Raw genomic sequence first — 144179 nt, 5'->3', positions numbered from 1 at the left:
AACCAAAGTCAGCCTTCAACAACCGGCTGAACCTGCTCTGTTACTTAGCATGTCCCGAAGAAAACGGGGAAAACACGGACATGTTATCTAATATAAGATGGAAACAAACTGCTGGTTGGCATCTTTCTTCTAGTTCAATCCAGTCAAACTAAATCTAACAGTGAAGGTATAACTCACTGTCTTTGGTGGCTTTTAACCCCGTTTCATTCAATTATTTGCAAAGTGATGTACAAAATTGTCAAAAAGATATCACGTGAAAGCTCATGCTTATCTGCTCGGTCATCCCGTCCATTCATGACTGCTGTCAAAGTGTCGTACAAATCAGCTCATATGTACAGTATGTGTGATGTGAAGCAGCCTGAATGATCTGCTGAACCCCTTCGGTCAGCTGGCATCACTGAGCCATGAGGTTAAAAGCTGCTGACACAGCCATTCAATGAGACAGAAGGATAATATGACAACGATTAAAATGTGTGGGCTGAAGCTGTTCACAAAAATATAACATGTCCAGTGCTGACAATGAATCAGAGTTAGTAATCAACACATGTACTACACACATTCATATGTGCCTTCATCTTTGCAATCACAGATGAGTATTTTCCTCCCCTCTTGATAATAGTACAAATTCCACGATGTCGCAGTTGAGGAGCTGCAGAAAATCCATCGCATCTACCCCGGTATGATACCATCCTCAGGCACATACAGTAAGTATTTTCAGAGCTTTACATTTCTCTCACACACCTTCCAACTGTATCTCTGAGAGGTGATTTGCTTCTGTTCTGAATTTTAGCGTTCAGTGATGGCACCCAGAAAGATCTCCTGAAATTAATTGGTAACATCCCTGTCAAGTATGAAGGTAAGGTTTACCTCTTTAGCCTGCTTGAAAGCAGCTTGTCATACTTGAATCAGTATGATGTCATTATTATGTACTGACGGCAGCCACTCTGTCCCTAAAAGGACGTTCCTACAACTTCCCCATCCAGCTGTGGCTTATGGACTCGTTCCCTTTCACCCCACCCATATGCCTCCTGAGACCGACCCCTGAAATGGTCATCAGAGAAGGCAAGCATGTAGACTCCAAAGGACGGATCCACCTGCCAGGGCTGCACAGCTGGGATTTTGTACGTTTTTTTGCTTTTTGCTACAAGTTGATATAAAAAGTTGGGCATTTTGCATTGTTCTCATCAGTTTGGCTGCTGTTTCTTTTGTTTTGGAACAGCCCAAATCATCTGTGGTGGGTCTTCTGAATGAGATGATCCGCAAGTTTGAAGAGGATCCTCCACTGTCCTCAAAAAGAGACAACAAAGACCCACATGAGCTTCTGGCATTTGTCTCCAATATCCAGATCAATGATGGTACTTCACTTGATATTTCAGCAATGCTGTTGATGATCAATAATTGGACTGCTATTGTTGGCTTAACTGGTGTTTATTTCAGGTGGAAACAGACATCCCGATCAACAGATCAATAAAGTCTCAGTTATTGGTGGAGGAGATTTAGGGATGGCAACAGTGATGAGCATTTTGGCAAAGGTAATCACCTCCTTTTTACATTATATGTCAGAGATTTCAGTTGATACAACTTGAATTAAAATGTAAATTTTTCAATCTCATGTTTTTCTTTTTCTTTCTTTCTAGTGTACAGTGGCTAAACTTGTTTTTATTGACATTGCTGAGAGTTCCACCAAAGGAGGCAGCACAGACTTAGAGATTTTCAATCTGCCGAGGGTCGAGGTATCCAGAGGTGCGTCACTTTCTACACTGTCACACAATAATGTCAAAGTCCGAGTCACCATTGATGTTCGATTGTTTTAACAGTCTGCATTATACTTGTAGAATGTAATTTAAAACCTGGACTTAAGGCACTGTATCTCTACCAGCAGCTGCGCTGTGGCTGTGCTTGCACTTTGACCTTTCTATACAGAAAGAAAAAAGAAAACAATCAGCTGTCTGTCTTGTTTGCAACTAGAAACAACAAAACTTTATTTTTCTATATGGTTTACTGTCTCTCTTCTGTTAGATATGTCTGCCTCTGCCGGCTCCAGGGTTATTGTGGTAACTGCAAATGCGTGGAGCAGCGAGCAGTCATACGTTAGCGTGGTTCAGACTAATGTCGACCTGTACCGAGGAATCATTCCAAATCTGGCACATCTCAGCCCCCATGCTGTGATGCTCATCGCCTCACAGCCAGGTCAGTGATGGCAACACAGGCACGTCCTCTGAGGTAACGGACAGCTCTGCTCGTTAACCTTTCACATCGTCAACTTTATTCTCTCTCTGCTTGAATTCCAGTGGACATCATGACCCACGTCGCCTGGAGGCAGAGCGGCCTGCCACCGACACGGGTGATCGGGGCGGGGTGTAACCTGGACTCAGAGCGACTCAGTCACATACTTGATATTAACCTGAACACTCACAAACAAGCCTGGGTCATAGGAGAACTTTCAGATAACAAAGGTGAGCCCAAAAGGATGATTCAATTAAATATTTAGATGGAAGGCCTTAATTGTCATAATGAATATTTTATGGAAGGTGTGTGGCCATTGTTTTCTCATATGCTATTTATGGAAAGTGTGTGGCCATTGTTTTCTCATATGCTATTTTCCTTTTTGAATAGGATTGACAAAACCAGTAATGCTGCACTACCGGCTAATCTCGTCCACTCTTTCCATGCTCAAGAACTCTACCATGCCACATATAAATAACGCATGATTGAGCCTGTCAGTGTTTTTGTCTTCCAGTCCCTGTGATGAGTAACACTGGGCTGAGCTCCAGTGCGCAGGCAGAGATCGCTCCAGGATCCAGCTCTACCAAACCATTGTTAACCAGGTACAAGCATGATTTTTGAAGTTGGAGTGAATCTGTTGTGTAATAGTGTGATCAACTGGATCTGAAATTTGGACAACTTATAGGAATTCGGAAAGTTTAAAAGTAAAAAAAATGTTCTCTGATATGTAGTACATTTTTCTGTGCTCGCAGAGCATTTGACATGATGAAGAATCGAGGTCAGCGTTCGTGGTCTGTGGGTTTGTCCATAGCTGACATCACAAACAGTATCCTGACAGATAAGATGAAGACCCACTCTGTCTCCACACTGGCTCAGGTGTGTCTCATTCTCATATATTAGGTGTTATGTTTCACTACATTCATTTCCTTGTTTGTATGAAGTCAGGAGCTTCAGTGCTATTAACTCTGAGGTGCAGATGTGGTTGTTTCTCATTAACAGAGGCACAGAGGACTTAAGATTGCTTGTTTGATATATTAACTGTGACTTGTGCTTTTTGAATAGATCACAATCTGTACTATTTCTCAGGAGGAGATTATCACACACTTTTTTTCTTTGTTTGTTTTAGGGCTGGGGTGGCATAGGTGCGGAGGTGTTCCTCAGTCTGCCGTGCATTCTGGGATCTAATGGGTCCACACGCCTGGCTGGTGTGTCACTGGGACAGGAGGAAGACTCTAAACTCGGGGACACTGTTACTTCCCTGTCTAACCTCATTAGTCAGTTTAGGATATGAAGGATATAATCCTAACCCCAGTTACTCCCTCTGAGTAGCTGTTGCTGTAGGTGGTAACACACTGTCAGCATATGAACTCCCCCACTAAATCAGCTACTTATACTACTGGAGATTAGAAGTTGCTATCTAAAATACATTTCTTTGTCGTCCTTTAATGCTGTGTATTCACTGTGGGTAAGAATAGAAATATCAATGTACTGATTACTCATTTTGTAACATACAAAATGGGCAGTTTAGAACATGAACATGAATGTACTGTTATATTTCTCGAAAGCCGTAAAACTATGCAAAAGCATCTAAATAACAGTGATGCTTATAGTTTTTAATAATTATATTTTTGTCACTAACAACTCAAAGTGCATTTGACCTTGTGCAATTTTGCCAAAGATGAATTTACAGGTATTTGTATATGATGAAGTATAGAGCATGTAGATTGTATGCAGCACGTGTTGATGGTGAGTCAGTGGTTTCTTCATTGATGAGGTACAGCTCGTGTGCTATTTTTGCTGACTTAATTGTATATTTTTTACATTAAATGTCAGTATCAAAAAGCTTTTAAAATGCCTTAATATTTGAAATGTATTGCTTTTGTTTACATTATGTAAAAAGCCTTTGCACTGCGGTAACTGCTGTAAGTTATGTACAGTAACATGATTTTGTGGGTGTGCAATAAATAATCTGAAACCAGATAAGGCTTGTCTCTGTGTGAAGACAAGAGAGCCAGACAGCTGAGGTTGATCTTTTTATAATAAATCTCAAATAAGTGGTAGCATACATGTACACAAGCTTTGGTCTGAGCCCCAGTCTCACTGATGTCATCCATGGTCATAACTGGTGATCGGGTCACATGACTAAAGATAGTCTAGCAAACCAAACAAGTCAAGATCCATGTTGTTGGGTAAGAATCTACACAAATTTAGGCGGCAGTCAGACCAAAGTTCATGAACAAACCATAAAACATCTGTTAACATCACTCCCGAAAATTTCAGCTGTAACTCCCTTGTAACAGAACTGAATACTTACAGAGAACTGCATAACCTCTTGGTAATGATAAAGGTCAGTGCAAAAAACAAAACAGATGTTCAGACACAGTATATAATGTAATATATAACTGAGTGAAACAACAACAGATATAAACATATTTGACTATAGGTCCTTAATATAGTATGGCTCAACTTCCGTTTCTCAATCATTTTTGCTCTGAGCATTTAAAATAAACATTAAAGTCACTGCTACGGTTCTAAAATATGGCTATGCATGTGAATGAAATCTACTTTGACTTACTCACTTGTCTCCCCAGTCAGAAACAAATAAAGACAGTGTGATTATGGATCTGTTCTTATATTCTGAAGTCTAGCTTACTGGTCATCTATGTCATGGTCAGAACTCGTTTTCCTAAAGCATCTTTTCACTGGTCATGTTTGTGAAATGCAGGGGTTTCATAACAGAGCTTACATCCAAAAACAATCGATCTACCACTTTGGACCACTAGATGGAGCCACTCTTCACAAATGCTGTGATAACGGTTTTAACTGATATTAAAGTCTGCTGATATGTTGCATCCATTAAATCCTCATGTAACTCATACATTTCCAACATATTTAGAAAGATGCGTATACATACACATGAAACAGCACATTATTGTTGTGAAGTCACTAAAGTGATAGACAAACGTCACGTTGTAATAATTTCTCTGAAATTGACAGCATCCTAATCCTAAAACAAACCTAAAAAGCCTAAATACCCACAGAGTACCCACTGCTGTCTACCTGGGAAATAAATGACTGGTCTGAGTTCCATGTGAAGTAAACTAGTTTCAGTATATTAACACCAGTGACGTATTGCACCATGACCTCCCCTGTTGCTGGTTGTAACAACTTAAGCAATTCTTTCAAAAGTTTGCATGCAAGGTGCTTTGGTGCACCCTGGTTTTGTGGTCCTCCATCATCAAGTATTGAAATAAAAATACAGTAAAGAAATTATATCATTACAGTTCGACATACTGTTAAGATGTGTGAGCCTGCTCACCATTCACCATAAATGCAGTAGAAATGTACAGGCTTTGGTTGCTTTAGCAGAGATGACAAATACCCGGCAGCCTCAAAAGCCCTTGTGTTAGAGTTGCTACTCTCAGTGCACTGCGATCTGATTCAGACACTTTGCTTAAACAAAATGAAACTAACTGGAGATGAAGCGATGGTGAAAGGTGCAGCTGGTATTAGATCACCTTACTTCTGTAATTTTGTTACCATACTTCAAATTGAAAACATAACCCGGTCTCACAAATTAACATAACACACTCGCTTTTTGTGCTTCAAACAGTAACGCAAACAGCAGTTTTAAATACAAGTCTGACACATAGAAAAGATAACCGCCCTTACAAAAAAGGTGCAAGTATCACAGAAATCTGTACATATTGATAAAAAAAGTCCTTTCACACACACAAAAAACACACAGAATAGCTACTGGCCTTTGTGAAAAACTTCCAACTCTTAAATGGCTTTGAAACCGAATCAAGCGTAACAGAAAGCCTGAATCATGTTGGAAAAATCAGTAACACTTGAATGATACTTGGAATCTTTAAAAGGTCACTGATTTAGGCAGCTGCTGTCCACCTGGAGGAATCCTGCAAAAGTCTGGGCTAGATTGGACCATAGGTACCCCTCCTGCAGACTGTCCTGAGTGCCTGGAGTGGCCAGGGGGAGACCCGGTGTACAACAGAGGTGCGGGGAAGGCAGAATGGTCCCTGGGGCCCCTGGTGAAAGGCTTAGAGTAACTGGGTGAAGTGGCTCTGTGTGTGTCTGAACAGCCGGCAGTACTACCCTGGAAGGGACTGAGTCTGTCAGCAAAACTAGGTGGAGGAGAGGGGATGATAGAGTCCTCCACCCAGGTGTCCTCTCCTACATATTCCGGCTCCTGAGGCAAACTCGGTAGAGTGCACAGCGAGGGAGGAATGGAAGATGGGGAAGGGCGGATGAACACAGGAGGTGGAGGCAGAGGGTAGAGAGTGGGGTCATAGTCTCTGTCAATGGCAGGTGGTGGATTGCAGTGCATGCTGAGATCCTCCTCGGGTGTAGAGCCCAGCAACCTCTCCAGGTAGCGATCTTCCTCATCAGCTTCAGACAGGTTGTCATACTGGGAGGTGTTGGAAGGCCGCCTGTCTCCTGGATGCACTGGGACATAAAGAGAGACTGGGAACTTGTTTGGCTTTGGGGGAGGGCCCCTGGGAGAAGAGGAGGAGGATGTGGTGAAGGCACAGGGAGGGGGAGGTTTTGAGGGAAAAGAAGGTTTTGAGGGAAGAGAAGGCTTTGAGGAAAGAGAAGGCTTTGAGGAAAGAGAAGGCTTTGAGGGAATGGAAGTCTTTGGGGGAAGAGGTTTGTTCTGGGTGAGGTCGAGTGATGTGGGGGGTTTTGGGCGTATTTGTGGAGATAGCTTGATTTGAGTGACCAGCGGGGAGGCAGAACGTGGGGAAGGAGAGCGGCGCTGGGTCTGCGGTCCAGTCCCAGCTCCTAGACATTGGTCATCCTGGTCAGTGCAAAATAAAGGTGGAGGTGGCAGATCTGGAAGGTCCATGATCTCCTCCTCAGTCTGCATTGTAAGAACATCCAAAGCAGGGGGCACATAGGGTGGAGGCCAATCCATAGGCTCTCCCCGAATCTCTGGGTTTCCAGGCTGGCTCTCCCTATCTTCAGTCTGACTAACTTCTGGGACCGACTCCTTCACTTCTATCTCAGCACAGGGCTGCTCTGCTTGCGGAGGTAATGGAGGTGCCCTACAAGGCCTGGGAGACGGCGTTTCTTGTGTGTGCACTACAACTGGATCCGGTGAAGGCAAAGAAGGTGTGTTTGCCCCAAAAAGGCTTCTCGAGTCCTGGGGCTCAGCAGGAGACGGGGTCTGGTGTAGAGTGATGCTATCTGTTTGCATCACCTCTGTATTGGGCTGGTTGTGAGGCTGCAGATTTATTTTGACTTCCAGAGGTGAGTCAGGCTGTAGAGGCATTAGAAGCACTGGTAGCTCTTGACCTAGAGGTTTCTTTGGCAGCTCTTCTGACTTAGCTAAAAAAGGAAATGGGAGATAGAAAATGCATCAACGAAAGGAAAAAATAAATACTTTCGGATGCATCAAACGAAGAGGTGAATGTAGCTTTACACTGAAGAATGAAGGAAATAAAAGAACACAACTGCACCTGGGGGAGGTTGGTCCAACTTTTTGCTGCGTAGCTCAGACATGGCAGCCTGTAACTGTTCAACCACCACATCATCAGGCAGGAAGAAAGAAGCAGCCAGCTGCTCCTGAATAAACTCCCTCAGGTCCTCCAACTGAAACTTCTGCAGGCGCTCTGATTGGACACACACACAAAAACAGAGACATAAGAGGGAGAGAAGTTAACTCACAGAACACTGACACTAACCTACAAAGTAATAAGGAAAGGTAACTTCTATGATACAGTGATCCATAAAATAGAAATGATATTGTTAAAGGCAGTGCTTCACCACATGTAACACAACTTTAGAATAAATAAGTGATCTTGCAATACATATATTGAGACAATGCTTGTGCAAGCGTCCAATGAAAAGTCAGCTTTGATTCTTCTCCACAGCAACCGGCCACTTGCATTATGTAAGCCATCCAGTTAGGAGGCAGCCAACCAAGAGGCAGTCTGGGATGTAATCCACAAAGTAGCACTCGCTCGTATAGCAACAGCAGCCATGGGCATGAAGCTGGTTTCCTGACTCATTTAGTGCAGCGCAGCACGGAAGATAATTCAATCAGCTTCATACTCACTCTTGTGTAACTTGAGGGTTGTATAAGCCATGGCAGCTAACATCTTCTCTCCCTCCAGTATGTAGATGTCCCATAAACGCAGGGTGAGGGTGAAAGGGGTCTGTTATGTAAGACGCACAACAGCAGAAAGTCAGTCTGATTAAAAAATAATAAAACAACCGCAGATATGCTTCTGTGTTCAAAAGGAAAGCAAAGGAAAATGCCGTGATATACTGATAAATGACGGCATAATCCATCTGGGGGCTGCACAGTGAAGATCCAGAGATGGAACACTCGTGTAGTTCATGTTCTTTAAACAGCTGAGGAAATCCAAATACTCACTCTGTCAATGAAGCACTGGAGAAACCATTTGGTGGTGTAAATCCCTGTTGTCATCTGTTCCTTGTCCTGTGGGTCAGGAATGAATGAGGAATAGTCTTTATGGGAAGTAACTCCTCATAATGTGTAATCAGTTATAAATCTCATTTTCCAAATAGCTTGGACTCTTAAGACTCATTGCTTTGCAGTAACATTTTGAACTTGGGCCTATTGCAACATAAATGAATCAGATAAAGAGAAATGACCCAATTAAATCAACTGCAGCCCAGGACCTTCTAAACAACCAATTTGCTCCGGACCTCTCATAGTGGACAGAAAGCATCAGTCATACAGATGTTCTATAACTCACCAGGTGTTTCTTCAGCTTAGGCAGCATTTTGGAGAGGATCAGCTCGTGGTGGGCCTGGAAACGATGCAGCTTGGGAAATCCTGGGATGAAGAAGCCTAGGGCCATTAAAAAATAAATGAGCAAACCATAAATGGTGTGTGGTGATGGTGGAGACATAATATTTAAAAATGAAACAGTTTTTCCTCTTAAAAGACTCGATCAAAGGCACTTTGAGAAAAAACGAAATGATATTGAATTACAGGCAGATGGTAGTAAAAGTCACATGTAAAAAGACGACCAATTGGGAGGCGTACCTGTATCGTGACTGAAAAATTCTGTTTTTGTGAGGTTAAAACCTTTGATGTTTCCCTCATCAATAAAAGGCCACTTACAATAAGTTGTGATTACATGTTTAGAGATTTGTGTACACGTTTAGATTTTTGTATGTATTTACATCTGTGCACCTACTAATAAATCAGTTTAAGCGTTCACAAATCTTAATACACTTGCAAGTCTAAACACTAATTTAGAGATTCCTGTAAACATCCACAGACCTGAGTACACATGAACAGATCGAGATCCGATTTCACAACTTTGCACACGCATTTGCAAATTATATTGCTGCCGTATTAGACGCATATGTTTCTATCCTTCTTAATAAGAGACAGTTGGTTTATGTCTAAACATTAATAAACTTTTTTTTTTTGGTCTTCATATCTTCCAGGGTCTCACCGTGCATGGCATGCTTGCTGTTGGTAAGGAGCTGAGACAGAGCCCAGAAGGCATCTTCCTCATTCAAGTACATGAGCAAGATGGCAGCAATCTGACTCATCCCCTGGCAGTAGCTCACCTCCTGGGGGAACAAGGAGAAGAGACAGGTTCGATTAAACTGAATGGGCAAATGAGAAGAATTATTCATAATTTAATAGAGCGCACACACAGCCAGATATGAGAGGACGAGAGCACCTGAAAGTCTGATGTGGTCTGAAGGTAGACAGTTTACCTTCGAATGTGGAGACACAGGCCTACTGTATATGCTGCTATCTTATTATAAACACTTGTACCAAGGAAGTACAAATATTTACTGTAGTTAGACATATATTACCAGCAATGTCATGTCTTCAACTTGAATAACCGCCAATTTGACTCCACTATGATTTCATCGATTTACACTGAAACAAATCGCCCTTGGCAGGCAAAGGATATACAAACTCAGACAGTCATTTGGTATTTGTCCATATTAAGGCCGATTTATTGTGAATCTAAAAGTGGACACTCCAAAGTATCCTTTCAAGGAAAAAACAGTAAATTTAATTAGGGTTACGCTGAGGTTAAACTACACATTCTCCACATTCTTCTCTACCATCACATAGGCGAAAGGACAAACACACTCAGCACCCCCCCTATCTCTTTCCCCTCCCTCCCTCGCGCTCTCCTACTGACCCAGTTTCTTATGAGCACTGTGTGAGAATAAGGGAAAAAGGGAACAGCACATGCCCATTTCCTTTGGCTCAAACACATCTACCACACAGGAACCGACTACACAACCCAATCAGAAAAACAGACCTGGACTGCGTTTGTGTGTGCATGTATTCATAAAGACTGTCTTTACATTTGAATACTTCCATGCACCCCAGATGGCAGCAATCTGTGCTAATATAAGAATTAATATACATGCATGTGTTAAAATATAGGTTACGAACACATATGAACATTTACTGTATTTGTGTAAATGTGAATGATAATTCCTGCTTTTTTGTAAAAGATTTCACCTGACAGAGACAAACTTTGGCTTATGACTGTTGTTATAATAAAAATGATCAAACTGGCTTGTGGTATGATGAGAAATGGGTATTTGAGGTACAAAACATATTGTATGTTTGTCAATTTTTCTGATGGTGTATTTTAAATCAAGAAAACAGGAGTATATGTACTGTGTTAATCTTTACATTACAGTATATGGTACGTTGTCTTAGTAGTTGGACTGCCTGTAAGTGTCAAGGGGGAATTTAGTCTAGCAATGTGAACACTGAGTATGGATGTGGGTTCATTGGTGGTCTGACTGATACGCCACGTTGCTGTACATCCAGGGAGAGCCACATTCATAAATAAAAGATCTCCCCCAAGGCTCTAAACAAGCACAAGCATAGATGGGTTTAGAGTGCTTGGCTTTTTCTTTGCTTTATAGAAAACTAACACACTTGACGGACTAGCAACTGTTGTGCTGCTGATGTGCTGCATGTACACAAGACTCTTCCATATTATGTAACATGCACACGGGTATGAACATGTATACACACACACACACACACACACACACACACAATAAACAAACCTACCGTGTTGTAAACTGAGTAGGCTGCTAGTACGTGAAACAGTGCCTGTTGCCTAGAGACGGAACAGAGAAATGGCTAGTTAAAATGAGGATATGATAGTGTTGCAACAATTGAGCAAGCTCAGAGAGCATGTTGGGATATAGTGCAGTTTATTAAAAGAAAATTCCCAAAGGCCACATGGAGTGATTTTTCAAGCTTTAAACCACATCATCCCCAAATTAATCAGCACAGATGGATTCGAAACAGCTGCAAATATTTCAGGGGAGGTTGACAAACCCTGGCTGCATCCTATCATCCTGGTGGTGTTTGTATTTCTGTGAGTGTGTGTAAATACCTCCCCCCTCTATCCAATGGTCCAACACATGACCTTTCCAGTTTTGCCCTATGCAAAAATGAAGTGTAAAAGGACTTCAGTGACTCAGAATTTAATAAAGAACACACATTTTTCTGATTTTCTGTGTTTATACAGATCAATACAGCCACATCTACAGTGGAGCTTTTGTTGAATAGGATTTCATATATGTGAGCAGAATCTGCAATATTTGGATATCAAAATCCTCCCTGAGATTTTCATCACATAATTTCTTCTAAAGCGTGCAGCTTCTATGACCGCGGGGTTGTGTGCTGCAAGGCTGATTACATCTGGAGTCTCAGACAGTTTCAGACAGTGAACACAAGGCAACCATTGTGTGTGTGTGTGTGTGTGTGTGTGAGAGAGAGAATGTATATGTGAGTGGAGTAGGGGCATTAACAAATATAATGTAGACAGGAGAGGATGTCTACCCTGCAGGCCTCCATAGTAAATACATGCCTTATAGACACTGCCAGAGACAGGAAAAGAGCTTTAAATAGCTGTCAGTGTCTGTATGAATGAGACAGCTGTTGACTTGCAGGGAAGGAGTGGGCAGCCAAGCAGGATGGAGCTGTGTTTTGGTCTGTTTGGAGTCAGTAGCTTTGAATTGAAGGGGAAGTACGTTACAAAGAGCAAGCAGAGAGCACTCTATCACACATTCGGAGACTTAAACTGACTATGAAAGACCAGCAGCTTTCACAGTCACAACTGACTGACCAAGTGAATCCTATAAAACATAGTGTTTGTGCTTTGAAGATCATTTAATGTATGTGTTGTGTGTTGTTGTTGCACAATAATACTCTGGGCATTGATATTCTGTACATGTGCACTTGATGTCGGTGCACATTTCTGTATGAATGCCATTTCCTGTGGGGCTTCGTGCACTGACAGGAAGGCTAATAAAACACAGAGGAGGAAACCACCGCTTCGGTTTTGTTTTTGTGTGTGTGTGTGTGTGTGTTTGTGTGTGTGTGTGTGTGTGTGTGTGTGTGTGAGTGTGGTTTGGGGGGGGGGGGCTCAAGGTTAAGGCCAGAGGTCACCCTGCAGGAGACTTAGCAAAGGCAAACCTGAACAGAAGTGACAAAAGAAACAAAAACAAAAACTTTGGACAAAAGGGGTTGAAACTTAACTGAACTGTGTCACCTATTTTACAAGACAAAGGTCAGGAGGGTATTCATATGATCCACAGGAACATCATTTGCTTAGACACATGCTCAAATGATACTGTGTGTCACTTCTTTGGGTGGAAATGATGTCATATTTCAAGGAAAGAAATGAAGAAGTCATCATAGTGCACTGGTAATATTTATAGATCCATGTAGTCATATATCACCGCTCCATTTATCATCGGTCAGGATGCAAGTCATAATGTCAATGTTTGACACGCTACTGAATGTTACACCATATTCATAAGTGAGTCTTCTGCTGATAGAAGTCAAGGACTCACTTGACTCCAAAGCGGTCCATGAACATGATGTGGTTTCTAAAGGTCCTGTTGACATCTAAGTCTATCTGTTTTATCTCTGTGGAGTAGTTGCGTGCCTGCAGCTTCATTTTCTGAGGGAGACAAAACAAAAGAAACCAAAATGAGGTTAGAATGTGTCCTTTCACAGTGACCACAGTGTTGATGTGACCCGTTTGACAGTTTTAAGGTTCATACCTCATACTTTCCTTCGTTTTCTGCTCTGACTTTATCTACGTCCAAAAGCAAGGCCCAGGCCTGGCCTCTCAGCTGGAGAGGGATGCCTTTATACACACGCTTCACCAACTGCAACACATATGAGAGATACATACAGTATGAATCAGACAGTATTCACAACATCCAGAGGGAAGAGACAGCAAGTCACATCTAAATGCTGCTTTAAAGGGCGTAGCTTTTTAAACCCTCTTGATTGACAAGGACTCATCACATGCACTCTTCTTGCTTCAACGGTCTAGACCGCAGAGAAGGGAGGGACAAAGGAAGAAGCTTAAAAAAGGAATGGAAAACAGTTTATAACAGAAACGGAAATAATACATTACATAGAGTAGGAGCAAAACAAGGGACACAAGGGCTAAGTTGAGACAGTATGTTAGTGTGTCTGATCGTGTGAGAGCCTGAGGGTTTGATGACTTACACACCTTTTCACTGTTCCTATACTTGTCCCAGTTCTTCACCATCTTTAGCCATTTCTCCACTCGCTCGATCTCCTGCTGCTTTTGCTGGGGAGAGGAAAGATAGATGTGGTCCAATGCATATATGACAGAGCTAAAACATCACATGGAAGGTCCAAATCTGGGCTCACTGTGCAGCAAATCAAATACGTACCTTCTCTTCAAGTGCACTGGGTGTTGGCAGCTCTTTCTCACTGGAGGGAAATGTCGAGAAATACACAACAAGTATTACAAATAGGAACATAGAGTGGATAATTTAAGTCATATAAAACATCATTATAACATGGGGGGAAAGAAGGAAGAGGCAGAAATAAACTGGATACACATCAGGGTTTTCTCCAGGAATTCAATCTACTACAAGGAAGTTGTCAAACCTTAAAGACATTCAACTTACTGCAGGAAGCCGAAGCGGTCAGTGACTTTATAGATGCTGTAGTCAGCATCCTCCCATGGGTCAATGCTGACACCCTCTTGCCTGCCCTGAAACAACCACATATCATATTCACCTTAGAAAATAATGTATGCAAAATAAACAGGTTAATATTCACTTAAAATTTGAACATAAGAGTGGCAAACAAACTTTGCAAACTAAAGTGACGCAGACTAAACAAGTAAGATAAAATAATTATACTGGGAGAGATTTTGAGATGAGGTACAAATGTATGTTTAAGGCACCACTCAGGGCCTAACTGAACAAGAAAGACCAACTCAACTCTCCTGCTGTAGTGTGCTAGATACACCTGAGCTAACCTTCTCTGAATAAGTATTATGTTCCAAAGGCTCATGGTTTTTCTTCACACATCTGAAGTAAAATGATGAAGGCTTTCATAGAGCTATGGTGTACTGTCTGCTCCTGACATTTGGCAGTAGCTGAAATCCCTCCATAAACAAAGATTCGCAGTGCAGGGAAATACTCATCTGTGTAGTTTTCACCAAAGTAACCATGCCAATTAGTCAACTGATATGTTACACAACCTTAGGTACATTATCATCATTAGTGATAGTGAGGCCAGATGTCCTATGCACACACTTACCTTGTCATATTTGGAGATGATCTCAGTGCGTTCCTCTGCTATCAATGTGTCTATGTCCTTCTTCATGTCAAAATCTGGCAGGAAGCAGACAGAACACAGAATTAATTAACAAAATATTGTAGGTTAGTGATGCACTGCAGGTTGTTGGTGTATATGTCAAATATCTTAACTACAGAGCATTGCAGGATTTCAGCGTGTTGCAAAAACAAAACTCAGCAGGGTTGAAGATTGTGTACCCTAAGTACAAGAGGTAACTGGAAGCCACCAAAAAGACATCATTCTATGTGGTGAGACCACAGCCACCTTGAACTGAAACACCACACAGCAAACTATGGCTCCTTTTCATAAGGATCAACTTCAAATCCACTTAATGTGTTCTTACTTATCACCAAAAGCCAAGAGAAATAGAAACACATTTGATCAAAGATACAAACTCTGACACATCACCTGTAAAAAACAGATCTACGCTGAGGCTGTGTGTGTACAATAGAATGGATTCTTGCTGGACCACATTACTTTCTTTTCTAGAATACCAAAGCATTGTGTAACAGCCCTTTAAATCTCTAGTATGTTACTTTGGGATCAATACTTTCCAACTAGAACCCCTTGTGTAAAAAGTGAGAAAAGGAAGAAAATGTACAGAATGTTGTCATTCATGGTTATTTGAGGGTTAATCACCGTCACAGTAGGCCTGCAGATCATAACAAGCATATGAAGTGTGTCACAGAGTGACAGTCATGGGACTTCATGTTTATAGTACATGTGTGTGTGTGTGTGTGTATGCAGTCATTTTTATCTCTGCCTGAATGCACGGTTGCATTGGAGGATAACAACTGGCTGTTTTGAGCCCATGAGGAAAGAAACGTAGAAAGGGACAACTGAGGTCGGGGCCCTTGATGAAATCACAGCTCAGATGCTACTGGAGCCTCTTACCCTCCCTGGTTCTCACAGTATGACCCCCACCTGACCCCAATCTGCCCCTTTTAAGCCTGCCTCTAGCCTTCCTTGGCCTGATGTGCTTTGGCAACATGGCTCGGCTGTTTAGCAGCTGTCAGGGCTGAATAATCGCCTGAGAGAGAGAACAGCCTCAACATTGGTTTGCCAAATCAGCATCTCAGAATGATGTTTGGATATGAAGAATATGCGAGCTATGCACAGCAGGCACAGTGGATGAAAGGAGATAAAAGAAACACATTCAAAAGCCAGGGCTGTCGCACCCTTTGAATATATTGCAGGCTTTAAAGAACCACCCAGTTAGTATCTGGTGCTTATTTTAGGCAACAGGTTAAACAAGAAAGCCTTTGTCATGCTCACAAAGTGCTGTCATGGGACTAATGCTGAAGCTGGGAAAACCAAAATCAAAGTACTCGAACAGATAATTGTGTTGCTCGAAAACTTTATTTACTTTAAACCTATTGTCCACTTACACTGTAAAGGGACAATCCTCAGGCCAGCCCATTGCTACAAATACAGCCAACTAAGGAATACTTTCACTGATGCTTGTGTAGCCAGCTGAGGCCTCAGGAAGTATAGTATGTCTGGTATGCAGCAACAGGTGTGATGCCACCTGCCATGTCACACAAAGACCCTTTAACTTTTGCCTTCAGACCCTCATGCTTCACGCTGACAAGGAGACATTTTGTCTGAAGCAATGTGACATTTAATTTTTAAATGTGTGTTCATCTTCTTTAACATATGTAATTTCACTTAACAAAGCATTAAAACAACGTAGATCTGCTCTGTACACCTATTTTAAACTGTTATGCAGAGAGCCCAGCCCATGATTCATTTTGTTTCTGCTTCCACAATCAGGACTAATCACTGCATATGTCAGTAATGTGTTATTTCCTTTTTATCAGGTACCATGTTGAAAACCCCCAGGCGCAGCATCCTGTCTTGTCCACTAAAACAACAGCTGAGCCTCTTCTCTAACAGGTGGTCAGTGAAACCAGAGCACTGAACAAATGGACTGTCCTTTTAATAAATTTCCCTTTCTCGTCCATTCCTGTTCAGGCTATTTTCAGGTTTTTTTGTGGCATCAGCGTGTTTTTCCCAAACAGTTGAGTGAACTGTCTGGAAGGTGGTGCTCTTAGCCCTTCTCTCACTTTGTCACAGGATCAGGGATGACTTGCCTGCCTGGAGCTTTATATGCAGAATTACTTTCAAATTCAAAAGGTGAAAAGGCTCGAAGAGGAAATCTAAGGTGAAATATGGAACTTGTCTAGCTAAAGCCTGTTTGCGTCTGCTTTTCATTTCAACCAGCTACTCCAAAATCTAGAAAATATGACTAGCAAAGTGTGGTATTTTAATATAATTTTAAAACACTCTTAGTGCTCCTGCTCAGTCATTTATACTTGCATTGTCAGTCTGGACAGGTACAACCTGACAAGTTAAACATTTACAGAGTATGAAGGGCAAATATTAATAAGCATCTTTAATGTGAAAGTTCTTGTTATATGAAAGAATTTGAAATATATATTCATTAATAAATAATTTGGATACCAGGTTTTTCATCCATGCTCCACGTGGGGGATACTGAGCTGCTTTTAAAATCACTATCCACTCATTCAACTTGTGTAGAAGGTCTGTTATGCTTCATCTTTAGGTTCCAGCTGCTTACTTCCTGTGTTGAGCCTCCAGACTGCTGATAGTATTGTTTAGGGGTCAGGAAGAAAAGGAAACCAGTGACTGCCACTCCTTCAACAACAGGTTCAATCAAGAACCGCAAAAAGAGTGCGACAACAAAATGAGTCTTCCTCCTCCAACTGAGGAAAACTTTTTACTGACAAAAACCTCAAATTATCCACAGTTGACATTTGTAGTCAGCAAAAAAGATGTGAGTAATCACCCAGGGTGGTCAGTTCACATATTAGCACTGCTGATATTTTGCTTGTGACTCACCACACAGCTGAAGCACACCTCAATGGAGGTTCTGTCAAAAAGCATCACATCTCGGGGTTGGTTCAAAAGAAATGTACTTTGAACATCTCTTTTCAAGTGGTGACTAGAAAGGTGGCCGGCAGTGGTGGGGATCAGGGCGTCAAACAGATGGATAGTGAAGGAAAAAAGTGACTAAGCGTGAGAAAAGGTCACTGAGTGGAAAAGAGATGGAGCAAAAATTGTACAGCTTCACACCTTGGGGAGTGTACAGTCAGTAGTAGTGTGTAGAAAAAAAGACAATTAAGAAGTAAATTATTTATAGCTGTTAAGACACTTTCATCTCTGTACATTACAACTGAAAGCGTGAGCTGGGAGTTAAGTGAAGAAACGCAACAAGGTACAGTATTTACATCTTTTAAAGAAAAACTGAATAATAATCCTTTCACATAGCGTTCAAAGTGTAGGTGGAGTGAGGCAGAGGATGTGAGAAAGTAGTGGGTGGGCCTGTTTAAGCAGTGGGTAGGCAGTGGGCAAAGACAGACAGAATAAACTGCAGTTAGAAACCACTTTCCTGTATGGCAACATTTTTGATAACCTGGTTGCTCACAGGATACAAGACTTTGAGCCCGGGGCCTTGGTGACATCATTTCCTGTTATGACATAGAGCTCTAAATCTAGCATGCGTATATAAGCTGAGTGAACTTCTGCAACCACAAACAGTTTGCAGGGCGCTCTGAATTACATCAAGCTAATTACATGGCTGTAAGCGGAGATGCAGCAGTCAAACCGTCTATTATCGATTCATCACCGAAGTTTCCTATCTCTAAATATATTTCATGTGTGTGTTCGGTCCAGGTACGATCCACATCTCCTCAAATGTCACTGATAAAGCTACAGCAGTTGGTCCATCAACAAGCAAGGACTGTTAGGACAAGACCCAAACAGATCACTGAGTTCCTTTTAATGAGATACTCAAATTTAACACTGTCATTCTTCTGTATTTTGTTTATTTTCACTGTATTATAGCGCTATGATGAGGAACAAGTCCTTTTTTTTTAAATTTTTTTTTTTTTTTTACATATTTCTACTTTTCCCTGATCCATGATCATCTCTCTGTTGGTCTGTAATCAATCTTAATCTAAGCAGCAGTCAGATTTAACGCAGAGGATTATACTAGAGCAGATTCAAAATGTCTGAGATTAGGAGGAGTCTGGAAGTAGTAAACTGGAAACTGTACTGTAAACTGTGTACAGTGTTTGTGTGTGTATGTATGTATGTATGTATTTAAAATAGAAATGTATGACACACTTCTTTCATTACTGTATATTTGAAAAGGCTGTATATACTCTACATAAGTTACCACCTACTATTAATATTTATTTAAGCACTCTGTGCCCTCTCCACACGTGTACAATTTGTATCCTGTTTACATGTCACAGAAACTGTTTCACCTGTACACAGACATTCCTCTTGTACCTCTCTACAGATTGTTATCTTGTGTTGTGTTTGAATACATTGAGAACCACTAAACCAGAGTCCAATTCCTTGTATGAGTAAACATACTTGGGCAACAGAGATGATTCAGATATATGTGTTTGTCAGTGTGCAGACATCTGAAGTTGAAAGCACAGAACGAAACCACATCAGGGTGTGAGCGTTTACAGAGGGCAGAGATAAACCAAGCTTAAGTCAACCTGTGTCATCTCAACAAACTGGAAGAAGAAGCTCTCGACAGATGTTGCACTGAAACCCAGAGGGACAGATTCATCCAATCCTGAGATCAAACACTGAATTTGTCACAGTGCATCCTCTTTGTGGCTGGCATTCAAACCCTCTCCCGAAACCGCTGATGGCACGACGAAGGAAGCAACGACAGACGTTGAGTTTGCTTTTTTTCTTTAACCACTGGATTATTAGTCTGTGTAGTCGGCCAAAAGACAGCAAACTCTGCAGGAGGACAAGCCAGAGCCATGCACTCATTCAACCTGGTTATCCTCACAAAGCACACTCCCATACCATGCCCTGCTTATCTACGCCGTTTATTATCAGCCTGTATTATAAACCATCATCTGTCCTTCACAAGCTTGCATTACCTCATCCCAGCGTCTGATATTAGCCACCACAAAGCGCTTCAGGACAAGAACTTCAATGACTTATAAATGAAGGATCACTGAAACGTTCATTCTAAAAGATCTATATTTGAGATTTCACAGCATTAAAGAAAGCACAGTGGTAGATCAAAGGGTTTTTCCTAATCTAACAGACAGCCAACAGTAAACATTACCACATGCCTTTCATTTATGTGACCAAGTCCTCCTTCATCTACAGTATACCGAAATCACATGACATCCAAGTTTCTCAATGAGTGACTGCACAGGCCTGGCATCTATACAAAACATCACATACCTCAGGATTAGATATTGTATTAATTTCCATAATTACTGCAATTATTACTACTACAATTTATAACATTAAATTCCAAAGCATGCAGTACTTTGGAGTTGTAATGCAGTCTATGTTATTATCCCTGTCACTACTTGACCTTAATACTGTGAATTTAGAGAGCAAGCATACCATTTCCAGTTCAGGGAAAGAAGGAAGCTAACAAGCGACCACATGGCTCTAATTTCCACATGAAGAGGTCTGAAGTCCCAGATGGTTCCAGAGCTCCAGATTTTAATGGGTGTCAGACACACAGTGTGTGCATGTAAGCATGCATGAGTCCAAAAGAAGCAGGAATGAAAGAAAGCAGAGGAAGAGATGGTGATCACTCTGTGATAGTGTGTCTTCATTTCTCTTTCAGTTAGCGGGTATTAAAATGAATTACAAATGTTGCACTTGAATAAATGGTTTCTTTTCATGTATTAGGTTTCTTTGTGAGTCACTGTGTGAATAATGGGCACAAAGTTTCCATGTTAATGATACAGCAGCTACTGTTTCAGGTTCACATATCTTTTGATCCCAGAAAAGAAAACATTCTTCAGGAACTCTTTGGCAGAGTACTTGGGCATATTGCTCTTTTGTTAATTTCTTCTTAATATAACATTGATTTGTCAGTTTAAAATATGAAGTTTACAGAGAGGGAGACGCCTGCAGCCTATGGATATCACTAACTCACCCCACAGAAAATCTAAGAAGGCTGGTACAAGATGCTTGATAGCCATTCCATTCATTAAAAGGAAGGTATGGAGTCCAGCTGGAGATACAGTAAAGCTCCTCAGACTGGATAATTGAATGCTTGAGGCTCGAGTGTAACTAGGAGTGATTCATTATGAGTGCATGATACAGTTATGAGTAAGTGGTAAAGAAACAAGTTATGCTATTTGATTTTATCTTGTCTGCTATCTTCAAGCTTGTTGCACATGATGACGGATCTTTACAGTCAAAGGATAAGCCCAGATATTTCAACAGCATCTGCACTCTCCAGAGACATAACAATGATGCAAATGTCAAAGCAGTATGTTACCAAACATGTGTTCTGCAGGTGTGATGGTGCGTGGACAATGGCCAATTGTTTACCCTTACCCCTAGAGTTCCTCTCAGGACTTGTACTTAGTGGCTATTGACTCACGACGAAGCAAACCGTCTGCTAACTTAATCTATTGGGTTGAAGTGGCCACGGAGACTATGTAAAATAGGTTAATGGGCTTACAAAGAGGGAAGCAGAATGATACCAAATTAGGCCAATGAGAGAAACTGTAACTGCTGAGAAGCATTGATAACTGACCACATTCTCAAACAAGAGAGTCCTTGTCTTTCTTGTTGTCTGAGTCTCTCTTTCCCCTTTCTCCCTCGGTTTCTTTTGTACAGCTGTAGAGTTTGTGTTTATGCATAGAAAATAGCAGCGACACAGAGACTGTGTGACCCAGGAGCAAAAAAACCCAGAGCAAAAGGGACTAGGGAAAAAGCACAAAGCTCAGAATAGCTTTATGTCCCCAAGGGGCTTTTCTGTCCTGCTCCACTCTGTATTACCACTGTCAGTCTGCCTTATCGTTTTTCAAAAGCTGAACACACTGAACAAAGATTCGCCAACAACACTTACTATCCGATATTACCTAACTCTTTCCCCATCTTGACAAAGTAAATAACAAGCTGGGGACTATGGAAAGGGGCTCTCTTTCACCTCACCTTGCATCTGACTTCAGCCTGAGAACTGGTCCTCGCTATCTTAAGATTACCTGGGGGAGGGTGGTGGGCTGTCTAAATATAACAATGACCACATAAAGTTTTAGATGCTGGAGTGGCAGGCCAGCCAGAGAGAGTCCTTGTTTCCCAGAGTGGCAGCATGTTTTAGAGGGGTGGTATGAGGAGGACAGGAATGTCAAGGGAACAGTGTTCATAAACACAAAACCACAGGACCCGTCTGAGAAAGCCACATTCTCATAAATGGATCCTCTTCCTGGCACGGATGGAGTCATAATACAAGCAGTGAACCTAGAGAAAAGCACTCATCCACAGATTAAATAACTAGAGTATTTCATCATGAAGTAGTGCCAATCTGTTAAGTTCTGTTAACTATGAATATGAAGTAGAAAAATCTATATGTGCTTCATAAATAATAATAAAGGAAATGCCCATTGTTTAGAGATGTTATGCAACCTCGTGCAAACTGTCATGTTATATTTAAACTTCTATCAACCCAAAAAAAAAAAAACTCCACAAATCTCTCTGAATAACAAACCTCTCATGCACCCCTAAATCCAGTATCCTGGTCAGCTCATAACAAAATGAGATCTGAGACACTTTTCACTGTTAGTATATGAATACACTTCACCACACAGCACTATTTTTTTTCAATGTCAAACAGATTAAATAATTCAAGAAGGTGAACACATATAGAACGTGTTCCCCAATGACAAAAGGGCCGACTAGAACCAAAGTCGGCTTCTCTCAAGTCAAAAGCTAAGCAGAGACTCTCCGCTGGTGGTGCTGTTATTATAGTTTTCAAATTATGTTCCCAAGCGGAGAAAAAAAAGCAACTCGGCACATGGAAAAGGAAGACTTTACCCTGGAGGGGAAGTGTTGCACCATGATTCCACACCAGAAAGAGGTTAAGTATGTGGAGCAAAAACAAATTTGAAGTGGCATTTGCAAAAGACACAAACTAAAAAAGAGACAATCATAGAAGGGAAATTCCAATTTAGCCTTTATACAAATGCCAAAAGACAAACAAAATATTTGGGCCATTATCCCATGGATCCATCACTCAGAAGAGTAGCAGTTTTCAGCCTGAGTGACAATATATTACAACAGTAGTGTGACCTCCATTTCACTAATGACAGAGTAAAGAATAGATTTGGTTACTTTATGGACAAACAACCTCATGCAAATGCAGCAGTGATTGCTGTCTGATTACTCCGCTTCCCAAATGTAATCAACCAGCAAGCAACAGTAAAGCATGTTTATCATTTTGTGTGGGAAATTGAGCTGCAATTAATGCTTATCTTCATTAGAAATGTATATGCCTTTTTTTTTTTTTACATTGATGATGAGTTATTCAATAAGAAGAAAAGTGAAAAATCACAATTTCCACATCCTAGGGTGACATTTGAAATTGCTTGTGTTGTCTGATCAACAGTCCAAACCCCAAAATATTCAATTTACAATAATATAACCAAAAATAAACCTCACATTTGAAAAGCTGGAGCCAGGAACAGTGTAACACTTTTCTTGTTAAATTACTTAAACAATGAATTGATTATTAAAATTGTTGGCAATTAACATGCTATTGATTGACTAATCGATCATTCATCTTAACCACTGTAGTGGCAATTACCAGTATAATCAGCCTAAAGGGAAAAACGGCTTCTATGCATATCAAATAAATACAGCTGGGCAATACATTTAAATAATAGTCTATCATGATATGAAATGACATGGGAAGTTTTTGGCTTTTTGTAATATTGTGATATAGCTAAAATGTTCAGCCTTACTTACATTAAAGTACTGTAGTTATTTTTATATTGCTCTTGTGTAATAAAATGAAAAATGCTTCTACCTACTTGACTATCATAACAACATTCTTTGTCTTATGTACAAATATCCTGTGACAAGTGTGACAAGTTATTACTATTATCATCATCATAGTGGCAGTGTGATAATCCAAGTATTAGGTCAGAGATATCATGAACAGAGGGGCTGTCCTGTTTGCAAGCTGTCCTCATGTTTGCTCGGCTTTCAGACATGCAGGTTTGGTGAACTGGAAACTCAAAATAGCACATACGTGTGAATGTGAGTGTGACATGTTTGTCTCTGTAACGTAGTCCTGTGACACACTGACTGCATGCCCACCTTGGACTCTCACTTTCCACCCAGTGGGTGCTGAGACAGGCTCAAGACCCCTGTGACTCTCGACAAAACTTCCACAACACCTGAAAATGTAAAAAAAAAAAGGAACTCTGAAAAGCCTAAAGCCTTTCTGTCTTTTTTAATGGTTGGCAAAACACTTCACTATCTGGTGCGTTTTGTGACACCCAGCATTGAGCCTTTGACGTCCGTCATAAAGCCGGCATTCAGACAGACAAAAAGGCTATTGATGCCCCGCCACTGAAATAATATTACCCCAACAGAATACAATGAAGGCTGCTGACTGAAAAGAGCTATGAGAGAATGATAGATGAATATTGAATGTGTTGTCAAAGTAAAACATCAAGATTCAGTTACAATTTATAATTTTTATAAACCATTAAATTCAAAATGTATGTTTTTCTTCACATACAAGTTAAGGAGTACAGTATGCTGCGAAAAAGCATATTTTAACTGATTATTTGCTGCCCCAAATCCTTCATCCAGGAATGAAATATACATCAATGCCATCTGATACCCCAAACTGAAATAACTAGAGCGTAGTAGAACAGTAGAAAAATGACAGAGAGGCAATCACTATTTTTGAGTGTACCAAAAAAGCCTAATGCTGCTGCCCATTCACGGGCATAAACACAAAATGAGGGATCACATGCTCTGCCTTGCACGTGGCTAACATCCTTGGCATCAGGGAGGGCAGCCAGATCACTGTTCAAGAGCACATTCAAGTGCTTGAAAGCTTCCTACAAATAAAAAGTTCTGTTCGCGCTCATTTTTTAAAGTCACACTGTGCTGTTGGATTCAACCTTTCAAAGATTAGCAAGTTACAGCGTTTCACGGATTTGGTGATTAAGACAAATGTTTCAAACACCAAAAAGCATAGAAACACATCATGTCAATATTACCACCTTTTTGGATGTCATGCCACAGTTAAACTGTGTGTGACATTGAATTTGATGATTTAGTGGCTGACGGATTATCTACCATCAGTGGATGGTTGGCTCACGACTTGAAGTCAATAGCTATCTGAGGAGGAACACAGAGCAGAGAGAGTGACACATTGAAAGAGTGAGAAATGCTGAGGGATAGTCTCGCATGCTGCTCATCACACAAAAGAAAAGTAACAGTGCAGTCACCTTTCTTATGTGGGTCTTACTCCTCAAACCACAAAGCACAAAAAAGCAAAGTGAAATGACATGTGACACACACACACACACACATATACATATATATATATACATACACATGCTCACACTGAAAGCTTAAAATAAACATCTATCATTTTCTTTCTTTGTCTACTCGTGCAATAGGCCTGTGGACAGACTGTAACTGTGCACATACAACCTAATAAAAAAGAATTGTTATAAGAAGCATCTAGATAACAGTGTGTAGACTGTAGATTTTGCATTTATAGCCATGTGTGCACAAAGACACACACCAAGCCATTCACATTAACATATTTACAGTATCTGTCTCCTTTAACCTCCTCAAAAAGACATGTTGTACAGCTACAACTGTCCAAAACGAAAAAGAATGACAGTGCATATTTAGAACAGGGGAAGTGGCTAGAGACAGCAACATGCACATCTGCTACATTACATTGAAAACCAGAAAAGCAAAACACAATGAGAGGGTGTGTGTTTGGGGGGGTGACAGTAAAGCAATGAGCACCAGACATCTGGCAGAGGATGAGAGCTAGATGCTGCTGGAGATCTTTCAATCAGACTGTAACCTCCCCCACTCAATATATGAACCAGTGAGACTCCCAGACAGTTAACCTCCTAAACGGGACCACGCATGGCATGACATGGCAGGACATGACACATCGACCAGTCTCTGGCCTACTTCTGAATGCTGGAACATCTGTGGTCTGTACAGTGGTCTACATGGGGTAAGATAGGAGCCTCCACTGGCAAGAACCAAGGCTCCATTTAGAATTAAATACACTTACTTGGATCACAACTATCAATGTCTCTCACCTGCTAGGTAAATAAATTAAAATGGAAATAAGGATATCAAGGCTAAAAACAAAGAGATAATTGACTTCATAAGCAGACGTCGCAACCAAACCGTAAACAGATAGCTGTTTGTTGGAAAATAGTGCTGAGAAAGGCTTATCTCATCACAGACACATTTCTCCCCAGTCCCCATCCTTGTAAGGTTTACATGTCATTTAAGTGCTTGAAAGCTCATGAAGAGTGATGCAAAAGCAAAAATTCCCCAAAGAGAAGCGCTCATTCACTGTCCTCACCACAGAGGGTTTGTTGGGTTAGCCATATACTCTTATAGTAAATAGTGTAGGTTCCCAGAAGAGGAACCAACACAAATCTTGATATAAAAATCATCGGTACGTGAGAGAAAAAGCTGTACAGGCGCGACTAAAACAACTGCTTCCTTTACTGGTTTGTAGCAGATTATCCGAGTTGTAAAAACACAAAAGGACCAGATAACGACACCTAGTCGACAAGTATTTTTGTGGCCACACACACACAAACGCATTTCCACATATAATAATTGTAAAGAGTGAAGACTTGTGTGGACGCTAGTGTTCAGTAGCAGTAAATCCGTCGTGCTTACCTTTTGAAGTGATTTCCCTTCTTCTGCTGCGCTGTACCGACAAACTAAACCCACTATGCTCATTCTCTCCCTCTCCGTCCAGGGGAGCCAAACGCTGCCGCTGTGTTGAAGGCTTGTCCCCGACTGTCGCCTTGATTCACCGGCTGGACTCAATGTTGGTCAGACGGACTAATAACCCTCCAGCCCAGCTTCTCATGCCGCGAGCTTGCTGCAGCTGTCTGGCACGCGGCACAACAGTGACAGTACGACGCACGCGCACGAGGGGAGGGAGGCGTGCCTCGAAGAGACAAGTTAACCCACCGGTTGAGAATATCTTTGTTTGGAGCCGAGCGTGAGGACGGTAAGCGGTTTAACACTCTGAATTCACACAATGAGAGAGTTTCACTTCTTCTTTATCTTACAGAGATGCTGTAAGATGCTGTATGTGTTAGCTGACAGCAGAAGTCTTTCTCAAGTAATTACTTAGCACTAGTTCAATGACGGTTAACTGCAACGTTCTAGCTTGACACATTTATGCTATGTCGGTATCTTATTTAGTGAGCACGTGTTTTTTACGTTACAAAAAGTAGTTATAAGCATATTCATTGCATTAATAAACTATTTGACAACAAATGATCATCCAGCGCCCTCTGTTGGTTAAACAATGATGCTGGGATGGATTTTGGCGCCGGTAGATTATCTGGATCTACAGTAGCTTTATCTGTTTGGTTTGTAAAGTATGGAAGCCCATTTCACAACAGTAAGTCATTATAATGAGAAACTTTCTCAAAATAATGACTTATCTTATGACTTAACAGTATCTCATTATTTTGAGTTACTAAGTCGTTATTTTGAGATACTAAATCATTATTTTGAGTTACTAAGTTATTATTTTTAGAAAGATTTTCATTTTTTTGACTTACGTGATCTTTTTTTCATCACATTGGTGGAAATGGGCTTTGATAGTAAAGGCTTCAAATAAAGCAAGATGTATTGATGACATTTATCACAGGCTATTTTATGGCCTAAATGTGGAGAGAAATGTGTGAGGAGAAATCTAACAGAAAAGAAAGCGTAACAGACATAATTGTGTTATTCATCCTATTAATCATCTTGTGACCTCATAAATTTATCTTGGGATCACTTTGGACCTCTGATCTAGACTGACAAAAGAAGTTAATTAATGACAAAGCGGTAACAACAGCAGCTAATGTGTTAGGCTGATAAGAAACTGAAGCTTTCTATTTTACTAAAACTAGTAGAGTAAGTAGACGTGTAAAGAAAGAACTGTAACAATACCACTGTCCTTTTTTGAAATAATACTACACTTAAATGTTTTAATACCAGTGGGTCTCCTGATTTGGTGTTAAACTAAATTCAAGTCGTTAGTTGTCTTTCTGGCGCCTGCAGACGGACTCCTTGCTGTCTCGAGTATGAGATGGCAAGAAAGAGCCCAGAGCAGGGGAAGTTGTCAGATTATATACAGGTGCATCTCAATAAATTAGAATATCGTGGAGAAGTTCATTTGTTTCCGTAATTCAATTTAAAAAGTGAAACTCATATACTATATGGATTCATTACACACAAAGTGAAATATTTCAAGCCTTTATTTGTTTAAATATTGATGATTATGGCTTACAGCTAATGAAAACCCCAAATTCAGTATCTCAAAAAATTAGAATATTACATAAGACCAATATAAAACAAGGATTTTTAATACAGAAATGTCACCCTTCTGAAAAGTATGTTCATGTATATGCACTCAGTACTTGGTTGGGGCTCCTATTGCATGAATTACTGCATCAATGTGGCGTGGCATGGAGGCTATCAGCCTGTGGCACTGCTGAGGTGTTATGGAAGCCCAAGTTGCTTCGATAGTGGTCTTCAGCTCGTCTGCATTGTTGGGTCTTGTGTCTCTCATCTTCCTCTCAGCATCCCCATAAAGCTTGTCAGCAGAAGTAACCAAATGAAATGTAAAATTTACTTTCATCTGAAAAGAGGACTTTGTACCACTGGGCAACAGACCAGTTCTTTTTATCCTTAGCCTAGGTAAGATGCTTCTGACGTTGTCTCTAGTTCAGGAGTGGCTTGACACGACAGTGTGACAGTTGTAGCCCATGTCCTGGATACGTCTGTATGTGGTGGCTCTTAGTGCAGCCTCAGTCCACTCCTTATGAAGCTCCCCCAATTTTTTAATGGCCTTTGCTTGACAATCCTCTCAAGACTGTGGTTATCCCTGTTGCTTGTGCACCTTTTCCTACCACACTTTTTCCCTCCACTCAACTTTCTATGAATATTCTTGGATACAGCAGTCTGTGAACAGCCAGCTTACTTAGCAATGACTTTTTGAGGCTTACCCTCCTTGTGGAAGGTGTCAATGACTGTCTTCTGGACAACTGTCAAGTCAGCAGTCTTCCCTATGATTGTTAAGCTCACTGAACCCGACTGAGAGATCATCTAAAGGCTCAGGAAACCTTTGCAGGTGTTTTGAGCTGATATGCTGATTATAATGTGACACTGTGAGTCTACATAATTGAACTTTTTCACAATATTCTAATTTTCTGAAACATTTAATTTTGGGTTTTAATTAGCTGTAGCTAGCTCATCAAGATTAAAACAAATAAAGGCTTGAAATATCTAATCTTTAAGACAGTGAATGCTTACAATTGAGTATCAGAGAAGATGAATAATAAGAATTCCCATTACACTACAGTATGTAAAGCTGGGATGATCATGGCCAGTGTCGCAGGTGCAGAGATGAAAAACGTCAGATTGTTGGAACCAGCAGAACCAGAGATATTGCTTTTCCACACATTTTCTTCCTTGTCAAAACCAGTTGTCTACATTATCCACAGTACAACTCTACTCTATTCTCTGGACTGTAGATATTTGGTTTGTTATGCTGCTAAAGTAGACTGGAGCCACATGCCTCAAGCAGTGATGAGTAGTAAGCTACAGAGGTTGGGTAATAATCTCAATTCATTTTAACTCCACACCCGCAGATTGTCTGACTACATATGTTATCAGAGTTTGCACAGCTCCCTCTGGAGTCACAAAAGGCTTCATACATTTTTTTTCACATATGCAGTGGTATTAGTACCCAAGATCTGTAAACAGACTTTGATGTGTAAAGTTGGTGGAGTAACGTTTTGAAATAAGCAAAGTTGAAAAGCCAGCTTTACTTTTCCTCTGGCTATTTAGATGTATTTACTTTTCTTACAACTTGGTACATTTTAACAGTGCATTGTTAAGCCATGTAAATATGGCCTGTTGACAACAGCCAACATTGGTGTTTGTAGTCTTAAATGCAAAACAGTTAAATCTTTCAACCCATACAGTTCTCTGTAACTGTGAATGATCTCTACTACAGATTAGTGCTTTTCTCTATAAATAACAAATAATTCAAATCACGCAAGTGTCTGACACAAATGTAATGTAATTAGTTGTGTTTTTGCAAATACATGAAATACAGTTTAATGCAAATGGAAATCTGTCATCTGACAGTTGTCTGTGCTTGGACCAAAAGTCTTTCCCAACACTGCAAGAACACAGGAAAGGTGTCTTTGTAATTGAGAAAAAGATGGAAAAAGTTATTTAAATAAATAACAACATCAGTAGTGGCTGAATTTCATTTAGGTGCTCCAGTGCATGTTGACTCACTGGCACTGATAGATTTTTTTCATTCATAACACAATTATTCCTGGAACTTTTTCTTTGTACAACCAAGTAGGACACTAATATGGTGAGGCTACCTGAAAATGATGCGTTTAGACAACATCGAATGAATTAGTTCTCGTCTAGCTCACCTGGAATGCCACATAAATGGAACAGAGCCATTATTAATGTAATTACGTCCACCTCTGCTGTGAAAGGCCGTGTCTGCAGTGCAAAAGGCCTGTTGAACGTTCCAAATCAGGGGGAAAAAAGAGGATTAATTAATCAAAAGTGACAGGACCTGTGTGGATTTCCATTGTGCAGTTAGAGTGTAAGGGCTTTAATTATTATGGCATAACAGCTCTTACAATTACAGTCATGTTATGGCAATTGCAAAAAGGTGCCCATCTGCATTGTTACATTCTTTTAGATAATTAATTGATTTATAAAGTCAGTAGAGATTAGGGCTTTAACTAACAATTATTTTCATTGTGGATTAACCTGTTTATTATTTTCTTGACCATTTGATTGGTTGTTTGGTCCATAAAATGGTGAAAACTGTTTCTTAAAGCCCAATGTGACGTTTTCAAATATCTTGTTTTATCAACAGTCCACAACCAAAATATGCTCCATTTACTATTATAGAGGACTAAAAAAAACAGAAAATGCCCACATTCGAGAAGCTGTAATCCGAGAATTTGGGTATAATTTTCTTTAAAAATAACTCAAAATGATTAATTGATTATCAAAATAGCTGGCAATAAATTTCATAGTTGCCAACTAATTGATTAATCAGCTAATTATTGCAGCTCTAATGGAGACAATTTTTTATCAGGCTGCATTTAGAATACAATAGTGTTGCCCGACAGAAAAGACATGGTATAAAGAGGATGGACAAAATATTAAAAATTGACATATATGTACAGTTTATTGTTTATACAAAATTCTACATTAAAGCCTCACAAAGTAGTATTTGTTGTAAGGTCGTTATATTGTGTGGTTGTTGTTATTATAAAATAAAATCTATTTAAATTACATATTTTACTTTTTGTAAGGCACTTTGAAATCTCTGTTTTAATCTCTGCGGTATATTAATAATTAAACCACCTGTGACAGTTTGAGTTACTGCGAAGATCGTTATGCTGTGTCCATCTTAGGTGTTAATGGTGTACTGGGTGCTGACAAATTCTCATTGTGTCATTGTGATGCCATTTCCAGCTTCATGTCTTTCCATTGGTCTTGCGTCCTCATACAACCCCTACAGTAAAGCAGGTGTCCTCAGGGGGGCGCAGTTGAGACCTGTTTATAGGAGACAAATGTGACGTAGAAAAAATAGGGCAGGCCATGAATACAAGTCTGTACTCCCATTCATGTAGGTTGTATAGCAGTCTCCGTCGACCGCTAGGACGTGTCACACCCTCGTCAAAACAGACAACTCTGCTCCCTCAGACTAAAAGAAAGGCTTGGTGAGTAACAATTTTACCTTTTCATCACTTGTCTTTACCACCCTCCATCTCTCTCTCTCCACTTTTGGGTGCAGCAGTGCAAGTATGGCTGCAGGGGTTTTGAGACATTTGACTAGCTTAACGTAGAGAAAACCCCAATGAAAGCTGTCGGTATCTACGCAGTTTGCGTTAAATGTAACTTTACAGTATTTTCTTGTGGGCACAGTGCGTACAGCTGTGCGGTGTTTACATGACGTATAGATTTTCTTACCTTCGCATCAAGGTAAAAGGCTGGTTGGTGTGCTTGTTGGCCCGGTAGCAGTCAGAAATCAAGTTTACACACCGGCAAATGTCTTCTTAAAGTCGAAAGTAAATCTCGAAGACAATCCTGTGTAATGGACTCAGCCATACTCTTGGTTGGTTTCTTTCAAAACTACGGCTTGTGACAGTGCTACGCGTCTAAGAGGCCTCTATATTCAACATTTAACCGGATATGACCTGTTATTTTCTTGTATTATGGTCCCATGATGAACAATCCAGATAGGGACTTGAACGCACTCCTATGTTGTTGTTCATAACCTCAATGTAGGCAAAAGTCCAAATAAAGGTCATTAACGGACAATCACCTGGCAGCTCTATTGCAATACATATGAACTGTGTTATTTACCAGTTACTCAGTGTAGGTTTTTTTTAACGGTGACAGTGGCTTATGATGTGTAATAATACACTAAAAGAGAGACATTCATATAGGTGTAAATGGTGTCACCGGCTCCTGAAGGTCAATAAAAACTGGTTTGTCATAGTGTCCCCTTTGTAGACGTTTTGTTTATTTGAATGTGGTCGGAAAGGCTTCTTATTATAATAAATAAATACATTTAGGTTTATTGACACCTGGGGGTGCACTAGTGACCCCGTTTGACACACACACACACACGTGGGTGGGATACTTGATATAATACCAGAGAAATGGAACCTACATATGCTGAACGTATTCGTGGGGATTGAAATTGCGTCTCGTCTGTTGAAGTGTTGTTATGGCAGGTAGAAGAAGCACTCATGGTGGATAATTTTGGCTTTTGCGGTCAGGATCATTATGCAGAGACGTAACGTTAAGTGCGTAAGGACATTGGGGGTAGTTGACATGATTAATTAACGCTAGACAAGGTTTGATATATAGAAAGATGAACAGACTCCGATTCTACAATATCCAAAGCAAACTGCTTTCAGCGCTTTCAGTTTAACAACAATGGGATATGCTTGCTAGCATACAAGCATTTGTGAATACTATGTTGCTTGTTTAACCGGGTATCTAAGCGGCACAACGCTGCGACCTTTCCCCTAGTTTCTGCAGCACTGGGCGGATCATGTGATGTTAGAAAGTAGCTGGGGGAGGGGACTGGATGATGCTACTTCTTCCCATGGCTGGAAACGCAGAAACGACGTGTCCTGCTTTTAGATTGCTCTTGACTGAATGAAATGAAAATGGACTAAGCTAACAAAAAGGCAATTCTTCTCAGAAACGATCTTAGCCTTTGCAGAAGAAATGTTGCAGTAGCAGCCAGTCTTAATGGGAAGGAAGCAAGTGAAAACTTAATATAACAAAGCATTAGAAATGGATACCAAATGTTAAAAAGCACCTTTTTACAATTATTTTTTATTTTTGAGTCGTCTATGCAACACTTAACCAAACATTTGAGGCAGTTACATGATCATATTTAAATGGTTTGGTGGTATTAATATCATCAGTTGGAGGCCCAGATGTCATCATCCAGGTTGGGTTTGTTGTTTTTGCTCACACATAACACAGATCTAGTATACATTTTTCAGTAACGTAATAATAAATGATCACATAGAAGAATAGATCTTTATTGTCACTGTACATTGTACAACGAAATGGAGATGCTTCTGAGGCCTCTAAAATCGTTGAAAATGCTTGTCATTACACAAAAATAGCATCCCTGCTACATGCATTATGAGGGGAAGCATCCATGACTTTACTCATTACCATTTTTACACCACATGTAATACGCCAAAGTGGATATCTGATGAGGAAAAGTCCACAAGAAATCCTTGAGGATAACTAGAAAAAATATAAATATCACCAAAACAGATGTATTTAATGAATTCAATTCTTGTCCATAAGAAATAATTAGCTGTGAAAGTTAAACCAAGACCTGTACAATGCTAACCAACGAACCTCAGCTACACAATCAGGTAATACAAAGAAGTCTTCCTACACTGAAGGTGGGGACAGATAGCAGTGCAAAGAATAGACATTGTCATGTCACATCTTCTGACTTAAATGAGTGCCCACTAAGTTTTTTCTTTGTCTCCTCATCTGTTGTCATCATAGAAATAATTACATTTAAAAATTGCATTTACACTTTATTTAAACATTTGATATCACTTTAGGTTTACAATAAAATGGGATAAGTTTTAATTTAGTTTAGTTTATTTGAATAGTGTCATGTATTTGTGAGTTGTTTTGTCATGAAGAGTAAGATGCCATACCTGCATAACCAGTTCAGATGTGTTTGAAAATAATGCTCTCCCATCTTTTTCACCTTACAGGAATCAGTTGACTTGGTCATTCATTTCAAAAACATACACATCAAGCTTATTTATGGACTACTTTCGCTGTATTCCCGATATTTTTTAGAGTGATAGGAAGTTTCAATATCCATTAAACTGCTGTTCATTCCTAATCACTGTACTATTGCATTTATGCAAAATATTGTCAGTTTTATGTTTAGGCTTCTCCAAATTCTTATCAGGTGTCTGATGTCATGTTTGTTGTTTTTTTTGTTTTTTTTTATAAATAATGTGAAGCTTCATTGCTGGCTCACATGGTTTTTCAGAGAGGACGCAAACAAAAGATAGCTATCAGACTTAGTCAAATGATTGTGCTGCAGTTGTACAATTGACTGGGTTTCATTAAAAACGAAACTTAATCCTCAGGTTTTAGACCGAATTTAGATTAGGAGATTAGATTAGCATTAAGAAGAAGTAAAGTTACAAACAAGACCAAGATCATTAAAGAGATTCTTTTTGAGACTAGTATTGGTTCACAATAACTAAGCAAAGGTACTTTGCTTACAATATTGGATCATATGAGGAGACAAATGTGGTAACTCAGACCTGCTGCTAATCTATCACAAACGTTTCCAGGTTTTAGCACTGTTGACATTTTGCATGTTAAGCTGAATATTGTTTGTTTAAGTAAGCATTCATTCATCCAGCTGACTCACCGTAAACTCTACCCCTGTGTTGTTTTCAAATCAAAGAAGAAAGCCTTCCTATGTAGAGGTTGTTTCTCCGCAGTGCTTAAATTGATTGAATCTTGGAAATTTACTGCAGTGCCATTGAGGAACAAGCACTACCGATTTCAAGGAACTGTGACCAGGAACGGGTCAATTTCAAACATTCTTCTGATATTTGCTTCAGATATTAAATCATCATTCAGATATCAACATGTGGTGAATGGACATGCTTGTTTAATTTGATCCCATCATTCCACATGAACACAAATTGAGGTAAAAACAAAAACAATAGGACAGGAATTAGGAGGTGGATGTGTCTCTATTTCGACCCGCATCTTTGATAAAACTTTTACCTTTTAATATAAACTTTCATTTTTTGTGTTTTCTTTTCCCTTAGTGACCCGACACAGTAGTAGCCACCATGGCAGAAGCTCACCAGGCGGCGGCCTTTCAATTCACCGTCACCCCTGATGGCATCGACCTACAGCTTTGCCACGAGGCTCTACGCCAGATCTACCTCTCTGGCCTCCACTCCTGGAAGAAAAGGTTCATTCGCTTCAAGGTGAGAGGTGCTGGATGTATGATGGAGGCAAAGTCCAGAGGGTTTCTGTCAAGAATGAGGGGAGTTTTGTTAACTCTATGTCAAACACAATTATTAGCCTGTTGTCTACTAGTAGCATCATACAGCAGTTTACAACTATTTATTTCTGTTCTCAGTAAATCTTGTTGATAAACAGCATCGTAACTGCCCCAATTATACAATGTTGTAATTGCTAACCTACTGTAAATCTGTTTGTTGGCTTATGTAACTTGCTCCCATTGGAAGGTCACCCACTCACATAAACAGTGACCTTCCTGTCTGTTCTTTGCGTCCTAGCCTTTGGCCTAGTTGTGTGTTTACACACAGTCATACTGAGTCACTCAAACTCAAAGACCTGCTAGCATTTTCACACATTTCTCTTTTGTTTGGATGTCAGTAAATATTCCATAATAATATAATAATGGCTCACATGTGTCAGCAGTATCTAAAACACAGTTTTATGATATCAGTGATTTTGTAAACTATATCGTTATATAGTCTTTGCTTTCTATGACCCTGTTGACCTTTGTAATCCTCCATTTGTTTCACCTTTCTACAGAATGGAGTAATGACTGGCGTGTACCCAGGTAGTCCTACTGGGTTCATAGTAGTGGTCGGGTCGTACATGTCCTACAATAAATATAACCAGCTGGATCCATCTCTTGGGTTGTTTACCAGGGTGGGCCAACACATACCTATCAGGTAAGAACATGAAACAATATGGAGCATGAAGGAGTAATATGAATATGTACACATAAGCACTTTGATAATGTGTTGGCAATTTGGTACAGTGGTAGAGGAAATGCTCCTGAACAAATATAGTGGTGATTGGAAATTATAAGAAATTATTATCTTTGATGAATAATCCAAACGGTATTGGAATAGTCTTGGCGCAGTGCCATCAAACTTGCAATAGCGCTGCCTCGGGTTAAAGGTATTTATGACAAAGGAGTCTGAGCCAACAGTAATTTTCCTTTTTCAGAAGCAGCTTACAGACAGTAAAGTAGTCAGCTTGATTTTTGTTTGTCTCTCTCCAACATAATATTTTGTTCCAACTGTCCACATCACGTCATCCTCATGTTTTCTGGAAATGTTAGTCATGTTTAGTGATGTTGTGCAAACACTTCCTATCATTATAAAGCGTGTAATGATTGGGATAGTGGCCACACTGAGTAATAAAGGTTAAGGATTTGAATTTGAGAGTTAATTTCAAGAGATTAATATCATGCATTGTCTATCAGTCGTAATTTAATTTGACTTTAGACTGGGACAAGTCTGGCAGCTGCCATATGACATTTATTGTCAAATGTTTTATTTGTGTTTTTGTAGCATATACTTAAAATTACTCATTTGTTCAAGCCTGAATACAAAATGGCCTGTATAATTACATTAAATACCATGTCATCTCATTGTCCTCTTATCTTGTAGCCAGAATATTAATTTACCACAACCCCATTACATGTTTTCACAAAGTCACACTCTGTATTGTAGCAGGAGGAATTAATCCTCACACCTGAATGTGTCCACTGTGCAGTTAAATGTGAAGTGTTTATTTTCCACTGTTCCACTATTGATTCCCTTCTGTGTCTTATTTTAGTTCTCATCCCTTTTTTGTTTATCCTTCTCTCTCTTGTTCTCTGTCCACAGCCAATATATATCCACAGACAGCCAGAAGATAGTTGGAGGAGTCCTGTTGGGCACTGGCCTGTGGGTGACCATTATCATGATCATGAGGAATGTCCTGAAGTGCCTGTTGTCATGGCACGGCTGGATGTACGCACGCCATGGCTCTGTGTCCTGGTCTACTCGTTTGTGGATGGTGAGACAGTCAATGCGTTTTCTGTCCAAGTCACTTAAAGAGCTAATTCATTGTGGAATGTCCTTGTGGTATTCTTCTCTGTATGAGTAAAGAATGCAGTGTTGGACACCAAATGGACATAGACAAAAGACATTGTCACAACTTGTGAGAGCCAAATGTAAGAGAGACAAGAGATGGAACAAACATTTATTTAACACAACTTCACATTTCTAGCCAAAAATAGATGTATGGCCTTTTAGTTTAAGTTGCTCATATGTGTTTTTACTTTGCACGTATAACCTGCAGATTTCCAGTTGATACACTAAGTGTAAGTTTAAATGACCTTTGCCCTGTCCTTTCTTTCTTATCTGTCTTTGCTTGCCCAGGTATTAGTGAAGGTCTTCTCTGGCAGGAAGCCAATGCTCTACAGTTTCCAGAATTCCTTGCCAAGGTTACCCGTCCCCTCTATCAAGGACACGTGCAGTAGGGTAATTTCTACTTGTTATGTAATTTCCTGTCGTAACAGGTTCTGTTTGCACATTCCTCATTGACCATAATGATCCTAACTATAGCATTGTAACTTAAGTTTGTCCATTACATTTTTAAGTGGATAATCAATTGAATTAAAAGTCTTTCTGTATTATTTAATTGATGCAATAAAATGTCACACAAGTTCACCATGCCCTCACTCACATCTTTTTAAATTTCAGTTAGAAACAAATTCGATATCTAGGTATTTGAATAAGTGCAACAAAAAAAGGGTGTAGTTTTGGTTCCTCTCTCCCTTTTTGTTTAAAACCAACTTGTGCTTCACTCTTTCTGACGACTTATTTTTCTGTTTACAGCACCTGGAGTCAGTCCGCGCACTGATGGATGATGACGAATTTGAACAGATGAAGGAACTGACTATAGACTTTGAGAAGAACCTAGGACCCAGACTGCAGTGGTACCTCAAACTCAAGTCCTGGTGGACCTCCAACTATGTGAGTCAGGGAGAAGAATTCTTTCTTCGTCTCTTATCCTCTTTCAAAGGTTTTGTGTCCTGGGTGAATCAGCCTCAAACTGTCAAGGAAAGCAGTGTTTCCATTAATGCCACCTTCTGTTTCTTTCTCCCCTGCTTCTCTTTTTGTGGCACAGGTCAGTGACTGGTGGGAGGAGTATATCTACCTTAGAGGCCGTGGGCCCATCATGGTCAACAGCAACTATTATGCCATGGTAATAATATCTCTTATTTATAAGTTATTTATTTCCAAACAGTGATTCAGCCTGTTGTTTGGGAGTAAAACACTCCTTTGTGTAGGATGTTATTGATTCCCTGAAGGTGTGTATTTGCTGACATTAGAGCTAATCCCAAAACTTATCAATACTTTTGTGTGACACATTGGCTGAGAATCATATGCAAAGTTAATTATTAACTGTTTATAAGTAAGCTTTTAAAAAGTTGCCACTATAGCTGCAGTTGAACTTATGTGTCCTTCAGGCATATCATTTTAAACTGAGACCTATTTCATATACCACTCTATAGTAGCACAAACTTTTAAGGAGCTTTGCCAGCTTTGCCAAATATGTCTCAGACTAAAATTAGTATTAAGTCTAAACTGTAAATATAACCATATATTAGAATTGTTATTGGTATGAATAGAAAGGTTAATTGTACCTTTTTGATACCTTCTTTCCACAACTGAACTTCCTTATTATATTTTTATGATTTGTCTCCAGTCTAATACTCTGTGTAATAGATTAACACAGATGGGGTGTGTGTGTGTGTGTGTGTGTGTGTGTGTGTGTGTGTGTGTGTGTGTGTGTGTGTGTGTGTGTGTGTGTGTGTGTGTGTGTGTGTGTGTGTGTGTGTGTGTGTGTGTGTGTGTGTGTGTGTGTGTGTGTGTGGGGAAATAGGATATACTCTGAAGGCGTCTCAAAAGAACTCACTACAGCTACAGTCTTGGGATTTTCAGCATCTTGGCTGGCTTGGCTGCAATCAGGGTATTACAGTGTGATTTTACTTAGTGGGTTGTTGAATTGCTCCAAATCCGTGTCGTATTTGTAATCATGGACCCAGTGAACTCAGCAGCAGAACTAGCCACCACGGGAGGCTAGTAAGAGGAACTCTGGCACAAACCCACAATTTCCTTTTGTATCTTTCTGCCTGAACAAGTGTGACAGTAGATTGGAACTGCTACAGCAGCAGGGCGGGCATGGGTTACTGCTCTCAGAGACACAGTCCTGAAGATCTGTCCTTCTGCAATTATCAAGCAGGTAGTATGACTGGGATATATTACCATGCCAGCAAAATGCATCTCTGTTCTTGCCTACAGAGCACTTCATTGGTAGATTAGGTATGGGGACAGTGAAGCAACACTCACCTCGTTTGGAATAGTAGGTCATGATAGCTTCTGCATAGTACGTGTGCCTGCAGTCCTTGACCAAAATAACAACAGAGCTGGATGGGTCGCACAGTGACCGTGTACTCTGTTTGTGATTACGAGTCACGTCCAAGGACAGGCACATTTGCCCTCATATTTTTCCGGACTGTAATGTATCTGAGGAAGAATAACTGATCATTGATTTTATTATCATTAATCCCTTTTCTTCCAGGATTTCCTGTATGTCCACCCCTCATCCATCCAGGCTGCCAGGGCAGGTAATACCATTCATGCTATCATGCTCTACAGGAGGAAACTGGACAGAGCCCAGGTCAAACCAGTGAGTATCCAGCATCTCTGTCTGTCTCCTTATTGCACTCCTTAAATCATTCGCCTGAACTTTGTTTAATCTACAGATTTTTAAAATGTAAACTACATGAGTACATTTGACCATCACAATCATATGTAAATGAAAAAAAAGCATATGTTAATGTTATTTGTGATTTATTGATTTAACAGTGGTTATCTCAGTTTTTGTGTTTAAAATTTACAATGAGAACTTCTTTTTTTTTCTCCACCTTTTTATTGAGTTAGTTTATTATCCACAATGTCATATGTAAATACTTGATGTTGTCCTCAGCCAGACAGCCAGCTACACACTGTGCTTTTTGCTTCTTTTGATGGAAGTATAGCTGTGATTACTGACAACATGTGATCCTAAGAATTTTCTGAAGCCTTCCTCAATAAGACTTAATGAATGAATGCTGGTGATTTTACTGACACCCCATTGTGTCATCTTTTCCCGCACGTCTCTGACTTCTTTTCCTTGACCAACCTGCATGTTGCTTAGCTGCAAATTCTGATTTAAAGTTGCACAGTCCCGGCACACATTCTGCAACATGTTGGTTAAAGTTGCAAAGACTGATTATATTAATTTATGCAAACATCAATGCATGTGCTTGCTGTTACACACTCACAGTTGGTTGTCTCTGATTTACTGTTTTGTCCCTTCGCTGTTTCGGACGCTGCGTTAGATATACTTGCTGGCAAACAAGGTTCCTCTGTGTTCGGCTCAATGGGAGCGGATGTTTAACACCACCCGCGTCCCTGGTGTGGAGACAGGTAAGAGGAGGGCAAATCTCCAAAATGCCCTCAGACCCACCTACCCTATGACCCTAGCCATCGCCAAGGCAACAGCCATTGGAAACCCTGACTTCTAGACTCTTTCTCAACAGCAAAGCCATGAAACAATCCTACCTGAAACAATCCTACCTCTTAGCTTTCATAGATGTAAATATTCAAATCTATTTCAGTAATTCTGTCAAAATATCTTAAAACTATCTACATCTTAAATCAAATCATACTGTTATATCAGGGCTTTGCTGTTGGTATTGAGGTGGTTGGCCACTGGTTTCTGGATCTTGCTCACGTCTCCTTCCCTGGCAGCCTTCTGAGGTTCCTCCTGCTCCTAAAGACTGCTTGTCAAACCAATCCTTGTCACTCCCTCTCCATTTCATCCATGCTCCTTTCCCTGTAGGTGTGTGTCTGCTGCTCTCTGGGGATTTTAGTGAATTAGTATGTCATCTCTGTATTTGACTCTCCCCTTTTGCTTTTCAGCTCATGCTCCTAAACACTATTCCCATGTGTTCATCCCAATACGAGCGTATGTTCAACACCAGTCGTGTCCCAGGTGTAGACACAGGTAGAGTCTTTAGCAATGGCACGTCCTTCACGCTACTCCTACTGTACTTCTCCTTGGGACATTTTGTCCACCAGTTTGAATTGGACCTTTTTATAAAACATAATGCATGTGTACTAGTTTACGCACATGTCAGTGGCTAATTTGCATGTGACTAAATTGTAGTGTTTGGGTTTGATAAGGCAAAACAGTGTTATGATTAAGGTAAGACCCGGAAATGAAACAGTGCTGGGCTGACCTGATAAAATATATATAGCTGTATTTAAGGAATTTATGGACATTCATTTACTTAGTTCAGTATGTGTTTCAAGGAGTTTGAAAGACATCACAACATGATTGCCTTTAGTCCCAGGTGATGCTCAAGGGGATGTGTAATCTAAGATCAGTGACTGACCTCTGAAAGGGCAGGAAGCCATTTTTCTGCTGAAATTTGGCAATATGCTTATTTAAAGTGATTTAAACAAAGTGTTGTTGTTCAGTTATCGAAGAACTAATATGATATGTAACGTGCATGGTCAGTGTGTATAAGTCCTGTAAGGCATGATCTAACGTTCAGTCTTGCATCAGAGAGAAAGACCAGTTCAACATCAACGACTCTGTGTCCTCAAAGTGTGAAACCTCAAAGCCAAGACTCTGAACTGTGTTGACATGTAAATGTAAGGCAAAATCTGTACATGCGTATATGTTTAGACACTCTTGACAGACCCCTATTGTGTCTCTTGTTGTAAAGGACAGAAGTGAATCATTTAATGAACTGAAATGCATACGAGAAGTAGTAAAAGTCTCTGATGTCCCCTACAGTTTAAAGTTTACCCGTAATGTTGTTAGAGGTTGTATTAGAGCTTTTGAGGACAAAAAATTGGATAAAAACAATTATGAATGTATACGACAGTTAAGTGTTTTAAGAAAAGTGAATACGGAACAGGTTACTAGTGGTCAGCCCCATGTTCATTCTCACATTGCTGGAGGTGTCCTTACTGTAAGACAAAGCACAGTAGGCTAAGCATGATCTGGATGTGAGGTTGTTGCTGTTCTTGGGGTTATTCCTTGTGTAAGTAACCGTCTCCTTTGTCTTGCCTGTAACAAGGTCAATGCTTGTTTGAACACTGTGAGCATCACCAAAGCAATATTCTAACGTTGTAGTAAAGAGAACACGCAAACTATGCTTTGGATTTGGTTTCTTTTGGTTATGCACAGTGCTGTTCAAACAAACTTTGCCTTAACTCAAACCCCTTCCCTGTTCCCAAATTACTTTTCCCTTTTCATCTCACTTCATGCACTTCCCATTTCAAGCTGCTTTAGTTTTTGAACTGGATATATACCCATCCCTCACACATTACATCAACATGAATGAAATCGTTTTGTCCTCTCTAAATCAATGTAATTTCATAAGAGGTATTTTATGTAAAAGCCCTGATTGAAAAAAAAAATGCTCATAACAGAAATATACTGTTGTGAATATCATATTATTTTACTACTGCTACATTTATTGTCCCCAGAAATTAAATGCTATGACACCCATACCCAGTACAAACTGCTAACTTATTTGGTTGCGGAGATACATGTACAACCACATTAATTACTATTTCCCACACCACCTATGACACTCCATTTGTCCTTTTTTTCTTTTTTCTCTGTTTTTCCTCTTTCTCTTACTGTTGGTCACTCTCTCCCAGACGTCCTGCAGCACGTGAACGAGAGCAAACACATAGCTGTGTACCATAAGGGCCGTTTCTTCAAGGTGTGGATGTTTTATGATGGACGGCTGCTTTTGCCCCGGGAGATAGAGCAGCAGATGGAGAGGATCTTGGCTGACACATCTGAGCCCATGCCAGGAGAGGAGAAACTAGCTGCACTTACTGCAGGGGAGAGGTAGGTGCACTACAGCGTCAGCTCCAGCCAGTTGTTATGAGGCAGCACAATTTACATTCTGTAGTTCAGCACAACATTGAAGTGCGGTTGATAGACATTTAGTGCATTGATGTGATGACAAAACTGTTTCTAAATTAGCTTAAACCTATCTCTGGCATTCCTGCACTGTAATATCTTATTTTCTGGCAATATGTATATATTATCTTATAACAATAATGTGATAAGCTAGATCAGCACTAAAAATATCTGCAAGAGTTTTTAGTGTTTGAAGGTAGGAAGGGTCTGACAATGATGACACAGATGTAAAAATGTTGCCCTCATTTTAAAAACATGCACTTGCATCTGTACTCCCCTGTTTGCAACATAATATCAATACCAGATTTTCTGTTCTTTGACATTCTGCAGGACCCCATGGGCAAAGGGCCGTGAGACCTACTTCAGCCGTGGTAAGAACAAGCAAGCACTGGATACCATTGAGAAGGCAGCCTTCTTTGTAACCCTTGATGACACTGAGCAGCGTTTCGATGAAGCCCACCCAGTCAAGTCTCTGGACAGTTATGCCAAGTCCCTTCTCCATGGAAAGTGCTATGACAGGTGTGATAGATACATTTTGTTGCAGTTTTTTCAAAAAGTGTGCAGCACAAGTGGATTTATAAATAAACTGAGGGTGTTTCTTCTTTGTTTTCATTCAGATGGTTTGATAAGTCCTTTAACCTGATAGTTTTCAAGAATGGCACCATGGGACTGAACGCTGAGCATTCCTGGGCCGATGCTCCAATTATTGGCCATCTGTGGGAGGTTTGTCATTTTAGTATTTGTGAAATGAATGCACCTGTGTATTAAAGCAGCATCAAATTGTCACAAGGAATAAACCTATTAATACTTCAGTTCACCTTTTACCAATATAATTAGTTAAAAAGTCAATTGTCTGAACTAATACAATAGAATGATATTTAAAAAAATGAATTGTTTCTGTTGTGATTGGCATGATGCGGTCTATAGACATTTTTTAAACCTAAACATGTTTTGCAGCATGTACTTTCAATGGACCCTTTTAAACTGGGATACACTGAGAGTGGTCACTGCTGTGGGGAGCCCCACCCCAACCTCCCTGGTCCCCAGAGGCTGCAGTGGGACATCACTGCTGAGGTAAGACTGTTCAGCATCTCTCATACTGCAGGCTTTGAGATATGATATTCACAGGCCTCTGGTTCCCTCTACTGGTAGCTGTAACTATGTGCACCAGTGTTCAAATGTTTTTAAATTTCGTTTAAAGTTGCAGAGCGAGGGATATTGTTGATTAAGTAGTATTAATACTACTGATGTACATGTATCAAACTGAGCTTTCTTAATTAAGTACTGTATTATAAATATGTTGTTAATTGTGCCATGCTGCATTTGTTAAGTCTAACATACAACTGTCATTCCTCTAGTGCCAGGAGGTCATTGAGAGCTCTCTGACAGTAGCCAGGGCTCTGGCTGATGATGTGGACTCTCACATTTTCCCCTTCGGCGACTTCGGCAAGGGTCTGATCAAGAAGTGCCGCACTAGTCCCGATGCATTCATTCAGATTGCCCTACAGCTGGCCCATTACAGGGTTAGTCCACCTATCACACTGCTCAATCAGCAAAACTGTTTAACTTGTGTGGTACATTTATTGTTTATTACTTTGAAATACAAGTGTGTTATGTTACTGAAGAATGTTCTTATACCTTTTGAGATCATTAACATTTGAGGATAAAAGATATGTGTAAGAGCTTTTTGCAGAGCAGAAAGTGATACAGTCCAGTCACACTCCTCTTAAATTCCAGCAGAGGGCAGTCACAACTTACCAATCAAACTGAAGACTCACAAATTGACAATGAATGATTTAATCGAAACTTTGATCAGCTGTAGTTTACTGCTCTAATTTCCTTTTAATCTAGAGTTTTATTTGATGGGAAAAAAAACTTTATAATTTTAAATCTTTTAAAGCTTGTGGGAAGTGGCATTTAGCTTCAGATAAATCATTTATGTTGAATAGTAATGGCATTTTAGGCACTTCAGATAATGTGCTTCTGGTATTTAGTCTCCTGTAAGTAGGAATGTAGGCTCACTGACCTGAGAATTATTATCAACATGTCTAAAAATCTATTGTTAACTCATAAATAATTTGTTGGTTTATCTTTCATGTCAAGAATTTATATTGCTGGTGACTCATACAGTCTCTCAACAGGATAAAAAGAAGTTCTGCCTGACATACGAAGCCTCCATGACGCGTTTGTTCCGTGAGGGCCGAACAGAAACAGTTCGCTCCTGTACCGTGGAGACCTGTGACTTTGTCCGTTCCATGCTCAGAGATGAAACGGTAATGCTGAGGCTGTCGTTTCAGTGATTTTCCCAATCACTAATTGTTAATCCAGCATGCAGACCCGTGCACTTCAATCTTCTGTCATGTTTCACGTTCATCTTGTTCCTTTCCATTCAGAGAGAAGAGCGTTTGAAGTTGCTCAAATTGGCAGCAGAAAAGCACCAAACCATGTACCGCCTGGCTATGACAGGGAAGGGCATCGATCGCCACCTTTTCTGTCTTTATGTTGTTTCCAAATACCTCGGAGAAGACTCACCCTTCCTCAAAAAGGTATGAGCTGTTGTTACAAGTGGGTTAAGGACTTCTGCTGTTAAAGCTGTCATACGTGCTTGTTCTTATAAATTGCATCTGAATCAGCACAAATCTTCTTTATCTATAGCTATGGTCTGAGTGCATCTGTTTATTTCTTCATGCAGTGATATAAAAGCTGAGAGTGGGTGGTTACACCTGTTACCCCCCAAAATTGTGCTTAAGATTACAATTTTTCAGATGAGATTCAGCTCAGTCTTTTCTGACATTGAATTCAATAGTCTTGATTTTAATGAGGCATAGCATTACATTAGGCAGGGCACCAAATTCCTGCTTGTATTGGCTGATTAGCATCAGCTGTTTCTTATATACTTCATAGTTATTGGCTCATTCACATCTGTATGGCAACCAATCATCTTCACGCAGATGTACAGCAAGGACCATATAACCTGCCACTCACCCTATCACTGTTACTCTGATATGGTCTGGGTCTGATTCGCTGCAGGTAGCAGTATTGTTGATTTAATCCAGATTAGTCTTCCTGCATCTTTTTTGGGGGATTTGCTCTCTCAGCTGAATCCTCATTGCTGTTCGAATTCTTTGAAAGTTCTTTATTTCCCTTAAAGAACAATTTGCTATACATTCCCTATTTCTTGATGGAAGTGTCTGTGAATTAAAACAAGGTTATTGAAGTAACTCTTGACGGAGTGATAGGTTGAAATTAATCTTTTCAAGGAGTCCATAGTGAAGAAGTAACTAATGCAATGTTTTTTAAAGATGTGACTCAAAAAGCCACTTTTTAAAAATTAGGACTAACTATATTAGAATAAGCCTCACTCCTACAACGTTGGCACATGCAGACATTTCATATTAGGCTGTGCTAGGATGTCACTCCTCATTGTGCTCCATATAAAACCAATATTATACTTTGTCAATTAGTAAACATGATAAGAATTCTTACTGTGTAACTCAGTCAAAAGAAAGAAAATGCTTATTTGTGACATGGTATCTTTAAATCCAACTCTTTACTGCTTTACATAATAGAAGTCACTTTTCCCTTCCCTTAATACAATGACTATCCAATGGAGGAAAAATGGCTGGGTATCAGCTGTGAAAAACTGTTACATTAATTAATATAACATGAATTTGTAAATTGATACAACCTTTATATACCTTTATATTTAGGTCCTTTCTGAGCCATGGAGGCTATCCACCAGTCAGACTCCTCTGCAGCAGGTCGAGCTGTTCGACCTGGTCAAATACCCAGAATATGTGTCCTCTGGAGGTGGATTCGGCCCAGTGAGTTTATCTGTCTTGAAAGACATTTTTGATGTAATTTGTGTCCTGTGTGGACAAGTGAATCACTCTGATCACTAAGGGATAGCATGTCACACTGAATACATTTCCATTCAACTGTTGTTAATCTGCATATAAATGCATGTAAATGTCAAAAATGCTGACTTAAAAAATAAATAAGTTTGAAATCTTTGACACTGGCCATGAGGTGAAACTCACCCCACATTTCCTTTTGTGTCTGCAAGGTGGCTGATGATGGTTATGGTGTCTCCTACATCATTGTTGGTGAGAACCTCATCAACTTCCACATCTCCAGCAAACACTCAAGTCCAGAAACTGTAAGTTCACTGATATTTTGTTCTTGAAGACAATTCAGATTAATCTTTGTCCATGTCTTTTTCTATAACGGCTTTTTATAATCTTCCTACTTTTTTCCCCCTATCAGGACTCCCACCGTTTTGGTGGCAACATCAGACAGGCCATGCTGGATATACTTGGTCTCTTCCAGCTCGACAACAAAGCCAAGTGATCATCCTCGACCTCATTGGGTGGAATGAAAATAAGAAGTTGTTTTTAACAAGACGTGTATTCTTCCTGAAGCTTGTACAGAATCAAATGTTGGGTTTGGGATTATTTTAAGTTAATTGACGTTACAGAAATAAGGATGATTGAGAGGTATTAGGAAATACAGCTGTCATTATGTTTGTTAGGTGTTTATGTGTACTGTATGTAAAGGCAAGGTGAGATTCTGGTGGTATTTGGTACAGGTAGTGCAAAGATTAAAGTGTTTATTTACTGGACTGTATGCACCGGTGCCTTAGTGACCCACTAATGTAAAAAGGACAGAAAGGGAGAAGAAAAATAGTCACTCCAGTCTGAGATCAAGTCTATATCAACACAATAAGAGACTTTTCAGTGGAGGGATTGTTTAATAGCATCATCCAATATTTGAATCATGTTTTAAGTTGAGAGATGATGCAATATGTTTTTAGTACTGTACATTTTGTCCCAATTTTGAAAAACCTCTTAATTCCTTTAGGGTTTGTTTTTTTAAAATTTCTTTCATCTTCTCAATTGCAGCACTTGAGTCTCGTATAACTGGCTAAAATAGTAAATTTGATGTTAAATAATGTCAACAAATTGCATGTTGCATAGTGTCCAATAATTTCACACTACTCCTTTACTGCAGGTTCTGATTGTCTTGGCTGATCAATTGTATCCAGTAATGTGCTGTCTAATGAAGCCTTTAGAAAACCTATACACCTATTATAGTAAATCTAAGGTGTTCATAATGTCTAATCACAGGGTCTACAATGCCTTTCTAACTGAAGTGCACAGCCGGTGTTTTCTCCTTAGCTGCCGTGATTGTATGATCCAGCTGTGCGTGAGTGTGTGTGTGTGTGAGTGTGTCATTTTCATACTCAGGTTTTCCTTACATGGCCTAATATTTTAGGTGCTTCTTAGTGCTTATGTTGGTACATGTACAACAGCAAAAAGAAGTTAGGATGCAGTACAATATGAGCTTGTGGACAGTATAACATTAATTTTGCTGTTGAAGTGAGGGATTGGGCCAGATAAGGTGTGTGTCTGGGGTGGATCTCACTTGCAGAACGTGTTGAATTAGAGTGTGTAGCCAACAGTGACTTGCTTTTCTGTTTGTTGTGTTTAAAAAAAAAAAAAAAAAGTTGTTAACTTTACTCTGTTGTGCACTCCATGACTGACCTTCAAACTAACTAATTCCTACTATCTTGGTCGCCTTTTCTCTGATCACAATGAATTGTAAAGTTTTATGAGCAAACTTTCAAGATGTCAAATATCAGTTACAGCATAGTTGTTTTGCAGCTATTGTTGCCTAGTTAAGATGAGATGCAGAATCACTTTTTGAGTTGTTGTATCCCTCCAGTACAATAGGAAGTGTTTCGGAATGCATTTCTGTTATTATGTATATGTTGTCAGTACATCATATTTATTTTTTTTTCATGTTTTAACCTCTTTAAAAACACAACTGTTGGACGCATGCATTTACCAACTGAATGCAGCAAAGGATAAGCATCACAGCTTTGCAGATTTAAGAAGTGAAATGGACAAACTGCTTCTTTTTTCCGTTTGACAGTTCTGTTATCACAGACTTTGCCAGTATGTTGTAGTTGTGTGACCTTTTATCTCGATAGACCTCATGTTTACACTGCTGCATGTTTTTGAAGATGATGCTGTATATGTTTTCCTTTTAATTTAAAAAAGTGTAAAAAGACATGCAGCTGATATACCAAAACAAGTTTTATCAATAAAGTGAATGTCAGACAGCTGTATCACCTCTGAGAGTGTCATCTTTTACTTTGCATCCTGTTGTAATAGTGTCATCATTTGGAGAGAAGAAGCACTGTATTCACCCTTGAAACTAAACAAGACGAAAACTGTACACACCAAACAACCAAGTTTCAGATAAATGCCAAAAAAAAAGCTCCAGCCTCTTTAATATGAAGATATCTTTTTCTTTTTTTTTTTAAATTGTTTGGGTTTTAATTTGTCAATTTGGGCTTCTGGAAACTTTGGTTTTGGGTTTGCCTCACTGTTTTCTGACTATTAACTGACCAAATGATTAGTCAAGAAAATCCATTATGAAAGTAAAGCTCTACAGCCAAGTGGGGATGCGCTCTGCTAAATGCTAGCATGGCAGTGTGCTCACAATGACATTGCTTACATGGTGATGTTTAATGTTTGCCAAGTTTACCATCATAGTTTAAATGTCCTTACATTTGTTGATTGGCGGAAAAGAAAATATAGCTGCGGCTGATGGGAATGTAATTAGTGTTGCAGGAGCCACTCCGCCACCATGATCAATAATTATTAGTTGACGTCCTATTTACCAGGTGTTTAACATGGTGTTATAATGGCCCATCTCCTTTAACCATTAGCCAATCTAAACATCCTCCACCACGAGAACTGCAAGGCTCTACAGCAGGTGACAAATTTGAAGTGGCCTCTGTCAAACACAAAAGTCATGCACTTTATACTATGAAGATGGTTTAGTTGTTTGCATTTGATTTTGAAGATGACTTGTGATCATAGCTATTTCATAGCTTTTTCCCAGTTCTTACAATTTGTAAACCTCCTGAAAACTTGTCTGGTGTTAAAATGAGATCTTTCCTTCCTTAGCTCAGTGTTAACTTAATCGTGAGGAAGCTGCCTACAGCATAGGCATGTCACCTCGCCAGGTGGTCGGGCTCAAGTGAACAGCGATGAGGAGCCACTTCCATCCGTGGAGGATTAATATGTCCCTTCGCTGGGGACGTATTCATCTATTAACTCAAATTAACCGGAAGATGTTTAAAGGCATTGCAAGGTGACAGATTTCCACAGAGCATGGGCAGGAAGTGATTACATGTGACAGTTTTCACTCCAGCTCATGTCCACCTCTTGTGCACTTTTCACTCTCTCTATCTCACACACACACACCTCCACAATGACACCCCCGCACCAGTGTCACCCTGCCTTGGGCTTCCGAGAGCAGGCTAGCATTTCAGGACAGCATTCCTGAGGTCTGCTTACTCCTCACCTACTCTGCAAACCTGCAGTATGGCAGCTTGAGAAAAAGGATCACTTTCAAAGCTGGCCCTTTGTATATCTTTGTTTTTTTTAATGTCTTTATTAAAAGCATGAAGTGTGTGCTGACTTTCTGTACCTTAAAGAAGATCTGATTAGTGTTTATACAAAGTTAAAAGGCAGTATCCTCTTTATCCAAAATACAAGACAGGAAAACTGTGACAAATCTATAGAGCAAAATCAACAGAGTTCAACTGGCTGGCCTCTGGACAACAAGCCTTTAAATTGTACACCTAATTGGCAAGCTGGAAAACCCATTCACTCAAGAGCAGACACTGAAACCTAAAACCTTGACTTGCACTTTCTAAAAGTAGACTTTGAGAGAGATCTGAGGCCTCTGCTTGTCACCAGTTTAATTCATGTGCCACTTGCTCCACAGCACCCTCAAAGAAAAGAGGAGAGCCAATGTTGCATATCCTGTTTTATAAGCTATTCATTCAAGCAGGAACAGGGATGTTCCCATTTTGTCTGGCGGTAATCACTGTTAGCTGTTAGCAGTGGAGAATGACATTGTTCTTATTGCAGCTACTGTATGATTAGTGTCATTCTTGATTTGGGTTTTGGCAGGACAATTTGTTTTTCCTGCAATGCTGAACAACTTATGTAAGGCCCTGTTATGCCCCAAACTAATTGGATTCAATGTTACATGTTGATTCATCGAATAAGGAAAAAATAATTGGACCGCTGTGTCCTGCAACTAAATGTTAGTTTAAGGTTGGATGTCTTTGACCACAAGTTTTCTGGAAGGAAGTGTGTTATTGTGTTGCAATTTTAACATTACAGTAAACCTCACAAAGGGTCTTTCACTGTTCAGAATGAAGGGTGCATCTCAAATAACAATCCTGATTTATTGTACAAACAAATTATGTTGAATTCTGAAAATAACAACATTAAAATAGAGATGATCGATTTCTATTAACAGAAAACAATAAATCACATAGAATGATGAAGGTCATCTAAGGTTTTGTGCACAAAAACTGCCTAACTCCTTTAACTCTGTAACCTCTGCTGTCCTCTGAAGCTTCTAACACTTTAACTTCATCACCTCACAAACCATGGAGCCACACAAGTATGTCTTGTGAATTTTATCTGGCTGAGAACTGCGCCCAGATTTTAAAAAGTGCCCTATGAATCTAAGTGATTAAGGCAAGGGTGTAAATGGAGAGGGGGAGCTTGGTGGTTGGCGTTTTAGGACGGTGCATGTCTGCGGCCAGCTGCACCTGTCTAACTGCGCTAAAGGAGCAGAGCCTGGGGCCCCAAGGTGGATCTCTGCCAAGGGGCAGCAATAGAGGAAGGTAAGGAAGAGAAGCTCAGCAGAGGTTAGGCTGAATGTGATTCCCTTGAAAATTGCTCCCACCGCCTGCTCACCAAAGCTATAAATAACTTTTATTAGGTTTAAGTGGAATTAGTGGAGATGTTAGTCGTCAGCATGCTCACAGATATATAGACGTAGACTTTCTGACACGAGGAGAAGGAAGAGTGAGGAGTGTTAATAATAAAAGCCTTCCACATGGGAGCGTGCACATGTGCCAGCAAACGTGGACAAGCAGATGCAACAAATATCACGAGTAAAAACTTATTTATTCATTTTCCATGTGCACATAATTCTGTTTAGGGTCATACTGGGTGCTGGAGCCAATCCCACAATCCTTTGGTGGAAGGGACTGGACATGATGCCTTCATTGCATGTACATTCGAGGGGATCCAAAGCATTTACGGGAAACCAATGCGAACATGGAAAACCCCACACAAGGAGGGTGAGGACTGAGATTTGAGCCTTCCTGTTGTGTGGCAAAAACTGTGTTCACTGCTAATATATAAAATCATGTTGTCATTTAATAAGCATGAACATCGACTCAAGGAAGTGAAGTAAGAAAATGTAAACTTTATTGCAACTTTGTCAGTCTAAGTTCTCTGATTTACAGAAGAGAAAAACACTTGTAATGGCACAGTCATCGTAATATGTACATTGCTGATACTGCAATAATCCAGACACTTGTGTCATCCAGATTTAAGAGTGGCATATTAAGGCAAATAGTATCATGTTTGTTCAGTCTGTAGAGGGAATAACAAAGCTTTTCCTGCAACTTATATGCGAACATACCACAGCATTCCTTAAAAAGCATTATTAGAACGGGGAACTAGAAAAGCTCCTCACATGAAGGGCTCGGTTGGGAAATCACAGCTTGTCCATTGTACATTCAGCTTTAGGAGAGATTAAGACATTGATGTGTTCACAACATACTGTGTTGTGCTAAGACATTTGGTGATTATATAAGCTTCAGTAGACCTGAGTGTTGATACAGTAAACTTGTTAGATCAAAGTTACAGTCAATTTAGTGGTAAAGCATTCACTAAGTCTGTATCATCACTGCTGACAAGTTAAGATTGTCTCGTAAAGAACGAATCAATAAGGTAAAAGCACTTCCAAAGAGTACTGTCAACTAACTAACTGTATATAGAGCAATATATCATGGTGCAAAAGTGGTTACATTTCTTCACTGGCTGATTTTTAATATAATCACAAAAGAAAATCAGTTCTCATGTACACGTCATTTGCTTTTAGTCCAGGTTCAAACCAAATAAGAAATGCTACTGAACTGAAGCAAGCAATGGAAATGGATGTGATTACAAGGGCACTTCAACAGAGCACGCGAAGTTAAGGCACACATGAAGGCAGAAATGATATGGGGTTATGTTACAGTATGTTTTTAAAGACTCTTTCCCCCATGTCGTCCTTGCGAATACTTCCACATTTTGTGAAATACTCATATTCACTTTTTTGCTGTGAGTTTGATGAGAAAACTGATACCGCTTCTTATATCTGCCTGTTTAGTACGAAGGCTGCAGCCAGGAAATTAGTGGAAGTAACCGCTTCTGGCCGAGAAGTAGTCGCATGTAAGACTGCAATTTGTCATTTTCACAGTTCGTTCTTTTGTACATGTAAAGCAAATTATATATAAAATGTTTAAAATGACATATAACATGTTAATCAGAGTGCTTTAGAGGTGCTGGTTACCTGTGGACAGAGACAAGCTAGCAGAGACAGGCCATTTCCTGTCTTTTCGCGAAGCTAATTTAGCTGGCTACTGAATGTAGCATCACATTGACTGTGCAGACATAAGAGTTGTAACAGTCTTCTCATTTGATTCTCAGCTAAAATGTGAATAAGTGAATTTCCCCCCAAAAGTATAACCATTATTTCCAAATCTCCTTTTCACCTCTGTGGTGTCATCAACAAGGCTTTCTTTACAACTTCATTTGGCACTCATGAAAGACCATAAAGTAACACAATATCAGACAGCATTAGTATAAAAAAAAGAGCAGCCCATTTAAAAGCCCTTACTATAGCAGGTTAGCAAGAAAGTAAAATCTAGAAGATAAATATAGTATATAGTTACAATGACAGTGGCCTCAAGTTCATCTGGCCTACAGTACTAAGGGACATTCAGGTGTGTCCAACAGAGTGGTATGTTGATAAATTAAGTTAAACTTTTCTAAGTATAAGTGCTAAGGGATAAGTGATAGGTTGTTGTGTCTGATGACTCTGTAAAGCAGTGGAAAACTGTAACTTGAGGTACATTCATAAAACATCAGCCCTTTGGCCTGATAAGTTCAAGTAAAAGCCTTTCCGTTGAGTGAACAAGACATACGGTACCACGGTGCGTCAGTCTCCATACAACGCTTTCTGTGAGCTCATTTCCTCCCAATAAGCATTTCCCTCTCGATAAAGCCCTTTCAGACATCCTCCTTTGTCCTTCTCTATCTTCATTTGGTCTTCTGGAGAGATTCAGATTTTTTTGTGCTTTTTAAGCAAACAAGGGGCTTGCTTTGTTCCTTCTTATCAAGAGAGTCAGCAGCAACTAAAATGTAAAGACTGTAGAAATGCAGTATGTAAACGCACAGATTTCTCTGGAACTTACATACAAAAAGCAGAACAGAGCAAAAAGTCCAGAAACAAATCAGCCAAGAGGTAAAACTGATTAACAAGTTTTAAAAAAGGAAGAAAAAATGTCACGAAGGGAAAAAAAAATACAAATAATTTTGAACTGTAAAGTGCAAGTATAAAAAAAATTATTTCTACATATTGTCTCAAGAGGGGGCTTGAGCCAGGTTCAATGGTCTTTTGTGGAAAAGTGCAAGTTGAGAACAGCACAAATGTTAAAAAAAAGAATTTGATTCAAAGGAGTGACAGGATAAGTCAGGTTACTTGTCGTATCAGTCATGTGACTCAACTTCTCCGTAAGAAAATGGCCACCTCCTCCAGGGGCACAGAGTAGTCCTGTAGGAACGTCCCCCCATCAAACACCTGAGCGTTCCGGCTGTCCTGCCACTGGAAGCCTCCGTCAGGTAAATAAATATCCCTCTGTACTGCCGCTTTCTCCACCACTGGTGCTACCAGGACCTGGAAACAGGCAACGACATGCATCAGTTTGGTAAAACAAATTCAGATGTCAAGAAGATTGTACACTTAAGTACCAAGGCATCAGGTTACAGCTGGGTTGATTTATACACTATTGAATGCCAAGTATATTGGATGCTGTCAGAAGCAACTCAATCCCCTCCCATCAGAACATCATTAAGTCACCTCGTCTCCGATGAGGAACTGGTCATTGATGGTGAAGGTCATGGGGTCACTGGGACTTAGCCACCACATCGGCCGGTAGATGGGGTTTCCCGTCATCTGCCACTCAACTGCATACTTTTCTATGAGTGGGACCACATCCCTCTGGTGCTTTGTTATGTAGATCTTAGTTAGGTTTAGCACCTATGGGCCACCAATTGAGAGAAAAACATCAATTTAATGAGGCTTTCAGAAAAAAATGATTATGAGTGCAATAATCTAGTGTGTAATGTTCCTGCCATCACAAAAGCTAGCTCATGAAGAAGTCAATGTAGGATCATTGTCTGCCTTTTTATGGAGCTGTATTTCCATTCAGAGCCACTTATGTCTTTTATTAATATCCAGCCAAATATATTTTCAAGAAATCCAGAGCGACTGAGAAACTGAAACCAACAAAAAAAAGTCATTTCCTAAACTAAATCATCTGCCACAAGGATTTTAGGAGAAGAATAATATTGACAATGAGGTCTGCTAAAGACATTTGTGCCATCTCTACACCCAGACACGGAGACAGAACTTAAGAGCAGCCAATTGTTGACTTAGTGGTTTTAACACTGTCCAAGTCTTTCTCCTGTCTCCCTTTGGCCAAATTACTTCAGCATTCCTGGAAGGGTCACATCCCCTCCAGTGTCCCATGACAAAAACAAAAACTTGACCGCATCTATAAAAAATGTATTTTTATGAGTTGGGATTGAGAACATTTGTAGGAATGAGCTTGAAGCCTGGGTTTGAGTGGATCTTTCTCTAATTGAGAAGCCAGGCATGTGTATGGGTTTGAGGTTTTATTGCTATTTGATTCTAATGTGGTTGATGCTGTGACCTGTCTATGACTGACTGAAGTATCACACACTGTGCAACTAAAGGTGCGCCACACTTAAACTGCAATAAAATGCCCATAAAACAGAAGACTTTACCATCTAAAATGCCTTCTCAGTCTCACTTCATCTGGGTTTATAAGTTGAAGGCCACGCAAGAGACCAAAATGGAAAACATTGCTGCTGTCAAATGTCTAGCTGTCCAAAAGGCCTATTTTTATCTTTGTCACGCAACACAAGTCACAACCAATATATTTTGCTGCCTCAGTCCTCTCATAGAGGAAAAAAAAAGTGGTTGATCCCTCCCACTCTGTCACACTTGTCAATTACTCATGGAAAATCTTAATTGCCACAATAAAGTATTTTTCCAAGACTTGTCCTCAAATTCATTATCATTCCTGCTGAAGTGGCTCTTGAGAGCGAGAGTGAGCCATAAATCTAGAGTAGGGATTGTAATTCAGAACAGATGGACTCTTAACCACAGGTGATGTTGGGATGGGGCCAAGTAATCGCTCCTATTGAGGGGAGAGGGGAAGGGCGAGGGAGGGAAAAATAGCCTTCACCCTTTTGGGAAACATCAAGTGCCTTTGTGTTCAGGAACATGAGTCCTGGTCCCTCACTGTCAAAAGTATCAATACTCTCTGAAACTGTAGGTCTTGTTTTCCTGCCGTGCACTGTGAATACTACATTTCTTATTTCCTGTAAGGTGGGACAGAGGGGAGTACTTGCTCTGCTGCTTAGGGGAGAGCCAGGCCTGAGTTTTGATAGACCGCTGCTCAGCTGCCCTTGTGCTCTTCTGCAAACAGATCGGCCTGCTCATTGACACCAGTGAGAACTTCTCAGCGTTGACCCGCAGAGCTGAGGAGAGGCTGCTGGGTCAATAAACTCTTCCCCCTACTTTTTTCAGAAGCAATCTGCGCGAGAAGTAAAGGATAATCTCCCACTGCCTTTCAGAACATCTAATTGGCAGCGTTCACACATCACTTCACTTGATCTCCCCACTGTAAATCTTCACAAGTGAAAATCTTGTTAACAGGTCGGTAAAAGAATGTGAACCTACTATGTTGTCGTCATTGTAATTATATCTAATGTGGATGATGTGGCTGTAATGACAACCACCTCAGTTTGATGGTGCAGGGCCAACATGAATGAAAAAGTATCTAAAAAACTGTGTTTAAGTATGTAAGGGTGTCTACATAAGCTGCTCTGACTGGTTTTGTAATGTGTTTTTGGTGTATAGTTGTATACCCGATCCTCTCCGCAGACCCATGGTGGCGTGTGGAAGCTTATAACAGGGAGAAAAGCTGCAATCTCAAGCCAACGGATGAACAACTCTTCATCTGTGACCAGGTCTCCAGACAGAGAGCCACCTGTAGGAAGAGAGAGGCAGAGAGTATTAAGATACAAAAATACTCAAGAGGAAAACAGATGTGTGGGCTATTTGGGAGAGGTTGAAAGTACATCACATTAATTTTCCATGAAATGTCTGAACAAAACCCTGAAACATTCTGGTACAGATGACCTAAAATGCAGCTAACTAAGTCTGGAAAAGAAGGCAAGGTGGACTATTTATTTAGTATTAATTCTCCAGTATTATAAACTTGCAGTACTTGTTTAGTCAGTGATTTATAACTTCAAGCTTAGTGTGAAGGTCTGGAATCCTGACTGTAGATTATTAGTTTTCTTTATGTTTTGACTGAATACTGAATACTCCACATGCTAGCTCATTTTTAATTTGTGGTGTCCTGTAAACTCGTGGGCTAAGATTACAAGACACCACAAATTCTGTCTGTAACGCTGACAGCTTTCTGTTTTCTCTACATCAAAGTAAAAAGCTGTATCACAGACATCAGCTGTCTGACTGGCTGTGATCCGCTATCACAGGAATTTGGAATATTGCAGGAATACAGAGGACGTTTGGATGTTTCTCCTCCCTGACCACAAGATAAAATGTTTTTTTAGTTTGAAGCTATTCCACATTCAACTGTTGTCCTCTTTTTTGGTTCTCACGTAAGAACAGATTATAAATGTACTGAGCAAATCCCTCAAAATAGTGGAAACACTATCATTTTAAAAGTGCATGATGATTTTTCAGGTAAGGCAGTCATGTTTCTGTGCCCATCAGTCACAGCTACAATATGTTCTTAGTAAAGGTGAGAAAAATAACCCATAGGCTGTGGTATTACCTACTGCATCAGGAATGAGGAAGTTATATCCCAGCAGAGTGTGGTGGAGCAGGGAGGGAATGATGCCCTTCAGGCCCATCGGGCTCCAGTCGGACTGCAAGGGGGTCATCCTCACAAAGAGCGGCTTATGGCTCGACCTGAGGCCCAAATAGAATCATAATAAGTAAAAGCAAGACTCAAATTGAAAAGCAGATTGAAGGAGTAATCTCAAACTGTAGAAAATCATTCTCCAAAAATTAAAGAAATTGTTAGGGGTAGATGCCTGAAAGTGTTACCGTGTCCCTGCTGTCATAATGGTGGAGTCTCCGATCTTTGTAGCCAGGTCTGCCAGCAGGCTGATGTACTTGTCTCCACCTAAAGCGTGTGGCACCCGCAGGGCCTGCTCCTCGAACAGATTCCCTTCGCCCCCCTCCAACATGATGTACTCCATCCCTAAGTGGGCCTGGAGGGATCCCACTCCATCCAGGAACCAACTCACGGCTCCTGGGTTTGTGATGTTCAACTTTACACAGTACCTCCCTTGCCACTGACTCATCACAGGGATCTGTAGGATGGAAGGATATGAGTGAATCTTGATTGGTGTTAATTTTCCACTACTATCATTTTGTCATTATAATGATAATCGTCTAATTCATTGCCTGTGCTGTTGCAATGACAGACCTTCTGGATAAGACCATGTTCACACTGCTCTGCTTTTGATCAAACTGCCACTAGTGAATGCAGAGAAGCTGCACACCAAATGGAAAGTGTCCACTTGGGAAAGACTGTGAAATGTCTGTGGTTTTTTTTTATGAATGGACGAATCACAATAGGGATGCAGAGTTATTTTTGTTTAAGACAGCGCGTCTCAACCACAATGAAAATAAAAACTCAGGTAGAAACTCGCAGATGTGGTGGCCAGGCTTGCGCTCTAAAAGGATAAAGAATATGCTCCACATTCAGGTCTTACCAGCTGTCCCTGAGGGGCTGAGGGGAGACTGAGCCAGTATGCCTCACTACCGTCCATGAGGGAGGTGTGGAACTGCGTGGTGTCCACGCCCAGGAAAGGGGACAGAGAGATGGAAATGTTAAGAAGCTTGACAAGTGGGAGGTCCCTGGTCAGTCTCTTGGACATCCCCCTTTTCCTGCTGTTGAGGTAGTCATGGTCCTGCAGAGAGACAGAGACACACTATGATACCACATAAAAGTCTGGTGAAATCAACTCTATACAGCCTGATGTGTGCATTCAGAAAGCACCCAGTACCAGCATCATTTAATCATATTTGCCTACATTATTATTTAAATAATTTACATTTAACAATATGCTGCACTGATGGAACAATTCAGCTGTTCATTAGCTGGTCTTAGAGATTCTAGTAGCTTCACATTTGACCTGTCTCTCCAACCTGTAGCTGTAACAATATGACCTCTGTCAGGACCATTTAACACACAGTATATTATTATAATCCTTTGGAATTTTCATGCTAAAGTCAAAGAGACATTTCAAATTACATAACTGTGGAACAAAACCTCTTAAAAATACAAAGGCTGACTCCAGGAGGGGAAGCTGCTGTGGGCAGAAAGGGTAGATTAGCACATATTATATAATTTCTTTTCTGATCTTTCATTTTGTTTTGCTTTTTCTGGATTTGAATGTACAGATGGATTCCAATGTAATTACCACTATGCCAGACTAATCCTAACTGTGTTTTGCTAAATAAAGAAAGAAAGAAAGAAAGAAAGAAATAAAGAAAGAAAGAAAGAAAGAAAGAAAGAAAGAAAGAAAGAAAGAAAGAAAGAAAGAAAGAAAGAAAGAAAGAAAGAAAGAAAGAAAGAATTAAGTAGAAGTAATATGTTTAGAAATGTATTATTAACCCGCATTTTCCAATGCCAGCAAAACGTTCCAAATTATGACTTTGTTTCATAAGACTAGAATGGAAACTGGAAAAGAAAGGTCAAAGTAGGACTGATAATTTATGAATACTAGTAAAAATAGATTGAAAGAGAAGCTTAGTTTTTTTTTAACAGAGGATCATTGTTGCCAGTCACACTTCTGTAGAGCTGCACACTTCATAGACAACTTTGAGCTCCATAAGTTTCCATGCAGCACTGTACACTTGGCTGATTCTTTATGGCAGTTTTGGGGGAGGGGGGCACTGAAGGATGTAGGGCCAACAAAACTGGTGTTAAATATCTTTGATGCACCAGAAAAACTTGAGATTGTGGATATAGGAAACTCTTGTTCACCAAATGGCATCCATCAGCTGACATGTGTTGTGCCTCCCATTTCCCACCACCTTTTTTTTTTTTATCCTTTTACACCTTCTGAACTTTTAAAGGAAAGGCTTAAGTGTATATAGTGAGGCAGCTGAACTTAACCTCTCTGATGGACATATTATGTGAAACTCCTTTGCCTCCTCTTCTGTTGCATGGTCCAGGTCAGATCACAGCATCGAGCTGGTGTCAGCATCACCTGCTTGTGTTAGTCTTGGCTGAGGTCCATTTAAACCTCAAAACATCCAATTCTTCGCCATCCTACAGTTACCACACTCAGAGCAACCTGAGATCTGTTAGGAGTCTCTGTTTGTCTTCTCTCAGCTATATTTGTTTTGTAATGGAAGATGATCAGGTATTGACTTAGAAACACTTGACAGAGGTCCTGGTGGTCTTGTTTCAAGGGAGAGCCAAACAACATTCAAGGAAAGTACTTGGATAGATGAGAAATAGCAATGGAAAGGGTGGGCACGGCAATGAAGAGACAAATGCCTCCTGTCCATTTTCCTCTCATGATAATAATCAATTTTTTAGGTCAACTCAACTCTGTCATTGCACATTAGGTGAACAAGACACAGGTAATGTGGTGTTTTTCCCCAACATGAAGGCAAAGCCCTGAACCATTTTTTTCCCGACATTGTGACATTTTGGTGTACCTGTCCCCTTCCTTCGTTCCCTGCCTGTCTTTAATGCTCTGGAGATCCACTTAAGAAAACTCTTTCATTTCTATCCCTGACTGGTTTTTGAGCCTCTGCCCAATGAACCCTCACTTGCCTCATAGCCCAGATGGTTGAAGAGACGGATTACCAAAGTCTACAGCTACACAGTACAAGGAATTGGCAGACGGAGGGGGTAGATAAAAAAAAGAGCCCTCCCAAAAGGGACCTCTGTGCTGAGGTAAATGTGTGTCGTGAATATTTCTGTACAGTCTAATGTTTGGTTTCAGATGCATAATAGAAAGTTAAAAATCGACACAAACATTGCAGATACAAACATTTATTTGTGACCAGAATGACCAGACAAGAATCACTGCTTGTCAAAAGGCAAGATAAAAAAAAGAAAAAACCTGAGTAAGAAATAGCAATGGTTGGTCTCAAAATATAGATGAAAAGTAAGAAAGGCCCTGTGAAGTGGCATCTTATTTTGTTCTTCTGTATTTCATATTGAAACCATATAAAGTATCAGGAAGGAAAAGTTTCTTCTCTCTTTGTGTTTTTTTGTGTGTGTTTTGTTAATTGTTTTTTTATTGATTTCATTCATCTTATAATTTATAGTTTATAGGTGTTTTTTTTATTAACTTAGATGTATGAGCGCTAAGCTTCACATTATTGACTACTACTTTGAGGTTTAATTCAACCAAGTGAAATTTTTCGTGGCTTCAGAGCAGGTTTTCCTTCAAGTAGTTCTCAAATTTATTAAGGGTGTCAAGGCTGGAGGTAGAGACATACAGTGAGGTAAAGTACGCACCATATCAGAGAGGAGGTTGGTGGAATGTTCATTGAGGCTGATGACTCCCTCCCCCAGCTGGTGTCTCCTCAGACGATTAGAGAAGGTCCTCAGCTCCCTCTCCACCTTCGGCCCTGAATCCACATTGGTGAGCAGCTTCCAGAATGGCAGCCTATGGGACACAAAGTGAGAACTTGATCCAAACTTGGATGTAGTTTAGATTATAACCCCCTTATATTATACCCACAAAGTTTCAGTCAGTGCTCACAGATACACCATGCATATAATGAGAAATCTCCCTTCAGCCAAAGAATTTAGGTGAGGAAATTCTCATCTTTAATCCAAACTGAACTAACCACAGTGCCTTCATGTTGGGCAGCTCCCTGCTGTGCTGGGAGAGCTGTTGCACTGCTTCCTGGTGTGCGGCTTTCACATTCTGAGCCACACACACTGTGTACTGTAGAGGGAGACGCTCCATACTAGGCAGTGACTGCAGGCAGAACTGCTGTCTGCTCTCCACTCCCAGCTGCAGGGGGATATCAGGAGACACCAGCACTGCAACACCTGCATGGTAGGAGGTGAACAGGAGAGGGTATGGACATGACATCACACTAGAAACACATAATGTAAGGTCTTAGCATATGCAGCACAATCACTCCATCATTATGATACTGAAGCAACAGCATAAATGGTTACTTTGTCCCTTAATGTAGGTATAATGTTGACCTTGGTGTGAAGCAAACAAAAATAGTATAGGTATGAGACACTGCACTGCAGATTCTTCTTATATGACATAGTGTAAGAGTGTTATTGCAACTGGGATGTGTGACGGATTGAGTGTTGTGGGTGGTAGAGTGTAGGCTGTGTCAGCTGATATTACCCCACTCAGATGCGAGAAAAACACTCCCTAGTATGAGATATAGCAGTATGTGGTTGGATGAGTTTACCTTGGGACTGCTGGCAACAGGTTACACTGAAGGAAGAGTTAACTAGTCCGGATATTTGTTGAAAGGCACATGATTGTAAAAAGTAATCATTTTCAATGATTGTTTTTATCCAGAACATTGAATCAAGGCAATCAATGTGATGCATCTGTCTATAACTTTCCAATTAAGAAGAACACCGGCGATTCAATTAGTCAATTTCAGCCTTATAATAATCTCCAGCAAGGGAGATTTTGCCTTTTCTCTCCTACTGTATACAGCCTTTCAGAGGCCGTGTGAAATTATAAGATTATGCGAAGCAGATAATTGTGTCCACAGATGTAGCTGCCCTGCAAGGAATGCCTCTTTCCTCTCAGGTTACCCCCACCCCCTACCCTTGCCACTTCTCACCCGTCCTGACTCCCACCTTTTCCCTCCCCTCTGACCACCTTACACTACCTTCCTCTCTACTCTACTCTGCTCTGCAGGTTTGCCCCATCTCAGGTCAGCAGAACCCAGCCAGTATTGTTTGGTGTAATCTGCTTGAAAGTTGCCAAACTGGGATTTAGGATTTGGAGCAAATCAATGAACAGATTAGGTTGTTCCAAAGTAGGCAGACAGTCTGAAACCCAGGCTGAGAACTTGGCTCACTTCAGCCACCCTATCCAGTTTCAATGGGTTTACTGTTCTCATGCAGGCAGGAACCAGGAGCAGGCAGGATACTCATGTACCAGTTTATAATCAGATTAATAGTTTGGGAGATCAGTATTCAAGTACTGCATAAAGCTTAGTGAAGAGCCTTCAGCCTCAGGGTAATTCTCACGTGTTTGCAACGGATAATGTCAAAGAGATACTGGTAACACCTCAGCTGCCTCTCACAAGGTATTAGGTCGCTGTCCAACTTCTTGTTACATATTCATAAATGGCACATAAATGTAGATTTTTTTCCCCCTAAGATACACAGAGGTATATTTAAACTGCAAGAAAAAAAACCTATTTTTAATGAATCAAAGCTGCTGTGAAACTGTACGTCAACACTGCACATGTACAGTGGAATAAAGAGTGGGGGCAGTGTAGAAAATGTTATAGCTTTATGGTAGGATGGAGGTGGAATGCAGGCAGTGGAAATAGAGGCGACCAGAGTACACCAGACACCAAGCAGCCTTTTCAAATGATGTGCAGATACAGCAGGCTACAAACAGTGTGTTTTACCAATGTGCAAGCAGGCTGGAAAGTGGAGTTTAGATTTGCACGCATGACTTTTTGAGTCATGCTTAATTTTCATGGGAACCGACACTGCAGGGCCTCAAGGAAATTAGACGATCAGGTCAAAAAAAGGCTGCAACGTTATTCCCTCTATGACCAAACTAGATGCATGCAGATTTTAATGTTAAACACACTAAATTCTGTCTTATATCTTTCTATAGTTTTACTCAAAGCATTTCGCATGTATTGATGTGCGTTTTTATAGTTTGGGGGAACATTGAATGAACTTCTAACCCTGGTTATATAAGCACAGTGCTCTGTACGATGTAGACACACATCTTTGACTGAATAGTATCCCTACATGCATATCACTGACGGGAGTAGGAATCAATAAGAGTTATTTAAAGAAAGTGAAGCAGGTTTAAAGCCTTGAGTTACAGCCAAGGTGGGGTGCCCATGAGTTTAAGGGGAAGCAAAGGGGGGACCCTATTTTTAGAACAATTCCTTAAACACTCCAAGCTTCCCCTGAATATTTTCCACTAGCTCTCAAAAGAAAACTATATGCCTGACTGAGTGTATCCACTCACCTTCAAAGCATCAGGTAGGCAAAGGTAAAAGTGAATGAAGTTTATTGGACAGATTTCAATGATTTGACACACACATGCCTCAGTTTTACAGCTGTTGAGGGAGCACACAAATCAAGGAACATTGGGTCGCGTCTTCACACACATGAACATATGCACATTCTCACACACACAACAATGCACATTCTCACACACACAACAATGCACACACACACACACACACACACACACACACACACACACACACACACACACACACACACACACACACACACACACACACACACACACACACACACACACATACACTTTCTTTAATGAGAAACTGTAGACTTCCAAGAAAAACAGAGCAGGACTTATAGGACCATAAAGGTTCTACACTTCCTCTCGCTCAGTCTGAGCTGAAAGTTTGGAGGTGGAAGCAGAAGTGACCCCATTCTAAGGGGTCAGGAAGGTTTTAATGTGGTGTCTAGGCCCTCAGAGAGCAGCTCAGACAGAAGGAAATCACTGCCGTCTGACTCCCTGCTGCTGTGGACCAGATGGGCTGCGCTTTTTTACCTGTCATATTTACACTGTTATTTATGACACCTGTGCACGCTTACAGACCTGTCTGGGGTTATAAAAATGTGTATTCAAACACTAACTGTGTGTGCGCATGTGTGTGAGCAAGTGTGTGTGTGTTCAGGCATGTACTTCCTTAACAATGGAAACTTAGTTTCTTTGCCCAACCTCAAGAAATTGGTGGCCACAAAACTGGGATCTTGCCATAGTAGTAAATTTCCAATCCCACTTATTGAAAAAATAATGAAACACTAAAGGAACTTTCTCTGCTCCATTCCAATCATTAATCAGTTTTAATGTTTCAAGTGTGAGACAATCCGTACAGTACAAATATCATAAGTATAAAACATGTACTCACAATTATTGATAGATCAGACACGAAGATCCTACATATAAATACTTTGATGTCTCAGCTGATGAAGTAACCATGCTGTTAAGGTTCAGTTCTAATGTTTTAAGACAACAAGATTCAAGATTTTGGTTTAATTTTCATAAATAAATGTACACTAAAGCAGGTCTTTTGCAAAAAGGAAGGAAACAGAACAGACCTAAGCAACCACAGACTGATTATGTATTGTCACCATATTTCTAGAGTAGTTGTGAATGAACTGAAACATACAGGTACATGAGTGCAGAAAAGCTGTTGTATCAGTCTAATCTGGATTTAGAAAAGTCTCTCTTTACTTTCTCTTGCTTGTTCTTGATGGAAAGTATTTGCTAGGAGATTGACTGTGGGACATTTTGTGGGATGATTTTCATACAGTAGCCTTCTCATACAGGAGATGACAACGCACTTAAACAGTTTCAGTTGGCTAAGTAAGTCATTCTTGAAGTGTTTCACCTCTTACTCAAGGTTTCGGGGCAGAAGAAGAAGTACAAGAGCTAAAAAAAGCTTTCATCAGTTGCTCTATTTTGCTATTTGATACCAAAGTAAATGTTTAACTCAGATTTTAAGACAGAGATGATTTTATGTCAAAACGATGTACCTTCGCATTTAAAAGGCCTAGACAGTAAACATGTTGGGTTTTAGTTGGAGAGCTGTAAAATCATGTTGTCAAACAGAGTTTGCTTGTGAAAAAGTTATGTGTGAAGTTATCTATTGATATTATACAGCCCCAGCCAAATCAAGCAGCTTGAAGAGGAAAGTAAAAATCTTGATTCCAGAAAAAAATCTACAAAAAACAAGCATTTTAAAACAAGATTTTACTGTATTTTTTCTTTTGTTGTTATCCACTGCCATTACTCACCATGACCAGGACCATGATGGAAAGTACAGTACACTTTTCTGTTATTGTTCCCATCCTTGATATTATAAGACTCATAAGACTTGTATCAAATAAAACTGATTAAGTATCATAATCTGAAAGAGAAAATCACTGTCCAAGACAGTTATATAACCTTTATCCCTATCTGTGTGTTGTGCTTGGCCAGTTCCTACAGAGAGACCAAACAACAAATGAGCAGGAGCAATAAAGCATCATTTCTTTGGATCCCACGTGGAAAGATTAAGTCAGAGACAGAAATAAAGAAAAAGGAGGTGGTAGAAGAAATTATGCTAAAGTAAAAGATGGAGAGCCAGAGACATAGATAAGGAGGCAGATAATGTGCATGCATGTGTATATATACATATAACCCATCTCTCTCTTGCTGTGTGTGTGTGTGTGCGTGCGTGCGTGCGTGCGTGCGTGCGTGCGTGTGTGCGTGAATGTGTGTGTGTGTGTTTAAGCGAAGTAATATCTCAGAGTCTGAGTCAGAGCTGTCAAGTTATGTGTGTCTTGCAGTATTCATTTCTGATTCTAATCTCTGACACTCACTTCATAAAAGCTAACATGGAAAAAAGCCACCTAAAAACTGAGTGAAGAAAGTAGGTTATGTCAAAATTATAGCTATCACACTATCACTTATTAAACAGCCTGCCGTGAAAACAAATCTTTCCAGGCCCTTCTTTGTCCTAATGACTTGGTGAAAGTTTGATGAGAACAAATGATGTAGACATACAGGATATGCATGCAGACAATAGAAGAACCAGGCCATTTGAGTCTAAATAATGTTACATAAAAAACAGAGGGGAATGGAAACAATTGTTTTACTATATTGGAGGGCAAAAAAATCTGGCAAATATGCTGCTTATTGCATGCCAAATCAGAATCTAATATAAGCATTCAAACAAATAAAGTCAGTATCTGTGACTGTAAAAATGGCAATGATGAGGTGGAAATGTTGGTGTGGCTATTGGCTTTGACACATTACTGACCATCAATTATCTAATGAAGTTTTAAATTGGGAAACTGCTCCATCATTGCATGTAAAACATCTTTAGGATTCAAAACACTGACAATCATGTTACAAATCTTTAGCCTGCAGTATTCATGGATATTATTGAATTATTATAAAATAACCAAACCAAGCTCCTTGATAGATAATGCTCCTAAACCACAGTCTTTTTTAATGTAGATTATTTTTTGGTGAATTGAAATGAATAAATAATAAATGGATTGTAGCTGTCATTTGTAATTAATGTAATATTCAAAACGGATAAATAAAAAGTAGAACTGCATACTGAATGAGTGAAATTTAATTTATATTTGATACGGGAAAAGTATATTGTAGATATTGTCTCTTAGTAGCCACCATAGAACAATGATGGCATCTGTGTTAATTAACTAAAAAAAAGTGTTGATGCATCCTCAGTTTATTATTTTAGGACAGCAACTAATTTCTGTCATGGTGATTTGATCGGGTGCAATAATTAATTTCCTAAGTATAGCTATAAAATGCTATTCCTGCTTCCTAATGGTCACTAAAGCTCTGTGTAAATTGTATCTTCAGGATCTACATTACAGAGTAAATGCAAGAATAAGCTCCTAAAGCTTTGGGAAAATGTCTCACAGAGAGTCTCTTCTTATGTTTTTAATGCATGATGTGGTTTCAGTGATATTTAATCTGTTTTTAGTAGCCCAGTTGTTTTTGTATGGATAAAGACAGGTGGGGCCATGACTAGTTCCTACAGTTGGCAACACTCTCAAATGTCACTCCCCTGCTCTCTTGCATATCTTGACTCCTGTGTCTCTGCTTTACTCTTTACTTTGCAACTATTTGTTCACTTTTCTTTATTCAGTTTAATATTGTCTTTTATTGTGCTGTATGTAGTCTTTATTTTGGTCTGTTGATGTATGTTTCAGTTATTCAGTCTGTCTTGCTCTTTAACCATCCCCAGGAGTGCTTTTGAGTTAGTAAGGTCAGTCATAGCTCCAAATTCCCCACCACATTTATAATATGTTCCTGTTACTAACTAGAGTCAATGAAGAGTCATGCATACAAAATGCCTCATCAGAACAGTTCACCAGAAATACTGCTAGTGGTCAATGAGCTCACACAGCTGTAAAGCCTGATATTACACTAAAAACTGTATCAGAACTCTGATAAAGGCTTCATGCCCAAATGCGTCATCAAATTTGTCAGTTATAAATAAAATTTGCCAGAATGACCAAGACATGTGGTGACTCTTTTACTTTTTTATTACCACTGGACTGATGCCTTTGCTGGGTCTGTTTTTGGGAAAACAAAAATACTGCAATTTTCTTTTTTTAAAACAGAGCACCCAACTGAAAGTCAGCACAGAAGAAGAAGAGTAACTGTTTTCCTTTATGATCCCATTACATTAAAACTGTGCTTTATATTTTTCAACCTTATTTGAATTAATCAATGTGCAAAGCGCTGGGTTAAAATAATAATATCATTATCATACTTTAATGGTTGGTTTGTTAGGGGCCGGTATCACACATTATCAACCAAAGCAGTGCTGTCCCATACATACATTATGTGTGAAAAGTTAGAGTTGAGAGTCCAAAAGAGCTTCTCTTCAGACTGAGAGGTACAAAAACAGTCAATATTTGAAGTTGAAATGACCTCTGTAGGCATATTGAAAGATCAGCCACTGTGCTTTCTGTTCAGTTTTACTGGCAGGACAATTAATACAAAAACTTTTGCATTTATGAGTAAAATTGATACTGTAACAACAATTTATAAATATATTTACATCATTGTTTTGTTTGTTTCCTTTATTTGTTTACAAACTCTAATTGACTTTCAGTGCTGCTTTCAATTAAATTCAGTGACAATTTTATTCCTTTCCTGCCAAAAGTTAGAAGAAATCATGAACACACTTCCATAAGCAGAAGCATAAACTCACTTCCCATTATGGTCCTGTTTACTACCCGCACATAACTGTGGAGTTTTTTCCCCCTCTATAACAGCTGCTATAATTATTTCCTGCCCCACCACTATTAACAGCAACAATAATACAGTTATGACTCTATCACATCATGCTGTTTATCACAGCCACAGTCATCTTGTGCAATCTAAAATAGGTACTATTTTTGTCAGATCTGTTGGAAAGGAGGAGAAGACAAATGCAGCTCCTGATTAGTCCTGAGGTTGTTTTCTGATGTGAAGTGTTTCAGCTTTTCATGGAAGTCTATGAGTAGTATTTCCAGGCTGTCAGTCTCAGACAATCCTGATATATTTTAGTGCCTAAACTGGGAAAGTTATGATAATAATGAAACATAACCAACCCTTCAGCCAAGAGCACAGATGTTTGTGTGGTTCTTTTGCAGTAGCCTAGTGCTTGTTGAACGAGACTTCATCAATGATTTATGAACAAAGTAACAAGTGGCTCTGACATGTGAAATTGCAGTACACATCACAGAAATTAGAGACTGCAGATGGAGCACATACACGGGAATCAATAGACTTAAAGTAAGGCCCTCTTTCAAGCAGGAAAGCTGTTAAGGATGACTGATACCAGTAAGCAGAGAGAAGCAATTACTTTGCCATACTGGCACAATTGCCAGAACAGAAACTGTATTCTTGTTGTTCTGCTGTTCTTTTGGTGTGAGAATGCATAGTGAATGAGAAAAATACACTAATACAGTTACATACCGTGGTCTGTTTCACTATAAAAGGTACACAGTGATCTGTGGAGCCTGGCAGACAGGCAGTCAAAGTCAGTTTTGGTGTCCGTCTTAACACCAAAGCAGCAGTGCATCACTGAATAGCCTCTGACAGTGTCTAAATTTGTGACCATCCTCCCACATGCGCACATGGCAAATCACCAAAATACTAACAGGTCTGACTGTTACGCCCTTTCTAAGTGGTGTGATCTACATATAGGACTACAGATATTAGCTATAGTTTGAAGTGTCTCAGTACTTAATATACATCTGTGCAATTGTATTGTTGGAAAATAAGTAAAAAACATGAGCATTAGCGTCTGAAGGACAGAGCTGGAGACTGACGAAAGGATCTGACTAGTTCATGTTGAGAGTTTCATGTTTTTCTGACTTGTGCACCTTGAGTCAGTGAGTGAACATTGGATGCGAAGTGATGCAAAACATTAAAATATTCTTTAAAAAAATTTAATTTAACTCATGAGCTGTATACATGAAGAAAGAATGACACATACTGAACATCTGAAATCATTTAACGATACAAATTTCTTCCAATTCTGCACATAGGAAAGGCCACTCTGAGGCCAAATGTGCACATTGTGTAGTTCTAAGAACCAATCAAGAAACATCCTTGAACTTTAAAACAAGATAGAACGTTAAATATACTTTTAGTGCTCCAATAGGCATCGTTGTCATTGCTGAGCATACGTTTTCTATGTTTAGGGCTATGTACAGTACAGTATGTGTCTGTGAGTGGTTACTTGGCAACATTCAAACAGTTGTTCTCATTGGGATCTTGTCTCATCTGTGTGTTTTTTCTCTCTCTGCAAAGCTAAACAGAGAAACAAAGGGTTACACAGTCCCGATAATGACTGCCGTCCTCTCACAAGGTGGAGAAAGGAATTAATGCATGTGACCCCCCCCTTGTTAAGCCTGCCATTGTGTTGTATAACATCCCAAAAAGTGTATGTGTGTACATGCATTTGTATTGGTTTCTGTCAGTATGTGAATGAAAGTGTGTGAGATTAGTACTAACAGCGACGTCAATAATGGATGTGATTGTGAAGATCGATTCCTTAAGACACTGACAAACAGAAACGTACATGTCATAATGTGCATGATTATAATGATAATGTTATATCTATATTAAAATCATTCGAGAGCAAAGATTGGTTCATTTGAGCAGCAGCTCAGTAAGCAAACACCACAAAACTCAGCTTGAGAGCCCAAAGTCCCTAATGTTAATGCTATACCACATGTACACACAACACACACAGCACACACGTTCCTCATCAGTCACATTAACAATTCACATCCGCCAGTGGTCCCTCCCTGCCTCCCCCTTTTGCCCCCAGGATAAAATCTAACACCCCCAAAATAACCGGGTGAGTTATAAGAGTCAGCAGGGCCCTCATCCAACCTGCCCTCATAATAGAAACAAAAGGCAATTACGCCGGTATCCCTAAGAGTTAATTTAAGATGCTAAAGGTGGTTTGCTTCCCTTTGTAGTCTAATCTCTAAATTAATAAAGCGAGATGCTGCAGACTGTATCGTGTTTCAGTCTATTTGTGGGCCAGTTTCCTATCCAGTGGTGTGTGTTTTGGAGGTGCTGGTTTTGAAGGCAGTAGGACCATTTTCCACACTCATACACAAACAAACAAGTGCATCATGAGGGAGGGGGATAAGAAAACACAACAACATCCACAGGGCTTCCCTCACGCCCTGGGATTCACGCCACACTTCGTACACCCTGCTGTTACGGGGTCAGATTTCCCAAGCACTTGGTGCAAACCCTGCAACGATGGCAGCTGTGGAAAAACCGCTGACCCTGTGTCATTTTAAAGATTTGAAATGTCTTCCTTGTTGTATCAGACCTAGGTGTAAAGAAGAACTATGGCCCCCTTTTTGCTAATGGGATCACTTGTACTGATAGTCATTTGAACTGAGCGATCCCAACAATGACCTCTTACCTGATGATCCCAGGAAGTAGCGCTCCAGAGCCGAGCCGTAACCGGAAGGGTTGTCCTTCAGATCACTGACAATGAAAGGCTTCATGGTGGCATTCTGGTCATTGATAGGCCAGGTCTGGCCCCGGACACTGGCGCCGCCGTACCAGGACACGTTGGTCATGGAGAAACAGTCCTGAACAGACATGTGTATGCACGGGCACAAAGAGAGACACATAAGGAAAGGAAAGAGTTGGAGAAAGTTTTACATGAAGACAGAATGGAGACTGAAACAGCAATTAAATGTTAAGCTAATGCTGAAGAGACTCCAGTGAAGAAAAAGAAATTAACTGTCTAATGTGGCTAAAGAGCATCCCACAGCCTCAAACACACATCCAATGTTTACTGAATAAGTGACAAAGTTTGTAAGAGCAATCCAATACTGTAAGCACACTTAAAAGTAAACTATGCATATATATTTCATTTACGGGTATAAGGTGTGAATGCTTTCACATTATGCACCTAAGAGTATGGATGGATCTAATATTTATAGTATATAGTATATATAGTAGAATGTGATAGGTGCTACATGGGACTGTTTCAGAGAGCGTGAGAGTGATTTAGAGAGCTTGTCTTCCCTCAAAGAGTCTTAACGTGGGGGACATAACCAAAAGCTCATATATGTCCTGTCGATAAATTTATGCTCTGTTAAAGACTTTCAAAATGGGTGCCAAGTGGTCACCTGAGAGGCACCGAGCAGGATTTTGGAAATTAGAAAACATAAATGTGACTTTAGTTTGGAAAGATTTTCTGTGACCAGTCGCACCACATGACAGGGAGTTATGGCGAGGAATGTTCCAGTGGGGACAGATTAACCTCCCCAATCATCCCAATAGTTAAATGGCTTTGATAATTAAGCTGGTGGGAGGGAAAGTACAGTAAGTACTGTGCATGTAAAAAAAAAAAAGAAGCATGACAACTGTGACGAAGCAGTTTGAACACGAAATGTATTCCCCTCTGCGCAGTTAAATCGAGGACTGTGAAGAGGGAAAACATTATATCAGTTTAAATGAGCCACTCAAGTGTCATGTTTGTGTTTTACTTCCTAGCCTACAATTTAATCGGATATCACAATTTCAAAAATTATACTTCAAATCAACAGAATCACGAATTATAACAGTATATAAATTGCACAATTTTTCAGAATCACAGAAGCCAAATTATTGGCATCAAATGATGAACGTTTGCAAAAAAAATGTTTTCAAGCCTCTTACTTAATTTCCAATTGAAAAAGATAATTCCACTTGTTTTAATGAGTATCTTGTGCCTTAACAATTTTATAAAAAACAGGAGTTGAAATCAGGTAAATCTAGACTGATCACCAGTATTAAACAAACAAATACTTTGTGAAACACCTTGTATTCACTTTTATATGCGCAAAAATGTTGATATCGTGTTTGCAAGGTTTTACAACTGAATAGGGCCCTTTTAAATGTTAAATTTTGAGTTAAAAAAAAAGATATACATTCATAAGGCTCTGGTTGTGTTTAGCGCAGTGAGTTGGTTCTTGTGTGCACGCTGACAGAAACCCTACCTTCAGCTCCACATGACAGTGCACCGGCGTCCAAGTCATACTGTAGCACTCTGTCTCCGTCTCCTCATTCACCTCCAGCGAGATCTTCACCTCGGCCACCGAGTCCCACGTATAGCAGAACTCCGTTTTATTCAGCCAGCACAGGTTCCTCACGAAGGGAACCTCAATGTCGGGGTTCCCCACATTCCCGACGTCAATTTCCACATAGGTGTTGTCCTCGGTCAAGGTCTGTATGACCAACGAGTGGGTTCTTCTCTCCCAGATCAGACCGCTATAAGTCCCCCTGAGGATCCAGTTCTTGTTAGGCTGGTCCACCACTTGCCAGTATATGATCCCGATGGTCATTACAAAGAAGACGGCCACCCCAAGACAAGCTATAGCTCCTTTCCAGGTTTCGTTCATCTCCTTCAATCCCGTGTCCCATGTTACCTCTGGGATGGGGCTAGGGTTCCTATTTCGAGCGTGGGGCATGTTGATTTGAGATCAGCAAAGAATCAAACTCAAAAAATGCTGCAGAAATCTCTGTGCGTCAAAAATCTCTGTTGCTTCATCATGTCATGGTGTTTTCAGTGAGGCTACAAGGTAAATCAGCATACTCTTTTACCTTTACACCGTTTATACTGTTGGGATTTTTTTGCGCAATTGTGCCAGCAACAGATACCTGTCATGTGAAGAAAGCTGTGAGAACAAAAAAATCACAGCGGGGAAATAAGACAGTATGAATGAATAATTGACTTACCACATACTGCTGCTGTTTAAAAAGAGTTGAATTTGTAAATTGCATTGGCTGCAGTAAGCTCGTGAGCAGTCCCAAGCTGGGTTTGGCAGCAATGCCTACGAATAGCTCCTAAGACGCTGTCTTGCTTGCCCTGCACTTTCTGACGTAACGCCGGACTGTTTCTTCAGATGAAAGGTAGAGAGAGGGAAATGGGGGATCGGGAGGGTTTGGCAAAGTCTTAGAGCTGCCCGCCGGGGCGAAGAGGCCACGGACAGCCTTGAAGGGAGGGATCCCCATGCGTGCTCGCAAACTCTCCGTGCGCTCTCCGTGCGTAAAGACTGTGGAGACTTGTCATCTGGAGGTTTGGTCTACGGTCAGAGGCGTCAGTTGGGAATGGCAAGGTCGGGGCACTTGCCACGCTTTATCCACATCTGATCTTGAGGCGTTTCACGTTTTCATGGGGCGCAAAGACTGATGCCTGAACCCGATTTAGACAAGTAAAAACATCTTTGCAGAGGGATATTTAGGACCAGTGCTGCTTTTATATGCTATGTGCTTTTGCAATATTTTATAGTTGAATTGACTTTAATCAATAGGCTCTTAAATCAAATTGACCAAGAGGTTAAGGATATAGTTTTCGTAATGAACTATTATTAGTTTCCACTTGTTCAAGGAATTAAACGGAATGGCTTTGGTTTAAACATTCAACTTGCTGACAGATCATATTGGATCTATGTATGTATTTATGTAGTATGTAGAGGATAAATTGGCTTTGGATAGTTTGTTTGGACGAGCAAGATGAACCACCACCATCCAGCAAACACCCCTGCTGTCACCCCAGGGGCAGGGCTTTAAAGTTCACACTAACATACTGTATATTGCATATTATTATCTTTTACTATACTTAATTATTTATTAACATATATTGTGTAATATTAATCATTACATATATTCCAGCGCACCTCCCAAATGTATAATACATACCAATTTGTCACAAGTTCATTTGTGTGTCATTGTTCAGAATCATCCATTCAAAAGCTAAATATGAAAAACAAAAATCCAGAAGCCATCCTCAGTGTTAAATGATTCTTTATGGAGGCATTACATGTCATAAGACACCAAAATAGACCAATTGTTTGAATGAATGTCACATTACTTGGTGATCAACTTTCCTATTTACGTCTGATCCAATTTTAAATTATAAAAAAATCTGACACAAATGAAAAAGCACCTTAAACATTTTTTCACAGCATTCAAAAACTGAGATTCAGTTATCAATTTTCGAGGACCCCCTGATATGAAAATTATTAGGGTTTATTTTATCCTAAAATTATAATTATGAACATTGCAATACATTAGAAGCATGATAGAGTAGCTTTGATGTAAAGCATGACTTGAGTCAATAAACAACACACAGTATCCTAAATTTCATTACCAACAGACACATTTTCTAGCTTTGTCATGTGTTCTTGTTTTTATTGTAGTTGTATAGGGCCCTAACGTTAATGTTACCAAGACATATTGTGCTTAATCTGCTGGATTGAGGGTGTTTTGTGAAATATCAACATGCATTATAGATTGTGTGAGAGTTTTGTTGTGTTGTTCATGTGCACAAGACATTTGAGGGCAGGAATGTTGTTTATGAGTGCTTCAAGGGGAGCAAGCAGGGGTGTGATTGGTCGAAGGTGGCAATCGTTGGCATTTGGACTGTCAACATCCATTGTGTCTGGAGTTATAATGTCAGCTTAGTATAGCAAACTACTATTTGACCCACTCAGTCTGACAGTAAATGTGTGTGCTGAGTCAATGTTTATGAACAGTATGTGGATGTACATTTAAAACTGATGTTCAACTTGTAGCTCTCGCAGACGTGTTTCCTTTGTCATAACTTTCTGAAACCTAAACTGTACACTGGTCTTGCTCACTTATTTTGATTCAGTGTCACTATCCATTTATTTCAACACAGTTCTTACTGTAACATGGTCATGGCTCTATTGGTATCCAACAACAACTTTATTGGACCCAAAAATAAGACAGACGGAATCACGGCTTTAACATGTTGTTGTGTTTGTAGGTTAAGGTCTTCCACTGTGCAGAGCAGCAGATATCCTAAGACTGTCGACTGACATACCTTTAAGATCGGTTGCCCCTCTCCCCGTTTATGCATGTCAGCCCCCCCGATCCATCACATAACTCTGGCAGGGGCACGGACACTGGATAAGGCTGTGGGAACCTGTGTGAGCACTCTACCTTATTGCTCCACTCCATCTGCAGAAGAGTTCAAAGACTCTGGCAATCACTATTTGATTGTGTGTGACTTGTCATCATTTTGTGCCAAAACTTCAGGTTGGATTGAGACAGATGATTCAGTAGTTACTTTGTTTTTTTTGCAGGGCACAAACAGTGCTCCCATCCATCTGAGCATGAAAGACAAAGAAGCTTCACAGTTGGCTTGTTTGTCAGTTGTTGTCATGTGATGGTCTGAGCTTTCTCATTCTGAATGAATGCACAGAGTGCTTAGCATCGTCTGTGACACACACACACGCACGCATGCATGCACGCACGCACACACACAATCATTCAAACACACACAGTATACCTATGCAACTTTTAGCCTCCAACTCTTCCACACGTTGAATCTTATTAGTGCATGTATGTCTGCATGTACATTTGCAGTAAATGAATACGTATGTTTGTGCATGCATGATGGTACTCAAACCCCTGAAATTGAATTTCAGCATGGGCCTTGAGGCAGCAAGGTTCCTGGGTCAGAGGTCAAGCTTATGACATCAACGGAACATCCAAGGGGGAGGGTCTAAATTTACACGCCATCCAGATTTCTCCCAGCTCCATCCCTTATAGCTATTAATAGCCAGAGGACTGCAGCGTGGCATGCACCCGCTCCCTCTGAGAGTGTGAACATGGGACATGAAAAAACAGAGGAATCTGACCTGAACTGGCCACTACCTCTGACCACTCATTTAGTGTCGATGGCACGGGGGCAAGGATTTAATTAGGTGTGTGGCAGAGGGGCTAATGGTTTATGTATGTGAGTCACATGCTGCTTCATTCAGGCTCTAGAAGTCCAAAATTGCAATCAAAACAACTAAGCAGAGGAAATCTTGAACTCTTTCTCACCAGTCACTCAGATGCTCCAAATCTCATGGACCAAATACTTTAGAAAATAAGTTCCCCACTCAACAGTCTAAAATACATAAAATATGCCTATAATATTGTTTTAACACAATAAGCCTTTTATGATTTTTTGTCTTTTTTCTAAGCATCAGCATTATTTCTATTAAGCTAGAAATGTTGTATTTAAGTGTTGATGAGTCCTTTTTTGGAAATCTTAATCACAATTATCTAACTAAGAGTGTGCACCCATGTTAGCAGCTCTGGGAGGCTGTACTACAACCCAACTTTGAGTTTAATACTAAAGTCTGAATGCATGCGCATAATGATAACGCCAACAATAATGTATACTATAATGATAATGTGTTGCAGGTCTTGTTCACCTAGTGTGTTACAATGCTTATATTTGTTATTAGGCACTAGGAACAAAGTACAGCTGAGGCTGATGGCAATGTGAGTATATTTGCATATATTTGGTTAAAAACTAAAGTATTGTCCTGATGAAAATTGGAGATCCCCAAAGTCATTAGGATACATCCTCCTGGCACCTTGAATGTCTGCACGAAGCTTCATGGCAATCTATCACTTGCTGTTGAAATATTTCAGTCTGGACCAAAGTGGTGGACCAACTGACTGAGAGACCGACTTTGCTATCCAAGTAGTCACTAAAAATGTGAGTATAGATCAACTGACTTGTTCAATGACCCCTGATAGATAACAAGCATCTGAGGACTACAATCCATGAAACATCTGCTACAGATTGTCAACGGGGGATGAGAATGGTTTTCTAAACAATGCTGCCAAAAATGATAATTGACTCCCTCGACAGAGTTCTGCCTCATCCCTAACTGCGGTACAACACACATTACATACTGTAGTTCAAGCCTACTGTATGAGCCTTTGACAGCCCACTGCTGAATTGCTTTGGACTCCAAGTTCTCACTTTTTGTGCTTGTTGTGTTTTTGGTCATGTTCCTGTTCCTACTCCACTTATCAGTCCCTCTATATGCAGTCATGCCAGGTGCGGCACCTACTGTTAATACGTAAGTGCAAGTGTAAAAAGCTGTTACTAAATGATCATTATTGCACCTTAATGCTTTTTAATAACTATTTATGAAACATATTCAAGGCATCAGGATGCTCCATTCTTCATGCAAAGGTTAAATGGCTTCAGAGGGAAACTATAAAACAGTAGGTCCCATTATATGCAAAACTATTCACTTCAGCTGACAAACTTTTCCATCTTTTCGTCTGGATCTTCAATTTACTGTTTCCCTTTTTTCTTCTCAAGGATATTCAATACCGACAACTTCTCCCCGGCTGCCTAAGAGCTGAAGAGGGAAAGTTTCCATGCAGCCCCAGCTCCCGCTCTTGGCGGGACAATCCCATTGTAGACCGAACTGTTTCCCTCTATCCACCTCTGCTCCTCCTCCCCAACTTTCTCCCTCTTTGTCCTGTCACACAAACAGCCACTTTCCACTGCCCCAGACGTGAACCTTCATTCAAGTTCTTTGTCTAACTCTCTCTCTGTCTCTCTCTCTTTCACACACACACACACACACACACACACACACACACACACACACACACACACACACACACACACACACACACACACACACACACACACACACACACACACACACACATGCAAGCGGTGTCTCATTTAGTTGTAAATATACTGTGGGCATTGCCGAGTGTCTGACTTATAATTAATAATGACTGACTGATGACAGAACTCAAAATTACTGTACATGTCTACCTGAGGAGAGTATTGGTGATGTCTGTGTGTGTGTGAGTGTGTGGCACATATGAAGTGCAGCAACTATAAAGGCCATGCTGTTTAGTGGCCAAGCCATTAACAAGAATAGGACTTTTGCAAAACTGAACCATAAGCAAAAGAAAAAAAAGATTACAAAGAGCAAATTTAAAAAGTAACGAGAGCTTTAGAGCTTTCGCAGGCTTTTGCCCTGGCTATTTGGAAAGCAATAAAGCCTCATATATCAGGTTTATATTCTTAATAACCACTGAAATTAGATAATATGATTACATTTTATCTTGCATAAATGATCTCATCTGTGTGCATTAACAAACAGGCTTGAATCGCATCTATAAATGGCAGAGTTGGACAACAGTGTGAGACCGGACCTTTGGCTGAAGGTTGCACTGGTTCATGTTGCTGGCCCCCTCCACTCCCTCTAGACCTGGCCTGGTCTGCTACTGGTTGGAGCCTTGCTAAACATTGGCACCGTGAGTGAGGTAATGAGTGCAGCTACTGCTACTGCACCCGCAGCAAGTTCAGGCCAAGGGAGAGATAGGGGGCATACGAATGTGGAAATCAACCCTACGCACATAACACATGCACACACGCACACATGCACACATCCAACCCTGAAGTAAATTCATCATTTATTGAGCACTTTTCTTTATATTGTTAATCTATGAAGTTTCTTCATCTCTTGCCCTAGAGTGCCAGCACCTTCAGTTGTTCCAGTAAGCTCAGAAAGGTCATTAATTACTTGACATATTAGAAATTAGAGGTATATTTCCCGTATATGTTTAGACTGACTTAGCACACACTACTTTCTCGTGTTACTCTGCTTCACACCCTCTCAAGTACAAGTGCACACATTTGCAGCAGCTGCAGCAGGGACAATGATTATGAAAGAAAGGGAGATGAGCTCTGGCTAGTGCGGGATTTGAGCCAGTAATCATCTAGCAACAAACCACTTGCCTGCCATGCATAAATTATAACACAATAATACTGGAACACCTGATGGAACATGGATTTTAAAGTTAATGGGATCCAGTTTAACTTAATAATTTATTTTATTGGACAATTCAATGTTGTAAAGTGTAATAGGCAGTGGACACCAAACATTACAATATAGCTATGTTTTGACCTTTATGAATTGATACTCTCATATCAGCTGTCAGATGGACCAAAGCAACAAGTAAACAACCAGATGGCATGAACATTTTTCTTTTTCTTGAGGGTGTGACAGGACATTCCGATATAGTGTGATAAATGCCTGTGCCAACTGGTGAACATTACAACAACTGCATAATAATCAAATGCCTAACTGCCCTCCAGCACCCTCCCCACGCACGCACGCACGCACGCACGCACGCACGCACGCACGCACGCACGCACGCACGCACGCACGCACGCACGCACGCACGCACTCACACACACACACACACACACACACACACACACACACACACACACACACACACACACACACCATGGCATCTTAACTGATGGAAACTTCCCTCTCTGGTATAGTGTGGGCTGTCAGTGTGGTCAGTTTCCTGCCAGGTCTGAACCAGCTGAGCCAGGGACTCATGTTCCACTCAGGGGGTCTTCAATCACTCTTCGCCCTGCTGCAGTCATATTGTAGTGGATTTGAGGTCAGACACTGGGGCACAGGGTCTGGAGGAGTGACGGGATGAAGTCTCCCTCTGCTGCTGTCTCATTTATATGCACCCTGAGAAAATACTCTCAGCTATGACATTCACAAAATGGAAGCCCATTCTCGAAAACTGTATGAGTTCTGTTTGTTGTTGTCCAAGGAGGAGATTATAGCAACTGGTCCAAATGGATTTAAACATATACTTCCTTGGCCTGGTGTAGTGCAAGCAAGGAACATTATCTCAGGATTTTAAGATAAACAAAACTCAGATGTACTGATATACCCACAGGGCCTACCGAGTCCTTATTTTAACCTAGGGACCACACATGCATTCAGGCTGTAACTTTTCAAGGGCATTGACGAAATCCAGTGCGCATGTGCAGCACGATTGCTCCCGGAAATACATCATTGCACGTGTAGCAATTGACAACCTTGGAAAGACTACAAAACAACTAAGTGGCAGCTTATGTCTCACAACGAACCGCTCCAGTGATGCCAGTAACAAGACTATTGTAAGTGCCATTTTTGGTTTTGACCATTTCAATCCGTAAACAAGCGCAAGCATTACATTGCCGTTAGTCACCTTTCTAGCAGCTAGCATCTCAGCTAACCTTAGCATCCCTCAGACCTTCCAGCTCCAGTCCTTCCCCTGGTCCCCCCAAATAGTTTTCATAGACATTATACTACACATTGTCGGTACGTTTTTTAATCCGCCATTTATGTGCTCACTGTGTCTCTCAAATAACGCTAACGTTTCGCAGCAAGACTGTAGCTAGCATTAGCCAGGTATGCTAAAAACATCCTGCCTTAACGTGTCGTTGTGCCCGTTGCCATGACAAACCGCTCGGTGCAGACGTTTATCAATGAAACACGGTTTGCATTGCAACACAATAGTCACAGCTCTTCATAGCAACATAGTCACAGCAGATTCATTGTTGTTATTTGATTTTCCAGAAGTATTGCGACCTGTAAGTTATGTGTGTAGTCAATGGCTGCACACTTCTGTACAATCCTGAAGTCTGTGGAAGCAAACAGTGCAGGAAGAAGTATTCAGATCCTTTACTAAAGTAAAACTTCCAATACAGCAACCCTTCAAAAAGTAAATGTCTTGCAAAATTCGACTTGTGTCATACATATAACGACAAAATAAATTTAAAGGGGCCTTACCCTCAATCTTCAGTGCTGTAGTAGAGATGTCAGATATCCTTAGTGAGATTTAGCCAGTTCTCCACTATCCAGAAGCGGCCCAGTACCCTTGTAATGCACTCAATGAAACTTTTAGTGCCATTTTATCCTTAAGATCTTGAATCTCTTTCATATGACTACACAAACTTTTTTAAAAATGCCATCATGTACATTCAAATGAGATGAAAGAGATGTCTTAAGGCTCCAGGTGCTTTCAGAGAAGAAGCTCTGATAAACCCACTACACACTACCCGCCCAGAACCAAGCAACAGACAGACAAAGAGACAAAGATAGCCACTAGCTGGTGAACATAGTGGAGCAAAGAGACAGATACTTCCACAAAGCTGGAAGAGCAGGCGTCACATGAAGGCACAGATTTTGATTTGTGTGGTTTGGATGGCACATAGGAAACAGTGGTCACATTCTGTGGCTTTTCATTAAACAGCTGTCTTTTCAAATCCATAATATAAAAAGATCTAATGTCTTTGTAGTTATTACTGTGATTGTAGGAAATGAAACGGCATGTATGGGAATTATACTGTACATCTTGAGAGCCGGCCTCTTTTCCTCTTCTCAGATATCCCCTCTACCAGTTGGGCAACCCTCAGCTGAGGATCTTCAGACCCAACTGGTTCCTGACTCTGGTGAGGCCAGGAAAAGAGATGCCTCCTGACACTGCCCAGTTTCGCATACCAATGGTGTAAGTCTCTGCTTAAAGATCTTTCCTTTTGTCATGTAGGAGAGGAAACCTGAGTACCCTACTGTTATTTAACTCCACACAATTAGTGGTCAGGCCATGTTATATATCATTTAAAAGGACTGCTATTAGGAATGACAACTGAGAGCTGGTTCCTGTTTTAGAAGTAATTATAGGCAGCAGTGCAAAACCTCAAATATGCTTATGATATATTGTTTTAATAGCTTACAGGTGGATGCTTCATCTCCTCATTAATTGATTAGTCATTTTTTTCTGTAAAATGTCAGGAAAATAGTAAAAAATGTACATCACATTTCCCATAGGCCAGTAGTCACATTGCTTGTTTTGTTAAATCTGTAGTTCAGACCCTCATAGTATACAATTTACAATAATACAAAACAAAGACAAGCCAATGTGTAATGGCTTGAATGATACGATATATGTTTTGGTCATTTCATCCTTTTTTGAGTACAGTTGTTTCAAGAATTCAAAGTTTATGTGATAGAGGCAGTGTGTGGGTCCATAAATCTGTTTCCCTAGATTGTTACACAATCTTCAGGATTAAACTACATATAGTGCCACCACATACTCTGTGTGGCTAATGTGTCTCTGTACTCAATGGAACCAACCCCTGAAAGCTTAGCAATATTTCTTTACAGAAAATATAGAACAAGTGGACACTGATGCCCACTTTTGACACCCACTTGCACAGAGATTAATAGATCTAGATTTAGTATTGTGGTAAATGAGACAATTGGTTTCACACTGAGTTTTTAAAATCACTTCACTTATAACTTTGAGTGCTTCATTGACCACATGTTTATATACTATTAAGAACTGCCAAAATTATGCTAAAAACCAAACTTAACACAAAACTACTGCAAGTGAAGACTGCAGTATGTTACATCCTGCTCCTCATGAAGAGGGAAATGTTGACCACTGTCCATATGAATAAATGTCTCTCTTGGATGTAATGAATTCAGAGGACAGGGTTTACTAGCACTGTATATCTGTTTTATTTATTTCTGTAACATACTGTACGGTAGTACAATCCGTGCAGAAAAGAGGGACCATTTTTTGTTGTAATGGATTCTTGGTTTATGAATAAAATTGTCTTTTATATTGTAATTCTACCAGTTGTAAGGGTTTTTGTAAATAATTGTTTTTCTAGTTTGGATTTTGTTGTTGTTTGAAACAAATGGTGTCACTGTTAAAGTGCACAAGAGTTGATCCTGAAATGTCTATGAAGTGTTTTTAGAAAAAGTGAACTCTGGCACCCTCTACTTACCTCTAATTGTCAACATCAGTTTTTTTCAGACGAGACATTTCTAACATGTTATTATTAAGCATTACAAGTGTAAAATCTGATTGGATGTGATTTAAAGTTTAAGGACAATTACATTTATAGTTTCCCTTGTTGCAGTATCTCTTTTAGTAACACAGATTTTTTTTTTAAACTGCCACTGCCCACATATACAACTCTTCATTGTTTTCAGCCTACGCATTTTTCCAACTGTAAATTGTTGGACTTACATCAACACAAATGCAAAAGAATCAGTTTTTTCATCTGGCATCAAAGATATTTTAAGTTGTTAATATTGTTAGACCATAGTCATTTATATTTTACTGTCATATATTTTAATATTTTAGTGTCATTCAGGCCTGTTTTATAATGACAATATGTCTTACATTTTAGGCTGCAATCATTTGTACTGGCACTGTAGCAGTCTAGTCTAGTCTAGTAAGCTGCTGCCTGCATTGTGGCCACAAGGTGGTGTGACAGCCTCAAAAACAGAAATTGGAGGCATCAGTTGTCAACATTATAGACAGTTCCTTCCACCTAATAGCTGTCTTTAGTGAGTTCAGTTGCAATGATGACTTGTGGAAGGCTTACACTAGCAGTGAGGTGGGAGGTAAAGTCAAAAGTGTACGTCTTTGGCACCATAGTAAACGTTTGAGCCATGTTATAGACCACCAGACATTAAACTTTATTCACATAAAGGAGCCAATATTAATATCTACTCAGAAAATGAAACAAAATGTTCTTGATCGCTTTCCAGAACCTGTGTCCAATGGAGTATGCTGTATGTAACATAACTTTACTGCCTCCCAATTTCCCACATGAATGCTCCCTTGCTATATTTATCTAAATATGTTGTTTTTTGTGTTACGACTGGTGAAATTGGTTGGTTTGGACAATACGTATTATGTCATAAAACGCAACAGGAGGTTCTCACCAGTCAGTCTTCAGTAGTGATGAGCTGATTTTGACTACCTCCGCGAGCCAAGGTCACTGAGGTTAGCAGTGCTCCTCAGGCGATGAGAGGCCCAGAGCCCACACTGGGGAGAAAAACTGAAGTTTGAGGCAGATCATCTGTGTGTCTCTGGTGGGGTTTAGACCATAATCTGTTCATCCAGGTGCCTGGCCTCCCACTCTGATTCTTGCTTCTTCTCTGCCAAACTCCTAGGGTGCTTATGTAATTGTGTGTGTGTGTGTGTGTGTGTGTGTGTGTGTGTGTGTGTGTGTGTGTGTGTGTGTGTGTGTGTGTGTGTGTGTGTGTGTGTGTGTGTGTGTGTGTGTGTGTGTGTGTGTGTGTGTGTGTGTGTGTGTGTGTGTGTGTGTGTGTGTGTGTGTGTTAGTAGACAGGGTGGTGGTGCTGGTGGTGGGGTGACAAAAACAGCAGTCTTGTGTATATATGCACAAAAGTGGGTAAGTGCAGGGTGCGTGTGTGTTTATAAGGGTGTGTAAGGGTTTTTTTTCTTGCAGTCTTGGATGCCTGGGAGAGGTGCATGGCTGATAGATATGCTGCTGGGGCCTCACTGTGCACTTAATACACTGTTATTTTTTGTGTTTTATGTTTTACTTTTCATATGCACAATGTAGTAAATGGACACCCATGGAGAGACAGTGACACAAACCAAATATCACTCCCACTCCCAGCTTATTGATGTGTCTGAGTCATTACGGCAGTGAAAGCTGTTGTAGTTATGACTCTTGGGGTAGGCAGTGTTAGTGTTGATAAGTTGTTGTAGTGCCGAGCAGCTGTTAATGAGAAGTAGTAATGTTGGCCTTCTCAGAGCAATAACACAAGGTGGCCTTTGTCTCAAAGACACCTGGGAGCTAGATATGCGTAGTTGTCTGTTTTGTTTTTGCTTTTTTTCTTGTTTTTGCAGCCTCTTCGCGGTATCACTCACTTTCTATCTTCTGTGCATGTCTTTCTCTCTCCTCTGCTCCTGTCACACCCTGGGCTCTCCTGTTTATTGGGCTTTACTTGAACTCTTTGCAACACGTCCAAAACCAATCCCTCTTTGGCAATTGTTGTTTAAGACACCTGGGCTGTGTTCTCTCGTAGTTCTTTTTCTACCTGCTAGAGGGAAGTATTTGTTCGTCTTTTCGATTGTTCTCAAACCTTTTGTGCTATGTTAGTATTTCCTCTCTGCCCTTGAAGGAACATCATCAAATTTCTAGGTTTCCACCCACACACACACCTCTTGTGCCTCAGCTGGCATGGCTAGAGGCCAGCGCTGACACACACAAAGAAAGGAACACAACGCTGAACGTTGACTACTCAGTCACATTTCATGCTACTATTCTGTTTTATAACTATGAAACCAGACCACGTTGCGGTTTCTCACTGTAATCTGACTTGAGCAAACTGACCCTGCTACACAGCAGCTCACATGGTCTTTCCACTCCGACAACTGTACAATACCTATTGGATCAAACTCTGTTATGATCATCATGGTAATCACTCTGGTTCTGTTCACTTGCTCCACTTCATAAACACATGGCTCAAGTTGGAAACCAGGTCATTTTTCACGCTAATTAACCTCAGTATATTGTCGTAGGAAGTCATTTAGTGAGCGGGTCGAGGAGTGTAACTAACTGCAGAGTCTTTACTGACCTGTCTTTCCGTAAGGAGTTTAGTGACTCCTGGTGACCTGTTCTTTGATCTATTTCTGTTCTATTGTCAGACCGAAATCTGAACAATAAATCTAATCCTTCACACGCTGCTCTTATATTCTAAACTTCTCAACTGTCTCTTCTCTCCCTAAGTCTCAGGTTCCTCAATGGCTTTCCTTCTAAACAAAGTCTGCCATTATGTTCTTGATACTTAGTGTTGAGCAACTTCTGTGTATGTATTGTCTCTGTAGATGGGAGGGTTAAGATAGTGAGTGTGCGTATCTCGACCCAAACCTGACAATGGGGCAGGCTGACAATGAGGAGTGGCTTTCTTTTGCCTTTCATCTGCGCAGAAAACAAATCTCCTGTTTCATTCTCACCACTAAGCCGCTCTGACACAATGTACTTTGATGTTGTGTGTGCGTGTGTGTGTGTGTGTGTGTGTATGGACTGTTTGGTGTACCTTGGATGTTTACCCCATGGAGTGTTAATATAGGTTACACGTAAAATAAAGTCTGAGAGCCAACACACAACATTTCTCTGGGGCCAATCCAGTTGTGTTTCTTGTGATGAGGTATGCTCCTGCTCTTTTGAGACCGCAGCTTGTAGTGTAAGTTTCTCGTCTTTCAGTCAGTGCGCTGTTCTTCTTTGCTAATGCATATTTCTTGTCTTTGGCATCAGTCAACATGATATTTTCCACTTGTAACATTACATAATTTTCCAGTATTTGCAGCTGGTGCAAGAACAATTCAGACAGCTAATCCCGTCAACAAATTAACAAATTAACATGTGTCACGTTTAATAGGGGTTTGGCAGTCACCGTTTTTGTAAGGGAACTTGAATATGGGCCAGATAGTTTCTTATGATGTGTTGAAGGTTTGAGGTTCATCCCAACTGCAGTAAGCGCCTGTCGTCTGCAACTCTACATCACCTCTATGTGTGGCTGCATCCTCTTCTTTTCCATTCCCTTGTAAGTCTTAAAGTTGATCTGCCAACCAGAAAGGCACCATAAAAAAACCCAAATGTAGATGCAGCCCAGTTTCTATCAAACAGGGAGCCACATTAAAAGCCTTCCAGTGGTTTGCCAAGTCAAGTTGCTAAAACAAGCAACCTTTCCAAGGAGGATTCATGGTAACCACAAGAAGCATGATGGTCACTGAATCATCCCTACACAAAGTGATATTCATTTTTAAACAAGAAGGACATGACAATAGCAACAGTCACCATTTTTTGGATCAAATGTTGTTATAGCTGTAACAAATTTACAATGACTGTGGCATGGCATTCAGTTTACACAGTAGGGTACACACACCATTTTTGAAACATGACTCATCATGATGACTGTGAATCTTGTCCTGAAGATAAAACTAAACTACCAGGAAAAAAAAGTTTTTTCACATAACATTTATTCAATTGCCCACTTTCCCACTGCTAAACCAACTATTTGTCATTATATCCAGTAAACTGGTCTACATTTTCCTTGTGAAAATAGGTCAGGTTAAGCCTGCAGGTGTCAGCAATACACTGAGTAAAATTGAAAGCACTAATGTGTTCATACACACTTGTATAATACCAGTTAGAGTTGGGAATATTAACCAGTTCACACCAGTGCATTTTACCCTGATTTAAAAAAAAAAAAAAAAAAAAAAAAGGTGCACCGGATACAATTTGGGATGCTTGGGATTGTTTCTAACATCGTAACATATTTTTATTGGTAAAATCCAATTTATTTACATGTAAATATTAGTAGAGGCCCTATGTCTTGGTCATTCAGAAGTATGATCAATGTTTTGTGGCCATATAACTTTAGTTTGAGCTACCTTCAATTTCTTTATCTGCATCATGCAAGTGCTGGACTGAGCAGTAATCTAAATGGGATAGGACTAATATATAAACAGCTTGTTCGATGGTATTTGTTGGCACCATCATCCCCTGACAACTGACAGACCTCTTCTCTTGTTACACATCATTTTAAAAATCTGTTTAATTTATAACACATTTATAACAGTTCTTTCAAAGCTCTCATTTTTGGCATACAGAATCTGTTAAGGTTTTGTGCTCAATTGACCCAAACATAATACAGTTAATTTCAGAAACATAAAGTATTTACAACCCGTTCTACCACCAACTGCAACTCCTTTTATAAAGTATTAGTAAATTGATCAGTTGAGGATACTGTCATATATATTGTTGAGTCGTCTGCATATTTAGAGATTTCATGTGTCTTAATTTCTCCAGTAAAGAATGATTTATCATGTTGAAAGCAGTGCATATTTTAATTTGCTCATAATATTTACCTTTCTAGTTTTATGTAGTACTCGTAGAGTGTCATACTATAAGAATGCTTATATTCACTACCTCAGATATTCATCTTTGTATTACAATGTATGTGTTTAATCACAAACATAGGGAAAGGTCTTACTGTTACTCTGTCTGTATCTGTTGCTCCAAATGGCTGGGACCCTAAACAATTTAAAACTTACGATTTCCCCTGCTGCTTCTTAGGTGGACAGGGTGATATGACAAAGGTCTTCCCCTGAAACCACTTAGGAATCTAAATTACTTGTTTTCTTTTAAATAAAGTTACATCAGGGTTTTCATCACCTAGAAACATAATTCAGCCAGATCTGCTAAACCTTAGTTTTCATTCAATATTTGTCATGTATTATTTTTGGTTGAGGATGATTGTCAGTCAGTAGCTGTATAGAGTATCCTTTATGTACAATGGAGGCACCACCCAGTCACCTGGCAGATGTTCTTTTAGCACTAGCACATTAATAGACATGTGGCAGGCAGTAATCTCTGAACAGAATATATTCACTGTCTTTGTCAAACACTGTCAAAGCTGCCTCTGTCCTGTCTTGCACTTTTCTGACTGTGCCCTTTCACCTACTTTATTCATATGCGGTAGGAGCACAGGTGTAAATGGAGTTAAACTACTGGAAGTGATACTCACAATCTCCTTGGCTCAGGTTCAGTGCAGTTAAAGGATTACATTTGATAGTAGCCGACGGAGGTGTGACTGTTAATCTGCAGATTGACGAATTTGCTATTGTCACACATAAACTATTATCAATGCGGGGCAAAACAAAGGCATCAAGTTTACCGTGTTTCTTCATCCATGCCTGCATCCCTTCAGGGACCTGTTTCTTAGCGCCACTTGATATCAGATTTAAGTGATCTGTCTTCATTCTCCACCTCCCCTTGAACAATGCAGAACAATATAACTTTTAAATTGTTGTCTTCAAGGTTCACCGACAATGATGCCAGTGTGCCTGTTTTTAACCTGCTTGGCAACAACGGGACATAATTGAACCTAATCCGTTGGCTGCGTTATCTGATGCCCTTCTAGGTTTTGTGTTTGGAGTTCTTTCATCGTCTTGGGCAAGGAATCTTTGTAGCATGTGTGTCTGCATATAAATATACACCAGTTGCTGAGGAACGATGCCTTTAGCCTTGGCAGTTGCTGGAGACAGGTTTTCATTCTTCCTGAGAGGCAGAAGTGTGAAAGGTTAGCTTGCAGAGTCAGATGGGTGTTTACACTGGGATGATCAGATGCTGCCTGCATCACTATTGGAGACACCACGCCCTTTGTCTAAGTTTAGCCTTGTTTATGTACACGCTTAGCTTGATATTTTCTACTCAGCTTTCATCCCAAGTCTTTCTCTAAGGCTGGATTCCAGTTTGTAGCTGAGATGTGAATCATGTATTGACTCAGGTTAGAGAGAAAACCACTACCTAATGCTACCCCTGTGAATCTAGAATACTGTATTTTTGTGTGTGTTTGGATGTATTTATAGAATATCTATAAATATCTAAGTAGAGAGTATTTAAATGTGTTTATGCAGACATGCTTATTTTTTTATGTTTTCCATATCATGTGTTACTTTTATTGATAAATGATTTATCATTAGTTTCTTAGTATTGTCTCATTGTTTTGTCTTCCAGCCATGGCTAATACCTGTTCATATAGCACATTTGTACATCTGTGGGCATCATGTGCAGAGTAACAGACGTGACGGTGCTTGCGCATACTTCATATATCCTATCTCTCTGTTAGTGGTGGCTGGATAATTGGAGTGGTGAAGGCAGCAGGGGTTTAGAAAATGTTCTCCTCATTAATCAGGATCAGTGTTCCCTCTGCTAATGATCCAGAGGAGACCTCGCAGTCCCCAAGCCACTTTCCTCTCTTCCAGTTCCCCGCCCCTGCTTTCTAGGAAAACCCGTCTCCCAGCGCAATCACTCTCTTTCTTCCTCTCTTGATCTCAAGTACCACCGGTCACTCCGCTCTGCTTCACTACCCTCTGGCACATACACTATGAGACTGGGCTTGTGGGGGGAGGTGGATGCAAATGGAGCAGAAAGGCGCATCTGTGTGCCACATCTTAGGAAACATGTCTCTCTTCTCTCGACTGGATAAAAGGAGACGAATAGCCCCAAAGAGACCTTAACAAGTTTGTTCACACCTTCCCCTCCACCCTAACACCCCTAGTGGTCCTTGATCAGTGTTGGCTCAGAGCTGAAGATCTCGTTGAGTGCTTCGTTCTGTCTTTTATCAAAGGCAGCTACCGTAAGTTAGTGTTTGGTAGAAAAAAAACCTATCATTCTCAAGAGTCACCACATCAAACCTTGGAGTGTTCTGTAATGATGGAATCAAATGTGGAAAGAGTTACTCAAGTATCGTAAATGGAAACCCACCTCTCTCGATAAACACAACGTACCAGGTCACATGGAAGTGTTCTAGTTCTGCATCAGTGTCAGCTTTGCCAAAGTTAAGCCTATTATAGAGGAAAAGGCAATTGTTTGTACAGCATGGAAACATATATTACATCACTTTTAGGTACAAAGAGTCTTTGTGTTTACAGATGGGATTTTCTCATGCAAATGTTTGCCTCACCTAATATTGTTACAACAGTTCAAGGTATTGTGCTGTTTCTTCTGAAAAAAGGGAATATTACATTATCCAGTTCTATCAAAGAAACATGAGGTGATATAAGACATCATATCCGAGGCATTCATGTCAGACAGCGTCGCTATTAAGCACTTTGTCAGATGCATTTGGGAAGTGCTCTCTACCAGGCTAATCCAATTGGCTAGATTGATTAGCAGTTAAAAGCCTTTCTTCCTCTGGTCAGAGCGATTCATTCCAAATGCTGCCCAGTGGGCTAGCTTTAGCTGGGCTGGCCCACCGGATCAGTTGGTGCCAGGCCCACTTCCTGTGTAGGGTTTCACCGGGCGCGATCAATACATGCAGACGGCTAATTGGACACTCACATTTCTCTTCTCTCCGCTTTATGGTCCAGGGAATAAGCTGAATATGTGTTTATAGGGGAGTGTCCTATCCGGTATAGTAGGCAATTTAACAGCAAAGTTTATGGGAATGCAGTGTGAAAATAGGCTCTATCATTCCTATGTCAGTGTCAATTAAATGAATGTGGTGTTATTTGATGGACGGTGATCCAGCATGTAATCCTATATGTGCTGGATTGCCGCCACAGACGTCTTCTCTCCCTCCATTACTTATACACACACACACATTTAAATTACACTCTACCCCCGAGAACACTGATGTTGGATACCTTACATAACCCCTGTTCTCCTTTCCCTCTTTCTCCCTCCCTATTGGTGTGTTTTTCTCTCTTCTGTCTGGTCTGGACTCATCTGAACAGAATGACCAAGTATGACGTAAAGAACTACCTGGAGAAGATCTATAACGTCCCTGTGGGAACAGTCCGCACCAGGATACAGTTTGGTGAGTGTCTCCCCTGCTTTGCGCAAGCACATATAGTACAGAGAGCTATTAAATTTACAGAACTTGGAGTGGTTGATGCTACCTCATAAAATATTTATTTTTCTTATAGACGTACTGATATGTTGAGTTATTGAGCCCTTAAAGTGACCTGGACAAAAAAAAAAGTAATTGGTGCGCAAGATTTAGTATATTTTTTTACTTTTTTATTTCCACATACCAGCTCTGAGATTGGTCCATAAACATTTGAGGGTGTAAAAGCAACATTTTGCGTGGCTTTAGTTGGCGGACATCCACACACAGACCTTTCTAAAATCACAAAACAGAGGTCAAGAGACATTGCTTGAAAGTGAGTTTGTAACCCTGATACATTTCTTGCTTGTCATCTTCCTCCAATTTCTGGCTGAATGAATGCATCAAAATAAGCTAAAGGCATTTGCCCTCCACAGTAAAAGAGGTGGAGACGAGTTATATAACATATATTAAATCAAGAGCACAAAAATTATTAAATAGAGAGCATGAATAAATGCTCACAAATTGCTTTTTTCTTCTCAATGTTTAAGATACTTATTGGACAATAATGAAGTTTCCACAACCCCCACTAACAGTATCAGAATTGTAAGCAGAAATAGCTCACACTACAGGTCTTCCTGGGTCCACTTAGGTGCTACTAACTGAGACCTAAAGCAGGATGCTCACTGAGGCTGATTCACATTTTAGTCAGTGTAACGGAGTCGCATAGTTGTTGCATTTATGGGTTGTGGGTTGGTGTGTCATCATGACTAATACCTGAATGGATCCAAGTGAACTCGCTATCAGATTAGATCACAAAGTGTGACATAATCTCAGGAGAGAAATATGTATTTGGGTCTCTTCAGTTTCACCAGATTTTGGATAAATTCTAATTATCCTTGTGTTCATTTGGTTACAAACGTCACACCTGTAGGGGTTTGTGCCATGATTTGGGTACACATTTTTTTCTAGTATATAATATACAGTTTTTTAATAGTCATATCACAGAAAGTGGGCTGTGTGTATGAGAAGAGAGGAAATTAAAAAACTCAAAAAACAACAATGCACACATCATTGCCTGAGTCACTGACTTTATGTCAAAGAATGCTAGTGGTTGAAGAACATTACACATACCATGTAAAGACATGGAGCTTGCCCAAACTGTTGAGAGAGAGGGTGTGAAGGCAGTGGGGAAAACGCTTGATTCATTGTATGTAATACCAAGCCAAAAAACATTTCAGCCAAATTAAAATCCTAAAGAAGTACTGCAGCTGTTGTGAGTAAATTGACCAAATGGTGTACACACACACACACACACACACACACACACACACACACACACACACACACACACACACACACACACACACACACACACACACACACACACAAAAAGTGTCAGAATGATAAGATCTTATCTTCCACTGTGTGTGCGTATGTGTATGTCTCCACAGATACTGTAAAGGTAAGTACTATATTGTGTTGAAATGTATAGAGCAAACAGTTATATAAAATATATCACTACAGCCCAATATTGAAGAGATGCAGTGAAATAAGTGTTGCAACAATTCATTCAACCCCGTCTCCACATAAAACTCACGCTTGAAGTATCAAACATTCACCATTTGTAGGCCAGAAAGATGACCGTAAAAAGTTTGATGTTTGCTTCTTGGCACAGTCGCTGTGCTCATGTTACAGTGGATAACCTTAGCAGTGACACATTTTCACAGCAGTAAAGGGTTTCAGGCATTAAACATCTCAAACTACGCCTGCAGCATAATCCCCCTCTCTTCTAACAATCTATATGTTCAGTATGTATGATCGTTTCACCAAAAAATGGCTAAATACAGTTGCAATTATTGTTGTTATATGGACTATCTGATTAAACATTTTTAAAGATACATTTTAATATAAAAGATACAATACACTTTTGGAGGATGTTAAAAACACCCGCAAAATTGACTGTTATGAAACAATGTCTGGCAGATTACAGGAGTTGTTGGTGTGTAAACATCATTGCCAAGATGAAAATAACTTGTACAGAGCGCCCTGGTAGCTGAATAGTTACTGTGCATGCCACATAACCGCAACATCCATGGTTAGTCTCAAAAAAACAGACCTATCTCCACACTTCGTTTTAGCACTTTGCCAGTGCCATTCTGTTATAGGTGGGGGGGCACTGTCTTATTTGTATATCTTTAAACCAATCACAATCCTCTTGGGCAGTGCTAAGACCAGGATGCAGTGACGGTGCTCTTGCAAAGTAGTGTCGGGGGGGAAATTGTTTAGGTGGAACATTTGTACATGGGGAGGAAGCCCTGCTAAGTCCCAACAAAAACCCACTACATAAAACATTTAAAGACGTATGTCAACTATGCAATATGACTTTTACTAATTAAAAAAGACAAACATAATAGCGCTTTTCCATTACAATAGTACCTGCTCAACGTGGGAGGGATCGTCATAGCACGGCTGTGCGAAAAAACAACCCAACAACACACCACATAATACACAATATTAAAGTTATTTCCACTGTAATATTTAAGGTCATATCAATCCTAATACCCTTTTAGTCAGCTAACAGTCTATGAATTAAATTTTGGTTATGGTGTATGGAATTCACAGAAAGATGATTTTTGTTTTAGGAAGCAAAAAGTGAAATTGATTTTGTTTTGGAGACTGTCAGTGGTGGTTAGTGGTGATTAGCAAATTCAGCTTGCGATGTAGACGGTCTTCCCATTGACATGCAGCAGCGGGAGTGTTTTCCAGCGGCTAGTTGCGGTAGTGGTTAGCGTGCCTGGCTCTCCTTTCCCCCTCACACACACAGCTGCTTATCTGACAATCTGCTGCTGCAGCACTCCAGTCTCCAGCTGTCCCAGGACACCCCATGCTCCCTTCACACAAACACATACTATTCACTTACAAACTTGCAGCTTCAGGGCCCTAAGTACCCCATCCTCTCCGCACACATCCCAAACCTCCAATCAAAGAGCCAAGAACCGTGTTGTATCATTGACTTAATAATCCTTGGGGCTTTTTATGGGAGGGGGGCAGCTTGGGTTTGCATGGACTGTTTGGGGGCTCCCTACAAGTCTAGGAATTTGCAAGTTCATGAAAGAACAGAAAGAGAGGACATGTGAGTGGTTTGAAGTGGGAGAAACAGTGAGGGACAGGCTTAGGAGAAGAGGCACAAGCCCCCACTGTACTGCGCCTGAGGGGCCATGAGGAGCCCCCTCTACCTCTGGAGGAGAGACTGGGAAGGAGACATGGAGGTAGAGAGGGAGGAGAGAGGCGCCTAGCATAGCCTAGCCTACAGTGTGGAGTACCCATTAACGCTGTTTATTGGGGTTGTGTCATTAAAAGCTACGGGAAAAGGAAAGCCCCTCGGGAGGGTGGGTGGAAGGGAAAGCAGTGAGCAGCGGGTGGACAGAGAGGGGATAGAGAAGAAAGTGCGTCTCAGGGGCCCAAGTGATCCTGAGGTGCGTCAGAGAAGGTATCCCTGTCTACGTCAGGAGTTCCACTCCATTGGCAGCATAAAGACGGGAACAGGCAGAGGAGAGTGAGGGGCCGCAAACGACCCTTTCTTTCCTCCATGGGCAGCAGGGGTATTTTGGAAGGAGTTGCCATGGTTACCCCTCCGGCCTGGGATTTGTAACGTGATAGCTGGTTGCCAAACCACAATCTCAAAGTGGGAGAAATTGTGCTTGCGTTTGCGAGTGTTGTATGAAAGCTCTCTGTGTGTCTGTGTGTGTTAAGAAAGGACTACGAGAATAGGATAAGCAAGCTTTGTGTCTTTTCAAGGGGTGCAAGTGTGCGTGCGTGTCTCCTGTGTGTCTGTTTTATTGTTTATGGAGGGACAGGTCAGTGTCTGACCTTGCTCTTTCAGAGGTTGTAGCATTTCACTGTGGTTTTCCTCAGCAACTTAATCACACACACACACACACACACACACACACACACACACACACACACACACACACACACACACACACACACACACACAGGCACAGGCACAGGCACAGGCACAGGCACACATACACACATACACTTGGTTACCTCTGTCTCCCACCCACACAGGGGCCTCCAGTTAGCCGGGGGCGTGGAGGTGGGGTGTTTTACAACCCTGCTCAGGGCTTTCCCTGAGCAGTGGGCCGCCTGGCTAGTGATTACTAGCTACACGTACCGACACACACACAGACGCGCGCAGAAACACACAGAGATGTACGCACACATACACATGCATACACACACACAGACACACACGCATACACACATACACACAAATGACTCATTACAGCGGAATGTTTCCCTTGTTTTTCATGTCATAAACCGTTCCCATGGCAATGGCAGTTACTCAGAGGGCCTGTTGACTTGACCACCAGGGTCTCATTGAGATTAGAGTAAGCAGAGACGAATCGTTTGATGCCTTCGTCATTATCCATCATTGATAGTAGAGTTTTTGTCTTACCATTACTAATGATTTAAATACCAGTGTGAGGTGCCACTCATTTAGGTAAATGTACCTTTTGATTTATGTGGAGCCAAGTTCCTAGCCTGCCCTCACACAATCGCACCTTCTCACACACACACACACACACACACACACACACACACACACACACACACACACACACACACACACACACACACACACACACACACACACACACACACACACACACACACACACACACACACACACACCTCTCTCTCTCTCTCTCTCTCTCTCTCTCTCTCTCTCTCTCTCTCTCTCTCTCTCTCTCTCTCTCTCTCTCTCTCTCTCTCTCTCTCTCTCTCTCTCTCTCTCTCTCTCTCTCTCTCTCTCTCTCTCTCTCTCTCACACAACACTCACACACACAGACACATACACACAGCAGCTCCCCGAGTCCCCTGTCTTCCAGACTTGGCGAGGTCTGACAAGAGAGAGGATGATGTCATCATCATCTCCAGCTGGGGAAGAGGTTAACCTGCCTTCCATAGTCAACAAGATCAGGCTCAGCTTCACCACACGTACACACAATTAAGACTCCACTGTTCTACAGGGAAATGAACAAATATTTATGGTAATGTATCTGTTGTTCAGATAGGAATGAAACATAATGGGATAATGTCTGTGTGGGTAGATGTCAGGATGTGCTTTGGTAATTTTGCTGACAGTCACCTAGAGGTGGATAATATTGATAAAATCTTGACAGTGGATGGAATTTTATATCACAATAACAATATACAGATAATTATAACTGGTTATAGATAAAAAATAAAGCAAAGGGGAATATTTGTGTTTGTCTCCAATGAATCAAATCCCTGTCGATGTGCTTCATTACATTCATGCAAACACACTTAAAGTCCCGCTCACCGATTTGCAACATTGCTCAGAAAGTGCCAGTACAGCTATTTTTAAGAGTGAGCTACATTATTAGAAACGGTAAAGCAAACTGTTGGCCAGTTTAGGAATTTCCATTGTCTTTGGTATATTGTCATATTGCCCAGCCTTACTCTCATCACATTCATAAGTTCATAAATGTCCTCATCATCATCACTGAGTCCGACTGTCTGCTTTTTCACTCACACAATTTGCACTTTCAAATTTTCTCTTCTATTATCATTCCTGTTTGCAGACAAATGCAATATCTGTTTCACTGTTTCTCAGGATCCAACAAGAAGAGGAATCACCTGAACCAGAAGGTTAAGCAGCCGGACTATAAAGTAGCCTACGTTCAGCTGGTGAGAGGACACACACGCACGCACACACTCATCCTTCTACTACCGTCTTTTCTGGTTAGTGTGTTGTTTGAATAGCATTAGCTCATTGACTCCTGTCCAGTACACAGTGGGAGGTGGAGACCTCTCCACAATAACTATCTCTCTCTCACTAACATCCAGCCCACTTGTGAGTGTGTTTTTTTCAAAAAATTATGTTTTTGCGGGGCTGCATTATTAAACACAACACTCAGGAGGACAGGGCCTTGAGCCTTCAGCTTTTGTGTCGTCGGCTATGTTTGAAGGGGGGACTCGCCGGGTGAGGGAGGTGAGACGGGTTAGTTGATGTTCCCCCATAGATCCCTAAGGGGCAGGCGTCCTTTGAAGGTGAGCTCTTACTTACTCTATTTCTCAGACACAGACACACACACGTACACATACAGGTATGAACAAACACAACAAAAATGAACACAAGTGTGCACGTGTTTTAAAAAAATGACATGCCCTGTTCCTTTACCTGCCATTACAAATATTATTCCATATTCTCATGAGAAAGCCTCAGTCACACACATATGTGTTGACACACATGTGACACAGCCCTACCTAGCGTTTCTTCTATGTGATTCACACACTCTGACTACCCACTCTGCTACAAAGCAGCAGTCTGAGTTCCAGTAAGGCCCGAGGGTGAAAGGTCATCTTTGGTTAAATGCCTGACTTACTACAGGAAATATTGAGATATGGTTATCATCTTGCTGTAGCTCTCCTTTCTTTGCATGGGTGTTGTGCCATAGGTGGAATGTGAGCAATCATATGTCTGTGTGGCACTCCCCGATGGTGGCGTGTCAGCCTAGACTTCCTCATTACGTCACGGCTGGTGCATTCACACCTGTGTTTGAGGTGAGCTTTGGGTCAGGAAGGCCCATTCCCTGCGCATCTCACCAATGTTTGAAGTCTGTTAGTCTTTGAAATCAAACAAACCTCCCCCCAAAATGTCAAAAAAGTCACTGTTTTAATGCGCCTTTGATGCAGACGTGAAAAGCAAGGGGCCTTTGTTTTGCGCCTGCCGTTTTGATCTTGCCCAGATAATTCAACAGCGGTGTAGACGCTTGTTTACGCCGCGCCGCCCACCGGACTGGGAGCCATCAATCTTGAAACGGATGAATAATGAAAATTGTCTAAACACAACAATTTGAAAGAGGATATATAATTGAAGCAGCCATGAATCTTTTAAAGGGGAGGCTTCCTCTTGTCTGACACCAAGGAAGTGGCCTGGGATTTTGTGTGCGTCTGGAATTCCCAGCGGAGTCAGAAGTGATGCTCTGTCTCACCAGATGCACACGACAATGATAGGTGTGAAGATGCACACATGCGCATCTGTGACGTGTGCATCATTCATGCATGCTGAGTCCCGGAGGATTGATGTTTTTCCTTCAGTGTCATTCGCTTTTAGTCGCAATCGCGTCGTGGTTTTCTGAAGTTGTACTTATTTGACGTTGAACAGCAGGCAGAAATGCTGAGATGCAGGCTCCTTTGTGCTTAAAATGGCTGGATATAAAACTGAATATCCGGCCTATTTCTCTAGCAGGTTTTCGGAAAAACATGCTCTCTCGCTCCCTTTCCTACCTCACTCTCTCTTGTGTACGAACACACACACACACACACACACACACACACACACACACACACACACACACACACACACACACACACACACACACACACACACACACACACACACACACACACACACACAGAGAGAGAAAGACTCACACACTCACACACAGAGCCCCAGAAAACCCTCCTTTCTTTTGCAGCGGTTGGTAGAAAACAAGATTGTTCCTAATTGACTCCACATGTGGGAGAGTGTTCTGTGGGTCGATACTCACACCGCGGTCCCCCCATTCTACCCTCATCCTTCCCTCTCCCCCTGCCCCCTCTATCAGCTAATATCGCAGCAGTAATACGCTCTCTCTCTCTCGCTCTTGCTCTCTCTCTCGCTCTCCCTCTCCCTCTCCCTCGCTCTCTCTCTCGCTCTCTCTCTCTCTCTCTCTTGCTCTCTCTCTTTCTCATTCCTTACTCTTGGTTTGTGGTTGAGGGGAGGCCTCCTGTTAGCGGGGTTCCGTGACGGCCATTTTCCTCAGGCTTGGGGGGGGGACGGGGAGGGACCCCAGTATTGGGGGAAGAGATAGCGTCTGCATGTGTGAAATGTGCACTGTGTGTGGGAAAGTGTGTATGTGCGTGTGAGGGGCTGCGAGGGGTGAGCAGGGGAGGTGAATAAGGGCATGATGGAGTCATGCCAGAGCAGGGAGGTCCAGAGACAGGGCAAAGTGATCAGGGGGAGGGGGGAGAGGGTGTGTGTGTGTGTGTGTGTGTGTGTGTGTGTGTGTGTGTGTGTGTGTGTGTGTGTGTGTGTGTGTGTGTGTGTGTGTGTGTGTGTGTGTGTGTGTGTGTGTGTGTGTGTGTGTGTGTGTGTGTTAGTAGACAGGGTGGTGGTGCTGGTGGTGGGGTGACAAAAACAGCAGTACAAAATGAAAAATCTTGAGTCTATCAGACTGCTTTTAGGTCTGGCTGCACTTCAATGGGGCTGGTGTGTTTAGAGTCAGACTGCTTTCATGCACCGCTAAGCCGCTACGGCCGCTATGCTCAGGGTAACACTTGTTTCCGATTTTCGCAGTCAACTCATACTCTTCCATCTATTTGATGCTGTAAAGGGCTGATGTTGGAAAATCCTATTCGGCATTGCACTTTTTGACCTCTGTTGTAGACATTACTTCATTTACAGTAGGTGTAGTAAGATTTCTTGTCTGGTTAGTTGTACCTTTGTGTAATCACTATTTTGACCAGTTTCTTAAAGATATTCTCTATTTCATATTGTAAGCAAGTCACTTACTGGTAGGAAAACCTGTAGCATTTTTGTGTCAAATCCTATTTTAACCTGACCGTACACAAAATCAGAATGTGACTGGTAGAGAGGAAGGCTTTTTGCAGCCGACCGTGTTCATAATGCATGTCAGACCCCGTGGTTTACCCTCATTAAATTCTCTTGGCCCATCTCACTGCTTAAGTGCCCCATGCCACCATTTCCAGTTAAACCTTGCTTCCATTTAAAACCTTCGTAAACCCAATATGGTGCATTTCATAAAAGAGAAAGCCCTCCACTTTAGAAATTATAGTCATTTTTGAATGTTTTCAGTCATTGTTCGGTTACATTATTGCCAGTCAAACATTTACGATAAAGTACTCTCTGCCTGGCATGTAAATGAAAAGGCTGTGGTGAGTTTTGGTCTGAGGAGGAGTTATTTTCTCTCTTTTGGAGTGGCAGCTAGTTTGCAAGCGAGCTTTGCTGGCTGGTGCCAGCTGCAGCACTTCAGCGGGCTGAGTGCTCAGAGTGCATGTTGAAAGCTCCTGGGGGGTGACGCTGTGAATATATGAATGGGATATCTGATCAGTCTCAGCATTTCTGAATGATCCAGTTTAGTGTCACACTGCTACAGATGTCAAAGTAACGATTTCCAATCAATACAGCTGGTCAGATCATCTGTCTGGCAACAGTTGTGCGGTTGCAGTTCATTGTAGTAAAGGTTTTGATTGAAAAAAAAAAGAAGGAAAAAAAGGCTTCAAAAGTTATATAAAAATATGATAAAAATCACGTGCACCATTTTGTTTAATTTCCATCTGACCAGGGAAAACAGCATTAGCTGATCCCAGTTAGTTGATTGTCAAGTGAAAGCTCTCCATCATGCTCTTGAAGCAGCGTGACTGTATCTGCGTAAAGAAAGGAATCTCAGACATTTTCCTCGAGTTGTTTTCAGAGGTCAAGATGGGAGGAACAGCAGTTTGTGTTCTTCATGTGTTGGGCAGAGCAAGGCACGTCCAGGCACCTGTGGGATGCTTGCTACCATTTAGCATAAAAATCGTTGCTTGACAGCTGGTATACACCGAATGAAAGCACACTGAGATTAGCCATCCATGTGCATCAACAATCATCTGGGCTCACTTGGAGTCTGGAAGCATCGTTGTAAGTCTGTCCTTTTGTAGGGTGTGGTTGCACAAATCCCACACAAGCTCCATTCAACAGAGTTTATCTGTAGACAAAAGCTCACTTCATACAGTCAGAGGAAAGTCTGCGAAAGCAGTGAAAGTAGATGATGAGTAAAAAATGAGTAGCAGAAGGGAGAGCAGGCGCGCAGATGGTCCAAGGTGTTGTCACGATGCTGGGCATTAGTTGTCATGAAGTGAGCAGCTAGTTTTGTTTACACATAAACCGATGATGTCACTGTTTTTATAGTGTTCACAATCTAGTTCTTCACATCTGAGGACAGCGTAGAACCATGTAATGTATCCTAAATGCTTTTGATTTAGTTAAATGTCCGTAACTTTAAAATATTAACCAAAGTTAGTATCATTTGAAGTATTTTCTTTTTCCTGGAAGTCATGTTTTTTACATTTTCTAATCTTGTTGGGACATTTGCAAATATGAAAAGCAGAGCTCTGTCTTGCACACACACAAACAGCTTGTTTAGCCACTAATCGCTCTCTATTATGGTTTGTGTGCCTGGTGGTTAAGTTTTCTTGAGAGTAGCGAATAAGGTGTCAAGGTTTCTCTCTGGGGCCCTGGTCACTGACAGCAACACAGCAAACCAGATGCACCAGTGAGATTGCTCGGTGCCCCGGAGCAATGTCCCAACCCAACAACCACAGAACAAAACAAGATATGGGGTTGGACCAACAGTTGTAGAATAAGTGGTAGCTTCATTCAAATTGCTCATTTCCCGTGTTTCTTTGGGTCGTTTTCTCCACCCCTGCTCGATCCACGGGGAAGTCAGAGAGAGAGAGAGAGAGAGAGAGAGAGGTGACACAGCTGAAAAGGGGGGATAGGGCAAGAAACAGCTGTATTGAGAGTGAAACTGGCCAAGTCTAGGTCTCCTCTCCATTTGACTGACACTAGATGGCAACGTTTTGCTGTACAGCTTCTCTCACTTCATCTCCTATATTGACTCCTTGTTGCTTAACAATAGACCCTCTAGAGCTGTGTGTATGTGTAACTGTGAATGTGTATCTGGCTGGACTGGGATGGTTGTGGAGAGAGGTACAGGATGGGGGGTTGCAAACCCCCGTGACCCCCCCCACTTACTGTTCTCTAGTCTGAGCAAAGCCGCGACTCTCTCGAGCTGGAGGTGCTGAATCAGGCTGTCGGGCTGAGGGGGAAATCTTGCTTATCTGTGTGGAATTTTATTATTTTCAACTATTTAGATCATGATCGCTCCCGCTCTCATTCCCTCCCTCTTCCTCCTTTTCACCTTGTCACGCAAACACAGGCTTTCCTCACACAGCCTTGTCTGTCTGTCTGCCTGCTGCTCTGCTTCCTTCCCTTTCCCTGTGCTGCCTCACCCTTGCTTATCACACCAATTAACATTTTTAACTTCTGCCACTTTCCCCCCAGTGCTCTCTTCCCCTCTGTGTCCTATTTTTCTCTTTCACATTAGGCAGTGATTCATCATTTTCAAATTTCCATTTTTTGTTGAACCTCTATGTAATTTAGTTCTTACATTATAATGTTTCTGTTGTACGTCAGGCTGCTCTTCAGTAGCCCAGAATCCAATACAGCTGAGCTTCTTGTACCATAAATCTTAATGTAGAGTACAACAGAATCACACCATGCAGAATCTACGGAGATGTGAACCACACAAGTTGCTGAAACTTGAAACTACTTTTGTTTCAGTGGGGTCCATTTATGTTATTGCTTGAGTATAATTATTTAAAAATAATTATGAAGCACAAATGGTCCTTGTCTGTGCCTTTCATATAATGATCATCTTGAACTAAACCTTATTGCTAACTAAAGCTAATCAAGGTTCTTTGAAGCACCATAAAAATCTGAATAAAATTAGCCAGAATCAATAAAACCATGCTGATAATGTTAAGGAACAGAAAAAACACATGTATCTAATCTTACTTCTCACAAAAATTTTGCTCTCTTACTTAGTAAAGGTTCATATTTTGTTGTGTCTGAAATTCACAGATAGAATAGAAAGATTCAAAAACACATACTGTACATCACAAGCAATGTTTGTCATAGTTGCACTGTTCTACAGCGAATGCACAAATTTGTACAATCTCCTTGAATATCACCACAGAATACAACACAGTGAAGTCTGCGTAAACTTTGCCAGTATTTTTAACAGGACTCTTATTCAGTGCACTATGTCTACTGAACTATCATAGGCACAGTGTTATTACAGAGGCAATAATTCAATATTTTTTTATTTAATTTTCCAATTTTTGAGAGAAAATTTGTAACAACAGAATATGTAGTGAGATTGTAACCAAATTTTGAGTTTGGTTTGTGAATTATGGAGATGTCAGTATATCTTATCTGTCAGCATTATAGGCATTTAAATCTATGGAAGGAAGGAATGGGCTGATTCACTAATTACTATGTGTACACACATTATGTGTGTGTGTGTGCACATGCACGCATGCTGGTGGTCATGCCTAATAAAAGGAGAAGCTTTTCCTGGCAATCAAGCTTTGCTGAAAGCCCCCCCATTCCCCATTTCCCTATGTGTCTCTTGATTTGGAAAATTCACTCTTAAGTAAAATCATGCGTGTGTGTGTACGTGTAGGTTTCATAAGAGCTCAGTGGAGAGAGAACATGAATTATAGAGAACAGAGCAAGGTCTTAACCATCCGGTTTAGAATCTCACACGCAAACCTTTTTTTGAATGACTTCAGTTGAGACTCGCTGTTGTTTCTTTCTCACCCATTTGACATAACTTTTCCCGAATCAGTTCAGATGAGTTCACTTCAGCAAGCTTTAACAACATGACTGAGATGATTTTCCTCATGAAAAACAAAATAAAGGTCAGCAGGACAAATGTCTCAAAAGCAGAACAATACAGAAATATAACTTAATGTAAAAACAACTGAATAGAAATATAACTTCGTTATGGAGCTTTGAGATTCTCTGTATTCATTCTTTCGTTCTCTCTCCTTTCTGCAACTCTCCTTTGTCATTTTTTCGATTGATCCTCACGTTATCTCTCTCCACAGCATCTTCTCTCCTCTCCCTCATTTCCTCCCACATTTCCTCCAGGTTCCCTCTTATTTAGATAGCCATGGCAACACACAAGCACACACACATGCACGAGCGTGCGTGCTTCTACCCTTTCTTGATTACCCCTGACCTTCTGACCTGTAATGACACAGCTGCAACTTTGATCAGCCAATCAGCATGTGGCGCCACCCAGGTTCTCAGCGGGGCCTCCACTAGCCTGATAAAGCCCTCTGATAGGCCCCTGCTGATGCATTTCCTGTTTTGGTATGCTTCTTCGTTTTTTATTTTCTCCACCAGCTGGTCCCCGCATTCCTCAGAGTTGGGGAGGGGGCAGGGGGCAGGGGCATTGCCTGGATGTTTATGTTGTATGTGCATGTAGGGGTGAGTGTGTGTTTTTGTGCTATGGTCTAAGTGTGTGTGTGTGTTTGGTAGCCTAGATAGTTGGGGCTGGGGGTGGGGGGTGGGATAGGAGGAGGGGATGCTTGAAATTGGGGGGAGGGGTGAGGGCATGTGAGGGTTGTTTACATGAGTTTGCGAGGGAGAAATGGGGTACATCGTGGGGGTTGGGGGGGGGGGCGGTTGAATGACATAGATGGAGGGGATAATGATGGTGAACAGCTGTTTATGTGTGTGTATGTGTGTGTAATGGGGGTGGATGATTGAAATAGCCGAGGTTTAGGTGTGACCGGGCTTTAAGGTACGGAGGCTGAGGGGGCCCCCAAGATGGAAGGTGACAGAATTCACAGTTTGTTGTTCATAATATCTAATATGGAAATATTTGGTTGTGTTATTCTTGTCTGATGCTGTAACTGCTGTTGTTGTTATCCCTCCGAGTGTCCAGTTCAAGAGCAGATGGATGTAAACGTCTTTGTGGGCGGCTGAGTGTGTATTTAGATGGTGATGATCTTTTCCTGAGAGCTCTGTTACCAGGGTCTAATGTCTCCAGTAGCAGGCTGGGAGCAGACATGCCCAGACATGAAAACCACCACGTGCCCGCTCACACTCACACTCACACACGCTTTCTCACTCACACCCTCTGTTTGTCTCTGGGCAGAAGTATGTGCGTATGTATCACTGGACGCCCGGTGCCAGTACGTCAGAAGGTCCCTGTGATAGATCTTAAAGTATTTTCGGTTGACACCAGAGCTGGTGTGGGCCCACCTGCCTGACTCTTGCTCCTTCTCTTTGTCCCATCAAGCATGTACACTGAGACTGGGGGCTTGTAGATTCTTTACACTTTCACATGATATTTTTTTTCTTACTGTATGACCTCATTCATAGTAGCATTTTTGTTACTATTTGTCATAAAATGTCAGACGATTTTACTTGCACTCCATTCCAGGGATTAAAGCATGTGCTCAGTATCGCTTTCTATTACTGGCTTAACTGATCTAATATAGCACTTTTTCTCTTTTGAAATATCGAAAGAATGCCTCACTGTGTCGAATATATAAAGCTGTGACTACATATCACTTCTTATTTCAAGCAGAAACATCTATTTAGGGATGTGCACATTTAGATAGCATTGTTTTAGGAAGGGTTTAACATTATATTGTTATAGTTCTTCATAAATGAATGTGACTATGAAATAGCATTTAATGTGGATTGGTCACATCAGGCTGATACACATTCTGTTTAATGAAGTTAGTATTTGCGCTGATACAGATCCAGCGTGCCAACTGTTAGGTTGATGTCACATGTGTTATCAAGTCATCATATTTTAAACATGGTTAATATTCATCAAGAGAGAAAAAATTGTGTTTTCCCTCCTACTCAAGGTGGTAATGTGATGTCACTTGTTGGATGTATTTCCTTTTGCATGACATGGCTTGAATGTGTGCTTTTTATCCAGCGTTCCTTTTCCCTTTACTTCATAAAATCCCAAAGTGTGTCCTTTTGGATGGATGGAAAAAATGAAAAGACCACTCAGTCGCAGTCAGAAAATAACAGCTGCAGAATCTGCCCAGGTCCCTACTTTAACGTAAAACAGAAATTCTGACATCAGCTTACCAGGATGACTAGTAGGAGCTGTATTTATATTTATTTATTTATTGGTTTATTTTACAGGGAAACTGCACATGAACAAACATTGCTGTTAATGCGAGTTAGCAAAGAGGTTATTTTTCATCTGTAGTCCCTGGACAGATGTTACAAATTCACCCTAAAAAGAAATATAAAGAAATCAGATTTAAAGTGACAAAGTTAGATGTAGCATGGGTATGTGTGATTAGAGTCCACTCTGAGGGTGCATTCACTCCTGCCTTGTTTAGTTCAGTTAAATGGAACTCTTGTTCATTTTCCCCCTTGGTGTGGTTCGTTTGGGCAGGTATGAATACCGCAATCACACTCGGGTGAAGACCAAAACAACCAGACCGAGACATTGTTGAGGAGGTGGTCTGCGTTCACTTATAAATGAACTCTGGTATGGTTTGTTTGTGGTATGACTGTGATCTAATCTAGATCTGATCTGACCCATCTGCAGGAAGCATCAAGTATTTTTTGGGTTAAACCAGGGGGGCACCAAAATGAAAAAAAGAAGAGAAAAAAGTAACTAGTTTTTGTGTTAAGAAATAGCAGATACACCATTTATAAATGACTTGATTTAGCTTTTATTTATAAGTATTCTTATTAATAGGAATATGAAGAATAAGAAACAGTTGAAAAGTAGCTGCTGATGTGCGTCATTCAGCACCACGAGGAGAGAGAGAGAGAGACACTGTTTATTCCAATAATTACAGTAGTACACTTAATTGCTGACGGAAAATATGGTGAAAGACTATTTTACTAATCCACCCTCCTGTGTGGAACAAATACACCTTCATATTACTGAGTGCTACAGTTCATTCATTAGTTTTATTTTCTGTTTTAGAAAGGCGAGAACAAAAATCTGTTTTCTCTGCCCGACATCCCCACAAGATTTCTGACCAATGAACGGAGTGACAGTTCCCACATGGCTTTTTTTGATACATTTTGGTTTGCCTTAAATTTTGCTGTGTGAAACCAAACTGAACCAATGGGAAAATGCCACAAAGAAGCAGCTCATCCACTGATTGGGACCAAAGCAAACAAACTACAGGTGTAAAAAATGGTTTGCCCTGTATGTTGAGCCTAATTATAAAATTACGGCGACATTATCAGAATATATTCATCATATTGACTTCCGCATGGAGCACAGAGTAAAGCTAGAAAGCTTGTCATTACTGAGGATATAGACGTGGTTTTGTTAAAGTGCATATCATGGGTCAGGGTTACTTAATTAAATGTGGCTAAACTAAAAACAGATGGATTAGCAGAATGGCTCACATGGGTTAAGACTGTGTTCATCATGTTCAGTCTACAGTTGTGTTTCCACCTTATACTCAACGAAATCAGACTGTACCGCAGTATGTAAAAGTAGCATCCAGACAGAGGTTTGTAGCCGGTCATTTAGCCAGCAGCTGGTGTAGGAGTAAACCTCTCAATGTGAGTTTTATGCTTGATATTAAATGGAGAATCACATGGCAACTGGTTATTTTTCCATATACACATGTATGTACACCAAACATTGTCCGTAATGTTGTCTGTCTCTGTCATGTAGACTGTGGATCATGATTGTTATGGCCATTAGTATAAATGACATGGAAACACAAACAAACGTACACTGCTGCTAGCCAAAGCTGACCAAGTTATTTGGCTGTTGCTGGGCTGTGGAGGAAATGTCATTGTAATTGAAGGGAGGGCCGGGGTCATGACCCTGAACTAACCCACAGCAGGATGCTATTGGTTAGTGGTCTACTCTCACTGCCACTTATCTGCCTTTTACAGAGAGAGATGATTTCACTTTACTATTTCTCTTGTGCTCAGCTGTTATTTTGCAAACTGCCCATCAGGCTTTCATGTCATCTCAAGAGTTCGACTTGTTTAGTGTTTAACTCCAATTTTGAATACTGAACAAAGACTAAATGCAGTTTAAATTGGCTTCATTGCATTCTCTTTCCACTGAATCGTTCTCACTTCACTGTCTTTTTCTAAGAGAACAACTGTCCAGCTTTATCTATCTTTTGGTATTTACTTTTTTACTTTATTCACACCGTTGCCCTCCCTCTTCCTCACTCTATCGCCATCGCTGTCTCTCACTCTGCTGTTCCTGGAATGGATTGCACCAGGAGGTCTGGATGGAGGCACAACGGGGCAGAGTATTACGTGTGTGTGCGGGTTTGTGTGTCAATGAGATAAAGTGAGAGTGAATGTGTGGCCCACCCAGGGGCCTGGCAGCCGGAGCTGTTTACAATCATCAGGCTACATCTCCTCTCTTCTCCTGCCCTCTTACATATTCTTTCCTGCCTCTCCCTCTTCGCCTCAACGATTTCTTCTCTGTGGTTGCAGATAAAAAAGCACTGCTAAATAATGCAATAATAGGCTAACAACTTCTTATTGTGTGTGTGTGTGTGTGTGTGTGTGTGTGTGTGTGTGTGTGTGTGTGTGTGTGTGTGTGTGTGTGTGTGTGTGTGTGTGTGTGTGTGTGTGTGTGTGTGTGTGTGTGTGTGTGTGTGTAATAATTCAACAGTTGAAATATTTTATACTAAGCATATTTGGGCTGGTTCAGTTGAACTGAGAAATATGTTCAAACCCGAGACGAAGCTCCTCAATGTCTAAAACATTCATTTCAGCTACTGATTTTGTAGTTTGTTTTTTTTACATACTGTTTGCATTGAATGTTTGAAATTTGTAGAACATCCTAACACACAATACAATCATAGCATTATATTACAAGTCCAGAGAAAGTCAATAAACTACTGTATATTGAGTTATTGCTCAGCCTCATGTGAACAACACGCTAAGTTTGCAAACATGAGAACTTCAGGTAGGTTGCTTTTGGCATTTTGTGTGGACTTAAAGGGATTCACTGGAGACAAACTTAAGACAGCCGTTTTGAGTTGAATGCGTGACCACATCAAGTCGATAGCAACTTTTACACTTCATCAAATATGCTGACGCTTGGGAAAACTCCAGGGTCAGGCTGGCTCAAATGTGAAAACATACTTCCTACTTTTACTGTTCTTCTGCTGGCCGAACCAGGTGAGAACAGTTTGTTAGAGTTTGTAAGAACAGGGACTGCAACATGAACTAATTACAAGGGGGAAAAAAACATTTCATGAGTATGTTGTCCATTGGCTATTAGCTATTTCCTTCGTATCTGGTATGAAGAGCAGAGATGCTAAATTATGGCAAAAACCAAAGAGAAGACCACAAAACTCAATGAAACCTAAAGGAACTGGAATCAGATTTGTTTTTATTCGTTCCGCTTCTTGGCTGCCAAAATCTGTAATCTTGCAGGATGACAGGTTGCCAAAACTCTGTCCAATAAACAAGCTACTTGTGAGTCCATCTGACTTTGGTTCACAAGCCCCGGTTCACTTGTAATTGGGCAGTGTGAACTTAAATGAACCGAAAAGAAAAATGCAACAAAATGGACTTTTCATCTGTGGCTGGGACCAAAGAAAACAGACTCACAAAGGTGTGATCACACCTCTACAAAGGACTACAAATCTACAACAGGGCTGCTACAGCCTGTTGGGAAAGAGAGGGGGAAATCCTCTCCCTCTAGATGAGCTGCTCATGAGCGAGGCACTTAACCCCACCGACTGCTCAAGTGGTCGTCACTGTGCAACAATAGGAAATTAGTGACTGTCTGCCGGCAGCTCACGGCTTCAGGTGTCAGTGTGGATAACCATATGAGATGCTGAAAATGACCATGATGCATGCTCAGTCAACATTTCCCAAGACAAATAAGGTTCACACACACACACACACACACACACACACACACACACACACACACACACACACACACACACACACACACACACACACACACACACAAACACATATACAGCAGGGGGTCGCCCTCAGCTGTAATCCTGGTAACCTTGCCACTGTGGTCTCTCCCCCTGAAGTCTGCCAGGCTCTCCTACCGTGCGGTCAAATTGGATTCTACCACAATTTGAACACCTCTCTGTCTCTCTTTCTCTCTGTCTCGCTCCCTCACACACACCATCAGTACTCAAGATGTCTCTGTGCTTTGCTACGGTTTACCCTACCACACCACCACACTGCCACCGCAGCCACATGAGCCACAGCCTCATGAGATTTCTCACCGCGTCGTCAACACCTCTCTGTTTCAGTGTGCGGTCCAGATTTGGCCGTACTCTAATGGCAACCACCAATGTCTGGTTGATTTTTATTGACTGCTTAGTGAATGGCTCCATCACCTGATGCCTTCTGGATTGCCCCTCCTCCAAAAAACTGATCTGACAGTCTCTCAGGGCTGTGTGAATGGTTCAGTTTCACATTTTCAAACCACTTAAAGCCTTTTCAGGCTCTGTGACCACATTGAGAGCTGCTCTCTTTAATTCGGTCAAGTGTGGTCATCCAAGAAGTCCGTTTACTTGCCCCCCCCCCCCACCTCTCAGTCACATCTTATTTAGCTCCACAATAACTCTATTAGTTCGAGGTGTAGAGAGAGCACAAAATAAAGGCTGATCTCAGGTCGTAAAAGCGTGGTTAGAATGTATTTTCTGATGGATTCAGTTTTAAATCGTCTAGATTATCTGAATGGAAGTGGCCATTTGACCTCAAGTAGTTTTCAAAGTAATAAAATGTTGCTCCAAACTTTTTTCATTGCAGAGGACATAAAACGTGATACCATGAAGACTATTCTGTGGATTGAGGATATTGAAAATGAAGTCAAACTTACTACAATGGGATTGAGTAATCATCTTTGAATGCCTCTTTTTTTTTTCTCTCTCTCTCTGCAGATTTGTAGCGTAATTCTTACTCTGTGCTTACTGTGCAGCCCATCCTGAGGCATTGCGATGCTGATGTGTATCTCATCTGTCACATGGCGATATCTGGTCCTGCAACTGGTGCCGGTCCAGTGTTGGACATGTCCCGTATGTTTTAACTCTCTAAGTAGCAGGTTGAATCATCCTTTTGTGTCCTCAGCTGGTCACTGCCATAATGTTCTATTCAGCTCCAGGTCTGAAAAGAACCGTGCACCAGCACCTTCCTGTTTTCATCAAAGACATTTTAACACATCAAGTTAGAACAACTCTGGCGTTCATATTTCATACTTAAATCTAAGCTTATGAATAATAGAAGAGTCACCCCCTTGACATTCACCCTGTATTGATTTCACATGCATTCCAAGGTTGCCGGACACACATTTGTCCATTCTTTCAACGTTCTTCGCCCCACCCCTCTTTTTTTTTTCTTAAAGGGAAATTATTACACACAAACACACATCGAGACCTTTTTTTTCCTACGGCTGTTTTTGAGTAACAACTGCTCGGTTTGTCACAGATCACAAGCAAAGGTCAATCAGATAGAATACAGTTGTCCTTTGTGTGTCTCTTTCCATCGCTCGCCTGGTCTTCTCTCTTTTCCTCTGGGGTTGCAAACAGCATACTTCGGGGTTTGACTTGGATTCTGTTGTACTCACATGAGTATACACACACATACACCCAGGTTCGCTTTGAGGACATTGCTCTGAAGTACATTTGTTCACTGGAGGCTTACCTTAACTATACATGCCAATAAAGATACAAACCAGTTTCTGCTTAATGTAACTGCTGTGAAAACAGTATGAGGACACCAATTGTTGTCCCTAATTTGACAACTGTCCCCAATCAACTGGTTGAAAATCTGACATTCGTCCCCGAATGGGACACAAGGCAGACCGACGAGCTAAATGCACACTTCCTGGAACAGAACAAGACGTTGAATTAGAGCTTAATAGGGAAACATGCACACAAATGGGGAAAGTGAGACGAGTTGGTAATGAGTCAATGACAACATTTGCCTTCCCTTCTTAACCTCCCCCCATCATCATCACCACCACTACCACGAGTCTTCTCCTTTTCCCTTTGAGAGGGAAACTGGGGGTGTAATGGGTTGTTCATGTGCGTAAGAGGAATATGTTTACATCGCAAGCAGTGTGGGGCCTTGTCCCAGTATTCCTGGATGGCAGCTTGATCCAATTGAGAGCATGGCGAAGATGATGGCAGAGTGAGGGAAAATCCTTCACTATGTTGTCCAAGAAGCAATAGTAGGTAACAGAAAGAAACTCTTGGAGGCGCATAATGCCTGACTGTCTCTCTCCACTTTTGTCCTTTTTGGCCAGGCCTTGGCCTTCTCCATAAATCACTCATTATGCACTCATACACACACTCTCACTCTCACTCTCTCACTCTCACTCTCACTCTCACTCTCACTCTCTCTCTCTCTCTCTCTCTCTCTCTCTCTCTCTCTCTCTCTCTCTCTCTCTCTCTCTCTCTCTCTCTCTCTCTCTCTCTCTCTCTCTCTCTGTCTCTCTCTCACTCTCTCACACAAATACACAAGTAGAGAGAGACAGACACACAGGAAATATTGTTTCGGCTCGGAGCACATGGAGACTGAGGGGACACGGGCTTTGCCTCTGCTCTGGTGTGATGTATATATTTCAAACAAAAATATGAATGCTCTCTGCCAGCACTTTCTCTCACTGCGGAAATGTGTCCAGCAGACGCTTGAGACACACGCACACACACTCACACACACAGGGTGCGGCCTGCTGCCAACAATAAGACTTGTTTAACGAGTCTCAGCGCTTTGTTGATTTCAATCTTAGGGCTTTGTTGTTTTTGTGAATCGCGCTCTCTGAGGCCAGTATTAATCTTCGCCTTGTGTATACACAAGGGGCCAGATGCATAAACGATGCGTACACACAAAAACCATGCATACACCATTTCCCGCACATAAACTGGTATTTATAAACACAGAATGTGCGGTGAGAATGTGCTCACCTCACGCATTCTTCAGACCAGACGTACGCATGTGTTTCTCAAGGGATACAAGGGTGAAGTGATGAGGTGGAGGTGAAATATAAGGTGAGAGAGGTGACAGACTGAATCTCGCCCCCTCCCCTTTTTTTTGTGGTTACACAGCAATTTCACAGCCATTTACAAATGACAAAAGTTGATTGATCATTTTTGTATGATTCATTTTTTCATTCTTTTATTTTCCATGTCAAAATGTTCTAGTTTTTATTTTATCCTTAGTTGTGACACACCTTGTCAAACTTGCAAATCATTGATTACATTTCTGAGAGGGTTTACAGGTCTATGTAATAAATGAATGATATGGACAGTATAAAGCTGTGCACAGCTGTGTGTAATGATCACGGGTAATGACAACTGTTCTGCTGTTTGAGAACCTCGCCAGTGCAACACAATCAGTGAAATGGCACTTCTTTCCTGTTTGTATTATTGACAGGTGTACAGACTGGTGCAGCAGGCGGTGATATGAAAACAGCTGGTTCGGGGCGTGTCTTCTTTCATTTATGGCTAATTGTGGGAGTGGAAATTAGGCTTGTGCACAGGCGCCCAGTTCCTCAATGACTGAGATTTATAAAAAAAAAGAACCATGCGTACACACGGCTTTATAAATCTGACAAAAAAAAAGTGTATGCATGTTCATGTATTTGTGCATACACACAGTTTTATTAATGAATCCGCGTAGTTTTATGAATCTGATCTAAAGTGTCCAGTGCTGCGCCATGTAACTGGGTATTGTCATGCGACAGCGTTTGGTTCATGTTGGGTGAAGTCTTGTTTGGCTCAGTGCTTCATTGTTCTTCCCCTTGCCATGTCTGGTGTTTATAGCTCTGTGGTAGACCCCTTCCTCAGTCACCCCTACTCTTTCCTCTTTCCCCAGTCACTTCCTCACATCCTCTACCCCCATCTCTGTCCCTGCTGCCTCCTTCTCCTTCTCCCCACTGCCTCTGTTATTCTTGCAGCAAACTTCCCTTGGCCTAGTCCAGTGTTTGTGTTCTGGATTCTGCGTTCCTCGATGGCAGTGTGTGCGAAAGTAGAGAGACACAGATGGCTTTGGCAGGGCTATTGGTTTCCAGGTGCTTCTCTGGTGTTTGGCAGCTCTGTGCCTGTGCCTGACTAAGACTTCTTCTCCTGAGTAGGTCTGCACTTTTGTCTCTCCTCCTGTGTTACTGCAATAGCTAGAAAACCTACTGTAGTTTGCAATACAGGCGTTGCTGCAAGCCGGGAACACAAGAACAGGGTGGCTTTTGTTTTGATTGAAGGTTGTGAATGTTTTGCTCTAGCAGCTCCTCAAAGCTGGTATCAGAGAGTTTAGACTCAAATGGCCAGGTTTTAGAGAGTAACATGAATTCAAGTCTGTGTAAAGTATCATACCCAAAATAGTAATTTCCATAATAGTTGTGTTTTGGATGGTTGGTTGTACTTAGATGCCTGGTCATGCCAGCATTGTCAGACTGGACATGTCGGACTCGATTGCAGCTCACATGCATAAAGACTGGGTTGCTGTTAATATCTTAATACAATGACCCCAGGATCTGTGTAGGCTATAACCCAGCCAGCCTCTCCCACCAGGGTGTTTTGTTTTTTTACTGAAAACTCCAAATTAGGATTAGTCTGTAACTAAGAAATGCTGGAAGAAGGTGGACTGGTTTCTTGCCAACAAATAATAAGAGAAAATAGACAGTGGCTCATTGTTTTTGGCAGATTTATTAGGGTTTATTTTGGAAAAAATAACCACTTACAGCATAAGGATTTTGTAGTTTTAACAATTTATAGTTTTTTTATTTACTCTGAGAGACTTGTGCACTTAATATATCATATAAAAGGAATTAACTATTAATCTTCCCATTGGATAATTTGAATTTTAAATGTATGACTTTTTGTGTGTGTGTGTTGTTTTTGTGATGGCGTGTCTTTATTCAGTTGTAGGTCTTATCTCTTACTTCCTCTGTACTCTGTACTATCCTCTCTTGCAAAAGAGATCTTAATCTCAATGAGACTACCTGATTAAATGAAGGCTTTAATCAGTAGCTGCCTTACCAAAGCCAAATTTGATTATTGTCCCAGATGAGACAGTGAAGTTAAGGTGGGTGTGTGTCTATGCTTATTGGTAATGTTTGAAGTATGTGAAAGAAAGCTCTAACCAGTGTGTATCCAGTCACTGTTATTACTAGCCGAAGTCCACTAAAGCAGCCAGTCACTATTTTATCTAATTCTGTTCTATGTTTTTTGTTGTTGTTGTTTCAAAGTAAAGTTTCCATTGGGCGCGCAGGTGGTCGAGTGGTTAGAGCGCATGCCACGTACGCAGCCGACCCCGGTTCGAATCCCGGCCGGAGGTCCTTTGCTGCATGTCACACCCGCCTCTCTCTCCTGTTTCCTGTTTGTCTACTGTTAAATAAAGGCGTCTGTGCCAAAAAAATCTTTAAAAAATCTTTAAAAAATGAATATTTCTATTTTCTCACCTGGTCAGAACCTTACCGGCAAAACACATTCAAACATTTATGTGCGTCTGAGCACACACATTTTATACATGCACAAGTGTAAACGTACAGTAAGAATACCAGAGATTTCCAGTTGTCCCAGTTAAGCACATTTCGGTGTAGACAAAGCCAACTCCACTCTGCATCTTTGGCTGAGTGAGCTTCATGTTGTCTCTCCCTTTGGGAATTAAACCATGCTATGTGGTAATTATATGCATGTTTCTCTTGGTATTTTGGGGGTTGGAGACAGACAAAGTAACATTCACATCAGAGCCAGACCATTCCTTTACGCCTACACACTGACCCCAAACAAAATATTTCACATATTTAAACTGAATAGTTGATTGACAACTGTGTTCATGCAAGCAATCCATTTTATAATGATAAGCCTCTATATAAAATAATTGTGACGTTTACGAGTCACATAATGACATTTGACTATGTGTCAGTGGAAGCTGTTATTTGGTGTGAACTACAGTTACTGATCATTAATCACTTTGGGAACATTTATGAGGATTAGCAGTTTGCCCAAAATCCAAACACAGAGTGATAAAAATGACATAAGTTACAGTCAGGCTTTATATAAAGTCGAGTCATTTAAGGACTGCAATGATTTGGCTCCAGTTGAAATTGATAACAGTGAATTCCAGTTTCCAGGTGTCCATGGGAGAGGCTGAGAGGGATCGGCTGCGGATATGTGTGCATGCCTGCACCCACTGACCTGTTATGTTTTTTGTGTGTGGGCGTGCAAGCATGCATGTATGTGTACTGTACTTTATCGACACAGACTACGGTGGGCCAGTGATGCATTAGCCATGGCCAGAGATGGGTTGGTATGGAATAAATAATGGATACCATCCTTCCCCTCTGAATAAATCAAGACCAGAGAAATGGAGAGAGATGGTAGATTAAATGTGGGAGAGAGTTGGAGAAATTGAATGCCAGAGAGAAAGAGAGCGTTTGTGTAACTGGAAGAGGAATAGAGAGGATGAAACAGTGTCCTGAATTCCAAATCAGTGTCTCACTTTTTGCCTCTGCAAAGAAGAAAAATCGAATGGGTTAAGGAAAATGCAGTTTGACATGTTTTTAGCCTAAATAGTTGATTTGTTGAGTCAAGTAGAAAATCCTTAATTCCTCCTATATCATGTAGGAACACAAACGTTTCTCTGCTCATTTTCCCTCTCTGTTCTCATCTTTGCATCCCAGGCTCAAGGCCAGACGTTCACCTTCCCTAACATCTTCCCAGAAAAGGACAGTGAGCCGACGGAGGGCTCCATGGAGGAGGTGCAGGAGAAGTTCATGGAGGACGAGAAGCAGAAGCAGAAACTCGACCCCAGGAGAGGAGGGGTCACAGAGTGGTTCGGACTCTGAGACAACCCACTGACCAGGAACTCTATCTGCATACATATATATATCTATATATGTGCATGGGTGTTTCATTGGGAGCAACATGTATTGATTTACAATGCAACTGTTGTGATGTCACTTCTATTTCTGTAAGAAACACTCGCGAGTGTGTAGTAAAGAAGAATGAGCATGTGTGTGGGAGACTGGAGACATGTGTTTTGTGTGTGTGTGTGTGTGTGTGTGTGTGTGTGTGTGTGTGTGTGTGTGTGTGTGTGTGTGTGTGTGTGTGTGTGTGTGTGTGTGTGTGTGTGTGTGTGTGTGTGTGTGTGTGTGTGTGTGTGTGTGTGTGTGTGTGTGTGTGTGTGTGAGAGAGAGAGTTAGTGAGGCTTCAGTCCAGTAACCCGAGCCAGAACAGAATCGCAGGAGGAGGAGAGTGGCCCGGCTCCATGTTTCATGAAACCAGCCCACCGTACAGAATCTCCATCACCTCAGATGACCTCCTCTTCTTCTCTCTCCTACTGTTCCTGTTCCACCTCCTCCTCCTTTCACTCCTCCTTTTTGGGCCCAGTATCCCTGCATCTCCTCTTCTCTTTATCCCTCTTGTTTCCTTTGCTTTCTTTGTCGTCTATCTCCTCCATTGTTCCCCTTTCTTCTCCTTCTCCTACACTGCTCTTCCTCTGCCACACTGGGGAGTGGTATAGTGTGGTATCCCTTGTAGCTCTGACTCCCAGCCAGTTGGATCAGACTACCTGGACAACCCACATCCTTTCCTCTTTTATGAGTTTGCCTTGGATTAATTGACCACTTTAGGTAAACAACAATTGAGATGTTGTTTCAGCAAAGCAACGACATGGAATTTGTTGGAGTGTTTTATTATTCTGTGGTAGCACCACTTGCCATAACTCTGAGAGAAGATTGTACCCTGTGTTTGTGTGTGTGTTTGCCTAACATATGGGACTTGCCAGTGAATCTGTCTAATTGTAAGTGCTGTTGGAATAAGAACTAATAAACGGTCACTTCTCCAAAAGTGCTCTGCTTACTTTTTCTTGTGTTCTCCTCGCCTCATCTCCCATGGCTGCTGCGCTCAACAACTGGCACTTCAAGACGCTGTTCGCCACACAAGCTGGCCCGTGCATATGCCAACGTGGTCTGGTAGCTGTTTTGACAAAGTAATGATCTGTGTTTGAATCGGGCCACTTGAGGACTGAGCTTTCTTACCGTAATAAGGCCCATAAAGGGGAGGGACCTCTCCTGGGCGCGCTCAGACCCTCCATTATGCTGAGAGGCCAAGGTTACAGTAAGTGTCCCCCAGCCGTGACCACTAATGCTGGCTGGCTAATATAAAGGTCCAGTCCCTGACCTCACCCAGCCAACTCAGCTATCACTAAGGAGAATGTCAATATTGATCCTGTTGGCCCATTGTCTGCTGCCTGGAACCACTCACCCCCTGCGTCGCTATAAAGCAATCTGATTTGGAACAAAACAAGCCTCCTGTTACACAGCCTCTCTATTCTCTGTCTGCCTCGTTCTTTCTTTTTATTTTCCTCTCTCTCTGCTCCCACTCTCTCTGTTGCCCAGTCTGGACCTCCAGAGAACCAGCTGCCTAACCAACAGAGAGTGAGACCAAATTCCTGCTCTTGCTCTCCTCACAGCCTGAACAGACCCCACATGGAAGTTGGGAAATCAAGTTCTGGTGTTTGCCAAGCAATAATCTGTCCCTGTTCTCCTCCTGCTCCTTGTCACAGCGATACCCTGTGCCTTTTAAAGTGAGATACTAACATTATTCTCACATAGTCTCACTTCAGAGACAGGACTGTGGTGAATACTGCCATTCATAATCAGAAAGATGACAAGCGATGTATTTTCAGAGCCCACTGAGACTGACACTTGTTTAATGAGCTCATCCTTTGCTCACACAGATAATGTCTCTTTGTCATTTTAGCTCTATAAAGGCCAACTAAATGGGAACAATTCATAGTCATAGCTAGTCATAGTCAAAGAGATTGAGACCTACAATGTAACATGATATTCTTTCAACAGGCTGGTTTCTGAATGATGCAAATGTTGGGGAAGTAATGTGTTTCTAAAATCATTTAAATTCTAGAGAGTATAAAGCAAAGATACAAATTGATTTTTACCCAGGATAATAAGTTAACAATATAATGAGGTATATTATTCTAATCAGTAAAAATCTTACACGAGTTTAAAGAAGGATAGATTTTCACTTTTAAGTGATAACATGTGTGGAGGTCCTGCCAAAATTGTGTAATATTTGGACGGAACGTTTACCTTAAAACTTCTGGAGCATGATAAATGCCATTTAATAAAGTTTTATATCACATTTCATAAGCTTTGGGAGACATGAACGGTTTATATATCAAGATTAAGCTTCATTTACTGTTACTATTGTTTCTTGTTCTTTCAAAATCAACAGAAGTTTTGTTTTTCAGCTGATGGGCAGAGCAGGAATCGTGAGCACTAGAGTTTCATGTGGATGTGTTCTAGTTACCTTCAGCTCCGTATTCAGGCCTTTCTCCTTGTGTGTGCCCAACCATCCTGCTCCTGAATAGAGATTGCACCGTAGACTCTGTTTGGACGTCAGGAAGACAAATTAAGTCAGTAAACTGAATTGATTATAACTTATGACCTAGTAAACAATTATAGGTGCAAATTTTATTTTCACATCCAACCTATCTGTTGCATTGCTTTGCATCTGCCTTTATTCTTTTTTTTTCTTGATCACCTTTAGAGCCTGACAACTCACACTTTGAACATCATTCTTCATGAGCCACCAGTCATGTTTCTTTGCATATCAAGGATGGCAGACAAAATCCTTAGAGGTAAAGAGCTGCAACTTACCATGATGATGTTCTGAGAGGAATGCCTGAGTCATCTCCAGAAGTAACTGCCAAGATCAAGGAGGCAGACCTCACCATGTTTCCTGGAAAGTGCTCCTTGGCAGATCTGGACTCCAGCTATCCACTCCATTGCAGTGACCTTGCCTGGTGACCCTCAGCTCACTGCATGGATCAGGAGGAAGCTCCTTAATTACATGGTAAGGTAGTTTGTGGTGATGGAGTGTCTTGCCATGAAGTGAGCCCTGGAGAGAAAGGCCATTTTGGAGACTATGGTGCATTATCATGGCTACATAATGAAATAGGATACATACCTAAGGATCACTAAATTCCAGCCCTTTGACTTCGAGGTCATGACTATACAGTGCCAGGCAAAAGTCTGGACATTCCTTGGGATAGTGTGTTCAACTTTTAACTGGTATTGTATACATGTATATTTCTAACATATTAAATTGCATGTGAATTGATTTTTTTCGTTTTTACCACCAATGCACTCATATGACTGTCCTCTATTTTAGCTCCGGGAAATACTGAATCAGATGCAGGTAGTTCAGGTTCCTGTTATGTAGGCTTCCATGGGAATAAATACAGTAGAGCTGGCAAGAGGTTGTTAATCTTTAGGGGGAAAAAGCATTATCATCTAATTTCATTTTTGCCTTGATTCTCAGAGCGACAGTAGATGATGAGAAATGTGGGGAGATACCGTGGGGACTTGAATCAGGGAACACATTGTTAAGCATTTTAAATTCCTAGACATGCATGCCAAGGATAAAACACTTTTATACACTTCTGAATAAGAGTACTCTGGAATACTAAATTCTTAAGATATGCATGAATAAAGTCAGTGAGACAATGGATTTGAGCAGGTGTTAGGAACTCCTCTGGGACCAGATCAGACCAGCTCTTGCTGGCAGAAACCAACCACATTGATGTCTCCTCCAGAGGGCTCAAACCTAAAGGCACAAAGCTAAGTGCAGAGTTGTCAGGTTTTTAAAAAGACTTTCTCATGAAATTCCTAAGCCTTATATATATATATATATATATATATATATATATATATATATATATATATATATATATATATATATATATATATATATATATATATATATATATATATATATATATATACTTTGAGTGCTAAATAGCTTCAAAATCTTCTTTTTTTTTACACTCATCCCTTCCATGTTCTCCCCATGCCTCTCCCTTCTCTTCATACTCAATAAAAAGCTGCAAGCACATTGTGTCTCCCCCTTGTCCATGCAGCTGGCAGCCATTCCCCTGTTTGTTAACACAGTGTTCTCCCTGCTTGTCAGATGATGCTGTGTGGCTGGAGTGTGAAGGAATGGAGGGTTGGAGGGATGGCGAGGTATGCAGCGAAACGAGTGAACCCCACACTTCCTATTTCAACTGAACTCGGGATGACTGTAGGCTCTACAGATTTATAGGGATCTATGTGTGCTGAACAAGATGCATCGTATATTGTAATGCACCACACGTCGTGTAGCCTAAGTGCAGAGGGAGGGAATGCGAGCATGTGCGTGTGAGACGCAGAAAGCTCAAGAAGGACGGAGTGAGAGAGCAGATGGAGGTGAGGGAGAAAATGAAGAGGGTGAAGTGAGAGTGAAAAAGAGATGACATCACTGAGAAAATGCTGAGCTGGATTTAAGGGCTACTGGATGAAAGCCATCCCTCTCTCCCTCTTTTTACTCTCTCATGAGATGAACAGCGCGGGTCGTGTTCCCATCCCTACACGGTTGGTTAATGGAAGGGGGGTTGAATATTTTAAACAGCCCTTCACTCTCCTCCTTTTTTCCTCCTTACTCCTCTCTCTCTTCCTTTTTTTCTCCTGTTCAGTTGTGCATTAGTCAAATGCACACATGACCCTGTTTCTGCTACTGCAGTCCACATTTGGAATCTGCATGACATCATGCTGTATTTTTGGGATCAGCGGGATGAGTGGCGGTATAGTGAGTGTCCTCCCTGACTCTCTACAGTATAGCCTCCCTAGGGGCCACATCTCCTCCTTGCTGGCTGTAGTAACTGCCCACTCACAAGGGAACTTTTCACCCACAGATGCTCCACTGCATGCTGTAGCTGTTAAGGAATTTCTATCAAGCATCTGACAGTAGTACTGCTGATGAGGTAGTGTTTTACTTTAGCTCATCATTAGGTGAAGGAAATGACTGAAGGAGAGAGCTTGATTTGGATCGTAGTGTGCCTCGACCAATAATAAAAGAAAGCTTTGTCCCCTTCACATACATTCAAACAATTCGTTTCCAACTGTCTATAAAATTACACACACTCGTGTAGTTGCACAATTACTACCCCTACCAGCCTCTTGTGCGTACGCACACAATCCCACACACTCACACTTGTGTTCACTAAGACAACCAGGGTTGCCTGCTGAGGATTCTGACGGCCTCTCTTGGACTAGCGCCATACACATTCCTCCTTCCCCAGGTTGCCATTGGTTCATCTGAGCTCAGCCAGTGCACTCTGTCACCCCATAAGTGTGTGTATATATGTGCATGTGTGTGTCTGTTTCAGTGTGTGTCCGTGTACTGTATGCACCCTTACATAAAAAAAGTTAACATCTTCTGTTTTTCCAAGAATTTACTACGCACGCACACGGACACACATGCACACATGATGCTCGTGTTCATGCTTCCTTGTGAACCACTCACACATACATAAAATGTACCCTGATGTGGCCCCTCGGTGTATATACACGGTCATACTGTACTCACATTAATACACATGTTGGCTCAGGGCCAGGAGCAACAACTGAAGGAGGACACAGTAGAAAACATGTGGACTGGCTGTTTATTGTTGCTAAGAGTACAAAGAATATGTATGTTTTACTATTTTAAAGTATCTTCTGATATTGAGAACATGTAACACATTATCTACTTTTGTTAGAATAAAAGTATTAAAGCATGCAATGGTTTTGGTTTATTTACCAAAGTCAAAAAGTACTTTAACAAACCAAAAGTACTAACACAACCAGGCTACACCACCACTTTGTATTGGGAATATACTGTACCTTTTACACCATTTTACATTTATTTGACAGTGAGTTAATAGTTGCTTTGCAGTGTAAGATTTTATAAATAAAACATTTTGGTAATCTCATAACATTTGATTCATTGGTTTAGATTAATCTACCAAAAAGAGAAGTAAAAATTGGCTCCATCTCAATTAGCTGTAAAATCTAAATGCTGTTTACACATTATACGTGGCCATACTTCACAATGGGAAAGTTTACTTTTTTAATTAATTACATTTTATGCTAATACATATTACTGTGGTATTTGAACTTAAGTAAAAGGTCTGAATAGTTCTGCACCGCTATTTGTTTGTGAACTTTGTCAACATCTTGTCCTGGTCTGGTTTGCGTGAAGCATCTTATTGCTTCCATGTTAGTGTGCTGGCTTTCAGTGGAAGACAAAGGATCAATCAGTGAAGGCAGCCATGTCTTATTCTGGTTTCTTTAACGGTACTGGTGCTTAATAAAAGCTGAATGCTGTTTTCCTACTTCTTGCTCCTCTAGAGATCAGTCCCTTCACTGCCTGTCACAACATCAATTAGGATCAATTAGAAGTCTTGACAATGGAAGATGGCAAATGCCAGCCCTCATCACTGAAGAGGCTGTGGCGGGGTCTTTGATCTGTGTTTGTGCTGAACGATTTGTTTGTGGCGACCAAGAGGGGGAGGAGCTATCAGGCATTGTTTTTTTGTAGCATAGTGTTTGTGAGGCTAACGCACAGTCGTCTGTCTGAAAGTTGGAAAGAATTTCTCCTGGTATATTTCAGCTTATCTGTTATCAACACAGTGCTCCTCTACCAGCTGGGTGGTCCCTGTCCCTGACAGCTGTTCAACACATACATTTGCATTTTAAACAACTTAATAGTGACACATATGTAAGAAGAGCAAAGGACGAGAAGAGAGTCTGTTTGATGCGTACAGTGTGCGTGTGTTCAGAGAGAGAAGGAGAAGTATTGAATGGTTCAAATGGGTTCAATTTTCATAACAGAATAACAGAAATCAACTGGGGCCTGGCCACCCATCTGGACTACAGAGCACAGAGCCCTGGTTTGCAGTATGGAGCAGCTGAAGGGAGCAAATGCGCACACATACACACATACACACATACACATATGTGCACTTGTGAAGCCAGTGAATCCCTTGCTGGTGGAATCGTACTGGCTGGAAGCTTTGCCAAGTCAATAACACAGACTGATCCCTGATGCTGAGCTTCCTGGAAGTCCCAGCTGGTCTCAGCGCTTCATGTACCTGCTCAGCGGTCCGGCTGCCGCCTGGCTGCATGGTTGGCTGGATGGGGATCAGTGGGTGTATCACTGCTCTGTGTCTGCCCGCAGGTCACTCCGACTTGAAACACAGTTCAGAAGAGACCAGAGGAGAGAAGAAACAATGAGCCTCTGAGATTGGGTGAATTCATTTCCTCCGAGCAATGAGATCTTATGTACTTTAGCACAACTCTCTTCTCATCACGCACCATCAAACCAGGGTCACTAATCTCTTTATATCACCCAGGGAGCAGAGCCTCAAGGTTAATTGTCCAACATCCCATTGGAGACAGAGCGTAACGTGGTGGGTATGGTGGTGATGGTGTGTGTGTGTGTGTGTGTGTGTGTGTGTGTGTGTGTGTGTGTGTGTGTGTGTGTGTGTGTGTGTGTGTGTGTAAGGGTTAATATTGCACATGCCAATAGGATGTCGGGAGCTTCTTTAAGGTCTGAGAATGCTTGTGGTTTACAGTATAACACAGATCTGAGGCACTCAACTCTCATTGTCAAACACTAGACACTAGTGGTGGGAGCTGCAAAAATACTGCCCAGGTTTTAGTACCTGGGCAAATATTGTTTATACGTAAATACACACACATACTACTAGACAAACACATTCTCAGACTTGAATACGTTCAGTTTGTTGGTCCTGGCCATACACTTTGAGTGTGTTCGTGACTGATGAACGATGGAGGTGTGAGAGAAGGGTGAAAGTGAGGTAAAGCAGTAAGTGGTTAAGAAGAGTGGTTAGGAAAATATTTGAGAAGGTGAACCAGGGAAAGAAAGATGGACAGACAGAAAAACAGAGTCAGATTTAGAAGCTATAGGTCGTGGTTTTGGGGATTAGGCAGAATGTATGGCGTGAAACAATTTGTTTAACTCATCTCTGGTTTAAATGGCTGTTGGCTTCTGGCTCTTATTTAAATAGTCTTCTCTCCTGTCTTACATCTCGTTTCACTGCCAGCCCTCAGCTGCGCACCGCTTACGTCAGAGAATCCCACTGTTAGCCAACTCTTAGCCAACATAATGACAGAACTGCTCACTCAGCCAAAAATAGATCTGCCTTTTCTGGCTCGATTTCAGCGATCACTGCTGGACTTTTGTGGCCTGGATTCACTCGACGGGGTTCGACTTCCCTGGCCTGGGTTTGACCATCAGGGCTTGATTAGAGTAGCCTGGGTTGAGTAGACACTAAGCTTGAGTAGTATGTCCTCGCTGGCGTTATTTCAACAAAGGGTACTCAACTAGTACGACCTGGATTTGACTGTCTGGCTGCCACTAATATGGCCTGGGTTCAGTAGATAGAGCTTGACTTGTATGGCCTGAGTTGGAGTCCAACTTTTTTGGCTCAAGCTTGTCAGACAGGGCTCAACTAGTGTGGCCTTGGCGAATACAGGGTCTCTGAGTGATTAAGGATGTGTTTGTTTCCCAGGCAGCAAGCAGGCAAGGTGGCGGCATTGCTCATGCACAGCCAAGGACTTGGTGTGGGGGTGAGAGAGCCAAAACAAACTACTGTGATTGCCTCCCATATGCCCTCCTGACCTCTGCGTTTCTATTGCCAGGCAAAGAGGAGGAAAACGGGGTGAGGGGAGAGGTGGTTTAGAGAAGCGGAGAGAGCAGGATGGGGGTACGAGGGCTTGTGGTTGAGGTTTGAGATGAGAGGGGGGTACGTGGGCTATTGGTGGCAGGAGAGGTCTTGAGTACTTCAACAGAGAAGGTAGGCTCATGACCCATAACCTGATTAAACAGTGTTTGTGTGTCAATGTGCACATTAGAAATATTCTATCCTACTATCCAGCTATCTATCCAGCTATCTATCTATCTATCTATCTATCTATCTATCTATCTATCTATCTATCTATCTATCTATCTATCTATCTATCTATCTATCTATCTATCTATCTATCTATCTATCTATCTATCTATCTATCTATCTATCTATCTATCTATCTATCTATCTATCTATCTATCTAATCCAAAAATCTTGCTAATTTTTATTGTTGGTGACAACATTTGAATGTTTTCTGGTATATTGAGAGAAAAAGAGGGAGAGAGGCAAAGATGAACAACAAAGAAAAAGGGAAAGGAAGGAATAAATGGGGAAATGGACAGGGAGAGAAGGGAGAAAGAGAAAAAGGGAGTCTTGTCGTCTGAGAGGTGGTGTGGTTCGGGTTAGGTTGTGGTTGAAGCCTTGAGAGAGCGGGAGGGGAGAGAGGGGGAGGCGCAGGGGGCGAGCAAGGCAGCGCATACCCGCAGCATTCAAATGGAGCTCCCATTGGGAGGTTTTACGCTTCAAAATGGTTTCCTGTGACGTGGATTGTGTGTTTGATTTGAGCTTTGAGGGGTTTGTGTTATTCTCGGGAGGGGAGAATCTAGCACGCTCTCATTTCCGCACTACCAACAGCCAGCAGAAAGTTGGCAAGCCGAAACAGGGGGATTGTAAAGACAGATTTTTCTCTCCCTCCTCGTAAGAACCACATTTTTTCTGCTTTCACTTTTTTTGCCATGTTTTTCTGCTGAGCCTGCTCCAGGACTTGCTCTGCATATTGATGGATTGTTCTTAATAATTGGACCTGCTCAGACCCGTGTCCTTCTATGGTTTTCCCAGGCTGCCTGATTTTCTGCTGATCATAAAATGCGCAAAAATGTACAAGCCAGTACGCACGTATACAAGTACGCATGCTGTCAAACACATGCCTTGGAACTAATTGCAAACAATGGATGCCAGCTGGGCAGTAGGTGTAGCAGGCAACACAACTGGGCCCAGGTTGATTGCGTTTCAACTGGGCTGAAGAGGAGAGAAAGAGCAGAAATTGCAAGGCAAAGAGTGAATGAGGAAAAGTATGGAAGAGAGAGTAGGTAGACGAGAGGCGAGGGTCACCACAGAGGGAGGGAAGGGGCATAGGCTGAGGCAGCGGGAAGCCACCTCTAAGACCATGACAGGCAGTCATACAAACCATCAGAGAGCTTACTGTTCTGCCAACTACTGTAGTTCACAGAGCCAAGAAAATGACAAAAATCAACACTGGATGTGTTTGTGTTGGGGGAATATCCGTGGAACCCCAGTCTCTTTCCTGATCAGCAGTTTTCTCGTTCTCTCTCTCTTTCACTTTCCCTCTCTCTCCCTTTTTCCCCTCTGACTCTCACCATACCTCCTGTCTTTATTTTCTTACTGTAAATACTGTGCTGTATATGTCCTCTGCTCGTGTAAGAAGACAATTATTATAACAGCGTCTCTACTGTGTGTTGCACATGGAAACTGCTACAGGTCAATTTTCTCCATGGAGTTATGTAAATAGTTTTGATTGAATGAGTGGGCTTTCCCCAGTATGTGGGGACATAGCAGGGTCTGAGGGGTTCCACTGTCGTCCTAATCCCCACCCTCAGCATCAGTAACTCCTTTGTCAACTGTGTATCAGAAGGGTTGCACTTATTGTAGTTATCATAACAGTTATGTATACAGAATTACATGTTGCAGTACAAGGTTATCAATTTGATGCTTGTGGGATTGTAACGGTCTTCAAAAGCCTCTTGATACCTGTGCTTTGTCTGCCAAAGCATTGGCAAGACTTGAGGTTTAATACGCCTAATGAAACAAACAGTCAAACAGTGCAATGCACACTGGTTTAATGATACCAGACAATTGGAGAACTCTGCCTATCGAAGTCTGAGGATTTCTACATAGTAGTTGCTTGAATGGAGGTGAGAATGGCTGCTAACAAACATACGCGCCTTACATTTTGTCAAGGACAGCCCTTACCAAAACTGATTCTCTCCTCCAATTCTCTTCTGTAGTGACCTGCATGTCACCTCCCTGATATGAAGGGCTGCCCTAAAGACTTTGGATTAGTTCTGCAGTGCAGGGTTTAAAAAACAAACAAAAACTCTCTAATTGTTTTCCCCCAGTTTAAACAATGAAACCTGAGAGACAGTCTCTATAAGTTAATTGTTTAGAAAGTGACCTGTGGGTCAAAAAGTCACTAGCATTGCATCATTTGTCGCCTGTAGAAAACACCAAATACACTATATTGCCAAAAGAATTGGCTCACCTGCCTTGACTCGCATATGAATTTAAGTGACATCCCATTCTTAATCCATAGGGTTTAATATGACGTCGGGCCACCCTTTGCAGCTATAACAGCTTCAACTCTTCTGGGAAGGCTTTCCACAAGGTTTAGGAGTGTGTTTATGGGAATTTTTGACCATTCTTCCGGAAGCACATTTGTGAGGTCACACACTGATGTTGGACGAGAAGGCCTGGCTCTCAGTCTCCGCTCTAATTCATCCCAAAGGTGTTCTATCGGGTTGAGGTCAGGACTCTGTGCAGGCCAGTCAAGTTCATCCACACCAAACTCTCTCATCCATGTCTTTATGGACCTTGCTTTGTGCACTGGTCATGTCATGTTGGAACAGGAAGGGGCCATCCCCAAACTGTTCCCACAAAGTTGGGAGCATGGAATTGTCCAAAATCTCTTGGTATGCTGAAGCATTCAGAGTTCCTTTCACTGGAGCTAAGGGGCCAAGCCCAGCTCCTGAAAAACAACCCCACACCATAATCCCCCATCCACCAAACTTTACACTTGGCACAATGCAGTCAGACAAGTATCGTTCTCCTGGCAACCGCCAAACCCAGACTCGTCCATCAGATCGCCAGATGGTGAAGCGCGATTCGTCACTCCAGAGAATGCATCTCCACTGCTCTAGAGTCCAGTGGCGGCGTGCTTTACACCACTGCATCCAACGCTTTGCATTGTACTTGGTGATGTATGGCTTGGATGCAGCTGCTCGGCCATGGAAACCCATTCCATGAAGCTCTATACACACTGTTCTTGAGCTAATCCGAAGGTCACATGAAGTTTGGAGGTCTGTAGCGATTGACTCTGCAGAAAGTTGGCGACCTCTGCGCACTATGCGCCTCAGCATCCGCTGACCCCGCTCCGTCATTTTACATGGCCTACCACTTCGTGGATGAGCTGCTGTCGTTCCCAATCACTTCCACTTTGTTATAATACCACTGACAGTTGACTGGAATATTTAGGAGCGAGGAAATTTCACGACTGGACTCGTTGCACAGGTGGCATCCTATCACAGTACCACGCTGGAATTCACTGAGCTCCTGAGAGCGACCCATTCTTTCACAAATGTTTGTAGAAACAGTCTGCATGCCTTGGTGCTTGATTTTATACACCTGTGGCCATGGAAGTGATTGGAACACTTGATTTCAATTATTTGGATGGGTGAGTGAATACTCTTGGCAATATAGTGTACATATCATATTGCAAGAGGTAGTAGTTGGGGTATGCAAATTGGGATGTGTCTGGATAGTTGACGTACTTTATGATGACAAATTGATTTGTGTCATCATCAAGACGCCGACAGTGTGTGGGCCTATATAAAAAACAAAGGGTGTTTTGACACGTGTCATACACCACCTTAGGAGCCAACAAACACTTTTACAGCTGTACAGAGGCAAACTGAAGTGCACACATACACACTTGCAGGCGTGCACAGCAAGACTCACATATGTCTGTTGTCTTTCTGAATGAGTCACCCTAGGGGTAAGGGATTATTACTGTAACATTTATTGTTGGAAAGTCAAAGAGTTCAATCAAAAGAGGGGATGTCATGATATCATTTTTTGCTCTTAATCCCAATCTGAGTTATTTACTTGAATACTGAGTACAATCTTTGCTGGTTTAAATAGCATGTATGCATCTTCTGACTACACTTGCAATATGTTCAATATGTTGGTTAGCAGAACCATGTGGGTCAGGTTAGCACAGCCAATACAGCTGGTATCATTATGTTGCAAATGCAAACAAGGAGCTAGAGCTCCAAGATCCTCCATTATCATTTTGATGCCCTGTTTGGGAGCATTGCGGCTTCCCAGTAAATCAGTTACAGCAACACACTTCCATTGAAGTGTTATTTTACAGCAACAACTGTAGCCCATGAGCCTCTAATGTTTATGATTCTAAATGAATGCTGTATTGCTGTAAATGTTGTACAATATCAAACAGTGACCCTAAAACCATGGTACACATTCAGTATAATGAATAATGTTGTATTCTTATGTGGTGTATATACCACAAACTGATTGTAGCTTACAATGGATGATGGTCTCAACAAGTACCCCTTATCTGCTCCTTACTAAAGGTACCCATGCACAGTAACCGTACATTTGAGTTTATTCTGTGCTTGGATATGTGTAAATGTTGTGTGTCTCTCCCCATACCCATGTTTTTATGTTTATGAAGATAGGCCACAATATTCTTGCATACATGTTAGATAGCCTCTGACATCACTGTATCGTTCATTGTGGTGGTTTTGACACACAAGAAGAGCAGAGATGGTTGTCGAACAGTGACAGAGACTCATCGCCTGAGGAAAGACAAAGAAAAAGAGAACAGTCTCTGGCTGATCTCCCACCCTGCCCCTTAGCAAATTGGTTGTTGATTGTCCACAGACATCGTTGTTGGTGCTCCCCTCTACCAATAAAGCCCAGCGTAGAGAAGAGCAGGGGCCCTCCAGGTCTTGTTATTGTAACAGGAGTACGTTTTGGCTGGGACTCCTGTTCTCAGCACGAAAAACAACAATAACAACATCAGCCCACAGCCTTGAGAGCTGGACCCGAGTCAGAGGCAGTCTGAGGCAGGGGGGTGGATGCCCTGTTAATGTTGCATGCCGTGGATCTCACTTCAGCTGTGGTTCTGAAGTGACTGGAACTGCTGTTGGCGCTTTTCTCAATGCCTAAGTGTACAGTCAGTGTAACATCCTGGCATGTCTAGCCACTCAAAAGTGCTCTAGTTTAGGATGCATGTGTATACAGGCCTAAGCACCGGCCCACTTCTCCTCCCTCTCTCTCTCTCTCTCTCTCTCTCTCTCTCTCTCTCTCTCTCTCTCTCTCTCTCTCTCTCTCTCTCTCTCTCTCTCTCTCTCTCTCTCTCTCTCTCTCTCTCTCTCTCTCTCTCTCTCTCTCTCTCTCTCTCTCTCTCTCCAGTACACAAATCGGTGCTGGCCCTCATTGCAGAGAGAGATTCCTGGGTCTCCTAAAGACAAACAAAAGGGAAGGAATCCATGCAAGTTTCAAAACAATATATCGAGGGAGTTTACAGAGAGACCACACAACAACATCACAGTGGGCTAATCTATTTGTAATTAAAAAGTTTGCTCTGCGATGTCCTCATCCAGACAACAACAGATCCATCTTGCCTTGGCCTTGTTATGATCGTGGCCTGTTTTTTTTTTCTTCCTCTTTCCCCTTCTGTTCTCGGTTGTTGTTCCTGTAACATAATATCTGTTTGTGTGTGTGAAATATCCCTCTGTTGTGTTGTTGACATCTTGAGAAGGCGGCCCGTGACCCACTAAATGTCTCATAAAGGAGGGTTTCTATCATATTTCTTTTACCTCTCTCTCTGTAAGTCTCCAACTTTTGAAACCATCTTACATAACAGCAATATACAGGCAAAATTACAATAGACCCTGGCTCATATATACATCTCTGGCCCACTTAACCACAGTCCACTGTGTGAAAGCGGATTCTTCTGTGGGTTACATTCATACATACATCTATTACAGTTAATGCATTTCCAATAAATAAAATGTCTTTTTTTTTTCTTTTTTTTGCCTCAGTTTTTTTTTTGCACCATGGTTACCTCCAGAGTCAGAGAGAATAGGGTCAGAGAAAGAAGTAAAAAAGGGAGGGATGGAGAGATAGATGAAAAGAGCAGAAGGGAAGAGGCCAGGGGCTAGAGTGGGTTGTACACTGACAAGCAGGGTTAATGGTTTGATTCCCCGCCTCCCCATGCATCGAAGCGTCCTTGAACAGACACTGAACCCCAGATTGCTTCCCTGGCCACCCACTACAGCTGCCCACTGCTCCCAGTGTGTACTATGAGTAAAATGCAGAGGTCAAATTTCATTTCAATTTATGTAAATGCTGAGAAATGACAATAAAGGCTGAAAGGTGACTAAGCTTTCCCCTTGGAAGCAGATTGAGGGGAGCTGTGGGCTTGAACCCCCCAAAGTTTTACTAGAACACAGACTTTTTAACAGGAGGGAAAAACAATGTTATAGCTGCTTCCTGCACCAACGAGTGTTCCCCACCAGTAAATATAACAGGGATTGGGTCATAATGTTATGGTCTGGCATCAGGTGAATACAATGTTTTTTCTCGCCAGTCACCCCACTACCTCCTCCTTCTCCTCTCCTGCTCTTTTCCATTTGGAGGAATAGGCTCCAGTGTTAAAGAAATATCAGTCATCAACGTTGTTATTGTGCACTCACTTGCTCCATCTGCAACACTGGCGCTCAAACACACTCTTTGTGTGAGTGGACACGGTGACTGCACTCTCTCTCTCTCTCTCCTTCTTCCTCTCTCACTCCATCTTTCTCTCTCTGTCTCTCTGTCTCTCTGTCTCTCTCTCTTTCTCTCTCTCTCTTTCCTTCTGTGCTTGTTAAATGCTACTTATTATTTCCCAACAAGGCAGACTGGAGGAAACTCTGATGTAAAGGAACGAGCTTACCTTCTTACTGTCAAGAGTGTGTGTTTGTGCATGCGTGTGTTTGTGCGTGCGTGTGTGTGTGTGTGTGTGTCTGTGTGTGTGTGTGTGTGTGTGTGTGTGTGTGTGTGCGTGCGTGCTTGAGGACATGCCTTTGTTATCTATCATTAATACATGTACATTTCCATAACTTCAGGTGAAGGGTGTGTATGCATGTTTTTGCATGTGTGTTTGTGTGTGTGTGTGTACAGTATGTACAGTTTGGGTGCCAGTTTTATGATACAAAGAAGCTCTGTCAGGTTCGGCAGTATGAATCAGGTTGCAGGGCAGCTGAATGTGTGACAGTAGCAGTAAAAACAAACAGAAGTTCTCCACTCTGGAAAAATCTAACGCTATGAAAATGGCAACTATGGCAATGATGGGAACTGATCCATGTTGAGTTTCCAAACTGTGTTGCATTTGGCCAGGAAGGAAAATGGCAAAGGGGTAAAATAACATGGATATATCTGTAATGGGGTACTTGAATACGTAGGGTTTGGACAGTATGTGTGTGATTTAGGAACACAGGTGCTTGTGTGTAGGCTTACTGTATAGTGTGTCTATGACTTGCAATACTTGCTAAAAGCACCACTATATCTTCGTGTGTATGCAAACCCTTCTGAGGGGAAATCTAATCTATTTCTGAGATCATAGCGGTGGCAAAGCATCCCAGGTTACTCATTTATAAACACATATAGAAATGATATCTGTACATACAAGTCCTCTCTTGCATTAATTACATATATAACTTCTTGTTAAGTGTGTAGCTGAAACAGGGGCTTTTCCATGGTGCAACACGTCCTCCACGTAGATCCAGATTCCAGTGCTCTTCATGGGATTCACCTGCATATGTGTTACCCATTTTAAAATCCTCCATCCATACATATATAAATCCATTGAAGCAGACATTAAACATTACACAATACTGTGCCGGACCATTAGCCTGCAGATATATGACTTGTTTTGCAAGCTGGTGACAGGATGTAGTGCCCTGATTAATCATAGATAAACAGCTAAGTAAATGAATGGATGGCGTGTGTAAATTTCCTTTCAACCATATGAAACGGATCACCCGCACGCCGTCTCATGTGATTGTTTGGGATTAGATGGACTGTGCTAGGGAGCTGGCTTTGGGGGTTGTTTGTGTCAGTTCTGTTATGTGTGTGTGTGTGTGTGTGTGTGTGTGTGTGTGTGTGTGTGTGTGTGTGTGTGTGTGTGTGTGTGTGTGTGTGTGTCTGTGTGCCATGGAGTAAGTTGCAGGACTCAGCCCAGGGGGTCGTTTTCCTTTGGTCAGACAGACAGTCATCATTGGATCCACGTTATCCGTTATCTCATGTCTGCAGCAAACACATTCTGCAGCCCTGAGTCATACTGTGTGTGTGTGAGTATATGAGTAGCTATGTGTGTGTGTGTGTGTGTGTGTGTGTGTGTGTGTGTGTGTGTGTGTGTGTGTGTGTGTGTGTGTGTGTGTGTGTGTGTGTGTGAGAGTGAGAGAGAGAGAGCGAGAGAGAGAGAGAGAGAGAGAGAGAGAGAGAGAGAGAGAGAGAGAGAGAGAGAGATATATATATATATATAGAGAGAGAGCGTGTGAAAGCATGAGTGAGAGTTGTCAGTGTGCAGTTTCTTGGTGTGTACTGTACACACGTGTATGTCTGAGGAAAAGTGTTGTGTGTGTGTGTGTGTATATATATTTCAGTTGCTAAACTACCCAACATATCCCTTGCCTTAAACACGCTGACCTCATCCATGGAGGGGTCTAATAAATTCACTGCAGGTGATGAGTGCTGAACTGCGCTCTAAAACAGCAACACTCGAAAACAACTTTGCCATTTAGATTCAGTGCATAGGTATGTTGTTAAAACTGGTGGATTAGCGGCTTGATTTTCTATATCAAGGATAACCTCCCACTGAGGAACCTTGAGTGGTTTAGACTTTTAAAAACAGAACACCACTACAGTACACTAGTACAGTGATGATTCAGTACAGACATGATGTTATGTGTTCTGAGCTATGACAGCAAAATGGCATTGGTCTACTGACCTGCACCTAATCAGTCAATGCTGGGACAGAGATGAGGACAATGAGCAATTTTGAATTTTAAGAACAGCAGGTTCCTGTCTTGATAGTCTAATTCCAAAGGAGGACATAACCTTCCCACAGCTTCCTTAGAATGTGATCTCATCATCGTCTGTCTCGATTATTCAGAGCAGATTGTCTTATCGATAGTGACGTGAGCAGCGTCTACTACTTCACAACGCGAGCAGCATAATAGTGAAAGAGAGAGAGCTGTGTTTCTATTAGCAACACACACAGACCATAAGCCTCACACAAATTGATTTCTGGCCACTAAAGATGGTAGGCTAATTTACTAGCAAAATATGTCATTCTTACATATCAGTGAACATGGAACAACATTATCATCCGACTGGAATTAAAGTTTTTCTGACTAATTTATTAGCAACATATTTAATTCTTACAAATCTAGTGATCGTGGAGTACTGGATATGAGGTGAAGCACTCGAGTTGGGTGCTTCTTTTTTCCCCCTCTGTGCTTTATAAGTCTTATGCTACTAGATGTTCAACATTGTTCATAAACTGGTTGCTTACTTTGCCATTTGGTGGGAAAGTAGCACACAGCTTATTTGTTGAAAATGACTTGCTTGCTGCTGGAAATGGTTTTGAAACTACAGTGCCTTTCTTACAGGAACACATATGATGCACATCTGCTAAACATGTGTTTTTTCTGGATTTTACCCATTCATAACACTGCTGTCACAGGTTAGTGTCTGGTTGTAACCATTAAAAGACACTCCAGTCTGCAGTTGGGTCCCATGTATTTCACTATAGAGTTACACACTAGTAGATCAGATGATTACCAAATAAATTTCGGTGTCACTTTTACATTTCCCCTTTTGTCCATGGACACACACTCTCTCTCTCTCTCTCTCTCTCTCTCTCTCTCTCTCTCTCTCTCTCTCTCTCTCTCTCTCTCTCTCTCTCTCTCTCTCTCTCTCTCTCTCTCTCTCTCTCTCTCTCTCTCTCTCTCTCTCTCTCTCTATTTCTCTTTCTTTCCCCCCTGAGATTCAGTTAAACTATGTTTTAATATATCATGCATATTTAAAGGTCTATATTAACATGTTTGCATCGTTTACAGTTCAAAAAACTCTCAATGTATCTTATTGTGGTATTTTATGCAGCCCATCAGTCCAGCCTCTGAAACAGGCCATATTAACTCTTGTCTATTTAAGCCCCCTCCTAAAGAGCCCACTCTCTTCTGATTGGCCAGCTCAGAGGGTTGTATAAACAAACAGTAGAAGTAGTAGGCCTATTTCACTTGTTTTTCTCCTTCTTTACTTAAAATGGAAACTTCTCATATACATCAATTCAAGTTCGAGCTAAAATTCAATCTGAAATATGCAAGTGGACAACATGAACAACCCACAGAACAATCTTAGCTACAAAGGATAGAGAATGAATGGCTGTTTTTGGGCATGCGATTAACAATCTGATGTCATCGTGAGGAGGAAGTAGAGGTAACATTGTAAATGGAGCACTCAGAGCAGGCTGAACCCCAGCCTTTTGACTTGCAGGGGGCATTTTTACATACGTTCAGCTGTTTAATGTAAACATCTGACATTGTAACAGTACAAAAATAACACGTCCCTTTTAAAGTTCATTATCAATAAACTAATATCCATCCATAATATTTGTTGTAACCAATGATTTTGTCATTCATGCGTGTCTTGCATTACAACCAATCAGGTCCTAGGAAGGCAAGCCAAGTTGACCCATGTCATTGTCCAAATAAGTCAGGAGGAGGGTTGTGAAGCGAGGTTAGTAAAAGCACACTGACTGGGGCTGTAAAGACAGCTCCATAGAACTTCAGAGTCTGGTGATAAGTAGGTGTATCACTATGAGTAACCTCTTTCAACATTCACATAGTGATTTGATTTAGTTGATATAAAAATTACGCAACTTTAAAGGCAAATGATGAATTTTAAATATCTCAGACATTGGGTACAGTAGAGGAATTAATGACATCAAATAGATGAAGTCAGTTTAATCATTTTGGGCATCACACAATCTGACCAACCACTATTTATAGACTGATGTCTGGGCTCCTCCAGGCCTTCTACACTCTGGCAGTCAGGTTGTATTCTGTTTGTACGTGTGTGTGTGTGTGTGTGTGTGTGTGTGTGTGTGTGTGTGTGTGTGTGTGTGTGTGTGTGTGTGTGTGTTCGTGCTCGTGTTCGTGTGTTCGTGTGAGCTTTGGGAAGCCCTAGCAGAGAGGAGCTGAGTGTTTGGGAAGTTGCCATTAAGACACAAAGCAGAGACGTCCGAGGTGGGCTAATGACCTTACATGGATCTGTGTTTGGCAGAACTCTCCAAAATGTGGGGTTGGACACACACATATACATACACACACACACACACACACACACACACACACACACACACACACACACACACACACACACACACACACACACACACACACACACAGATCCTCAAACAGATCTTTGACAGGGTTTATAGTGGAGTTGGGGGACTCTAAAGGGTTTGGGTGTTTGGTTTTATCCTCGGTCACCCTGCGTCCTTATCTTAACTCGCCTGTAGTGTGGACCACCACCTAGCGAGCTTCCATTTATCAAGTAAAATACTAACAAATTCATACAAAAGCATTTTCAATGTATGCAATGAAACGCATTTCAGCTGTAAGGCTGCATTGAATTGGTTGATGAAAACATTTGGCACATGCTTCATTTGTTAAAAAAGTTTTTTGGCTCCGAATTTCGTAATTATTCCATTACACACAGGGCATTCTTGATTAATGTGACCTATTAGGTGGAGGAGGAACGGGATTATTAGCTTTTGTATGTTTTATTATGTTTGTATATGAGAGTGAATGTGTTTGTGTGATAAAGAGCAAATGGATAGTGCGTTGATACGTAGTACAATATGTTTAATACTGCGTCTTAGCATCAGGGTAGAAGTTAAAGGATTTTGCTCATCATGAATATCTGTATTTTGATTTGTCCATCCAGATCAGATTGTGTGTGTCTGGGTTTCTTACAGGTGTCTATCTTTAAATACATTTAATTTCTGTATTCATCTGGTGGACTGACTCACTTCTGTCTTGTCCTTGCATTATTAATTACTTGAATTACTTCCAGATCTGCTGCAATGATTTCACAGCGTTGAGCGACAATGCTGGGAGTGTTCATCTGTAGACACAATTTTTGGTTGCACTCCCCACATCCCTTCTCTGAAAGTGCACCCTCTCTCCATCTCTACTGATTCAGTAAAATGGAAGAAGTATGACTGTAGAGAAATTAATTTGCGATGTTTTTTTATTTTAATTTAATTTTTTACAACTTTCACACCTGTGCACTTCTGTCCATGAAGACACAGCTTGCATGATTGTCGGTGTTTGTAACATCCTGCCCAGGAGATTTTCAGCACTTTCAGACTGCCTGAACAGCAATTTTGAGAAAGTATACTATAGATTGGTGTCACAAGTGCTTTCAGACCAACAATAGTACCATGGCAACACAATGCAAGGGGCTGCAATATTGTGTGCATGTTGCTGCAGGGTAAGGGGTATGAAAGACTTATAAATAATTACACAGTCATTTAAACACCAGGACAACAGCCATTATGTTGTCCTATGCCTCAGTGCTTTCTATCAGTGCACTTGCATGTTTCTGTATGTTTTGATGGAATCATCTGCTGCACAAATGCAGTGATCTGAAATGAATGAGAAAACCTATGGTTTTGCTGCAATACCACTACTAGTGTGAAAGAGCTCTAACTGCAGGATTGGGCTATGTACTCATCTTTTTGCTCAGACTGCCTGATTTCCTGTGGCTATTTAATAGGATTTCCGCTTTGCAAACATCTCTTTGGTAGGGGTGCCCCAGAGGTTAGAGGCCCACCTTGGACCCAGCTGCGTCCGCTCTCCCCTTCTCCCTCCCTGGGCATGCTTTCCAGGATGCCAACCCTGACACCAACCTGCCTGTTATGCGGGATGTACTTTTGTCAGCTGCTGGGTCAATAAGGTTTAAATATGAGACAGGATATGTTTTTGTCCACTGCCTCTTTTTTTTTTTTTTTTTAGCTTGATGTGTTTTTCAGGAGCTGTGTGTTTTTTTTTGCTCCAGCCTGTTGTTTGCCTTTCCAAGATTGTTTTTTTTTCTAATATAGATCTATTGTGAGGAGAGGTGTTGAGTTTTCCAAAAGGATGTGTTTACTAGCTCATGGCTCTGGATTGTCACGTACTTACAGGAGTGTAAGCTGTAAAATGAAACATCGCTGCCAAAACTAAGTATGAAAAATTTATTTTCGTGACTCTCTGGCATGGGCACAGTGTTCCCTGTTCAGAGTGGTGTCACAGGTCGAATGGAAAATCAAGAGTTGCTGAGTTCATGTTGCTACTATTTAGCACTTAACTCCAACTTCCTTACAGCAACCTGGTCACCTTCCCCCGGCCTTGACAAAATCTCCACCTCCCCCTTATTCCCTAATATTTGGAATGACCTTCAAAATCTATTCAGGACTACAGAGTTACACCCTATCCTCCAGCTTGAACTGAAACCTCATCTCTCAACAGAGAATACCAATACCAGTCTATTTACTTCTGCCTTGGTCTAGGTTCCATTTCCCCCCGTCATTTTCCAGTTTTTCCAGTAAGTGATTCAATGATTTAAACTGATACAGTTTAAAAGGTCAGGATATACATGTGACAAAGGAATTTGTAAAATGCTTTGAAGCTGCTACGCAGATGTAAAATACAAAATGAAAAGACTAAATCAAACAAAATGTTCTTTGCTTTGATGGATCTTGTAGCTTAGGCAATTTTCAGGTTTTTCATAGTAATCAAGTCTGATTAAACTGTGACCTTTGCAGAAAGATTTGATGCATGCTTTCGTAAGATAATGTGGTTAAATAGTTCAGCTGCTTATGTTTGGTTGTGTGTAATACTTTCAGTTAAGAGGTTGAAGTCATATTCTTCTTGTACTATGATTGTGAGATCCACGTTTATTAGAGCATCAGTTAAATGACTAAGATGAAAATGTTTATGGACCAATCATTGTGGTGAGCCTCATGAAGGGCCTTGGATGCATGCTATCCCCCTCACTTCCAGTCATCCCTGTCTTTCTGTAAAAGATCAAGAAATAAAGGGAAATGCCTGAAAAAAAAAAAACGTCACTATCAACAAAAAACGTTGTCCAAGCAACAGCAGGCCTCATTGACTAAGTCTCATCTAAATCAATACCAGTTTCATTGCTGTGATGCAGACCTTGACACCAGCAGCCTCTGTGTTACACGTGCACACACACCCACACTCACGCATACATCATACCCAAGGGGGAGACCCTCAGGAAAAAACACATCCCTCTCTCCCTGTTGATTGGGCAGTGTGACTGGATAGTGGCAGGGGTGCCTGGGGTTGGGGCAGCGGGGGAGTTGTTTTTACAGGAACCACATGTTTTGGGGATGACTGGTCACTGCTGAGTATCTGTTAACGTAGCTCCCTTCTGACAGCAGCCTCCAGTTGCCACATCAGGACCCAGTGACTTGTACTTTCCCTGATAAAGTCCTGCTTTTTTTCTGGGGAATCTCATGGAATCCAGGCGTTTTCCAGTAACCTCAGCTGTAAGAGCCAAGCTGTGCCTTCATATATGTTCCCAATAACTCATAAATACTTTCATGGGACCCCATAAGCCTTGCATTATGAGGAGATTTGACACAACAATGTAAGCATGTGTATGAACTCAGTGGAGGTTGAAAGCCACTGGTTCTTTTTATGGGCTTTGTTCCTGTTTAGTGTGACTTTAATAAAAAACATGTAATGAGAAATTGGCATGTCATGGCATATCTTAAACTGTTGTCCTGTAAATTCATAAAAATCAAACTTAAAATAACAACGTATGCAGCGAGAACAATAAATATATTGCATTAGCAAATCAATTTAATTTGGTTTTTATTACTCCTACATATCCTGCAGCCATATGGAGCTTGTTTTTAAACCCAAAGATAAGTCATACTGCAGATAAACACTGGAAATGCAATGCTTTACTTTCACATGTAATTAATGTCACAACATAAACTTCCACGTTATATTGGATTACAGGGGAGTTTCCAAACCATCTCTACACTCTAGCCCAGCCCCTGGTTGTAATACATTTTTCATATATATTCTTAAAATTTTAGCTTTTATATCTGTTAATGTTGTAAAGTGTATTTGTGTAAAAAGAAAACCATACAAATCTTATTTATAATTCTATCCTATTTTTTTAATATTACCATCCATGCAGTTTGAATTCAACTGCTCCTGACCCAATTTTCTCCGTCTCTATTGTTGTGCTGGACATGGGCCAGTGTGTTTCTCCTTCCATGTGTCTCCAGATACAGCCACTGTGGTTATCAGGTAGTAGGGCTCATAACCTCCCCTCCAACTCACCCGTATCACCCCGTACCCAGCAGGCTTTCCCCAGAGGCCCTCCCCTAGCTCTCCACCTTCCCCAGGGGCTCTCCACTAGGCACTGGCGGGCTACTGTTGGTGGATACGGTATCTATGGATGGCAGGCCCTGGAAAACATGTCTGAGTGAGACAGATGGGGAGAGGATGATGAGAGAGAGAGAAAAATAAAAAAAAAGAAAGGAGAGAATGAGAAAGATTTAGGATATAAGCGAAACAGAGAGGGAGAGAAAAGAGAGGGAAAAATCACAGGAGGGAAAGAGAAAAGAGGGAGGCTCATTCAGGGGAAGATAAACCTCCCTTTTTTCCCTCTTGTTTTTGACGGCCCAGTTGATGTTTTTTCTTTCCCTTCCCTTCTTTTTTGACACAGGCAGTCAAGACTGGATCACCCGAGTGAAACCACCTGGTGTGTCGCCCTCCCTTCCCCCCTTTTCTTCCCATATATGCACTCAGTGACCATCTTTGTCCCTGGCTGTACTCCAGGTCACCTTGGCAACCCCGCCCCATTAGAATGTGAGAGGAAATATTTTGCCCATTTTTATTATCTCTTTATTTGCTGCTGACGCTGTGCTTTTTAATAATGCCTGTGTGTGTGTTTGTGTGTGTGCATGTGTGTATTTTTCTAAACTCTCCCTGTATCCCTTTTTCGTGGCAGGAGCATTAACATACCGCGTATTCCCCTTCTCAGCACAGCGCGGGAGAGCAGAGAGAATGTGCAGCTTGCTTTAAGTGGAACTTTAAGAGTCACACAACATGCAGCTGGTCTTTATTACTTCCCCTTTGGTTCATTGAAGCATAATTACATTCTGACTTCATCCCAACCTTAGCATGACCTCTGCTCTCCTGTCAGACACACTGGCAGCCCCACACACTCACTCACAAACACACACACATGCTCACATATATGTACGCCGTGCATGAAAACATAGGCGCACATGCACATTTTGCATGCACATATGCACATAAATGCAAGCCCACAAACACACGCAGACACACACAAACACTAAAATCCCACCTACAAACAGACAGACACAGACATTTAGCCTCAGTCTGAGCTGAGATCATACTGGACCAATATAATAGTGTAAGTGAGCCCAAACACAAATTGGGCTCCTGCTGGAAAACTCTGCTCCATGCGAGTTCTTGTTTGTGTGTGTGTGTGTGTTTTTGAGGCTTGCCGGATGGAAATGAACCCCACCGACCCCGTCCCTCCCTCCCTCCCTCTGGTTTTCCTGTCCTCTGTTGTTCTAATTGGAAACGGTTGCTAATCAGTCACAAATTATGACTTTTTACTGTCACTTTTCCATCCTCCTCCTCTTTCTATTTGCCTCTCCTCCGTTCTCTCTCGAAGGTGTGTCCACTTTCTCTTTTCTTCACTTTTTGGAGTGATGATGTTATGGGTTTTCCAGTCAGTCGTTTTTCTTCTTTTGTAATTATCAAACAGGGTTTCCCCCCCACATCAAAACAGCTGAACCATGTCCTTCAGTAGGCTAACACTAAACAGTCCCTCGCCAGCGACCTGGATAAGGTGGAACGTTAAAATGAGGTTATGAAAGTTTGTGCAATGCAGAGTGTCTGTTTTTGTTACCTTAAAACAACACGGAGGACGGCCAGGTTAAGTGGGTGTTGGGTTCTATTGTGCTCCAAAAGTAGTTGGACACGGGACTAAGGGGATCAGGGTTGTTTATGGGGTGATGCTGGACTGGGTGGGCTTGTTAAACATCATTAAGGCCTCCTGACGTCACTAGCCTAATGTTTGGGAAACACAAAATGTCCCTGTGATGTGCCGATGCCATGCTACTCAACTCACAGCAAATATTTACCAGCACAAAAGCCGCACTGCTGGCAAGACCAAGACAATATAGAGCCAAGTAATCTGCTTGATTACTCTTGGTTTATTGCATGACAGCCATTGCAAAGATG

The 144179-nt window shown here is 41.2% G+C and overlaps 5 protein-coding genes across 6 annotated transcripts in view; 3 read left to right on the top strand and 2 right to left on the bottom strand.

Moving 5' to 3' along the window:
- The window catches only part of uevld (UEV and lactate/malate dehyrogenase domains), a 3735-nt gene extending 218 nt beyond the window's left edge, over positions 1-3517 (top strand). Inside the window, exons 2-12 of the mRNA XM_062421030.1 lie at positions 620-704; positions 791-856; positions 958-1121; positions 1220-1355; positions 1438-1532; positions 1638-1743; positions 2020-2190; positions 2292-2456; positions 2741-2828; positions 2979-3102; positions 3353-3517. Of these exons, the coding sequence (XP_062277014.1) occupies positions 620-704; positions 791-856; positions 958-1121; positions 1220-1355; positions 1438-1532; positions 1638-1743; positions 2020-2190; positions 2292-2456; positions 2741-2828; positions 2979-3102; positions 3353-3517 (1365 nt within the window). The remainder of the gene's footprint in view (positions 1-619; positions 705-790; positions 857-957; positions 1122-1219; positions 1356-1437; positions 1533-1637; positions 1744-2019; positions 2191-2291; positions 2457-2740; positions 2829-2978; positions 3103-3352) is intronic.
- A 2547-nt stretch (positions 3518-6064) lies between these two features.
- si:dkeyp-19e1.3 (proline-rich protein 36) lies at positions 6065-26745 on the bottom strand. The gene is made up of 14 exons (XM_062421028.1): positions 26585-26745; positions 14825-14898; positions 14185-14270; positions 13945-13984; positions 13758-13838; positions 13297-13404; positions 13084-13193; positions 11288-11336; positions 9681-9801; positions 8970-9064; positions 8624-8689; positions 8303-8402; positions 7704-7856; positions 6065-7572 (listed from the first exon to the last, which is right to left on the bottom strand). Exons 2-14 carry the CDS (start codon positions 14888-14890, stop codon positions 6098-6100), a joined length of 2550 nt encoding a protein of 849 aa, XP_062277012.1. The 5' UTR covers positions 14891-14898; positions 26585-26745; the 3' UTR covers positions 6065-6097.
- A 4821-nt stretch (positions 26746-31566) lies between these two features.
- cpt1ab (carnitine palmitoyltransferase 1Ab (liver)) lies at positions 31567-49566 on the top strand. 2 transcript variants are annotated; one of them, XM_062420079.1, is made up of 19 exons: positions 31567-31683; positions 35320-35484; positions 36062-36204; positions 37150-37321; positions 37687-37788; positions 38146-38283; positions 38438-38515; positions 39896-40003; positions 41281-41365; positions 43039-43234; positions 43640-43828; positions 43927-44032; positions 44267-44383; positions 44668-44832; positions 45451-45582; positions 45703-45855; positions 47020-47133; positions 47376-47468; positions 47576-49566. In XM_062420079.1, the coding sequence occupies exons 2-19, from the start codon at positions 35344-35346 to the stop codon at positions 47657-47659; spliced, it is 2316 nt and encodes a 771-aa protein (XP_062276063.1). In that variant the 5' UTR covers positions 31567-31683; positions 35320-35343; the 3' UTR covers positions 47660-49566. The 2 variants fall into 2 exon arrangements, with proteins under 2 accessions (XP_062276063.1, XP_062276062.1); XM_062420078.1 differs by lacking the exon at positions 41281-41365 and adding an exon at positions 40698-40785.
- Positions 49567-54964: 5398 nt separating this feature from the next.
- Positions 54965-74294, bottom strand: si:ch211-236l14.4 (SITS-binding protein). The gene is made up of 10 exons (XM_062421422.1): positions 73821-74294; positions 72251-72422; positions 62414-62621; positions 62079-62229; positions 59308-59505; positions 58634-58902; positions 58359-58495; positions 57421-57542; positions 55322-55501; positions 54965-55138 (listed from the first exon to the last, which is right to left on the bottom strand). Exons 1-10 carry the CDS (start codon positions 74289-74291, stop codon positions 54965-54967), a joined length of 2082 nt encoding a protein of 693 aa, XP_062277406.1. The 5' UTR covers positions 74292-74294.
- Positions 74295-81481: 7187 nt separating this feature from the next.
- Positions 81482-119102, top strand: mrpl23 (mitochondrial ribosomal protein L23). The gene is made up of 5 exons (XM_062421031.1): positions 81482-81598; positions 82849-82971; positions 92542-92624; positions 98284-98357; positions 117932-119102. The coding sequence occupies exons 1-5, from the start codon at positions 81579-81581 to the stop codon at positions 118094-118096; spliced, it is 465 nt and encodes a 154-aa protein (XP_062277015.1). The 5' UTR covers positions 81482-81578; the 3' UTR covers positions 118097-119102.
- The last annotated feature ends 25077 nt before the right edge of the window (positions 119103-144179 follow it).

The sequence above is a fragment of the Scomber scombrus genome, chromosome 6, assembly GCF_963691925.1.
Source record: "Scomber scombrus chromosome 6, fScoSco1.1, whole genome shotgun sequence".
In the NCBI taxonomy this organism is placed as follows: Eukaryota; Metazoa; Chordata; class Actinopteri; order Scombriformes; family Scombridae; genus Scomber; species Scomber scombrus.
The sequence above is the reverse complement of the archived record's forward strand: the minus strand, read 5'-3'. Positions and strand labels throughout refer to the sequence as shown.

Bases quoted from the DNA above. Each gene is read 5' to 3' on its own strand.
- mrpl23 (XM_062421031.1), top strand. From the start codon at position 81,579: ATGCCAGTAACAAGACTATT. The intron at 81,599-82,848 runs GTAAGTGCCATT...TCCTCTTCTCAG, and splicing joins ATGCCAGTAACAAGACTATT to ATATCCCCTCTACCAGTTGG. The intron at 92,625-98,283 runs GTGAGTGTCTCC...ACTGTTTCTCAG, and splicing joins CCGCACCAGGATACAGTTTG to GATCCAACAAGAAGAGGAAT.
- si:ch211-236l14.4 (XM_062421422.1), bottom strand. From the start codon at position 74,291: ATGCCCCACGCTCGAAATAGGAACCCTAGCCCCATCCCAGAGGTAACA. The intron at 72,423-73,820 runs GTAGGGTTTCTG...ATGTCTGTTCAG, and splicing joins ACTGTCATGTGGAGCTGAAG to GACTGTTTCTCCATGACCAA. The intron at 58,496-58,633 runs GTAACACTTTCA...TTTGGGCCTCAG, and splicing joins ATTATGACAGCAGGGACACG to GTCGAGCCATAAGCCGCTCT.
- si:dkeyp-19e1.3 (XM_062421028.1), bottom strand. From the start codon at position 14,890: ATGAAGAAGGACATAGACACATTGATAGCAGAGGAACGCACTGAGATC. The intron at 13,839-13,944 runs GTACGTATTTGA...TCCTCTCCCCAG, and splicing joins CCAGTGCACTTGAAGAGAAG to CAAAAGCAGCAGGAGATCGA. The intron at 9,065-9,680 runs GTGAGACCCTGG...TAATGGCCCTAG, and splicing joins CAGCAAGCATGCCATGCACG to GCTTCTTCATCCCAGGATTT.
- cpt1ab (XM_062420078.1), top strand. From the start codon at position 35,344: ATGGCAGAAGCTCACCAGGCGGCGGCCTTTCAATTCACCGTCACCCCT. The intron at 37,789-38,145 runs GTAATTTCTACT...TTCTGTTTACAG, and splicing joins TCAAGGACACGTGCAGTAGG to CACCTGGAGTCAGTCCGCGC. The intron at 44,833-45,450 runs GTTAGTCCACCT...GTCTCTCAACAG, and splicing joins TACAGCTGGCCCATTACAGG to GATAAAAAGAAGTTCTGCCT.